Genomic DNA, 143,798 nt, shown 5'->3' with positions numbered 1-143,798 from the left:
AAACAAAATTTATATAGGCCAATTTTTATTTTCAATAAAAAAAATCTTCAACTCTTCATATAGAGTTTTGATCTAAAAACATATTTACATAAACAAGAAACATAACAGAACATGAGGAATATCATGAACTGTCTACTGTCTTAATTAATGCTCAATTGAAGGTCCAATTATAAGATATGATGCAACATATTTAATTGTAAATAAATGCACTCGCAGATTATTCTTGAGGTTTGTCTTTGAATGCAAGAAATGATGTCATGAATACTTTGTTTCCAAGCTTATTATATCATAAACTTGTACAAGAACTCCTAAAAACTTATTTTCTTGTTTCAATTTCCTCTTCTAATTAATACCACAATTATGACCTCACAATGTCCAATACTTGCTACAAAGCTGGTAATAGTAATACAATCAATGTTAACTATTACATGCTTCAAGGTTAATCTAATGTGCATTTAATCTAGCACAATGTTGCCGTGTAATTTTACGCTTGATAAGCTGGTTAATATCCAGCTTCCCAGGGATACTAATATATTACAGATTAAATTTACACGAGATCTTACTTTTCGAGGTTCAGTTCATGACAGTGTTCGAGATGATTATGGGGGCAAGGTCTTTCGGGTAAGCCCCGTGTCCATAAGACGTGGAGATCCCCTCTTTTCTTCCCCAGAGTCAGAAAAGTTCCTGATCAATGTCACATTTTTTTTCATTTCAGGCAAAGGTAAATATAAAAGGCAATTCTGACAACTATTATTTTCCTTTTTATTACTACGAAAAGTTACCTAGAGTGAACGGGACAATGTAGAGCAATGCTGGTTGGCCGTGCCCATCCATCAAGTTCAAGGCTACATATGTGATGAGAAGACCTGCAATAGATTTCACAATATGGCACTGAGAAATAAGCCACTTGCATTTCCAAAATAGTATATTTGCATGTAATTAAATTATCGTCTCGGTTTATTCTAAGTTTTATCAATCTTATCATTAGGGATGTGCATTCAGTTCAAACCAAACCAAACCAAAATTTTCAGAAAGATAAATTTTTCAAATCGAACTGAACCGGTTGGTTCCGTCGGTTTTTAGATTTGGTACGGGCTACTATTAAACTTAATCAAACTTTTACTGTTATCAAACTGAACCATATCTTTTGGTTTGGTTTGGTTTTTCAGTGTTTGTGCACCCCTACTTATCAACCATACTGAAAATGGAAAATAGTTTAAAATTTCATACCAAATCCATAAGCAATCATTGCCCACAAGAAATATCCAGCTCGAAGACTCTTATTCGCCAGCCAATCATACCTGGAAAGATATGCCAAAGAACAAAAGTAAAACAATATAAGTCATTTTTCTTTCAAATGTTCAGAATGCTAAGATCACAACCACTTAATTTACGCACACAGAGAAAAATGATTGCATAGTTGAAATCTTTAAGATGAATTGATAACTTTCTGCTGCAAACAGTTCTCTTTTTGTATTTACATGCACGCTATAGCGGAAACAACTAAAATGAAGACCACAAAGAAGTACCAAAAGATATAGGTATGCATTTGGCTACAACCAAACTGAACCGAATCAAAAATTTGTTTTTTTTTCAAAACTAACAAGGATGTAAATTTTGTCAAACTAAACCGAACCACTTGGTTCGGTTGATTTGTTGGTTCAGTTTACACTAGAACTTAACTGAGTTATTTTAATATTCAAAACCAAACAAAACCAAAAAATATTATGGCGTCAAACTGAACCGAATATGTGTCAGTTTGGCTTTTGCACGCCCCTACTAGTAGACACTAGAGACTACACTATATTATATTGTAATGTACACTGAAGTTATTGCTGATAGACTTGCGTTTCCATCGGACTTCTAGTTGCATGAAGCCATGAATGCAAGTCATTTCAGCAATAATGGGGCCCAAATTCGTGCTATTGGTTAGATACTGAATGTAACGCTTAACAAGTAAAGATGAACATAAGATTAGGATTGAAATAAAAGAACTAACAGTAGATTCAAGTACAAACCTAAGTGAAAATGCTATCAATAATCCTGGTAAAAGAATGTCACCAAATCCTATTATACTGTAACCGCCCCAGGGATCAAACATGCGTGGAATCTTTAACAGCATAGGAATGCCATCCTCTCCACTTCTATCACCGCGAGCAACCTATGGAAGAGAAAAAATGTAAGAGTAATCCTTTAGCATTTGAATAGACCAATAGTGAAACACAAAATAACCCAAGATCGATGTAAGACTACTAGGATTACATACCACAATCATTACACTTTCATGGAACAGCTTCTTAGAAACAAAAACCCAAAAGATGTCATATAAGAATGCACAACTGAGAAGAACTGTTCCCACCTGCAGATTTACAAATTACACTGAATCATAGAAGAAGCACAAGTTTAACAGATTTGATGAAATTAATAGGAAATCCAATAAACAAACATAAACGCACACAGCAAAAGAAAGCAAGAAAAATAAATTAAGAGCTTTTAATTTTAACAAGTTAATGAATAAGCTGGGCAAGATGTGCAATTTAAACCTTTAGCTTATATGCCAAACAGATTTGATTTGCAGCAAACTGTCTATTATGTGGTAAATAGTTATTTAATCTAATGCATCCACTAAGATGCCTGCTTGCTACAAAAAAATTCTGCTAGCAGACATCGTTAGTTAAAAAGTCCAAAAAAACAAATTTTAAATAGGGTTAGAGTAAGGTGCACTGTTCTCTCACAAATCAATCAAGACCGAATTTAACTTTAATCCAATATACAGAAGTTTAAAGGCTAGACATATCAGGTTCACACTTCAAATGAGGTAATGGTAAGTAACTTAAAATATGTTATTGGCATTAGAATGGCATCACAGCATCCAACATCAGGTACATTCATAAAAATATTCTATATATTTATCACTGCACGTCTAACATATCGCAACAGCAGCATAAAATTATATTCCATGACCACTGCACAGCATGAAACTACTAAAAAAGGATGAAAACTACCAACATGAGAATTTTAAGCTCTTTTCTCTTTCCTTTTAAGAGTTTGCAGATTAAGATTTGATATTTTATGCTTGTGGAGAGATGAAAACAGTCATTCTACAGTCAATAATGCTACAATTTTCCTACATCAAAGACTCAAATTCTAACCTAAGTATTCTGCCAACAAGCTCAAACTAAATGCATATGACACATCTTGCAGAAAACACAGCTGCTACCATCAGTTCTTCTGTACGTGCAGGGCTAACAAATCCAATTACACGTTGTAAACTTATGACTATTAATTCAGAAAGCTGAGAGAAAAGTGCAAAGCATTTAGCAATGCATTACCTTAAGATTCGGTACATGGACAATTTGCAAGACAGTGATTATCAGAGCAATTCCCTGATTTAAAACAATCAAAAGGAAAGTGATGATTAGTTGGATAAATTAATTACGTATGATCACTTTGCAATTAAAGTGACAAATAATAGAAAAGGTCAAAGGCCATATGCCTCTTGATATTCATCTAAATTTGTGGATACTGATATGCATTTAAAAGATGCAGCCTTACTAGTATATCTTGGCCTATCCAAGCAAAGGAGACATTGCGATAGACAGCCCAAACAACAGCAAATGTTATGCAGAATGGAGAAACAGCTAATGTTAGGTATGACAGAGCTCCAAAGAAGGGTATTTTAATGAACGACTCCCCAGCACGCTTGAACCACCTGTTTAAGTATTGATATTTTTAGTTCTCGAATTAAATAATTGAATTCCTTTGATCAATAGGCCACAGCATTGTCTAATAGCAAGCATTTATAATTACAAAATTGCATAATAATTCTCCTTTAAGTGAATGCTTGTTTTGGTATTAGTATTACCACTAGAACTCTTTGAGGGAATACTATTGTCAACCATGCATGACAACTTAGCAACACAAAGAATACCAATTCAAGCCCAACCAAGAATCTTTATAAAAATCATTGCAAAAGCAGTGCACAAGCAGATGTGACCCAAGGGTTGTTAAACTAAAACTTCAACTACGTGCTAGATTCATATCAAATTAAGAGATTAACAATTGTACCTTGATAATAGAGCAACTAGGCAGGTTTGCAAGCCCTGCAAAATGATGAACATTGTTTATTCGACAATTTTCACAAATTAAATTTAACAAAAAGGATAGAGAAAAGTGTGAACAATTTTTCAGAGATCCAGAATGTAAATTCCCATATCCCCTGAACATCATTTTGCATGACAACTAATGGAAGTATGCCTCATAAGGATGAAAATGAGGATACACGTAATTGATTAGTAGTTCAGCCATATTCCATGCATGGATAATAATATAATGAATGCAGAGGATAAAGAAAAAGTTTTACCTCTACACCACCTATGCAGAAAAGAACCACCAATAGCTCCACAAACCAGTATGACATAAGTTTATAAAGCATAACCAAGAAGCATGAAGCGAGAACAATGAACAGGACGGCTGATGTTGTGTTTATGTCTACAACACTACTAGCACCTACAACCTTGTCATTTGGAAAGTCATCTGCAGCATCCTATATGAAATAAAAAGACTTGTAATCAGAACCAGTAAGTGAATATCACCATAGCAAGATATGTGATAAGTTTGTCCTACGTTGCAGAGATGCGACAAAGTTCACCTTCAATAGCTTGTCATGTTCAACAGCTGCCTCTCTGGCACTCCACGCGGACCAGTAAGATGCACATAAGATGGTAACAACTGCCATCAACCACAGAAATACCTCAGCTATATCAACTAGCGGCCGCTTAGGAGAGTACAGCTGCACAGACACTGGAAACACAGAAACAAAAATTAGCTTTCTGGTAAAAATGAAGTTCAGGATAAAAAAAGTAAGTAGGAAAAGAAAATAAAAAGATTTCCTTCATAAAGAGAAGAAAAAATGCATAAGTACATTATCAAAGATGCATAAGCTATAGCAGAGGCAGAGTCAAGTTGAATACCAAATTAGATCATCTTGGATTCATGCAGAATGTCAAAAGGCTCACCTGATGCATTACTCAACAGCACTTTCTCCAAGCTTGTACCAGCATCTTGAGGGAGCATAACAGCAGGAATGTGTATGTCAAGATCAGTTTCATCTGGCTCGCAAACCATCTTGTAGAGTTCTACAAGAGAAAAAATATGTTTCTTACAAATGAACCACAATGGGCAGTTGTTGGTAATAAAGTGCACATGCTTTTATGATCATGTACATGCACATTAAATTCACAAGCATTTCAAGGTTACTCCTAATCCAAGAGGCGTGAAACATACTTTAGTTTCATCATGAGTGAAGCAGTATAAATAAGTACAGGGAATAAAAAGAAATAAAGGAGGACTATAGATAGTGTTGAACTCTGTGTTAAACTTAAAAGACATAACAAAAGGATATAATTTCTAAAAATCTCATGAACCAAATGATTGTTTCAATTGAATTGCCAAGGTCAATTAGCCGAAAATCAATATTCCATGGCAGTACACAAAGAGCCAATATCCTTCCTTCTTGACTGATATTGCGTCTAATGAAACTCCATTATAAAACACATGCATTAAAAAGCAAGAAGAAATATGCTAACTACCTTTTTGGTTATTTATAATAAGAACAGCAGAAGCACCAGCAGCCTCAGCATTATTTGCTTTGGTTGTAAATTTACAGTTGCCTCGATCAACCATGATGATATCCCTCTCAAACTAAACACCAAAAACATTTAATTTAGCAAACATTAGTAGCATATCCCAAAAAAGCAGAATTATCAGATACATTAAAAGCATATGAGTTTGTACAACAACAAAAAACCTTTCTCTTCGATGCTGTACAACAGTCACGAGGATTCGAAAGAGTGAGTCGAGTTTGGTTAGCATTTTTCTCCTTCGACACAATGGTCGTACCGAATCGAGCACCCACACCAACATATTCAGCATCCTCCACTCCATTAACCCAAGTCTGAACTTTCACCTACACAAAACAAGATACATGATCCATAGATCAACCACACTGAAATAAGCCAATGTAAAGTGCAACTTTCTTAAGTAAGAAGCACTAATTTTACACTAATTAGCTAATCAAATTCACAAACTTTATCCCTAAACAGTCTAAAAGAAACAAAATTTAATCAACCAACAGAGAAAACAAGCAAGGCCCAGTTGAGAAAACAGTAACAGCATTGGAAATTTTCACTTACCAATACAAAATCATTCTCACAGCCAGGTTTTTTAGGAGCTAAATTATCATCATGAACTATGTCACCAGCTTTCACAGTAGATGGGTAATAAAAAAACAGTGAAATCAATAAGATTACTGAACAGAACTTCTTGTTCAAATCCATTTGTGATTGAATTTCTCTCTGCTTTAAATTAATATTGCAGAGAGAAGAGATGGAGAATAAAGATAGGTTCTTGTTTAGTTGTTCATGTTCAATTCTTGTTTTTTGAAGGAATAAAGATAATGTAAATATATTTTTTAGTAGTAAATTTAATTACTGTAGCATACAGAAAAGGAAAAATAAGTAGTAATCATTGATTGATGGATCTGGTTCTTGAAATGATCTAAGCTAATTGTTGTTATGTTAAAGCTGATAAGTGACGTTTACCTCTCCAGAAGCACCAAACTAGCCTTTAAACTACGTCGTTTTGATGCTCAATTACATATATCTTTTTATGTTTATTTTATTTTATTAGTAAATATTTATATTAAAAAAAAAATATGTTCGGTCGTATCAAGTGAAAATGGCGCAAGATCTCCAAATGACTCAAGTTGCGACTTAGTCTCTCAATTTGCAAGCAATAAACTATTAATACAATATTAATTTTATTGGCAAATAAGGCATAAATTTGTTGGTTATAGTTAATTAAACCGATTTTGATGAAATAGCTTATAAATTAAGGGCCAATTAGTTTAAAATTTAAGATAACAAATTGTAAAAATAAAATTAATTGACTATAATCATCAATTTTATGATTGATTTGTGCATAAAATTAATTTATATATTAATTTTTTATTACTAAAAAATTGAAAATACAAATTATGTGACAGTCGTTTTGTATTTTAGATTTTGAGTATTAAAAGTTAAATTTCTAATTTTCAATTGGATATTAAACCTCAAGTAGTCATATCCAAACTCGTTTCATTAACCACCTCTAGGGGAGTAAGACATGAAACGCGTAAGATGGGCATTATGTTGCTTCACGTTCGACCATTGCATGTGTCTATTAACCCACTCACTAATTATGTGTTTTTTTTTCTAAAAAATTTAAAGGATTTTATTGTACTTTCTGCCAATTATAAACTAATACCAAAATTTATTTATTTATTTTCTAATTAAATAATTTAAGTGAAATTTGATTACTTGATTAATGAAAATAACAACCGAATTTCGGTTCAACAATGAGTCAGTTATATATAATTTGGTTACAGTTAATTCGGTTTAGTTAGGTGATTGAACCGCCCAAAACACTTTTCTAATTGATTTATCAAATCCAAATTAAAAACACAAAAATATTCCCACTACACATGAATGACTTCTGCAACTTAGATTAAGCATCATTTAAACTAAGCAGCCATTTTATTTTTATTTTTATTATCAAAAAAAAAATTACACTCAATTTAGTTGATAATTCTTTAAAATAAGTTCAATTGTATCCATTTTTAAATTTTATAGCGTGTGAAAAATAATCATATGGATATTAAATAGTAGGCTTAATTTCTTAAAAAACCCCCACCTTGCACTTTTTTTTCGTTTATACCCTGACCTTGTAAAAACACCATTTGTACCCAATTTTGGGTTTTTATGTTTCATCCCTACCCAAAAGTATCAAATTGTACTCTTTTCATTTAGAAAAGAGTTAAAACATACTTTTTTCTATTTTTAAAAATACAAATAAATCCTTAAACTTAAAAAATGATCAAATATATCCAAATAATTAATTAATTTTTTTAATTATATAAAATAAAAAAATAAAAAAAAATTAAAAAAATTATTATTATTTTTAATTTTTTTGTTAGAAATATTTTTTAAAAAAATTAAAAAAATAAACAAAAAATTCGGAATTATTTTTAAAAAAGATTAAAAAAAATTATTATTATTTTTAATTTTTTGAAGAAGATGGTATTTTTGTACTATTAATAACTTTAATATCTAATTAGTATATAAGTTAAAAATGAAGGATTGTTTTAAACTCCTTTTCAAATGAAAAGAGTACAATTTAATGCTTTTGGGTAGAGATGAAACATAAAAACTCAAAATTGGGTACAAATGGTGTTTTTACAAGGTCGGGGTATAAACGAAAAAAAAATTCAAGGTGAGGGTTTTTTAAGGAATTAAGCCTAAATAGTAATATTGAAACTGACATAAGATATAAAAATTAGAATAAAAAACTAAATAAGAATATATTCACGGTTGCTTTTGATGCCTTCGGACAACACATAACCAGTAGTAAGTTATGAACTAAATTATGAAAATAGACTATACCGGGAAGAATTTTTACTAAAAAGAATTCGCGATGAATTGCATGGAAATTAAATTCGGACAAAAAAATTTATTGAATTCGCAGTTTCTGAATTCTGATAGAGAATGTTTATTTCGGGTATCGACAGGTTTCTTGGTATGCTATTTGTCTGCCATCTGCTCTGTAATTTGAATGATTATGCAAGTTATTGGCAACGTAAGATTCAGGCAAAGAGTAATAATCTCCAGCAGAAAACCTGATAGCTCCTCCTCCATTCATTGGCAGGCCAAGGATGTTACTATTCTCTCTGGGTATACTTTCCAAATCAAATTGTCTCGGAATGTTAAATCCGCCATTGACAGCCTGTAAAGGAACTGTGAATCCATGTCCAATAAGCGATGAAGTACTCGTGCTATTATGATTAAAGAAACTTGTGTCTGAAGCTATTTGAGCAAAGTGTCTACTTCTTTCTTCTGGTTGAAGCAGGCTTTGATAGTATCCAAGGTAGTTGCTTGAACCTGTCGTTGGATTGGATCTTTCTGCTTGATTTTGATAAATTCTTGGTTGAACATAGCTAAATGAACGAGTATTTGATGATTCTGACGTATGGTTTGTGGTATAAGGATGTGATAGTACAGTTGGTAGTGTTAAGTACATTGATGAAGGCATCTGATTAAAGGATTCGGACGAAAAATTCAGGTCTGTTGTTAATCCTGAAGCTATGGATCCAATAACTTGGCAGTGATTATCAGAACTAGCAACTCTTTTGCCTCTTGCAGATTTCACTGGAGATCCATTACTGCTATTTTGAGCTTTTATCCCCAAAACAATGCTTTTCTCTGGCGTTTTCGGATTTGAAGGACCGGATTTTGAATTGCGTTTGTCGGATAGTACTGATTTCTGTTCTCTGTCATCTTCACTTTGTGTCAGAATCACAATTGCTTGGCTATAATCAACTTTATCAAGTTTCTTGCTTCTGGCTGTAGTACTAGCTCCAGTCCTCCTTCCGCGCTGCGCTCGGATATTTTTCCGAGACTTGTTTTCAGGCTGGTGCAGTTCGAGATTATTCTGATGCTGAAGTGGGATGTTCTGACCAAAGAGACTTTGGTGTTGAACATAAGCTTGACTATCCTGAGACTTATTCTGATGTTTTATTCGGTCTTCATGTCGTTTCTTTTCGGTTTCACAAGCTTTCTCTTCTTCTTCCATTAATTTCTCCATTTCTTCCTTCATCCATGATAACAAATTTGTTCTTGTAACTTTAACTTCTTCCAATAAAGAATTCATGTAGTTTTTCAGATCATTCAGCGCAGCATTCTCGTCGATGATACTCATACCCTTCTTTCGATCTGCAACTTTACGAACTCCTCTCTTCTGTTCCGAATTGACATTTTTACCTTTTCGTCCTCTCTTTCCCTTTTCAGCTTTTCCAAGTTCAGTTTGAACTGAAACTCCAGGATCACTCTTGCCCTTCTGCTGAAATTTCGTAGTATCACGAGTCTCGTCATTTTGGACAGGAACCAAGGCCAGTCTACTCCTGATATCAGCCTGTTCCCCACCTAAACTTGATCTCGAATCATAGCTTGACGTATCAAAATCGCTGTCTCCCCTCCGAAAATCCCACCGTTGCTGGAATCTCAGTTCCTCTCCCAATTTAAAGCTGGCAGCCATCAGAAAACCTAACTAAGACCAATCAAAGCATAGATTGGCAGTTTCAGGTCATTTCAAGAGTATATCAGTAGTTTCAGCTATATCCCTGATAAGAAAATCCGAATCCTGTCAGTGAAAGTCATCATTATTTCCTAATTTGTCCATCTTGTTAGTATGAAAAACAACCATGTAAAGTTTTAGCAATGCGAGCCTATGTTACACGGAAACTTTGAAACAGGAGATGTTCAAACAGAAAACGAGGCCAAAAAGTATTTTTTTAGGCCTAATGTCTTAAAAAACCCCGACCTTTCACCCCCTTTTCAATCCTACCCTGACGTTGCAAATCAATCAATTTTACCCTATTTTGCATTTTTTTCATTTCAATTGTACCCCGAAGCATAAAATTGGACTTTTTTTATTTGACAAAAATTCAAAAAAATTCTCTAAATTGATCTTTTTTGCATTAGATTAACTTTTTATATTAAATTGATCATTTTTGAAGAATTTTTTTGAACTTTTGTTAAATAAAGAAAAGGCAATTTTATGCTTTAGGGTACAATTGAAATGAAAAAATACAAATTAGGGTAAAATTAACAAATTTGCAACGTCAGGGCAGGATTGAAAAGGGGACGAAAGGTCGGGGGTTTTTAAGGCATTAAGCCTTTTTTATAAGAGCAGGCAATAATTTATAAATATAAAACGGAAACGAAAAAGCCGAAACTTATGACTTGATAAGTTTCCATGCAATATAGATGCAAACAAGCAAGGATTGTCAAACTAATTAAGCAATAAGCATTGGAGCAATCAAAAAAACATTAAAAAGAAGACAAAAATGAACTTACCAGGTTGCAGTAACAGATGAAAAAACTAAAATGAAACCAAAATGATGATTGCTTTTCCATCCAATGTTTTCTGTTCTTTTTATTTATTTTTTCGGGCATTTATGTTATTTCTTACTCTCTTTAAATGGTAAGAAAAGATACATTCTTGTCTGTCAAATTAATTGAGATTAATTGAGTTACTAGTATACTTTAAAATTTGATAAATGCTTTAAAGGTTAGAAGCTTTTTTGGTTTGTTTTCATTTATAAGTCTCTGATTTTTGTGTAATTTTCTACCAAACTCACTGCATTTCTTGTTGGGAAATATCTGTAATCTACCATAGTTGGATTCTTGAATTTTAACTCTTCATTTAGGCGTTACTATAAAATTATTGATTCTTCAAAAATGGTATGAGAAAGAATATAAAGAGTTACATGGATCAATTTAAGAAATTTTGTTTTGTATGGTATGTTAAATCATATTTTGAAATATTTGCTTCAATTTTTTTTCTTTCGTTCTTTTGGTATGTTAAATCAGGTTTTTTGCTTGAGTTAATTAGGAATGTGTATAGTTAAGGTATGTGCAATATAGGATAAAACAAACTTATTAACAGGAGAAATTCTTACGTAAAAAACTATATTTATTACGTCATCCGTGACGCTGAACAAAGTCACTAATATTTCACGGAACCATTAAAATGATAGCAGCATTGTAATTAAGTCAACTAAATATTTCACATATTATATACGCGGTGGAGAAAATCTATCTAATAATTTCTTCTACAGTAACTCCACAATGATGACTAATACTATTTCTTGATCATTAATACAAAATATTAAATATTCCTAAGTTTAGATTACAGTATCAGTGAATTCAATCATGTTACAAGAGAAAATCATAACCGAAACTGTTCTTTAATTCTCTTTATGATAATAAAACAGGGATCTGAAATTAGTGGGAAATACAATCAGCTATGCACATTCACCAGGTTTGCTAAAACTGCTTACAAAATTGGGTATTTGATTCATTTAGGAGATGAAATTGCAGCGCTTCATTTGTTGAGGACACAGTCCAAAGTCTCAAGAATCTGCAGCAAGAACAGATTTTAAAGTAATAATAGAAAAACAAAAGAATTAGAGTTTAAAAATGTTAAAGGATTGTCAATGTAGCACCCTCATTCTATGTAAATGACACTTCATCACTTGTCTTCAAGTATAAGTCTATCATATGCCTTCACCGGAGCAGGATCGGTGGCGGTGGCATTCTGTTGTCTCTTGACATTCAAGGCTACTGGTTTCTTAACTAAATCAATGGCTTTCCGGTAACCTGCGGAAGCAGAGTGAAAACAAAAACGAAACTCTAAATCACAATCAGATGAAAAATGGGCGAGAGCTTGTAAAAAACCCAGCTTTTTCGACTTTTTCAGAATCATAAGTTTTTTAAGTAAAACAAAAGAGGGGTGTGAGTTTTAAGTCAGAATCAAGCTTCCAAATTGAAGCCCCTGAAGAGGAACCAATTAAATAGTCATGCAAATCCATAAATCTCAATTTCCTTGAGTACTACATTTCTTCAACACAAATTATTTTTGCAAAACAAGGTTTCACAAATGAGTCCTTAATAAAATTTGAAAATCTATACCATACTGCATTCTGGTTTAAATTTTCTGAAGACAATGCATTGACATACCTCCATGGGAATTCACTGGTATCTATTCCAGCTTGGTGAAGCTCGTCGACATATTGCAAAGCTTCCCTGCACTCATCACGATCATCAAAGAACTCCTTTTTGTCACCTTCAAGTTGGTATGTGTCGTGACCTTTACCCGTAACCACCTGTAATTTAGAGATTAAACGACAAGAATATCCATAAAAAAATGCAAGCATGGAAGCAATTTATAAGGGAATCAAATCATAGCTTAAGCAGACACTGCTTGTGAATTTATCAATTCCATGTAGTTGACATCATTCTAGTAATTTTATGCTCTAATAGGAGGAAGAAAAAGAGATTCATAGTTTATTTGCCATATGCTATTTACTTAGCCAATTTAATTGAGGTTGAGAGGTGAGGATGGACGATTGCTGATGGGATGCAATTTTGGAGTACAGTGAAATTTGGTTTACCCAAAATTGGATCATATCATAGCTCTTCAAATCAAGAGTAGTGAAGCAGATTTAAAATACTTACAACCATATCACCTTCTTCCCCCATGGCAACGGCGCAACGTACAGCCACTCGTCTAATATCATGAAGAAAAATACGATGACCATTAGGCAGTGGTGGATAGTAATCATTCTCTCCATATTTCAAATAATCCTGCATCGACCAACCCACACCGACCAGCATGTCATCCAAGATGTCCACTGACCAAGACAAAAGAACTAGTGTTGAGCTTGACAAAAATGACATTTAACGATGCAATATGGTCTAAAGGACATACATGGATCTTCGTTCTTTGGATTATCTGATGTCAGCATTGTCACCTCACTTTTTTCTGTTGCGATTTTTGTCATCAGTGGTCTCTTGCCTCTATCTCCCTCGCCAACACAACCAATAACTTCATAGAAGAAACAAAGTTTGTTACAAGAATAATTAACTCCATTTCTTTTAAAACTTGCTTATGATATAGCAGTTGACATTTGAGAGATTCAGGATTCCCAAAAGCTCACCTACTGTTCCTCAGAAGGAATTTTCAATATTTAGTACAAAGCTTCTAACAAAGAGCAATAAAACTTATTCTCTGTATATCTAAATTATAAACTACAAAATCAAAAACCAGCTATTTGCAACAACACTCAATATTTGTCTACCTGGTGAAATTAGGTTTGTATACAACATTCAACCAAGTGATGACCATTTTCTGTCAGAACTAGCCCTAGATTGTAAAAGAAAAATGAAAAATTTATTATGTCCTGTTTATCATATTCTGAAATTTGGTTTAGCATCTTATGCAAATATTATAAGAGTTAGAATGGAGCACTAGAAGCATACCAGTAATAATCCTCTTAGGCTTGAGCTCTCTTACTGAGTCAAGTAGTCTAGAGAGGCCATCGGGAGTATTAGCATAGTCCACTATCACACCGAATGCCTGTTCCTCGTCAATTAACTCACATCTACCAGGAACCGCATCAACCTCTTCAATTCCTCTGACAATGTCCTCTAATGGTGCCCCAACTGCAATTCCAACAGCAATAGCAGCCAGAATATTATAGATATTATGCCTCCCGAGCAATCCAGATGAAATCTCTAATAGACCCTGGGGTGTATTAACCAAAACCTGTGTCTCAAATAATGAGAGCTCAAACTTCAAGGGATGAACATCTGCACTTTTATTCTCTATAGCAAATGTCACAACAGGCACATCTGGATTCCCTTGTGCAATGAAAAATGAAGCATTAGAGTCATCGATATTGACAATTTTCCTATGCCTTTCTGGATCCACCATCCTAGCAAATAACTTGGCACTTGCATCCTTATACTCCTCCTCAGTCCCATTAAAATCTAAGCGATCCCCTGTTAAATTGGTAAAAACTGCAATATCAAAATTAACCTCATCGCACCTTCCTGAAGCTAATCCCTGAGAAGACGCCTCCATGACCACAGCTTCTGTCCCGTTATATAGCATCTTAGCCATCAAATTCTGAACCAAAACAGCATCCGGTGCATCGCTAGGTGATTCCAACTTATTCTCTCCATGTACATAAGATGCAACTGTACTCAACATCCCAGTCCTCAATCCCATTGCTTCATACACCCCTTTAATCAAATATGCTGTGCTGGTTTTGCCACTCGTCCCTGTTATCCCAATCACAGCCATGTTCTTAGAAGGGTACTTATACAAAGCCGACGACAACGCAGGCAGAACAGCATTCGTATCCTCCACAATAACCAAAGCTTTACACCCCAAGGTGTCCTCTATATCAATCTCCTTACTAGCTACAACCGCGGCAGCTCCTCTCTTATCAGCCTCACTCAAAAACAAATGTCCATCCGTTCTCCTCCCAACACAACACACAAACAAATCACCCGCGTTCACCATCCTCGAATCATGCTGTATCCCAGTAATCTCCACCTCCAAATCCCCAGCAACCGAAAGCGGCACCACTTTACTCTCATCCAAAAGCTCAGCCAAACTCATCCTAAACTTAGGTTCCAATATAACAGCCTTCCCTTTACCATAACTATCAAAATCCAAATCGAAAGACGGATCCATGGACACCCCATTATCGCCTTTATTCCCCTTCTCACTAACACCAACATCCAATCCCTCATCATCATCATCAGTCTCAACATCCACAACTCTAAGACCAGTTAACTCATTTATCTCATCTAAATCAACAACTTCTTCAGGCTCTAATTCATCAATCACTTCATTTTCTTTACTATTTTTCGGTTTTATAAGACCTTGCTTAATAAACTCATCTCTTTTCATGGCAATAGCTTTATCAATCTCACTAAACAAATCATTATCATCACTTACATTCGGGTCTTCAGTTTCACTCTCAGCAATTGCATTGAGATAAGTGGACTGATTCTTTTCAAAGTCATCTTCTTGAATTTTACGGGCACGGGCAGCTTGGATATGAATCTGGTCGAACTTTGATACTCCATGGGCAGTGTCTTCTGGAGCTTCAGGTGGGTCATCCTGAGATGGGTTCGGGTAGAAGTTTCGGTCTTGACCCGTTGCAAGAAGTGGGTATATGCGGTGGTTATAGAGAGAGGAGAATTGGAAGGGGGGAACGGGGGGTGTTTTTGTGAAGGGTTTTTTTAGAGAGAGAAAGTTAGGGTTTGAAGAGAGAGAGTGGAATTGTGAAGTAAAAGTGAAAGCCATTCTAGAGAGAGAAACAGAGTTCAGACAGTGAGGGTTTTAGTGATGTTGGAGATGAAGGGGATAAGACCTGAAGGGGTTTTGCTGTTCGAAGATGAACGGTGTCGTTTAATATGTTAACTAACTTTTCAGTTTGACGGTTACAAATTCTGGTTTTATGGTTGACATAAGATTAAAAAAATTAGTCAAAGGCTAAATTTTAGATATTAAAATATGAAAAATAAAAGATTAAATGGCATCTCTACAATTTTGAATGAACATTCTAAAATAAAATAATGAATATTGCTTTTTGCAGTCGTCGATAAGAACTTTTTTAGCCATTAAATAAATCACCCAATTACATTTGTAATTTAACATATTAAAAACTAATTTTCATAAATCGAGAAATTAGGTTAAGTATGTCTTCCATTACTACTCCGGCATCTCCATCAGAACTAAAGCAGGAATTGGCAGTATTAATAAAAATTTGACGGTCTCTTTAAAAATTAGCTGAATTTGTGTAATAGACGACACCTCTTCATCGATGTCTGACGCGTCAATGCCTCCATAACAATAGGTTCAATTATGCCAATAAACGTCGAACCCTAATCAAGATAAAATTACCTGCAAAATCTTTAACCATAAACCAATAACTTTTATCCATAGGTTCAAATCAATTGCACCATCTAATTGACTTTATGAAAATCTATTGGTGGAGGTGGTATCCATACAAATAAATTAGTTTGCACAGCACTTGGTATGCCATCCAATGTAGATCTCTTTAAATTATTTAAGATTTGTATATGTCAGTTTTTTTCAATTTACTAAAATTTTATATGAAAAAAATTAAACTTAACAATTTGTGTATGTGAATTATCAATGTATTATGTTAACCTAAATACAAATATTGATCGATTTAAATTTGAATATGAAATGATTAATAAGTGTATTATCTATTTAAAATATAAATACAATATACTTATAAAACGTATTACACAGTATGACACGTTCAGTAAAAATGATTAGAAAATATATAATTCATAAAAAAAATCTCTTTATCATTATTATTAATTTTTAATAATATAATTTCCAGATAAATAGATAAAATTGTGGCAGTAGACGTGATTACAGGAATTTGGCAAGAGGCAAGGGCTAGAGTTCTAAACGTTAGGCTAATAAAGGCCCATTGAGTAGCCAAAGAAGTTAGAATTAAGGCCCATTAAATAGAGAGGTTGAGCGATGCGACAGGGCATCTAGCGTGTAGCCAACATCCTCATCAAAATAAATAAAAAAACACACAACATAATCGGTGTGCCATGTCATTCGAATAATAAACTAATAATACGTTGGTCATGTAAAATTTAGTTATAAAAAAATAATTAATAACTAAAAAAATTCCATCAAAAATACTTATTGACTTGTTGTAAAAATGATATGACACAACAATTGTATGAGATAAACACTCTCAAAACAACTGTGTTTTTTTAAGGTGGGAAAACGTGAAGTTGTATATTTTAGTCGGAAAATCATTGTATCTTCTCCACGCATATATCTATTTACATTCTAATATTCTTATTTTATGAATAATTCTATGTTAGCTTGTATGGTCGAGTCGATTCTCGATTCGTTCAAGGCTGCAATTTCTTAAAGAAAGATTATATATTAACTTTACATGCAAGTCTTCTGAAGAATCGAAATTGTGATCTTATCATTGAAATATATTTAAAATTAAACAAGTTAGAAACAATAAGATCGAGGTGTAAAAATGTTTATAAATTCTCAAAACTTGAGTTTTTTAAAATCTTATTACCATTAAAATTGCATTATTAGATTATATTTTTTATTTTATTTTCCTTTTTCGATTTTATACTTTATGTATTATCAATATAATCTATCCCAACTTTGTAAAAGAAAATTGTAGTCAATCTTGGTGTATAAATTAAATTATCATCATAATCGAGCTGATATGAAAATCCATCAAAATGGAGTAATGAATAGCATTAAATTTATTAACTAATGTCAAAATCAATCTGCGAATTTCCTGGCTAGTTGGTCCAGTTATCCTTGTCATCAAATTTAACATATGCATGTGAACCTTACTAACATTATTCTATTCCATTTCAACATTCATAGTATTATTTAATATATTTTCGATAATGATGCTAAATTAATTTATAGTGACTCATTTTCTTGATATATGTTGATTAGTCTAAATAATACTATTAAGTATTATGAGAAGAAGGATTGTTATAGTTTCATAAAATAAACACAAGAATTTATATTGAAATTACCAGTATTAGTTTCTTAAATTTTAATTTTTTTTATATTCTAATTCCATTTAACTAAAAATAAGGAGATGTTTTTAAAAGATAGTAACCTCCAGGAGTGGTGGTAATAAAATCGACAAACAATATCATAATTCATAATATAATTATAAGTTTAATTAAAATGATATTATCCATTAGAATCAAAATGATTAATGCAATGTTGTTGGAACTAATTAAAATGATAATTGACTGAAAGAGAAGTTAGTGGTTGATAAAATATTCCTATTGTTGCTAAATTGCTATCAACATTAACATTATTAAATGAAGTTAATTTTTGTATTTTTCATAAATATGGAAAATGGTAATGATTTAGTGAATATAAAATTGGCCTAAAATAGCAGCCTTATATTCTTGAAACATTGCTTGTGTAAACATTAATAGCCACCAAATAATATTGGAGAGCAAAGTTGTTAGGGAAGGTTGTGGTGTGGTCCTATTGGTTGGAAGTTTTGTTAGTCGGTCCAATCACTAGATATGGACAACCATACATTGCATAATGTTGTCTAAGAAATTTCAAATATGTATTTGGAATAATTGATGAAGGATAGCTATACAATTTCCTATTAATAGCATTATTTTCCCCAATTTATTTAATGAGATTGAGATAAGTGACACACTATAATTGACCAAGATGCATTTAGGTGCATATTATTCTATAGATCAATTAATTTTTTCAAAGAAATTAAATTTGAGCTCTACAATTTTCTTTCATTACAAATAGACATGCCAAACAGTTCATATGTGTATAGTCTGTAGACCATACACTAATTGTTTTGGTCTAAACACAAAATCCGATTAGTTAAAAACGAATATAACAAGATTAATAACATTTAAAATTTATATACGACACATTTATAATACATATTAGGCGATACTAACATGTATAAACATGTTTAGTTAAATGTATTATTCAAAGATTTATTTAAAGATGACAAATTTAAATTGAATTAATTAGTTAAATAACATATAAATTTATATAATATAATATAAATAGAATCTTGGTACCTATTATAATAAATTTATATAATAACATGCAAATATAATTAAATAAATAAAATAAAATAAAAATTATTGAATTTTGTTTCCACAGATTATGTGTATTTATCTGTTTATATATAAATTAACCGTATTTTAAACAAATTAATATGTTTATACATACATATATTTATATTACACTAAATTTATTTAATTTTGTGTAATGTCGTGTTTAAAATGGTAAGATCTAATTATAAATAGGGGAGTCGATAACATTTTACTCAATTTATTAATTCTATAAATTACTAGTATGAAATTTACATGTTGATTTGGGTGGGGGAATATTGACTAGGGATGGATCATGTATACATCTATCACATGCAATATTTAATATGTTGGTACCAATTGTGATTTTGATTGTTTTGGTTAGAAGAATTTGATTGTTACACAACATCATTTCTTAATTGTTTGTATATTAAGAGTGTCCATTTTTATCACCTCTTTTGAGGTAGCAAACAAGACACTTTTATTTTGTTGTCTCTCTCTTTTAATTTATTTTTTGTTGAATTTATTTGCCAACATGAACTTTAATTTAATTATAAAGGAATAATAATGCATGAAATTCACTAGATTCATAGTTGTTTGCTAATCATCAATAACTTTTACAGCTATTGGCTCTCTTTTTTTCAAAAACAATTTCACCACAAAATATTAATAAATAAATAAATAAATTCAGATAATAAAAATCTATAATGGTAAAATAAATTATACTAATAAGCGATAACTAACAATAAGAGTTAGTAATGCTCTGAATGGCATATAATTACAGTCTCTATTCTGTTTCTAAATATTTAATTTCTATGGCCAATAATACAAAAATAATTATTGAATACACAAGTCAATTATAAAAATTATGTTTTAAAACATACCTTAAGAATGGATTAAAATCCATGCAATAAATAGTTTCAAAACTAACTTTTATTTAATTAAATTGAATATGAAGGGTGCGCCATTAAATTCTACCAAAAATCCAGTAAACTATAAAATCAAGTACCATACTCTCTAGCTGATTCACTTAACAAAAGTATAACTAAAATTTGTATTTCTATGGTAAAATTTATTTTATCAATAACATACTGTTACAACTCACTGTTTTAAAAACTAAACATCTGTGGCTATAGGTTTACGGTTTAATCGATGTTTAATTGATTCAACCGGTTTAATTACCGAGTGAACCGCTTGAATAAAAATAAATACATTTATATACTAAAATATAATTAGACATCATATATCAGCCGATACAATTCTCCCGTTGTCATTGTTCACCAATTCATATAGATTACCCGTTATTGAAATATATATTCGATCTTTTAAGAAAAACCGAACTGAAATAGCTTTAGATTAACGGTCGAATCAGTTGAATTAGCCGGTTGGATCCGGTACTACTACTGCCAATTTGGGATATCACAATCACAGTAAAAAATTCAAAAAATTGGAAGGTGGAGATTGAAGAAGAATGAATAAGGACAAGTAATTCAATCCAAATCCCAATCCAATCTCTTTCAATTTTCAAAAAAAATAGATTAATATTTTAATAAAATAACCAAACCAAAACCAAAAACGACACAAAACAGCCTGCGGATTTTAGTATACTGACTGACAACATCACAGTAACTAAACCCAAGCAAAGACAACAACAAAAGCTACACAATCCCAACAAAATATCACATCCCTGTCTGAAACGACAACCCGTTTGATCCTTTTCATTGCCATTAATTATTAACATCTAGAGATAGAAAGAGAAACAAAAAATAAAGGTTGAATCTTTCCTTAGATTGATGACTGTTAAAAATATAAAAGATTGAATCTTTTATGGCAAAAACAGAAATTAAGGAGGGAAATTGGAAACCAAACTCAATTTTTTTGCTTCATTTGAAAGCTTTACCCTTGTTGTCAATTTATGATTTAAATGCCATTTTTAATTTCAAGAATTTAAACCAAAGAAAGTGCCAATTTAATTAACCAAAATCATTGTATTATTGCTATTTAGTAATAGTAGCTCAAAGGACATACATTTGTTTATTCTATTCATTACTACAGTAGCTGAAAGACCAGAGTACTACTGTTTACAAATTTTCAGTTTTGTATGTGACACCAATTTTCAAGAAATGGGTTCAGGTAATTCTTATTTCTACTCTTATTTGTCTCTTTTCTTTTTGATAATTGAGGAGCGGAGCGCTTGCAGAAAGATTTGAACCCACGACTTAACAGTTTGCTACCCGGAGCTATAGCTCATTGGTTACTCTTATTTGTCTCTTCTTACAAGTTTTTGTTTAAAAGTTGAGAAATGATTGAGTTGTGATGATGATGAGTTTGGATTTGTGAAATTTGGTTATAATTATTGTAAAGGAAAAGAAGATTAAAGGAATGGTGTCAAGTGGCTTTATGCATTGGCTTATTTGGATAAATAGTGTATAGATATGTAATATGTTGCTTTTTATAAAGTTATTGTTCTTGCTTTAATTATCATATCATTGTCTGTTTTTGGTTTTATAGTTTTTTGTGCTGTGTTAAATTGACACAAAGAGAAAAGAAAAGGTCATTTCTTTGAAGAAGAGAAAGAGAAAAGGGTTATTTCTTTGAATTGATGCTCTTCTTTTTTTTTGCTTTTTGGAAATTGTGTGGAGCCTTCAAAATATGAATTTGAGGAAAATTTCTTGAATATTGGGGCTTTTTGTGTTAGTGACTTGGTGTGAATTTGTGAACAATTGTGTGTTATCTTACAAATTATTTGATCCAATTTCAGGACATTTATGTAGTTATTGATCTGCCATGGAGAAGATATCTCCTAAGACTCATATGATGAAGAGTCCTATCAGGAAGGTTTCTATATCTAAAACCTCTATGCCAAGGAGTCCCATGCCTAAGAGCCCTATGCCGTATAGTCCTGCGCCGAAGAGTCCTGTGATCTATGAGAAGTACAAGTCAAGGTGTGCCTATGGTTTAATCAGTATATTTAACTTTCGGCGTCGGAATTCGAAGAAATTGATTGCTGATACTGATAGAAGAAGATTGAGCAGACATTCTCTTGCTGAAGGTTCTTCCATTTTTCACTTTTCTTTTTCTGGTTATATTAGGATGCATCATAACATGAATTAAAGGCTTCAGTTGTCTTGAATGTTGCTTTTATAATAAGTTATAAAATATAAAGTTTCGTAGTTTCAGAAGTGTTATCGGAAATAGAAACGGAACGCCCAAACGTAGAACTCAACTAGTTTTCGATTCCATGCAACATAGCGTATCACGTTTTACTAGCCTAATATCGGCTATCTTTGCTGCTGGCAGGCAATAATTTACTTTTTGATTGTTTGTATGCAGGTGATAGAAATATAAATGATAAGCTTGATATACATTCAGATAAACAAATTGATGTAAGTTCAAGCAACTCAAATTTGTTGCCAAATTTAGGCTTTCAAACCTTGTAATGCATGTACTTAACCAATGGAAAGATTTCTTCTTCTTTCTGAATGAGTTTTTACTGTGCTGATTAGTCTCCTTGCTTATTCAGGATGAAATACATGATAAGATTGAAGCTACTGATAATGGTAATTTAGAAGTAAATAAAATCAAAGGAGAAGATGTGTCCACTAAGCAGCTGACAAGGAAGAAGATTACAACTGCTAAAGTGGAAAATGTACAGTCCAATACCGAACTTGATCATGAGCAAAAAAAGAACCAACGAAAAGCAACCAAGAGTTCTCGGAGAGCTCGTCGTTTGCCTATTTATGGTTGTTACGATATATCAACTGTAGAGAATGCAGATCCAACTCTGCAAAGTTTGGCTGAAAAATCTTCGAAATCATTAGACTCCGAAGCGACAAAAGAAGTGCTTCCCAGCGGATTGTGTTCTAAAGCTGAAGGAGACAGCACTTGTAAAAGTACCAATTGCATTCAAAATGACCAACTTAATGAGGTAAATCTTCAAGTTAACATGGGTGAAGTAACTGAGGCATTTATCAACCAGAAGTTAGTTGACGGAAAAGGCCTTTGTAGCAATGAGGTGTCTCATCAGTCTAAACACTTCTCGGATGCATTAGATATACTGAATTGCAACAAAGATTTATTTATCAAACTCCTACAAGACCCAAATTCTTTGTTGGTGAAACATATCGAAGACCTAAGAGACATACAAGCAAAAGAGCAGCCGTCTAAGCTTTTCACCAAGGACGGAGCAAAACACGAGGAAGCTAATACAAGAGAATGTAACTTGTCCACGTCCAAAGCAACGGACGATCATCAGCTTTTGGAGAATATAGTAGTTTTGAGGCCTAACAGATCCGGTGGTGACTCCCAACAGTTTCATTATAGCTTAAGGAATGTCCAGCAGGGTATAAAACCTGCATTTTTCCCCTTTGAACAAATGAAGAAAAAGCTGATGCGAAGCATAGGGTTTCGAAGAAAAGAGAACCAAATGTTGCTAAATGGTAGAGCAGGGCATTACAGATCTACCCACGACTTGGAACTACTAAACTCATTTGACGGAGCCTCGGATTCTGGAGGAATAACTGTATCATCCATAGACGTGGTGAGAAACGACTCGATGGACAAGGTTAATGAGTTCGATCCTGGTATTAAAGAAGAAGGTGCTTCGAAGACAAACACACATTGTGACAATAGCGAGCCGGGTACAAATATCTCTGAGGTTAAAAATGGGAATGCAAATTTCATAAGAAAGCAGAGAGCAAAAACTTGGGACGGGATAAGCTCAGTTCCTGAATGTGACCTTTTTCCTATGGACAGTTCTAAAGAGACAACAAAACATGGCTATTTTTCTGCGAAAATGAGATTTTATGCTTGTAGCAGTCACCCGATGGGAAGTGAAAGCGATCGGAGGAATCAGAAAGAAAAGAGAAGGAGTTGCTCAAGTCCTGTAAGACAGAATTTAGAGTCTCCACCATGGGCATTTAGCAAAAAACACTTGCAGATGCATGAGAAATCCTCAGAGGACCTTTTTCTTGATTTGCAAGACTACAAAAGCATCGCTTCTTCTTCGAGTATTGATTCAAGTCGAATAGGTAAAGGCTTCTCTTTTTTGTTTCGTCAACTGGTTGGTTATTATAGTTCATAATTCTTATACAAGCTGTTTGACTATTCGTAGATATGAAGTACATCGAAAATTTTGATGCGATTAGTCCTTCAGGAGTGAACTCCAAACCAAGTGGTTTAAATAATGATGATGTTAATCAAAGCACTGAGGTAGTGGATCCACACGACGGAGATGGTTGTTTCGATTTGTCGAGAGTGGTAAATTAAATTCCATTATCAATCAAGTTGCTTAGGGTTAGAGATCTTTGTTGTTTTATCCACATGTCCGGGTGTAGTTTGAAACCATATGTTTCTCTTTTCAGGAATTACATGTGGAAAATCAGATAACAACTTTCTTGTCAGATGATTACTCATCAAGCCCTTCAAAAGAATTTGGCAGAACGAGAAACGACGCAGAGGAGCAGCCAAGTCCAGTATCGGTTCTTGACGAATTTTTCACAGACGATCCATTAGAATCTCAACCTGGTAAGCACCAGAAAGCAATTTACTCTTCTTCTGAAATATGCTACTGAGTTCTAACAAACGGAAACCATGCAGCTCTACCATCAGTTCGTCGTTTGCAAATTAGTACCGAAGAAGACGTTTCACTGTCCCCTCTGGACCCGAAGCTCAATTCTAGTACTTCTGCGTTTAAGTACATAAGCACGGTATTATTGCAGGGTTGTCCTCGGAATTGGGACGAACTTGCATGGAAATGCTATTTCTCCGATCAACTGCTTGACCGATCCATGTTTGATGACATAAATGTCTGGCCTGACAATCAGAGCCTCGTGTTTGACTACGTTAACGAAGTTCTTGTAGATACATGCTGGCGATATATGAGATGTTCCGATTGGCTGTCATTTATTAAACCGAGAATTGTGTCGAGTACAGTTACAGGAAACATACATCATCAAGTAATGCAAAATGTAGATTGGAATCTCATCTCAGAACAGCCAATGCAGACAATGGAGAAAATCATTGAAAACGATTTGCGCAAGTCGATGACGTGGATGGATATCCGAATCGACGGTGAAGATGTTGTTAGTGAGATGGTAGATAGTCTTGTGGAAGAGTTGATCATAGAAATTGCATTGGAGTAAGTAATCAGGAACACAATCAATTCATCATTTATTAGTGTAAATTAGTTGGAGCAGAGCTAATAAGATGTAATCTTTGACATCTTATATGTTTTATCAGATTAGAGGAAGCGTATAGTTATGAGAAATTTTACAATTCCACCTTTTTTTTCTTTAATAGGTATAATCATGTCTATAAGTAGTGGAATTTTTCAATGTAGACCTAAGTTTATTTAAATGGAAAATCTCATAATATATAACACTTTCGAATTGTTTCAGTACATTTTATTTAATTTGTATGTATCTCTTATTTAAATAGATTTATTCTCTATTATTTATAAGAGTTTTATTATTTAATAATAAATATTTATTACACCTTAAATATTCCTTTTTCATGCAAAACTTTCGATCAATAACCAAAAACTTTTCTTTCACGTTAAATAACGTGGCCAACAAAAAACCCTAATTTATCTGTCTCCAATGAGCGGCCAACGAAAAACCTTAATGTATCGCTCTCCAATGAGCGGCCGTGACAGAGGTAGAGGTCGGGGCAGAGGTAGAGGAAGGAGTAGCGGTGGAGATTCTTCTACATTCCAGCAAAGTACTAATTCTTCCTCCGACAGAGTCGCTGCAACTTTAAGGCCTACGTTACAATCTGTTGCTGCAGATGATGCTGCTACAACTTCAGTGCGTGAAAAAATCATTGTCGTCGTATTTTGCCGGTATACTGATTTTCACACTAGATTTTACGTTGTAGATCTGAATCACAATGGGTATATTAAAAACAATGATAACTCAATCCCTTCCTTGGAACCCGTTAGATACCTTGATGATGAATGGCCTTTAGCCATGGCATTGATTGTTAAGGATGATACTTTATACATGTTTGGTGGCAAATATCTAGGCAAGAGAAGCTGGGAATCCGAAATTTTCACTTATAAATTTTCTAGTACCATAATTGATTCTCCAACTGCCCTATTACAAAGAGAACATGTGATGAAAAAAGGTAATATGCTTTCTCGAAAGGTCGGACCTATGGCTGCCGTGGTTGGTGACAAAATTTGTGTGTTTTCGAGTTTCCCACAAATTTTAACTTCACCGAACTGTGAAGTTTATGACCCTTCAACTAATTCATGGTTTTCAATTCCTGAGCCTTTTGATAAGCAGTCATCTAATAGCTATCAAATTTACAATTCTTATGTTAAAGATGATAACATACTGTCGACCCTCTGATAATTAATAGGCCTAATGTCTTAAAAAATCCCGACCATTTAGCCCCTTTTCAATCATACTCTGACGTTGAAAATTTGTCAAGTTTACCCTATTTTGCATTTTTGTGTTTCAATTGTACCCTGAAAAATTAAATTAACGTCTTTTGCGTTTGAAAATTTGTTTAAAACATTCTCCATGTCTCGCATATATTGATTGTATATTTTTAAAATTTATTTAAATTTAGTTAAATTAATAAGAATTTAAATTAGTGTTAATTTGATTATGTTTTTTAGTTAGTTTTGAAAAATAAAGGATTTATTTGTATTTTTTTTGAATAAAAAAGAATAGATAACTATTTTGTCGACTTTAACCTCAATCCATTTGAGATGATATGTAAATTAGATAGTACACCTGTCCCACCACCACCTTAGATAACTATCTTTTTTTCCTCATTACGGATATGATCTTGATTCCGATGATCCAACTACGCCTAAATATCATTTTATGCCCACAGATGTTTGGAGAAGTAATCTCATTGACGCCTATACTAAAGGTGATTTGGTATTTATGGGACACGGAACGCTTGGAGATCTCACATTTTGCACTGTAAGAGTTGGATTGAAGGATTTTAAAACAATAGGTCAGGTTGCACGTCTTATGGTGGACGTCTTTTACTGTTTTAAATCCAGATCAAAAGAACTCAAAATAGTCAAGAAGAAAAATTTCAGCTTTGCCTTGACGGAAAACCAGTGTGAAGACATTTGCACCGTTGTAGCTTTTGTTCTTAAAGAAAAGAAGTAAAGACGGTCCAATTTTGAGCTACGTATGGTGAGTCTTTTTTATTTCGTACCTGTTGTGCAATCAAACTGTCACTGCCTTTCCTTCCATATCAGTTTGACACTAGTATTTGGAGGAACATAGTATTTCTTAGGATAATTGCACTCCTTAAAAACTTGGGATATGTGATTTTGTTTCACGGTTTCAGACATTGAGAAATTTCTGTCAGGAAAAACATTAGCCCGTCTTCATCAAATTTTGGCATCTCTTTTAACGCAACATTACTTGCATTGAGTCGGATTTTCTAACCCAAGTTCTATTAGGTACTTATAGTTGTTCCTTCTCTGATAAATGAAAATCACATGGCTTCAACTGTGTCAATTTGATTGATTTTTTTTTTCTAATTTACCACATAATTGTTAATGCTGTCGAGCTATCACTTATTTATTATACTGTCGTTGTACTGCTGACAGCTGCTGAAATTTTATTCTTAATCTTTCCAAATTGTAAAATTCCAGGTACTACTTTGAACTCAAGTTCCTTGATGGTGTTGCTCGAATATTATGTAGTAGCGTGCGGGTTGTAAACCGTGTTGTTCAAGACATTACATCAAAGTCTCCATCAACTATTGAATGGGGAATGATGGCATTATGGCCGTTCATAGCTCATAAAAAACCAAATGGAATTCCATGATCGTGAATGCAGTGGCGGACCCAGAAATTTATTATAAGGTGGCAAGATTGTACTAAATATTTATAAGAAGGAAAAATTTAAAAATTTAAGGTGGTCAGTGCTATAAATTTTAAGGCCGAAAAACTATACTACTAACGTGTATATTCATATTTTTTAAAGATTCGAAATAATAATATAGTCAACTGCTAGGTCCGCCCCTGCATGTATGTATCTAGTTCTTGCTCAACAAAAATGAAAATGAGCAGAGCTGGTCTATCTTGTGATTTTTTTTTAAGGTTAATTCCTATGCTGGAATCTTTATCACATAGTTTTAGTATGGTAATATTTTTGGTGAAGTTCAAGATGATAATTTCTTAGATTACATTTGCTGCTGTATTTGTTTCTTGTTTGGGAGTTCTGTGCTGTTTGTACTTTACTTTCAAGTCTTGCCTTTCGTATCATCTATATTTTTCTTTTATAATAGAATTTATCAATCTCATAAAAAAATTAATTATTAAAAAAATTTAATGATATTTAATAAAAAAAATATTCAACCAATTGGTATGATATATTTTAAAATATTAAAAAAATTAATATCATATGAAAACAATTTATTATACATATAATAGATTTGTTTAGACTTATTTTAATTAGGACTCAATTGGATAATTATTCTCCTTTAGTCCAAATTCAAGCACAATATCCTCATCTATAAGTGAAATTCCATGTAAGTGTAAAATTTTAGATTCAAAAAGTACATTCATGTAGTTGTTGTTTTTTTTCATATATGAAATTAATAACAAAAGTAATTTTTATTTTGTTAAATAATATAATAAATTCTTACATTAGTGACCAAATAAACAGGAACCTAAAAGATATTTAACTTTTATCACTCGGTAACTTTGAAGTGTGTAATTATGCTCTTGATGGACATCCAAGGAAAAACCTAATTTAAGATTTTTCCTTAATTAAGTAACTGGAAAGAGCAAAAATATAGTTTTTTTTATCAATTAATCAAGTTATGTATAATTTTTTTTGTCAAAGGCTAAATTTCATTAATTGAAAAAATGATATATACAAATAGGCAATGACTATTCATCACCAATGAGTAAGTCATTCCAAAAGTAAATGATGAAAACTGCAAATCAGTCATCCACAAAGGCTTTTTTAGCCACCGAATGGGCTACCCAAATTAAATCTAATTTCTAAAAATTTGAAACTAGATCAAGAATATCAACTAAGACTACTCTAACAACTTTGTAATCAGACGACGATGGTCTGAAATCAATAACTCATTTATTGTTGTTTGTAGTCCTAGTGCCGCCACCACCATTGGTTCTATAGTGCCAAGAAGCAGTCGTGCCTATATCAAAATTGAAAAAGCCAAATAGTAGGGGGAAAAAATTGTCATTAAAAATAGGTCTATAGTTACTTTGTTTTTTTTAATAAATAATACTTTATCCACTTATTACTATTTGATGAATGTGATGACATTTATCAAATAGTAAAATATGTATAATTAAGTAATCTAATTATGGGTTTAGCCTAAAAATTATTTGAATTTATCATCTTTGCAACAATGCTGCTGCTGCTAAACAGGCAAAAATAGGGTTGCAGATTACTCATGTGATATTTTTTTTTTTGAACAGAATGATGATATCTTTGAGAAGGAGAACAATCCGAGTACAATAATTGTTTCAAATCTGGAAGGGGATCTACATACCATCCCTCATTGTACAATAAAAAGGGGGATTTGCTAATCCAATCAGCAACTAAATTCTGAGTTCTGCTGATATTCAAAAAATTACAAGACTGGATAAAACCAGATATTTCCTTAATTTCTTCTATGAGAGGCTGAACTTCCCAGGGGACAACTTCGTTGTTGAGATTGCAAAGGCTAATCAAAACTGAAGAGTCAGATTCGCAATTCAGAAACTGCCAGTTAAAGTGGATTGCACATCGGACAGCGTCTCGAAGAGCAAAAGCTTCAGCGGTCAACGGAGATCTACAAAAAACTTTAGAAGCTCTGCCAAAAATCAGATTGCCCAGGTGGTCCCTACACGCAAAGCCAATGATTGCAGTCTGGTTAATGGCGTCAAAAGAGGCATCGGAGTTTACTTTAAGTCTGCCCATGGGCGGGAGGACCCATTTTTTGGCTCTTGGAAGAGGATTTGCCATTGTTGGAGGAGCAGGGCGCAAGGAACTCTGATGGAAGCAGAAGAGTTTCCAGGCTTCTGCTAGGGCAATCCTTGGGATGATGGCTTTCTGGCTGAAAATAAAGGCATTCCTGGATAACCAAATTTGCCAGCATATATTAGCAATAAGCAAAATATTGTCATGAAGGCCATTATTAAAGAAAGCATTAGTAATAGACTGCCACCACTCCTGGAAGGTAATATTGGGAGGGACGTTGGTAAGGCCAAGGCTAGACATAAACCAGATAAGTTTAGAGGTGTTGCAATGGAAAAGCATATGCATTAGGTCCTCATCTCCTAGGTTACACACCCTACAAAGGCTGGAGTCTGAGATTCTTCTCTGGGCAAGATTAGACTGGACCGCTAAGGCATTGGATGCGCAACGCCAGAGGAACGCTTTGATCTTAGGGGAGCAGGCCAAATTCCAGATGGAGGTCCAAACCCGCTGATTCATTCCTGGAGGAGTTGGGTGAGGGTGGGCGTCTTGAGTAACTCTGTAACCGGATATGGTGGTGTAAATGCCTGAGCTAGAGTAGTGCCAGACTTATTAACTTTCATTTGAAATTAAAGTAAAAAAAAAAAAGCAAAGCACTCCATAAACAAAAAACTTATACAGAAGCACATGTAGAAGAATAAGAAATTTGTCATTTTGAAGTTCTTGCGAAAAATGTTCACATATTCGTGTACAGCCAAAATATATTACCTTGCCAAAACTATGGCATATAGTGAATCAACATAAGAGTTAAGCTTCACATTAATCACATTGTAGACCAGCTCAACTCATTTTCCTTTTTGTTGAGCTCACTAAATAAGGAGCAAGAACTAGATGAGATACATTTAACAGTCATGGAGTTCCACTGATTTTTTCCGAGTCCATCGTGCCATCATTCCCACTCAATAGTTGATGGAGGCTTTGATGTAATGTCTTGAACAACTCGGTTTACACCCCGCACGCTATTACATATTTTTCGAGCCACATCATCAAGGAACTTGTGTTCAAAGTAGTACCTGGAATTTCATAATTTGGAAGGCGATAAGATTACTACCAATTGCACTGATCAGCAAAGATTACGAATAAAGTTACAGCAGCTATTAGCAGTACAGTGACAGTATAATTAATAAGTGACAATTCTAATGTCTTCATGTTATGCTAAAATAAGTATCAATATATAGCTACAACTGACAGCTCTATAATGGCTTTAAAGCAAACTCTCCATATATCATGCACAACGCATATAGAATAAAGAAGGCTCACCAATCTGCAGTCATTCCATCTTGACTTGTAACAGCCCTCAACGCCACAACATGAGAATGAGTTCTTTGATCACCTTGAACTCCGACTGACCTTACAGGTAAAAATACTGCAAAAGCTTGCCAAATTGTATCATAAAGCCCGGCATGCTTTATGGCTTGGATAAAAATCTCATCAACCTGCAAAGGAAAAAAAGAGTTCCAAAAGACCAAGAATAGAAAAGACATAATTCTGCAATGTTTTAAATAGTAATGTAGTGTAGCTTTTTCAGGTGACGTGACCAATATTTAATAGCAGTAGCTTGCACAATCTTTTTCTTTTACCAAATTAAGTCATGTTCAGTTGTTCAGGGTTCCATAGATGCTTAATTGAACTGATAATATATTAAGAATATTTATAGTATGATGTCACTGTAGCTTCATCTTACAGGTTTGCACTTAGTATATCAAATTGGCTGATAAAAGTATTGTTAAACGGATTATAAGACATGGGTATCAACAAAACCAAAATACCTGGCGAAGAATATCTAGTGCATTGCCTTCAGTCACATCCCCTAAGACTCGCACAGCAAGGCCAGGCCCAGGGAACGGATGTCGCTTAAGAAATCCTTCAGGAACATTCAAGATCTTTCCTAGTTGACGAACCTTTGTAAATGAAAAGAAAAGATCATAAGTGATAAACCATTAAGATATTTTCAAATGCGCATGTGACGGAGAGAAGTCAAAGTACCTCATCCTTAAATAAAAGTTTAAGTGGTTCAATGAGCTTCAATTTCATGTCCTTTGGAAGCCCTCCAACATTATGATGGCTTTTGATAGTGTGTGAGTGGGTTCTTCCAGATCCAGGTGGTGGGCAAGATTCAATGACATCAGGATACAGGGTCCCTTGGACTAAATAAGCAGGCTTCTTACCCAATTTTTGCTCCAAATCATGGGCAAAAGCATCAAAAATGTTAATAAACTCCTTCCCAATGATCTTCCTTTTCATTTCAGGGTCGACCACACCCTTCAACTCACTAAGAAATTGTTCAGAAGCATCCACACAAGTAACAGGAAGATGCAAATCCCTTTCAAAAGTTTCCATCACACGCTCTCTCTCCTTATACCTGCATGATATAAACAAAGTCAAATATATACATAATTTAGAAATTAGTCTGTACTTTCAAGACAACTAAAATACCTTAATAATCCATTGTCAACAAAAACGCAATGAAGCCTCTCCCCAATTGCCTTATGAATAAGAGTTGCAGCAACCGTTGAATCTACGCCCCCCGACAATGCACATATGACGTGATCATCAGGCCCAACCGTGCCTTTGACCATCTTAATTTCTTCATCCACCACATTTTCCATGCTCCAACTGGCACAAACTCCACAAACATCAAACAGGAAATACCGCAGTGTGTCCATGCCCTCTGGTGAATGAGTCACCTATAACAGATAATGAAATAAATTTACCAAAAAAACACAGTTCAATAACCAAAACAGGATAATGTTAGTCTAAAGCAAAGGCAATTACCTCAGGGTGATATTGCAGCCCATAATACCGCTTCTCTCGGTTCTCCACCGCAGCAACCGACCCTTGCTGACTCCTAGCCACCACTTCAAACCCATGAGGCAATTCTGCAGCCTCATCCCCATGGCTCATCCACACCACTTGTTTATCCCCTACATTTTTATTCCCAAAAATACCCGAATTCGTCCCCACTTCAATTTCCATCCTCCCATATTCCTGCTTTTCCCCAATTCTAACTTCACCACCCAGTCTCTGCACAATCAACTGCAACCCATAGCAAATTCCCAACACAAAACATCCATTCGACTGGGCCCACTCGACAAAACCCGACGGAAACGTGGGCGAATCCGCTGAGTGGACAGAGTGGGGACCGCCGGAGAGAATCACAACCTTTGGATTAAGTGAAGTAATAGCATCTAAAGGACAAGTGCCTGAAAGACACAGAGAAAATATGTTGAGAGAGCGAATCCGACGGGTGATGAGGTGTGTGTATTGAGAGCCGAAGTCGAGGATAAGAACTAGGTCTGATTTCACTGCCTTTGGATCCATGGCCATGCTGATGGGATGAGAAATTGTGGGTGGCTAGGGATTTTGAGCAAAATTAGGGTTTAAGAAAAGGTTTTTCAGGGAATTGGGGGTTTGGCGGGAACTGGTGGAGTTTGGCTGATTTAGACTGCTTTCACTAAACCCTTAAACTTTTTCGCTTAAAATCTTTACACCCTCGAACTTTATATCGTTTCAACTATAATTTTCACAATTTATTATTTATTAATTGTAATATGAAATATGAAATACGAAAGCCAATGACATGACGACACGTAAGCATTATCTTTTTATTGTTATTTAAACTTTAATTAAAATATAAATATAATTAAATAATAAAACAAACCCAAAAAGATTTAATTAATTATTAGTGTTGATTAACATAAAATAAAAGGGAAAGGAAAAGGGAAATGTTTTAATCCAAACCTAAATCGCCATCGCCAAACGGTTCGGTTTGCAAGGTTGTAAAACTAAAATAACCAAAAAACCGAATGAACTCAACTTTTCAACAAAATTAAGGATTTTTTTGATTTTTAGTCTAAATTTTGGGATTTTTTTCTTAATTTACCATAAAAATTAAGACTTTTATTTAATTCATAAAATAAATCCAAACTAAAATTTAAAATCAAATCCAAAACAAACCGAACCGACCAAATTCCAGTCAAAAAAAGTTCGGTGTTTGGTGAAAATAGTAACAGTTTGATTTGGAACTTATAAAAATTTGACACCGTCAGTTTTGGTCGATTCGGAATCAAACCGAACCAACCGATATTCTCCCCTAGTAATGGTAGTAGAACTAATGTTGGGAGTCAGGGATGACACTAAGAGAAGATTTGTCAAAGTGAAGTTTGCGAGGAATATTGAGAGTGGTGAAAATGTTGCTATTAAAATTCTTGATATAAAACAAGTTCTTAAGTATAAAAATGATTGGTTTAGTATTTTTTTTTATTTACTTAATTTTTTTATTTAATTTCATTGAATTTAACTGAATAAATTAACTAATAATACAACAATTTTTGGACTAAGAAAACTTTAAGAACCAAACAACATATTATATATTGAAAAACCCGAAAGGAAATATGATGTTTTAACCTTTTAAACCTCACTTTCCGGTTCATGTTGTAATTCTTTTAAAGTTTAATAACTCAAAAACCCTCCACTTTTAAACTTTTTTCAGTTGTACTATGATGCTTGGAAACTCTCTCAAAACCCTCTCACCTTTAAATTTCATTTCATTTGCACCCTGACATAGGAAAATCCTCTCAAAATTCCCCCACCTTTATATTTTTTTTTAATTGCACCCTAAATTGGAAATATTTATAGTTTTAATTTTTAAAATTATTGGATATAATTTTAGAAAGAATGATTTTTTACATTATTAATAATATTAGTGTTTAATTAGAATATAGATTAAAAATAAAAAATTATTTTAATTTTTTTTTCATGTGAAAAGAGGTCAATTTAATACTTTGGGGTACAATTTAAAAAGAATCTAAATATGAGGGGGTTTTAAGAGAATCTTCCTACGTTAGGGTGTAATTGAAAAAAAAATTAAAAATGTGAGATTTTTGAGTGATTAAGCCTTCTTTTAAAATCTGAAAGTAGAAAATTTCTTTAAACAAGTGATTTTTTGAAAAAAAATCAACTGAATTTGAAGAAGAAGATGATAATAATTGCGGATGAAATGATTTAAAAAAAGAGATAGATGTTTATTAATATGATATAGCATTGAGATATCTTAAAAAAAATTTGTGTAGTTTTTTCTTTTTTTAGTAGCCACATCATATTCCCTACGTCCCAAAATAATAGGGGTTTCTGCATAATTGCTTGTTTTAATAGGTTTATTTTTACATATACGCTGCTCTTTATTTTTCCACAATATTACGCTTTTTGAGAAAAAGTAATTCCACATATACGCTTTTTTTAGTCCAACCTTACCAAGTCAATATGTGTCTCTAATCCCTGCCATCTTTTAAATCTTATTATAGTGCATAACTTTTTTATAATTAAATATTTAATATATTTTTATTTTTATTTTATTTTTTTAAATTTAAACTACACCAACTGTATACTCCCTGTCCACTTTTTTCTTTTCAGACAGTTTAGAAAACACAATTAATGTTTTAACTTTTCATAATTTTATCTTCGTTTTTCCTATCATACTCTTATTAAATATTATGACCTATTTACTTTTTAATCTAATGGCGATAAATGACACACTTTAAATAAAAATAATATAAAAAAATTAACACTTTAAGTTGGGATTTGTAAAGAACATGGACAATTATTTAGGAGAAGAAAAAAAAGACTATTGTTTTGAGGAGGGAGTACTTTTTTTAAGTGTTGGTGTTGTTATTATTATAATGACCTTACACATTAATATTCAACTGTGACAATTTAATTTAGTATTAGTTTTTTTTTTATAAATATCAGTAAATTATATAATAATGATTAAACAAAAGGGAGCGTAAATTATGACTTCTAAAACAACATTTGATAGTTATTCATTTCATCTAATTTTAATTTGGTTCGGATGTAGAAAAGCAACGATGATTTGGTAAACCAAATGAATTTATAATGTTAGTTGGTAACAAAAATCAACAAAATATAAAATGTTATATCTCATTCAAAGAACAATCATTAAAAAATTAAAGAGTAACAAACGAGCAACCATCAAGCAACCAACAAGCAACAAGTAACAAAACAACAATAAAAAGCAATTAAAGAGCAACGAAAAAACAATCAACGAGCAACAAAATCAATCAATGAGCAATAAAATTTGAAACCGAAATAAATTTTATATAGACACATCTCTCTATTTTCTCTTTTTTTAATTACAACTTATAAATTATTGTTTTTAAAAAATATTTTAGACTTTATCTTTTGAGTTGTTTAAAATTTTTTTATCTATATAATTGGTGTGGTAACAAACATTAAATGAATATGTAGATAATAATTTTAAATAAACTAAAAAATAAAATAGACTAAATATAGAGTATAAATGTCTTAAATGAAAAATATGTATATATAAATGATAAATGATAAAATATAAAATATAAAACTCTTTTAACTAAAAAGAAAAATGTCAATTTTCTTTATAATTGCTTAATAATAAAAAAATTAAATGACATTATTGACTAGTGTTTATCTTAAAAGATAAATGTATAAAGATAAATAACAAATGTTATAATAAAATAAAAATAATGATTGTTTTAAGAAATAGGGAGATTGCCACATGGCTTTCTTTCTCTTACCATTAGCAATACATTTTTTATTGAATTAAGATAAAATATAAGAAATAATACGTTAGATTTGTTAGTGATGATGTAATTAATATTTATTAAAGAAACTAATCATTCACGTGTGTTTGCAAACTGAAAAGTAAAAAAAGCGCACGCTTGTAAGTAGAAAAAGTGAAGGAGTAACCTTGAAAGAATCTGAAAATAAAGCGTGTACTTTGTAATTTCCTCAAAATAATAGTCTACTTTTCGCTTTTCATACAGTTTAAAAAACACAATTAATGCTCTAACTTTTCACAATTTTATCTTTATTTTTCTAATGGCAAAAGGTACAAAATTTAAAAGTACAAATCAACCTTTAAACTTTTTTTTGGTACAAATAAACCTTCATACTTTTTAAATTGAGCAAAAAAACCCTTCCGTTATAACTCTGACAAACTGCCGTTACATTGTTGACGCGGCAACAGGAAAAATGTTCAAAAATATCCTTAATATTTAAAATATTTACCAATTTTATATTTATGAATATTTTAGATTTTTTCACTCTCTTCTTCCTAATTAGTTCTAATTAATTAATTTTTTTATTAAAATCTAACTAAATCAATAAACCAATAAAATATAACCAATAAAAATCCGATTAAATTTTTCAAAATTTAATTAAACCAATTAAAAATCTAAGTACACCGACTAACCAATTAAATTTAACTAATCAATGCCTAGTTAAACTTAACAAACTCAAATAAAAATTAATTAAGCCTATTAAATATAATCAAAATTTAATTAAATTATAATTAAAAAAATCGAACCACCAATAGCTGTTCGCCGGCAACGAAGGTCTAAGAACAGACCTCCCGTCTGTTCTCAGACCTTCGTCACAGATGAAGGTCTGAGAACATCTATTCGCAGACCTTCGTCTGTGACGAAGGTCTATTCGCAGACCTTCGTCTATGACGAAGGGCTGAGACCTTCGTCTGAGAACGACGAAGGTATGAGAAAAGACCTTCGTCTGTGACAAAGGTCTGAGAACAGGTCTCTGCCTGTTCTCAAACCTTTGTTTGTGAACAGATGAAGGTCCTCCGACGACCTACGCTGGCCGGATGTCGTTTTATTTTTAATATTTTTAATTGAAAAGGAAAATGGTTCAATCAGGTCCCTTAATTTAAATTTTTATCAATATAAAACCTTTGGGGATTAAACTGATATATATTTTTTTTTGAATTTTTTTCCTGAGAATATTTGACACCGTTAACTGCCACATTTAACGGAAGGGTTTTTTTGTTCAATAATTTTTTTTAAAGGGCTTATTCGTTCAATTTAAAAACCACAAGGGTTTATTTGTGCCTAAAAAAGTTTAAGGGCTAATCTGTATTTTTTAGAAAACTTCAAGGGTTTTTTGTACCGTTTGCCTTTTTTTATCATACCCCTATAAAATGTTTTGTCTAATTTATTTTTTAAGTTAATGGTAATAAATGATAAACATTAAATAAGGGTAAAATAGAGAAACCAACACTTTAAGTTGTGATTTATAAGGAATGTGGATAACTATTTGGGACAAGAAAAGAGGAAAGTGGACTATTGTTTTAGGACGGAAGGAGTACAATTTAACAATTGTTTCATATTTTCATTAAATTAGGGTCATTTTTGCACCTTTTGCAGACATTAATATCATTTTGGCACCTTTTAATAATGTTAAGGTAATTTTTGAGACGAATGGCTTAAGTTAGGTGAGACACTGACGTAATATTTGGGGTGTTTTTTAAAATGGGATGTGTAGTAATTTTAGAATGGTTAATTATAGTATACAATATTTTAATTTAGCAGTAAAGTAAATAAGATTTAATTATTAAAATTGATAAATATAAATATTTCTAATTTTAGCTGGCAATCAATTTAACTAATCAGAGTTAAATTTAGTACCCTCATTTATCTGTCTCTAATGAGCGGTCGTAGAGTTGATCGGGGCAGACGTTAAAAAAGGAGTAGCGGTGGAGATTCTTCAAGGCGTGCGTTGCAATCTACTATAGATGATACGACTATTCAGTTAAGTCAAGTTAGCATCCAGTCACCAATTTTAGATAAAATTATTGTCATCGTATTTTGTTGGTGTACTGATTTTCACACTAGATTTTACCTTGTAGATTTGATTGTCAATAGTTATATCAAAGATAATGATAAACCAGTCCATTCTCTAGAACCCGTTATTTACTTTGATGATGAATGGCCTTTAACAATGACAATCAGTGTTAAGGATAATACTTTGTTTATGTTTGGTGGTGCTTATCTTAACAAAAAGGGCTGGGAATCTGAATTTTTCACATATAATTTTTCTAATTCTTCGTCTGCCCAAATACGAAAAAATGAATGCGAAAAAAGGTTGTCTTGGTTGGTGACAAAATATATGTTTTTCCACTGTTTCACAGGCTTCAACTTCAACCAATTTAAAAGTTTACGACATTTTAGTTTCTTCATGGTTTTCAGTTCCTAGAACTTTTAATAACTCATCATCATAATATAGTTGTCATGTTTATAGTTCTTATATTAAAGATAACAATCTAGTTTATTTCACAACTACTTATGAAACATATTCCATAAACTTTAACATTCAACCATCCAACATGCTATGGAAACCGGATCATATACTCAAGTTCTGTACTGTATGAACTAGAGTGGAAGATTTTAGAATAGTAAATCAGGTTTCTTATCTTATGGTGGACGTGTTTTACTGTTTTTAATTAATGATAATCATAGAAAAATTATATATTCAGCCTATAATATCTGTTAATATATTTGTTTTATATTTTGTTGAAATTTTTAATTTATTTGTAAAATTTAACTCACAAAATTTTTAATGATGTGTTTTCTAATTAATGATAATCATAGAAAAATGATATATTCTGCCTACGTTATATTTTTTGTTCGTATCTTGTTTTATACATCGCTATCCTATAAGAAACATTAACCTCTAAAATCATGAACAATTTGTAAAATTAACTCATACAAATTTAATGCAATTTTTATAGTTAACGCTAATCATTGAAAAACAATATATTCTGCCTATGTTGTTTTTTATATGTTCGCTTTATACTTTGTCGAATCTTTTAATTTATTTGTAAATTTAACTAACAAACATTTAATGATGTGATTTTTAATTAATGATAATTATAGAATAATTATATATTCAAGGCGTGCGCTACAATCACATGCCGCTAGAAATACAAGGCGTGTTGCCCTTGATGTCGCTACAACTTCAAGGCATGCGCTACAATCTGCTGCCTGCAGATGATGGCGTTGTCAAATTAAGTAAAATTTTCATTCCCTCAACTTCTAGACCACATTCACCGGTTTTAGATAAAATCATTATCATCGTATATTACTTATATACCGATTTCTATCTAGAATTTACCTTATAGATTTGAATGTCAATGGTTATATCAAAGATAATGACAAGCCAATCCATTCTCTGGAACCCGTTATGTACTTTGATGATGAATGACATTTAGCCATGACATTCATTGTTAAGGATAATACTTTATTATGTTTGGTGGTGCTTATCTTAACAAAAAAGGCCGGAAATTAGATCTTTTCACATATAATTTTTTTAATTCTTCATCTGCTCAAATACGAAAAAATGAATGTGAAAAAGGTATCATGCTTTCTCCAACGATAGGGCCCAAGGCTGTCTTGGTTGGTGACAAAATATGTGTGTTTTCCAGTGTTTCACAAGCTTCAACTTCACGGAACTTAGAAGTTTACGACATTTCAGCTTCTTCATGGTTTTCAATTCCTGGACCTTTTGATAACTCATCATCATCATATAGTTGCCATGTTTATAATTCTTATGTTATAGATAACAATCTAGTTTATTTCACAACTACTTATGAAACATATTTATAGACTTTAACTTTCAAGTTATGTACCGTAAGAACTAGATTGAAGGATTTTAGAATAGTAAATCAGATTTTCTATCTTATGGTGGACGTCTTTTACTGTTTTCAATTAATGTTAATCATAGAAAAATTATATATTCAGCCTATAATGTTTTTTATATATTTGTTTTATATTTTATCTAATTTTTTTTAATTTATTTATAAAATTTAAGTCTTATTCCCAATGTTGTTGTCTATTACTGGGGGAAAGAAGGAAAGATTGAAACCAAGACCGGAAAAGGTCAAACTCTGGGAGGGTTGCCAGGTTTCGCCTACTTGAATTTTGCTTCCTTGGTCACTGAAGAACGGGTTATTCACTTTAAAAGCTTTTTATCCTTAATCTGTTAACTACTTGACTGGCTATCTATCTCTTTTCAGTCTTTCTTTGAGCTTACCCTTCTCACTTCAAGTTCATGAACATAGGCTTGATAGTGGCATATTTCAATTTCTTCCATTCGTTGTCCAAAAAACTACAGCTTTTAAGCTTACGTGCGCTTCAGCGCACTTCAGTTTTCTACGATGGGTCGATGTACAAAAAGAGTAATCCATATGTCTACCCCCCTCCCGAGGTACTCATAGAATGGAGAATTTTAATGATGTGTTTTTTAATTATTAATAATCATAGAAAAATGATATATTCCTCTGATATTGTGTTTTTATACGTAGTTTGCTTTATATGTCGTTATCGTAAGAAACATTAACTTCTAAAAGTGCGGCAACATGGCCAGTGGAGTAGTGTAAGCTGTCTGCCTAAATAACGGGTCAACATAAGGCATAGATGTAGGCGGTACCGAAAAAGACAAAGCTGGTTGTCCCTTGGTCTGCGAAGAGGTGCTCCCGTAATAATGCGTAGGCCTGTAATACAACTGAATGAAGTCCTCGGTATCCCCGTGAAAGACGATATCTTCCTCTTTATCTATGTTTGATCAAAGGACAAACCTTTCTTTTAATTTTTTTCTTTTTCTCGTCGCGGGTCATATGTATAGAACTAATTTTGGGATTGGGCACAGTATAAAAGATCTTTTAGAAGCACCTATGAGTTAAACTTGTCGACGGAAGTCTTCTTTCTCGACGTCACACTGGGAATCAGCTGTTGGAGGAAGAACTACTGCTATTTCAACCGCGGAAACTCGTTTATTAATGCCTACAGAGAGGTTTATTTACCTGCCGACTAGAAGATATGTGCCATTAAGACAATAAAAAGGAAGCAGTCGCATTAGAAAAAAAGTGAAGTGGTCACTATAATTTTTGATTTTAGAACCATAAAAATGTAAATTGAAATATAAAATGGAAGATTGTTCCTTCAACAGCCTTTAATCAGTATCTTTTCTTATGCCACACCATTTAAACATCTTGAGCTACCGGAAGAAAAACATTATTAATATTGTGTGATGCAGTCAAAATTAGCCCACTATTTGTTTTCTAGATGTGAAGTGTTTCGACATAAGCACCATCAATTTCCACGGTAGGTAATGCATATGAAAATAAGCTCCGAATTCTTTCCTGAATGGAAGCAAACCTAATGGACTCTAAAACACTATAATTAGCATACCAAGTTCATTACGAATAGGCGACACTGATATTTTTCTATTTATATTGTCTCTATAGAATCTTATAATTCTAGTGATCTCTCCTCTTAAACCATAATAAGATAAGACAGTGTTTTCCAGCATAACGTGTTCATATGTCATTGACATATTGGTTTTCATGGGCTTAGAGACTTGGACGGGATTCGTTTTTACTATCTTTTTTTTTCACGCCATTTCCATCCACCTCCTAGTATTCTGAACATCATTTTTACCATAGCATTTGAAAGCAAAGGCATACAAACTTGACTCAAATATCTTCACATCTAGAATTTCTTCATCTACGAGGAATCGATACACAATAAAATTTTCACGAGGTTCAACGACGCGGTTGAGAAGACGGAAGCACTTGAAGCCTCTGCGGCTCTAGGGTCTCCGACATCTACGAACCTCCTCCAGAGTGTTGGGTCATTTCGGATGTTATTGACAAAAGCGTCAAAGGCTTATGGGCTTGGCTCTGCATTAAAATCGAAGACGAAAATGGCCAACGGTTCCATAACAGCCATTTTTTTTGAGTTGGTAGGGAGAATTGGGAAGAAGATAGTATTTATTTGTTACATGTGGAGGGGGACTAATAAAGCAATCAATGCAATGAGTGTTTTTTTATTCTTGTACACGTCAGGTGTGTAAATAAAACAAAGAGAAGCAATGTAAATTTAAGGGGTAATGTTACAAAAATGCATAAACTATACACGTTTTCTCAATTTAATCACGAAGTTTAAAACGTCTTAATTGTATGCATGAACTTTTATTTTTTTCTCAATTCAATACATGGAGTTATAATATGATGATGTGGCTGTCCAAAATGATGTACAACGCAACAAAATTACATCAATGAATGAGTGACACGTCATCAAATGCATAAAATTGAAAAAAAAAATGAAAGTTCATGCATACAATTGAGACGTTTTAAAGTTGATGATTAGATTGAGAAAACGTGTATAGTTTATGCATTTTTATAGCATTACCCCTAAATTTAATGCAGTTTTTATAGTTATTAATAATCATTGGAAAATGATATATTTTGCCTGTGTTATTTTTTATATATTTGCTTTATATTTTGCCTTATTTTTTTAATTCATTTATAAAATTAACTAATAAATATTTAACGATGTTATTTTTAATACATCTGGCATGCTTTATCTAATGATAGGGCCTACATTTGTATTGGTTGGTGACAAAATATGTGTGTTTTTCAGTGTTTCACAGACGTCAACTTAACCTAATTTAGAAGTTTACCACATTTTAGCTTCTTTACGGTTTTCAGTTATTAGACCTTTTGATAACTTATCATCATGTAGTTGTCATGATTATAGTTTTTATATTAAATATACCAATCTAATTCATTTCAAAACTGTAATACCCCGTAAGTTCAGGTGCCGTTTAGTGCAACGTGTCCGGTAGAGAAGGACCGGAGTTACAGAAATAAATATATTGGATATTAAAGAAAAGGATAATATGGAGTAAGACGTATATGTTTGAGGATTAAAATAAGAAAATAAGGAAAAAATATTAAGAAAAGTCACAAACTATATATCAGGGACTAAAGTGGTAATTTAACCAGTTTAGTCCGAAAATGGAATTATTTCGCCAAGGTCCGCGAAATGTTTTATAGTATTGGTGGTAAAAGTTTCAGGTCAATCGGAGACCTTTTAAAATTTGGACGCGGATTCATTTTGGGCTAAATTGTCAATTTTGAAGAATTCAAGGACCAAAGTGCAAATTAGCCAATTTAGCCTCGAGAATAGAAATTGGAAGATTATTGACGGAAAGTAATAATCTTGTATTAGTATTATTTATATTGATATAAATAATACGTAAATGATCGAGTTAAAAGGATAATTTAACCGTTTGGTTAAATAAGAAAGTTTAAAAGAGAAATGGTTTAAGTTAAGAAATTGAAGGATTAAAGTGGCTAATTAGCCAACTTATATGTTAAGGAAAGGAATGAATTCATATGATCAGAAGGAGAAAGAAACTCACAGAAGGTTTTGACGATCGACTTCGATCCGCCGCGGTTTCGCCGTTTCTCATCCAAATCGCGAGTTCTTTATATCGATTCGTCCAGAATTCGATTCTCTATCATCGCTAAACTTCAAATCGAGGTAATTTGATAGTTTTTGATATTGAAATTATTGGATTAGGGTTATATCGTTTTAACGAATTAAACGAATTGTAATCGCGTTTCTATAGTCGTATTTGGTGAGATTCGAATTGGGTTATATGTTAAAATGAAGCGGAAGCATGTCGGGAGTGCCGGAAAGCGGCGAAGCACCCGGAAAATGACTTTTCCGGGGGCTGTCAAGAGTGTGCGTTCGCACACATTGAGTGTGCGTTCGCACACTCCTTGAATTTTGGGGTGTGCGTTCGCACACTCATTGTGTGCGTTCGCACACTACCTAAATGTTGCCAGATTGAGAAATTCTACGGTCAGTTTATAGATTTGCCTCTTAGGAACGCGTCTGTCAAATTTCAGCTCGATCCAACGGTTCAATTGGGAGAGATCGTCGTTTTACTAAACAGTGTCAGTGCGCAGGCAGCACCTGCGCATTGTCCTGAAAACTACTTGAAACTTCAGCGGAATGAAACTAAACCCTAAAGTTTAAAGGTATCATACATATTGGAATACGATTAAGAGATATAACAAGTATCTCGACTAAGTATTAGAATACGATCAAGGTTAAAAGTCGTATTTGAACTACGATTATATTAACCTAAGTTTATAACTTAGAGTTCTGATATTAAGCCTACGTTTATGAATTAAACATACGTATGATTTGAATAGGAAGTGGATACATCGACGAGGTACGAGATCGACGAGCTGGAATAGTTAAAAGAGTGAATGACGTGTGGAGCTTACGTTTGGATATAAGGAATAGCGATCGTTGTGAGTTAAACTTTACTTTGAGTATTATTACGCAATAGATAGTTTTTATATTATAAATATAATATTAAACTACATCGCATTCTATAGTATTTTATCGATAGAAATGAATTTGTGCATCGTATTATCGAATATATATAGATTGTGAAAACTAATATATGATCCGGGGGAAACAAGCTACCTATTGGGTGTCAATAGGCTGTGTGATCACCAGCGTCCGGGTAAGTCATAGATAGAGATTGCATTGATTGTTTATCATACTTGTTTGCGCATGTGATACAAAGCCTATCTGGTTGAACTATCCCGGGGCCTGTATCTGCGAGTCGGCTGGTTGAACTATCCCGGACTCATATCGATCGATCGTTAAATGTTGTGATGGTGTTCAGTATGCATGCTAAGAGACTAGGGTTTCGATCGGATCAAATGCTTGAAGTATAATATGTTTGTATATATGTGTTTTGTTTTAAATGCGATGTTATTTTCTATAATACCCTAGTAATGTGTTTTCTCACTCAGTATTTCCCCAAATACTGACCCCTCACATTGATGTTTTCCAGGTGTATAGAGTCGGATCAGACAGACCGTCTTTGGTGTGCTGGGTACAAGACCCCTTGGTGCTGCAGTAGTATACGTGTGACGAGTCTTAGCCTAGTATAGTCAGGTCTTATAGGTTGTGTACGTGTTTAATGTTTGTTTGATGTGACGTCTTTTGGTTGTCAGTTTTGTATTGATCGATAGACGGGCTAGTACGTACAAATTACGGAAGTGAAATGCCCACTATGATTGTATCGATGATGTGATATATATGATGTTATGTTATGATTGTAAACGTGTCTTTCTTATTACACGTTTATAGGATAGTTGTGTTTGCGTTTCCGCGAAAAAGTTAGAGTGGTTTTAGGCTTGCTACGGGTTTCGGAGCTACCACTCCCATTCCCTAGCGCCGGTCTCGGCTCAATAATTTGGGTCGTGACAAAAACTACTTATGAAACATATTCCATAGACTTTAACCTTCATTCATCTAACATGTTATAAAAACCAGATCATATACTCAAGTTTTGTACCGTAAGAACTGGATTGAAAGATTTTAAAATAGTAAATCAAATTCTCTATCTTATGATAGACGTCTATTATTGTTTTTATTTAATGATAGTCATAGAAAAAATAATATATATTCAGTCAATAATATTTTTTATATATATATTTGTTTATATTTTGTCGAATTTTTTAATTTATTTTGTAAAATTTAACTCACAAAATTTTTGATGATGTATTTTTTAATTAATGATAATCATAGAAAAATAATATAATTATTTAAAGTGGGCGGCCCGCCCCGCCTAGTACAATCATTTTTGAGGGCTTACACATATTCTCTCACTTACGCTGCCCTCCCTCAGCTCACGATGTTGTATTTTTATTCGTAACTTGGTTTATACGTCCCAATTTAGAAGTTTACGACATTTTAACTTTTTCTTAATTTTCAATTCATGGACTTTTTGAAAACTCATCATCATATAGTTGCCATGATTATAATTCTTATGTTAAAGATAACAATTTAGTTTATTACACAACTACTTATGGAACGTATTACGTAGATTTTAACATTCATCCATCCAACATACTATAGAAACCGAATTCTATACCCACATTTTGTACCGTAAGAACTGAATTAAAGGATTTTAAAATAGTAAATCAGGTTCTCAATTTTATGGTGAACGTCTTTTACTTTTTTTAATTAATGATAATTATAAAAAATTATATATTCAGCCTATAATGTTTTTTAATATTTTGTCGAATTTTTTATTTTATTTATAAAATTTAACTAACAAAAATTTTGACGATGTGTTTTTCAATTAATGATAATCATAGAAAAATAATATAACCATTCACAAGTGGGCGGCCCGCCCGGTCTAGAACAATTATGTTTGACTGGGCTTAACATTCGCTCACTTGCGATGCCCCCTCCCTATGTTGTATTTTTTATTCATATTTTGCTTTAGACGTCGTTATCTCATAAAAAGTATTAACTTCTAATGTCATGAATAATTTGTAAAATTAACTCATAAATTTTTTTAGACATTTAATAACTTTTCATCATCACATAGTTGCAATGCTTATAGTTGTTATGTTAAAGATAACAATGTAGTCTATTTTACAACTAGTTATGGAATGTTTTCCATTTTGTGCGTATCTTGCTGAAAACGGCTGGAAATCCGATTTCTTTATATATAAATTTTCTAGCAGTACCATCGATTCTTCACCTGCTCAAATTAGAAAAAGGAAATGTAAAAAAGGTACTATGCTTTCTTCGAAGATAGCGCCTAGGGCTGTTTTAGTTGATAATAGGATATGTGTGTTTTCTGATGTATCAGAGGCTTTACCTTCACATAATCTGGAAATTTATGACATTTTAACTGCTTCATCGTTGTCAATTCCTGGACCGTTTGATTCATCATCATCATTTTATAGCTGTCATATTTATAGCTCTTTCATTAAAGATAATAATGTGGTCTATTTCACAACTAGTTATGAAATATATTCCATAGATTATAATCTTCATCCATCCAATATGCAATGGAAACCAGATTCTATACCCGTCCCGCCACCACTTTCTAGGATGCTAGCTCCAATCATCGATGATTATTTTTTTGTCCTCATATCGGTTATGATCTCAATGATTCCGATAATCTAACTAAGCCGAAATTTCAGTTTGAGAATATGAACGATTGGAGGAGTAATCTCGTTCGGGCCTTTGGTAAAGGGCATTTAATATTTATGGGACAACTCAAATTCAGCATTGTAAGGGTTGGGTTGAAGGATTATAATACAACAAATTAGTTTCTTCATCTTATGGTAGATGTCTTTCATTGTTTTAGATTCAGATCAAGAGAACTCAAAATAATCAACAAGAAAAATATCAGTTTTGTTTTAACAGAAAACCTATGTGAAGATTACTACATGATTGCGACTTTTGTTCATAAAGAGAAGAAGTGAAGACGGTCCAATTTTGAGCTATGTATGGTGAGTCTTCTTTATTTTGCAATCAAAATGAAACTGCATCCTCTTTATACTCAAGTTTTGTACCGTAAGAACTGGATTGAAATATTTTAAAATAGTAAATCAAGTTCCCCATCTTATGGTGGACGTCTTTACTATTTTTAGTTAATGATAATCATAAAAAAAAATTCAGCCTATAATGTTTTTTTTTATATATTTGTTTATATGTTGTCGAATTTTTTAATATATTTGTAAAATTTTACTCACAAAAATTTGAATGGTGTGTTTTTTAATTAATGATAATTATAGAAAAATAATATAATCATTTAAAAGTGGGCGGCCCGCCCTGCCTAGAACAGTAATTTTTTAAATCTTACAAACATTTTCTCAGTTACGATGTCCCCTCCGGCTCACTATGTTGTTAATATTAATCCTAAATTTGATTGTGATTTTTAAAATCAAACACATTTTATAAAATTAACACATAAGGGTCTATTGCGATATAATTTTATTATTGTAGAACATGACAAAATTGTATACTCTACTTTAACTCCACATTTGATTAGTGGATTGAAAAGTTCAAATTAGAGAATATTCTTCATATAATGGTCGCTCATTTTCCCTTAAAAACAATCAAAGCCACCTATATTTTTAACCAATTTATACTAGTTATTTGATCCCTAATCAAGTCGTTATGTTTCTCCTCGTACAAATTTTTTATACCAATGGATTCGACCACTCGAATATGTGTATGCAAAATAATAGATTAAGAGTTTGAAAAATTGAAATTACTTAAACATCAAATGAAGGGATCGCAAATGATTATAAGTGTATTTATAATATTATTTTACATTTTTTTTTTAAAGAACTAGATTAAAGAATTTTAAAATAATAAATCAATTTTCCTATTTTATGGTGGACGTTTTATACTGTTTTTAGTTAATGATAATCATAAAAAAATTATATATTCAGCTTATAATATTTTTTTATATATATATTTGTTTATATTTTGTCGAATTTTTTAATTTATTTGTAAAATTTAACTCACAAAAATATTAATGATGTATTTTTTAATTAATGAAAATTATAAACAAATAATATAATCATTCAAAGGTGGGCGGCCCGCCCTACCTAGAACGGTCATTTTTTAAGGTTTACACACATTTTTTCACTTACGATGTCCTCCCAGCTCATTATGTTGTTAATATGTATCCTAAATTTAATTGTGTTTTTTAAAATCAAACACATTTTATAAAATTAACACATTGCGATGTAATTTTATTAATATAGAACATGACAAAAATGGATACTCTAATTTTGACTCCACATTTGAATAGTGGATTGAGAAGTTCAAATTAGAGAACATTCTTCAGATAATGGTCGCTCAATTTCACCTAAAAACAATTAAAACCACCTTGTTTCTAATTAATTTGAACTAGCTATTTGATCCCTAATTAAAGTCGTTTTGTTTTTCCACGAATAAATTTTTTATACCAATAGATTCGATCACTCAAATCTGTGTATACCAAATAATAGATAAAGAGTTTAGAAAAATTAAATTTATATAAATAACAAATGAAGGGATTGCAAATGATTATAAGTGTGTTTATAATGTTCTTTTACATTTATTTTTTAAAGTAAGAATTAGAGTGAAGAATTTTAAATAGTAAATCAATTTCCCTATCTTATACTAGACGTCTTTTACTGTTTTTAGATAATGATAATCATAAAAAAAATTATATATTCAGCCTATAATATTTTTTTATATATATTTTTTTATATTTTGTCGAATTTATATGTAAAATTTAACTTAATTTTTTTTTATAATGTGTTTTTTAATTAATGATAATCATAGAAAAATGATATAATCATTCAAAGGTGGGCGGCCCGCCCTGCCTATAAACACACATTTTCTCATTTACAATGTTCTCCCTCAACTCACTATGTTGTATTTTTTATTCGTATTTTGCTTTAGACGTCGTTATCTCATAAAAAGTATTAACTTCTAATGTCATGAATAATTTGTAAAATTAAATCATACAAATTTTTAGACATTTGATAACTTTTCATCATCACATAGTTGCAATGCTTATAGTTGTTATGTTAAAGATAACAATGTAGTCTATTTTACAACTAGTTATGGAATGTTTTCCATTTTGTGCGTATCTTGCTGAAAACGGCTGGGAATCCGATTTCTTTATATATAAATTTTCTAGCAGTACCATCGATTCTTCACCTGCTCAAATTAGAAAAAGGAAATGTAAAAAAGGTACTATGCTTTCTTCGAAGATAGCGCCTAGGGCTGTTTTAGTTGGTAATAGGATATGTGTGTTTTCTGATGTATCAGAGGCTTTACCTTCACATAATCTGGAAATTTATGACATTTTAACTGCTTCATCGTTTTCAATTCCTGGACCGTTTGATTCATCATCATCATCACATAGCTGTCATATTTATAGCTCTTTCATTAAAGATAATAATGTGGTCTATTTCACAACTAGTTATGGAATATATTCCATAGATTATAATCTTCATCCATCCAATATGCAATGGAAACCAGATTCTATACCCGTCCCGCCACCACTTTCTAGGATGCTAGCTCCAATCATCGATGATTATTTTTTTTGTCCTCATATCGGGTATGATCTCAATGATTCCGATAATCTAACTAAGCCGAAATTTCAGTTTGAGAATATGAACGATTGGAGGAGTAATCTCGTTCGGGCCTTTGGTAAAGGGCATTTAATATTTATGGGACAACTCAAATTCAGCATTGTAAGGGTTGGGTTGAAGGATTATAATACAACAAATTAGTTTCTTCATCTTATGCTAGATGTCTTTCATTGTTTTAGATTCAGATCAAGAGAACTCAAAATAATCAACAAGAAAAATATCAGTTTTGTTTTAACAGAAAACCTATGTGAAGATTACTACATGATTGCGACTTTTGTTCATAAAGAGAAGAAGTGAAGACGGTCCAATTTTGAGCTATGTATTGTGAGTCTTCTTTATTTTGCAATCAAAATGAAACTGCATCCTCTTTATACTCAAGTTTTGTACCGTAAGAACTGGATTGAAATATTTTAAAATAGTAAATCAAGTTCCCCATCTTATGGTGGACGTCTTTACTATTTTTAGTTAATGATAATCATAAAAAAAAATTCAGCCTATAATGTTTTTTTTTTATATATTTGTTTATATGTTGTCGAATTTTTTAATATATTTGTAAAATTTTACTCACAAAAATTTGAATGGTGTGTTTTTTAATTAATGATAATTATAGAAAAATAATATAATCATTTAAAAGTGGGCGGCCCGCCCTGCCTAAAACAGTAATTTTTTAAATCTTACAAACATTTTCTCACTTACGATGTCCCCTCCGGCTCACTATGTTGTTAATATTTATCCTAAATTTGATTGTGATTTTTAAAATCAAACACATTTTATAAAATTAACACACAAGGGTCTATTGCGATATAATTTTATTATTGTAGAACATGACAAAATTGTATACTCTACTTTAACTCCACATTTGATTAGTGGATTGAAAAGTTCAAATTTGAGAATATTCTTCATATAATGGTCGCTCATTTTCCCTTAAAAACAATCAAAGCCACCTATATTTTTAACCAATTTATACTAGTTATTTGATCCCTAATCAAGTCGTTATGTTTCTCCTCGAACAAATTTTTTATACCAATGGATTCGACCACTCGAAAATGTGTATGCAAAATAATAGATTAAGAGTTTGAAAATTTGAAATTACTTAAATATCAAATGAAGGGATCGCAAATGATTATAAGTGTATTTATAATATTATTTTACATTTATTTTTTAAAAAAAGAACTAGATTAAAGAATTTTAAAATAGTAAATCAATTTTCCTATTTTATGGTTGACGTTTTATACTGTTTTTAGTTAATGATAATCATAAAAAAATTATATATTCAGCCTATAATATTTTTTTATATATATATTTGTTTTTATTTTGTCGAATTTTTTAATTTATTTGTAAAATTTAACTCACAAAAATATTAATGATGTATTTTTTAATTAATGAAAATTATAAACAAATGATATAATCATTCAAAGGTGGGCGGCCCGCCCTACCTAGAACGGTCATTTTTTAAGGTTTACACACATTTTTTCACTTACGATGTCCTCCCAGCTCATTATGTTGTTAATATGTATCCTAAATTTAATTGTGTTTTTTAAAATCAAACACATTTTATAAAATTAACACATTGCGATGTAATTTTATTAATATAGAACATGACAAAAATGGATACTCTAATTTTGACTCCACATTTGAATAGTGGATTTAGAAGTTCAAATTAGAGAACATTCTCCAGATAATGGTCGCTCAATTTCACCTAAAAACAATTAAAACCACCTTGTTTCTAATTAATTTGAACTAGCTATTTGATCCCTAATTAAAGTCGTTTTGTTTTTCCACGAATAAATTTTTTATACCAATAGATTCGATCACTCGAATCTGTGTATACCAAATAATAGATAAAGAGTTTAGAAAAATTAAATTTAGTTAAATAACAAATGAAGGGATTGCAAATGATTATAAGTGTGTTTATAATGTTCTTTTACATTTATTTTTTAAAGTAAGAATTAGAGTGAAGAATTTTAAATAGTAAATCAATTTCCCTATCTTATACTAGACGTCTTTTACTGTTTTTAGATAATGATAATCATAAAAAAAATTATATATTCAGCCTATAATATTTTTTTATATATATTTTTTTATATTTTGTCGAATTTATATGTAAAATTTAACTTAATTTTTTTTTATAATGTGTTTTTTAATTAATGATAATCATAGAAAAATGATATAATCATTCAAAGGTGGGCGGCCCGCCCTGCCTATAAACACACATTTTCTCATTTACAATGTTCTCCCTCAACTCACTATGTTGTATTTTTTATTCGTATTTTGCTTTAGACGTCGTTATCTCATAAAAAGTATTAACTTCTAATGTCATGAATAATTTGTAAAATTAAATCATACAAATTTTTAGACATTTGATAACTTTTCATCATCACATAGTTGCAATGCTTATAGTTGTTATGTTAAAGATAACAATGTAGTCTATTTTACAACTAGTTATGGAATGTTTTCCATTTTGTGCGTATCTTGCTGAAAACGGCTGGGAATCCGATTTCTTTATATATAAATTTTCTAGCAGTACCATCGATTCTTCACCTGCTCAAATTAGAAAAAGGAAATGTAAAAAAGGTACTATGCTTTCTTCGAAGATAGCGCCTAGGGCTGTTTTAGTTGGTAATAGGATATGTGTGTTTTCTGATGTATCAGAGGCTTTACCTTCACATAATCTGGAAATTTATGACATTTTAACTGCTTCATCGTTTTCAATTCCTGGACCGTTTGATTCATCATCATCATCACATAGCTGTCATATTTATAGCTCTTTCATTAAAGATAATAATGTGGTCTATTTCACAACTAGTTATGGAATATATTCCATAGATTATAATCTTCATCCATCCAATATGCAATGGAAACCAGATTCTATACCCGTCCCGCCACCACTTTCTAGGATGCTAGCTCCAATCATCGATGATTATTTTTTTTGTCCTCATATCGGGTATGATCTCAATGATTCCGATAATCTAACTAAGCCGAAATTTCAGTTTGAGAATATGAACGATTGGAGGAGTAATCTCGTTCGGGCCTTTGGTAAAGGGCATTTAATATTTATGGGACAACTCAAATTCAGCATTGTAAGGGTTGGGTTGAAGGATTATAATACAACAAATTAGTTTCTTCATCTTATGCTAGATGTCTTTCATTGTTTTAGATTCAGATCAAGAGAACTCAAAATAATCAACAAGAAAAATATCAGTTTTGTTTTAACAGAAAACCTATGTGAAGATTACTACATGATTGCGACTTTTGTTCATAAAGAGAAGAAGTGAAGACGGTCCAATTTTGAGCTATGTATTGTGAGTCTTCTTTATTTTGCAATCAAAATGAAACTGCATCCTCTTTATACTCAAGTTTTGTACCGTAAGAACTGGATTGAAATATTTTAAAATAGTAAATCAAGTTCCCCATCTTATGGTGGACGTCTTTACTATTTTTAGTTAATGATAATCATAAAAAAAAATTCAGCCTATAATGTTTTTTTTTTATATATTTGTTTATATGTTGTCGAATTTTTTAATATATTTGTAAAATTTTACTCACAAAAATTTGAATGGTGTGTTTTTTAATTAATGATAATTATAGAAAAATAATATAATCATTTAAAAGTGGGCGGCCCGCCCTGCCTAAAACAGTAATTTTTTAAATCTTACAAACATTTTCTCACTTACGATGTCCCCTCCGGCTCACTATGTTGTTAATATTTATCCTAAATTTGATTGTGATTTTTAAAATCAAACACATTTTATAAAATTAACACACAAGGGTCTATTGCGATATAATTTTATTATTGTAGAACATGACAAAATTGTATACTCTACTTTAACTCCACATTTGATTAGTGGATTGAAAAGTTCAAATTTGAGAATATTCTTCATATAATGGTCGCTCATTTTCCCTTAAAAACAATCAAAGCCACCTATATTTTTAACCAATTTATACTAGTTATTTGATCCCTAATCAAGTCGTTATGTTTCTCCTCGAACAAATTTTTTATACCAATGGATTCGACCACTCGAAAATGTGTATGCAAAATAATAGATTAAGAGTTTGAAAATTTGAAATTACTTAAATATCAAATGAAGGGATCGCAAATGATTATAAGTGTATTTATAATATTATTTTACATTTATTTTTTAAAAAAAGAACTAGATTAAAGAATTTTAAAATAGTAAATCAATTTTCCTATTTTATGGTTGACGTTTTATACTGTTTTTAGTTAATGATAATCATAAAAAAATTATATATTCAGCCTATAATATTTTTTTATATATATATTTGTTTTTATTTTGTCGAATTTTTTAATTTATTTGTAAAATTTAACTCACAAAAATATTAATGATGTATTTTTTAATTAATGAAAATTATAAACAAATGATATAATCATTCAAAGGTGGGCGGCCCGCCCTACCTAGAACGGTCATTTTTTAAGGTTTACACACATTTTTTCACTTACGATGTCCTCCCAGCTCATTATGTTGTTAATATGTATCCTAAATTTAATTGTGTTTTTTAAAATCAAACACATTTTATAAAATTAACACATTGCGATGTAATTTTATTAATATAGAACATGACAAAAATGGATACTCTAATTTTGACTCCACATTTGAATAGTGGATTTAGAAGTTCAAATTAGAGAACATTCTCCAGATAATGGTCGCTCAATTTCACCTAAAAACAATTAAAACCACCTTGTTTCTAATTAATTTGAACTAGCTATTTGATCCCTAATTAAAGTCGTTTTGTTTTTCCACGAATAAATTTTTTATACCAATAGATTCGATCACTCGAATCTGTGTATACCAAATAATAGATAAAGAGTTTAGAAAAATTAAATTTAGTTAAATAACAAATGAAGGGATTGCAAATGATTATAAGTGTGTTTATAATGTTCTTTTACATTTATTTTTTAAAGTAAGAATTAGAGTGAAGAATTTTAAATAGTAAATCAATTTCCCTATCTTATACTAGACGTCTTTTACTGTTTTTAGATAATGATAATCATAAAAAAAATTATATATTCAGCCTATAATATTTTTTTATATATATTTTTTTATATTTTGTCGAATTTATATGTAAAATTTAACTTAATTTTTTTTATAATGTGTTTTTTAATTAATGATAATCATAGAAAAATGATATAATCATTCAAAGGTGGGCGGCCCGCCCTGCCTATAAACACACATTTTCTCATTTACAATGTTCTCCCTCAACTCACTATGTTGTATTTTTTATTCGTATTTTGCTTTAGACGTCGTTATCTCATAAAAAGTATTAACTTCTAATGTCATGAATAATTTGTAAAATTAAATCATACAAATTTTTAGACATTTGATAACTTTTCATCATCACATAGTTGCAATGCTTATAGTTGTTATGTTAAAGATAACAATGTAGTCTATTTTACAACTAGTTATGGAATGTTTTCCATTTTGTGCGTATCTTGCTGAAAACGGCTGGGAATCCGATTTCTTTATATATAAATTTTCTAGCAGTACCATCGATTCTTCACCTGCTCAAATTAGAAAAAGGAAATGTAAAAAAGGTACTATGCTTTCTTCGAAGATAGCGCCTAGGGCTGTTTTAGTTGGTAATAGGATATGTGTGTTTTCTGATGTATCAGAGGCTTTACCTTCACATAATCTGGAAATTTATGACATTTTAACTGCTTCATCGTTTTCAATTCCTGGACCGTTTGATTCATCATCATCATCACATAGCTGTCATATTTATAGCTCTTTCATTAAAGATAATAATGTGGTCTATTTCACAACTAGTTATGGAATATATTCCATAGATTATAATCTTCATCCATCCAATATGCAATGGAAACCAGATTCTATACCCGTCCCGCCACCACTTTCTAGGATGCTAGCTCCAATCATCGATGATTATTTTTTTTGTCCTCATATCGGGTATGATCTCAATGATTCCGATAATCTAACTAAGCCGAAATTTCAGTTTGAGAATATGAACGATTGGAGGAGTAATCTCGTTCGGGCCTTTGGTAAAGGGCATTTAATATTTATGGGACAACTCAAATTCAGCATTGTAAGGGTTGGGTTGAAGGATTATAATACAACAAATTAGTTTCTTCATCTTATGCTAGATGTCTTTCATTGTTTTAGATTCAGATCAAGAGAACTCAAAATAATCAACAAGAAAAATATCAGTTTTGTTTTAACAGAAAACCTATGTGAAGATTACTACATGATTGCGACTTTTGTTCATAAAGAGAAGAAGTGAAGACGGTCCAATTTTGAGCTATGTATTGTGAGTCTTCTTTATTTTGCAATCAAAATGAAACTGCATCCTCTTTATACTCAAGTTTTGTACCGTAAGAACTGGATTGAAATATTTTAAAATAGTAAATCAAGTTCCCCATCTTATGGTGGACGTCTTTACTATTTTTAGTTAATGATAATCATAAAAAAAAATTCAGCCTATAATGTTTTTTTTTTATATATTTGTTTATATGTTGTCGAATTTTTTAATATATTTGTAAAATTTTACTCACAAAAATTTGAATGGTGTGTTTTTTAATTAATGATAATTATAGAAAAATAATATAATCATTTAAAAGTGGGCGGCCCGCCCTGCCTAAAACAGTAATTTTTTAAATCTTACAAACATTTTCTCACTTACGATGTCCCCTCCGGCTCACTATGTTGTTAATATTTATCCTAAATTTGATTGTGATTTTTAAAATCAAACACATTTTATAAAATTAACACACAAGGGTCTATTGCGATATAATTTTATTATTGTAGAACATGACAAAATTGTATACTCTACTTTAACTCCACATTTGATTAGTGGATTGAAAAGTTCAAATTTGAGAATATTCTTCATATAATGGTCGCTCATTTTCCCTTAAAAACAATCAAAGCCACCTATATTTTTAACCAATTTATACTAGTTATTTGATCCCTAATCAAGTCGTTATGTTTCTCCTCGAACAAATTTTTTATACCAATGGATTCGACCACTCGAAAATGTGTATGCAAAATAATAGATTAAGAGTTTGAAAATTTGAAATTACTTAAATATCAAATGAAGGGATCGCAAATGATTATAAGTGTATTTATAATATTATTTTACATTTATTTTTTAAAAAAAGAACTAGATTAAAGAATTTTAAAATAGTAAATCAATTTTCCTATTTTATGGTTGACGTTTTATACTGTTTTTAGTTAATGATAATCATAAAAAAATTATATATTCAGCCTATAATATTTTTTTATATATATATTTGTTTTTATTTTGTCGAATTTTTTAATTTATTTGTAAAATTTAACTCACAAAAATATTAATGATGTATTTTTTAATTAATGAAAATTATAAACAAATGATATAATCATTCAAAGGTGGGCGGCCCGCCCTACCTAGAACGGTCATTTTTTAAGGTTTACACACATTTTTTCACTTACGATGTCCTCCCAGCTCATTATGTTGTTAATATGTATCCTAAATTTAATTGTGTTTTTTAAAATCAAACACATTTTATAAAATTAACACATTGCGATGTAATTTTATTAATATAGAACATGACAAAAATGGATACTCTAATTTTGACTCCACATTTGAATAGTGGATTTAGAAGTTCAAATTAGAGAACATTCTCCAGATAATGGTCGCTCAATTTCACCTAAAAACAATTAAAACCACCTTGTTTCTAATTAATTTGAACTAGCTATTTGATCCCTAATTAAAGTCGTTTTGTTTTTCCACGAATAAATTTTTTATACCAATAGATTCGATCACTCGAATCTGTGTATACCAAATAATAGATAAAGAGTTTAGAAAAATTAAATTTAGTTAAATAACAAATGAAGGGATTGCAAATGATTATAAGTGTGTTTATAATGTTCTTTTACATTTATTTTTTAAAGTAAGAATTAGAGTGAAGAATTTTAAATAGTAAATCAATTTCCCTATCTTATACTAGACGTCTTTTACTGTTTTTAGATAATGATAATCATAAAAAAAATTATATATTCAGCCTATAATATTTTTTTATATATATTTTTTTATATTTTGTCGAATTTATATGTAAAATTTAACTTAATTTTTTTTTATAATGTGTTTTTTAATTAATGATAATCATAGAAAAATGATATAATCATTCAAAGGTGGGCGGCCCGCCCTGCCTATAAACACACATTTTCTCATTTACAATGTTCTCCCTCAACTCACTATGTTGTATTTTTTATTCGTATTTTGCTTTAGACGTCGTTATCTCATAAAAAGTATTAACTTCTAATGTCATGAATAATTTGTAAAATTAAATCATACAAATTTTTAGACATTTGATAACTTTTCATCATCACATAGTTGCAATGCTTATAGTTGTTATGTTAAAGATAACAATGTAGTCTATTTTACAACTAGTTATGGAATGTTTTCCATTTTGTGCGTATCTTGCTGAAAACGGCTGGGAATCCGATTTCTTTATATATAAATTTTCTAGCAGTACCATCGATTCTTCACCTGCTCAAATTAGAAAAAGGAAATGTAAAAAAGGTACTATGCTTTCTTCGAAGATAGCGCCTAGGGCTGTTTTAGTTGGTAATAGGATATGTGTGTTTTCTGATGTATCAGAGGCTTTACCTTCACATAATCTGGAAATTTATGACATTTTAACTGCTTCATCGTTTTCAATTCCTGGACCGTTTGATTCATCATCATCATCACATAGCTGTCATATTTATAGCTCTTTCATTAAAGATAATAATGTGGTCTATTTCACAACTAGTTATGGAATATATTCCATAGATTATAATCTTCATCCATCCAATATGCAATGGAAACCAGATTCTATACCCGTCCCGCCACCACTTTCTAGGATGCTAGCTCCAATCATCGATGATTATTTTTTTTGTCCTCATATCGGGTATGATCTCAATGATTCCGATAATCTAACTAAGCCGAAATTTCAGTTTGAGAATATGAACGATTGGAGGAGTAATCTCGTTCGGGCCTTTGGTAAAGGGCATTTAATATTTATGGGACAACTCAAATTCAGCATTGTAAGGGTTGGGTTGAAGGATTATAATACAACAAATTAGTTTCTTCATCTTATGCTAGATGTCTTTCATTGTTTTAGATTCAGATCAAGAGAACTCAAAATAATCAACAAGAAAAATATCAGTTTTGTTTTAACAGAAAACCTATGTGAAGATTACTACATGATTGCGACTTTTGTTCATAAAGAGAAGAAGTGAAGACGGTCCAATTTTGAGCTATGTATTGTGAGTCTTCTTTATTTTGCAATCAAAATGAAACTGCATCCTCTTTATACTCAAGTTTTGTACCGTAAGAACTGGATTGAAATATTTTAAAATAGTAAATCAAGTTCCCCATCTTATGGTGGACGTCTTTACTATTTTTAGTTAATGATAATCATAAAAAAAAATTCAGCCTATAATGTTTTTTTTTTATATATTTGTTTATATGTTGTCGAATTTTTTAATATATTTGTAAAATTTTACTCACAAAAATTTGAATGGTGTGTTTTTTAATTAATGATAATTATAGAAAAATAATATAATCATTTAAAAGTGGGCGGCCCGCCCTGCCTAAAACAGTAATTTTTTAAATCTTACAAACATTTTCTCACTTACGATGTCCCCTCCGGCTCACTATGTTGTTAATATTTATCCTAAATTTGATTGTGATTTTTAAAATCAAACACATTTTATAAAATTAACACACAAGGGTCTATTGCGATATAATTTTATTATTGTAGAACATGACAAAATTGTATACTCTACTTTAACTCCACATTTGATTAGTGGATTGAAAAGTTCAAATTTGAGAATATTCTTCATATAATGGTCGCTCATTTTCCCTTAAAAACAATCAAAGCCACCTATATTTTTAACCAATTTATACTAGTTATTTGATCCCTAATCAAGTCGTTATGTTTCTCCTCGAACAAATTTTTTATACCAATGGATTCGACCACTCGAAAATGTGTATGCAAAATAATAGATTAAGAGTTTGAAAATTTGAAATTACTTAAATATCAAATGAAGGGATCGCAAATGATTATAAGTGTATTTATAATATTATTTTACATTTATTTTTTAAAAAAAGAACTAGATTAAAGAATTTTAAAATAGTAAATCAATTTTCCTATTTTATGGTTGACGTTTTATACTGTTTTTAGTTAATGATAATCATAAAAAAATTATATATTCAGCCTATAATATTTTTTTATATATATATTTGTTTTTATTTTGTCGAATTTTTTAATTTATTTGTAAAATTTAACTCACAAAAATATTAATGATGTATTTTTTAATTAATGAAAATTATAAACAAATGATATAATCATTCAAAGGTGGGCGGCCCGCCCTACCTAGAACGGTCATTTTTTAAGGTTTACACACATTTTTTCACTTACGATGTCCTCCCAGCTCATTATGTTGTTAATATGTATCCTAAATTTAATTGTGTTTTTTAAAATCAAACACATTTTATAAAATTAACACATTGCGATGTAATTTTATTAATATAGAACATGACAAAAATGGATACTCTAATTTTGACTCCACATTTGAATAGTGGATTTAGAAGTTCAAATTAGAGAACATTCTCCAGATAATGGTCGCTCAATTTCACCTAAAAACAATTAAAACCACCTTGTTTCTAATTAATTTGAACTAGCTATTTGATCCCTAATTAAAGTCGTTTTGTTTTTCCACGAATAAATTTTTTATACCAATAGATTCGATCACTCGAATCTGTGTATACCAAATAATAGATAAAGAGTTTAGAAAAATTAAATTTAGTTAAATAACAAATGAAGGGATTGCAAATGATTATAAGTGTGTTTATAATGTTCTTTTACATTTATTTTTTAAAGTAAGAATTAGAGTGAAGAATTTTAAATAGTAAATCAATTTCCCTATCTTATACTAGACGTCTTTTACTGTTTTTAGATAATGATAATCATAAAAAAAATTATATATTCAGCCTATAATATTTTTTTATATATATTTTTTTATATTTTGTCGAATTTATATGTAAAATTTAACTTAATTTTTTTTTATAATGTGTTTTTTAATTAATGATAATCATAGAAAAATGATATAATCATTCAAAGGTGGGCGGCCCGCCCTGCCTATAAACACACATTTTCTCATTTACAATGTTCTCCCTCAACTCACTATGTTGTATTTTTTATTCGTATTTTGCTTTAGACGTCGTTATCTCATAAAAAGTATTAACTTCTAATGTCATGAATAATTTGTAAAATTAAATCATACAAATTTTTAGACATTTGATAACTTTTCATCATCACATAGTTGCAATGCTTATAGTTGTTATGTTAAAGATAACAATGTAGTCTATTTTACAACTAGTTATGGAATGTTTTCCATTTTGTGCGTATCTTGCTGAAAACGGCTGGGAATCCGATTTCTTTATATATAAATTTTCTAGCAGTACCATCGATTCTTCACCTGCTCAAATTAGAAAAAGGAAATGTAAAAAAGGTACTATGCTTTCTTCGAAGATAGCGCCTAGGGCTGTTTTAGTTGGTAATAGGATATGTGTGTTTTCTGATGTATCAGAGGCTTTACCTTCACATAATCTGGAAATTTATGACATTTTAACTGCTTCATCGTTTTCAATTCCTGGACCGTTTGATTCATCATCATCATCACATAGCTGTCATATTTATAGCTCTTTCATTAAAGATAATAATGTGGTCTATTTCACAACTAGTTATGGAATATATTCCATAGATTATAATCTTCATCCATCCAATATGCAATGGAAACCAGATTCTATACCCGTCCCGCCACCACTTTCTAGGATGCTAGCTCCAATCATCGATGATTATTTTTTTTGTCCTCATATCGGGTATGATCTCAATGATTCCGATAATCTAACTAAGCCGAAATTTCAGTTTGAGAATATGAACGATTGGAGGAGTAATCTCGTTCGGGCCTTTGGTAAAGGGCATTTAATATTTATGGGACAACTCAAATTCAGCATTGTAAGGGTTGGGTTGAAGGATTATAATACAACAAATTAGTTTCTTCATCTTATGCTAGATGTCTTTCATTGTTTTAGATTCAGATCAAGAGAACTCAAAATAATCAACAAGAAAAATATCAGTTTTGTTTTAACAGAAAACCTATGTGAAGATTACTACATGATTGCGACTTTTGTTCATAAAGAGAAGAAGTGAAGACGGTCCAATTTTGAGCTATGTATTGTGAGTCTTCTTTATTTTGCAATCAAAATGAAACTGCATCCTCTTTATACTCAAGTTTTGTACCGTAAGAACTGGATTGAAATATTTTAAAATAGTAAATCAAGTTCCCCATCTTATGGTGGACGTCTTTACTATTTTTAGTTAATGATAATCATAAAAAAAAATTCAGCCTATAATGTTTTTTTTTTATATATTTGTTTATATGTTGTCGAATTTTTTAATATATTTGTAAAATTTTACTCACAAAAATTTGAATGGTGTGTTTTTTAATTAATGATAATTATAGAAAAATAATATAATCATTTAAAAGTGGGCGGCCCGCCCTGCCTAAAACAGTAATTTTTTAAATCTTACAAACATTTTCTCACTTACGATGTCCCCTCCGGCTCACTATGTTGTTAATATTTATCCTAAATTTGATTGTGATTTTTAAAATCAAACACATTTTATAAAATTAACACACAAGGGTCTATTGCGATATAATTTTATTATTGTAGAACATGACAAAATTGTATACTCTACTTTAACTCCACATTTGATTAGTGGATTGAAAAGTTCAAATTTGAGAATATTCTTCATATAATGGTCGCTCATTTTCCCTTAAAAACAATCAAAGCCACCTATATTTTTAACCAATTTATACTAGTTATTTGATCCCTAATCAAGTCGTTATGTTTCTCCTCGAACAAATTTTTTATACCAATGGATTCGACCACTCGAAAATGTGTATGCAAAATAATAGATTAAGAGTTTGAAAATTTGAAATTACTTAAATATCAAATGAAGGGATCGCAAATGATTATAAGTGTATTTATAATATTATTTTACATTTATTTTTTAAAAAAAGAACTAGATTAAAGAATTTTAAAATAGTAAATCAATTTTCCTATTTTATGGTTGACGTTTTATACTGTTTTTAGTTAATGATAATCATAAAAAAATTATATATTCAGCCTATAATATTTTTTTATATATATATTTGTTTTTATTTTGTCGAATTTTTTAATTTATTTGTAAAATTTAACTCACAAAAATATTAATGATGTATTTTTTAATTAATGAAAATTATAAACAAATGATATAATCATTCAAAGGTGGGCGGCCCGCCCTACCTAGAACGGTCATTTTTTAAGGTTTACACACATTTTTTCACTTACGATGTCCTCCCAGCTCATTATGTTGTTAATATGTATCCTAAATTTAATTGTGTTTTTTAAAATCAAACACATTTTATAAAATTAACACATTGCGATGTAATTTTATTAATATAGAACATGACAAAAATGGATACTCTAATTTTGACTCCACATTTGAATAGTGGATTTAGAAGTTCAAATTAGAGAACATTCTCCAGATAATGGTCGCTCAATTTCACCTAAAAACAATTAAAACCACCTTGTTTCTAATTAATTTGAACTAGCTATTTGATCCCTAATTAAAGTCGTTTTGTTTTTCCACGAATAAATTTTTTATACCAATAGATTCGATCACTCGAATCTGTGTATACCAAATAATAGATAAAGAGTTTAGAAAAATTAAATTTAGTTAAATAACAAATGAAGGGATTGCAAATGATTATAAGTGTGTTTATAATGTTCTTTTACATTTATTTTTTAAAGTAAGAATTAGAGTGAAGAATTTTAAATAGTAAATCAATTTCCCTATCTTATACTAGACGTCTTTTACTGTTTTTAGATAATGATAATCATAAAAAAAATTATATATTCAGCCTATAATATTTTTTTATATATATTTTTTTATATTTTGTCGAATTTATATGTAAAATTTAACTTAATTTTTTTTTATAATGTGTTTTTTAATTAATGATAATCATAGAAAAATGATATAATCATTCAAAGGTGGGCGGCCCGCCCTGCCTATAAACACACATTTTCTCATTTACAATGTTCTCCCTCAACTCACTATGTTGTATTTTTTATTCGTATTTTGCTTTAGACGTCGTTATCTCATAAAAAGTATTAACTTCTAATGTCATGAATAATTTGTAAAATTAAATCATACAAATTTTTAGACATTTGATAACTTTTCATCATCACATAGTTGCAATGCTTATAGTTGTTATGTTAAAGATAACAATGTAGTCTATTTTACAACTAGTTATGGAATGTTTTCCATTTTGTGCGTATCTTGCTGAAAACGGCTGGGAATCCGATTTCTTTATATATAAATTTTCTAGCAGTACCATCGATTCTTCACCTGCTCAAATTAGAAAAAGGAAATGTAAAAAAGGTACTATGCTTTCTTCGAAGATAGCGCCTAGGGCTGTTTTAGTTGGTAATAGGATATGTGTGTTTTCTGATGTATCAGAGGCTTTACCTTCACATAATCTGGAAATTTATGACATTTTAACTGCTTCATCGTTTTCAATTCCTGGACCGTTTGATTCATCATCATCATCACATAGCTGTCATATTTATAGCTCTTTCATTAAAGATAATAATGTGGTCTATTTCACAACTAGTTATGGAATATATTCCATAGATTATAATCTTCATCCATCCAATATGCAATGGAAACCAGATTCTATACCCGTCCCGCCACCACTTTCTAGGATGCTAGCTCCAATCATCGATGATTATTTTTTTTGTCCTCATATCGGGTATGATCTCAATGATTCCGATAATCTAACTAAGCCGAAATTTCAGTTTGAGAATATGAACGATTGGAGGAGTAATCTCGTTCGGGCCTTTGGTAAAGGGCATTTAATATTTATGGGACAACTCAAATTCAGCATTGTAAGGGTTGGGTTGAAGGATTATAATACAACAAATTAGTTTCTTCATCTTATGCTAGATGTCTTTCATTGTTTTAGATTCAGATCAAGAGAACTCAAAATAATCAACAAGAAAAATATCAGTTTTGTTTTAACAGAAAACCTATGTGAAGATTACTACATGATTGCGACTTTTGTTCATAAAGAGAAGAAGTGAAGACGGTCCAATTTTGAGCTATGTATTGTGAGTCTTCTTTATTTTGCAATCAAAATGAAACTGCATCCTCTTTATACTCAAGTTTTGTACCGTAAGAACTGGATTGAAATATTTTAAAATAGTAAATCAAGTTCCCCATCTTATGGTGGACGTCTTTACTATTTTTAGTTAATGATAATCATAAAAAAAAATTCAGCCTATAATGTTTTTTTTTTATATATTTGTTTATATGTTGTCGAATTTTTTAATATATTTGTAAAATTTTACTCACAAAAATTTGAATGGTGTGTTTTTTAATTAATGATAATTATAGAAAAATAATATAATCATTTAAAAGTGGGCGGCCCGCCCTGCCTAAAACAGTAATTTTTTAAATCTTACAAACATTTTCTCACTTACGATGTCCCCTCCGGCTCACTATGTTGTTAATATTTATCCTAAATTTGATTGTGATTTTTAAAATCAAACACATTTTATAAAATTAACACACAAGGGTCTATTGCGATATAATTTTATTATTGTAGAACATGACAAAATTGTATACTCTACTTTAACTCCACATTTGATTAGTGGATTGAAAAGTTCAAATTTGAGAATATTCTTCATATAATGGTCGCTCATTTTCCCTTAAAAACAATCAAAGCCACCTATATTTTTAACCAATTTATACTAGTTATTTGATCCCTAATCAAGTCGTTATGTTTCTCCTCGAACAAATTTTTTATACCAATGGATTCGACCACTCGAAAATGTGTATGCAAAATAATAGATTAAGAGTTTGAAAATTTGAAATTACTTAAATATCAAATGAAGGGATCGCAAATGATTATAAGTGTATTTATAATATTATTTTACATTTATTTTTTAAAAAAAGAACTAGATTAAAGAATTTTAAAATAGTAAATCAATTTTCCTATTTTATGGTTGACGTTTTATACTGTTTTTAGTTAATGATAATCATAAAAAAATTATATATTCAGCCTATAATATTTTTTTATATATATATTTGTTTTTATTTTGTCGAATTTTTTAATTTATTTGTAAAATTTAACTCACAAAAATATTAATGATGTATTTTTTAATTAATGAAAATTATAAACAAATGATATAATCATTCAAAGGTGGGCGGCCCGCCCTACCTAGAACGGTCATTTTTTAAGGTTTACACACATTTTTTCACTTACGATGTCCTCCCAGCTCATTATGTTGTTAATATGTATCCTAAATTTAATTGTGTTTTTTAAAATCAAACACATTTTATAAAATTAACACATTGCGATGTAATTTTATTAATATAGAACATGACAAAAATGGATACTCTAATTTTGACTCCACATTTGAATAGTGGATTTAGAAGTTCAAATTAGAGAACATTCTCCAGATAATGGTCGCTCAATTTCACCTAAAAACAATTAAAACCACCTTGTTTCTAATTAATTTGAACTAGCTATTTGATCCCTAATTAAAGTCGTTTTGTTTTTCCACGAATAAATTTTTTATACCAATAGATTCGATCACTCGAATCTGTGTATACCAAATAATAGATAAAGAGTTTAGAAAAATTAAATTTAGTTAAATAACAAATGAAGGGATTGCAAATGATTATAAGTGTGTTTATAATGTTCTTTTACATTTATTTTTTAAAGTAAGAATTAGAGTGAAGAATTTTAAATAGTAAATCAATTTCCCTATCTTATACTAGACGTCTTTTACTGTTTTTAGATAATGATAATCATAAAAAAAATTATATATTCAGCCTATAATATTTTTTTATATATATTTTTTTATATTTTGTCGAATTTATATGTAAAATTTAACTTAATTTTTTTTTATAATGTGTTTTTTAATTAATGATAATCATAGAAAAATGATATAATCATTCAAAGGTGGGCGGCCCGCCCTGCCTATAAACACACATTTTCTCATTTACAATGTTCTCCCTCAACTCACTATGTTGTATTTTTTATTCGTATTTTGCTTTAGACGTCGTTATCTCATAAAAAGTATTAACTTCTAATGTCATGAATAATTTGTAAAATTAAATCATACAAATTTTTAGACATTTGATAACTTTTCATCATCACATAGTTGCAATGCTTATAGTTGTTATGTTAAAGATAACAATGTAGTCTATTTTACAACTAGTTATGGAATGTTTTCCATTTTGTGCGTATCTTGCTGAAAACGGCTGGGAATCCGATTTCTTTATATATAAATTTTCTAGCAGTACCATCGATTCTTCACCTGCTCAAATTAGAAAAAGGAAATGTAAAAAAGGTACTATGCTTTCTTCGAAGATAGCGCCTAGGGCTGTTTTAGTTGGTAATAGGATATGTGTGTTTTCTGATGTATCAGAGGCTTTACCTTCACATAATCTGGAAATTTATGACATTTTAACTGCTTCATCGTTTTCAATTCCTGGACCGTTTGATTCATCATCATCATCACATAGCTGTCATATTTATAGCTCTTTCATTAAAGATAATAATGTGGTCTATTTCACAACTAGTTATGGAATATATTCCATAGATTATAATCTTCATCCATCCAATATGCAATGGAAACCAGATTCTATACCCGTCCCGCCACCACTTTCTAGGATGCTAGCTCCAATCATCGATGATTATTTTTTTTGTCCTCATATCGGGTATGATCTCAATGATTCCGATAATCTAACTAAGCCGAAATTTCAGTTTGAGAATATGAACGATTGGAGGAGTAATCTCGTTCGGGCCTTTGGTAAAGGGCATTTAATATTTATGGGACAACTCAAATTCAGCATTGTAAGGGTTGGGTTGAAGGATTATAATACAACAAATTAGTTTCTTCATCTTATGCTAGATGTCTTTCATTGTTTTAGATTCAGATCAAGAGAACTCAAAATAATCAACAAGAAAAATATCAGTTTTGTTTTAACAGAAAACCTATGTGAAGATTACTACATGATTGCGACTTTTGTTCATAAAGAGAAGAAGTGAAGACGGTCCAATTTTGAGCTATGTATTGTGAGTCTTCTTTATTTTGCAATCAAAATGAAACTGCATCCTCTTTATACTCAAGTTTTGTACCGTAAGAACTGGATTGAAATATTTTAAAATAGTAAATCAAGTTCCCCATCTTATGGTGGACGTCTTTACTATTTTTAGTTAATGATAATCATAAAAAAAAATTCAGCCTATAATGTTTTTTTTTTATATATTTGTTTATATGTTGTCGAATTTTTTAATATATTTGTAAAATTTTACTCACAAAAATTTGAATGGTGTGTTTTTTAATTAATGATAATTATAGAAAAATAATATAATCATTTAAAAGTGGGCGGCCCGCCCTGCCTAAAACAGTAATTTTTTAAATCTTACAAACATTTTCTCACTTACGATGTCCCCTCCGGCTCACTATGTTGTTAATATTTATCCTAAATTTGATTGTGATTTTTAAAATCAAACACATTTTATAAAATTAACACACAAGGGTCTATTGCGATATAATTTTATTATTGTAGAACATGACAAAATTGTATACTCTACTTTAACTCCACATTTGATTAGTGGATTGAAAAGTTCAAATTTGAGAATATTCTTCATATAATGGTCGCTCATTTTCCCTTAAAAACAATCAAAGCCACCTATATTTTTAACCAATTTATACTAGTTATTTGATCCCTAATCAAGTCGTTATGTTTCTCCTCGAACAAATTTTTTATACCAATGGATTCGACCACTCGAATATGTGTATGCAAAATAATAGATTAAGAGTTTGAAAAATTGAAATTACTTAAATATCAAATGAAGGGATCGCAAATGATTATAAGTGTATTTATAATATTATTTTACATTTATTTTTTAAAAAAAGAACTAGATTAAAGAATTTTAAAATAGTAAATCAATTTTCCTATTTTATGGTGGACGTTTTATACTGTTTTTAGTTAATGATAATCATAAAAAAATTATATATTCAGCCTATAATATTTTTTTATATATATATTTGTTTATATTTTGTCGAATTTTTTAATTTATTTGTAAAATTTAACTCACAAAAATATTAATGATGTATTTTTTAATTAATGAAAATTATAAACAAATGATATAATCATTCAAAGGTGGGCGGCCCGCCCTACCTAGAACGGTCATTTTTTAAGGTTTACACACATTTTTTCACTTACGATGTCCTCCCAGCTCATTATGTTGTTAATATGTATCCTAAATTTAATTGTGTTTTTTAAAATCAAACACATTTTATAAAATTAACACATTGCGATTTAATTTTATTAATATAGAACATGACAAAAATGGATACTCTAATTTTGACTCCACATTTGAATAGTGGATTTAGAAGTTCAAATTAGAGAACATTCTTCAGATAATGGTCGCTTAATTTCACCTAAAAACAATTTAAACCACCTTGTTTCTAATTAATTTGAACTAGCTATTTGATCCCTAATTAAAGTCGTTTTGTTTTTCCACGAATAAATTTTTTATACCAATAGATTCGATCACTCGAATCTGTGTATACCAAATAATAGATAAAGAGTTTAGAAAAATTAAATTTAGTTAAATAACAAATGAAGGGATTGCAAATGATTATAAGTGTGTTTATAATGTTCTTTTACATTTATTTTTTAAAGTAAGAGTTAGAGTGAAGAATTTTAAATAGTAAATCAATTTCCCTATCTTATACTAGACGTCTTTTACTGTTTTTAGATTATGATAATCATAAAAAAAATTATATATTCAGCCTATAATATTTTTTTATATATATTTGTTTATATTTTGTCGAATTTATTTGTAAAATTTAACTCAATTTTTTTTTATAATGTGTTTTTTAATTAATGATAATCATAGAAAAATGATATAATCATTCAAAGGTGGGCGGCCCGCCCCGCCTATAAACACACATTTTCTCATTTACAATGTTCCCCCTCAACTCACTATGTTGTATTTTTATTCGTAACTTCCTTTAAACGTCCCAATTTAGAAGTTTACGACATTTTAGCTTTTTTTTTTAGTTTTCAATTTCTAGACCTTTTGGTAACTCATCATCATATGATTGTCATAATTATTGTTCTTATGTTAAAGATAACAATCTAGTTTATTTAACAGCTGCTTATGGAACATATTCCATAGATTTTAACCTTTATCCATTCAACATGCTATAGAAACAGGATCTTGTATCCAAGTTTTTTACCGTAAGAACTGGATTGAAGGATTTTAAAAAAGTAAACTATGTCCTCTATTATATGGTGGACGTGTTTTACTGTTTTTAATTAATAATAATCATGAAAACTATATTGTAATATCCCGTATTTTTCATTATTATTATTAAATATTTTTATTTAATTTTATTTGAGTCGTTCGTTAATTCGATTGCGTTTCGATTCGTGTTTGATTCGAGTTTGGTTGGTATTATTAAATTAAATAAGTTAACCGTGTATTTTTTTTATTATTCAAAGAAAAAGAAAAATAAATATGCCTTTAACATCCATGCCCACCATGTTTTATTTGTGGCCCATTTAATTCCTATTTGGCCAAATTCTAGCCCATTTGTTCTTTCATCCATGCACAGGTCTACCAAATTTAGAACATCAGCAAGTTTTCTTCTCTTTAATTCTTAAATATTTAATTTCTTTAAATCCTATTTAAATTTCTATTTGTGGCCCATTTTAAACAAACAATCATTCCTCACACTTTCACAAAACCCTAGCCGTCATTCTCCATCAAGTTCTCTGAAAATTCACCCTCATATTCCTCTGAAATCCCGGTAAGGATTCATCTCTTTTACTCTGTTTCAGTTTATGTGCAAAATCGATACTTCCGTGTTCTTAATCATACTCTTTCGCTATAGCGTTATATTTGGATCCGTTTCGTCCTAGTTGAAGTAGACTCACGCCTCTATGATTCTCAACTTCGTTTTTGCCAAACGGTACGTGAATCATTCCGCTATAGTCACCGCCGTTTCATCGTATTTGCGTTCTAATTTGGTTTTGTTTTGAATGTTGTGATCTGTTGTCTTCTTGAAATCTACCAATGGTTTGTTATTCATTACAAAAGGTTGATTTGGTCATATTGTTACTTGTTGAATTGAGAATTGAGATTGCTTTGTTGATTTGGGAGTTCATATCAATGTTCCTTGATTATCGATTTTGGTTTTGTTCTTGTGATGAGTTCGGTTGATTGTTACTGTTTAATATTTCAAAAACTGATTAAGTGATTTGAGTGATTATTGGGTTAGGATGATGGTTACGGAATGCTAATTAAATTGTTGTCCATGTTTTCCCTTCTATTTCTATGTTGATGGTTTGTTTAAGATTGAAAGTGTTGGCAGGTGTTCTTGGTATTGAAGAAGGTGGTTAAAAGTTTAGATAGGTTATTGAATTATTGATTGGGTTCTTGCTAATTATGACTTGGGCTTTTCTTAGTTAATGAGACTAAACTATTATTCATTATTGACTGAGTTTTGGTTTGCGGGGTTCTGTGCATGGCAAGTTTGAGTTTGTTCTTTAAATGAAAGTGATGGATAAATTGCTAGTTTAATCACTCTTTTATTTTAAGTTTATAAATTGAACCCTTCAAATTTATTTCTAGTTATTCATATTTTATCTAATGATAATTAATTTCGATTTTAATTTACGAATTTAGTTTCGATTTTTAAATTGGCAATTTGATAACATAATATTTTTGTTATTTGATTATTTTGATAATATTATTATTTATTGTTTATAATAAATTGATAATATTATTATTTATAAATTACTTTGGCAATAGCATTTTAAATTTAAGAATAATATTAGATTTATTTATTATCTAATTTATTTCGATTATTATTTTCGTAGATCGATAATTATATTATTAATATATGATTTATAATTACTCGGGTAATTATTAAATTCTGGAATTATTGACTGGACGTGTCAATTTGACGTTTTAGATTTTAAATGTTTTTCTTAATTTATTTTAATCAAGTAAATTAATTATTACTTTTGGTTACTTGAATAATAAGTTATTGAGTTCCGTTTTAAATTTGATTTTTTTTAAAGTTGTTTATAATTATAAACTATGGTTTATAGTTGACTATAAATATATTTATTTTATTTAAAAGTTTGTCAAATTAATTATATTATTTTTAAGGCCTAAAAATAATATTTGAATATTTAAAAATTAAATTAATAATTGTTATTAATTATTATTTAATTGTTAAATTTATATTTTTAGCCTAGAATGCCTTTGAGATTAAATTTATATTTTAGCTTTGTTTGTTATTTAATTAATTGAGATAATTGCCGGTAATATTTAATTACTTGAGTTTCAAGCTATTGAGTTCTATTTTGATATTAATTAATATTTTATTTAATATTAATTATAAACTGTGGTTTATAAACTCTGGAATATTAGTTGGGTCGGTTTGGACTTGGGTCACCGACATGTGGGTTTAGCGTGGTAGTTTTTGAAAAAACTCGGCTAACCCACTATTTGAGGAATTGATTTTATTTATCAATTAAATATTATTTTAATAATATTTTCGGATTGGATTTAAGTGAGAACTCAATAGTCTTGAATTAATTACGGCATTACAATTTATTGAGAATTGTGTTTCTCTTTGATTTATCTGGTTATTTAATTGTGCTAGTCCTACGTGGTGTCTAGTGATCTTAGAGTTAGGGGTCGTACGGATTTTAACCTATTTATTATTTTAGACCCGTCGACTGCTCGTGCTTCGGAGTCTACGCAGGGTTAGCTGTTTGCCAAGATCACGTGGATAAGCAAGCAGTGAGTTTGTAGTGCTATTTACCGCTTTATTAAGTACCGCATCGTATTTTAATATTATAAATGTTTGTGAACTGTTTTTACGGATTATGGATCTGGATTGAAACGAGCTACTCGATAGGCTTGTATCGAGACTGTGTGCACCGGTAAGTACTCTGGGAAACGGCAGACTAAAGTCTTGCTTACGCTGGTATATTTATATGACGAGGATTTGTTCCCGTCCACTCTGGGTTTATCGGTATGCTATGTCATACTTACGCTGGGATCATTTCAATACTGTTTTCCATAATCATATTATATTAGTATAAAAATGTTTTGATTTAAGGGTTTTAAACTTAATAAATGTAAATAGTATTGCGAACTCATCTCAGTATATCTGACCCCGTTGTTTTCCCAAATTTTCCAGGTTTATTATTTTGAGCGAGTCTGCAGATCTCCGAATCTTTATTCCTCGGAGGTTTATTTTCTTTTTAATAAATTGTCAAACTACTTTTATTCTTAGACCGCAGTAGTAAATTAGAAGTCTATATTATTCTAGTCTGTTTGTCGGATTTGTCTGACTGGCTTTCTTTTATGCTTTGGCATTAATATTGTTTAACTCTGGTTATATTTATTTAATGGAAGTACTTATATTTAAACTGTTAGTTTAAGTTGGAGTCTCGGTTGCCCCGAGCATTGGATTTTCTGCAGGTTTATTTGATTGGTGGTTTTCCGCAAGGCTTGCTACGGGTTTTGGTACAACCATACCCATACCCTAGCGCCGGTCGCGATCCATGAAATTGGGTCGTGACAAAGTTGGTATCAGAGCCTGGTTTCGAACTAAGGCCAAATTTTGCATGTTATGTGTTATCGCTTAAGGGCATGCTAAGTGTTATTGTAGTGTCATAGGATCTACTGCGGAATTAGGATTCATGTCTTGTCTTTAAAACGTCATCTTTTGATTTTAAAACTTTCTGCCTACACCGATAGGATTGTGTCGAGTAGGTCATTTTATGTCTTGATTTGATGCTAATATTTTGTTGTTGATGCTCTTTCACTTGGGTGATTTTAATTGCATTGGATTTCTCGGGAAGTCTTATATTGATAGTTTGCTTTAATTCATGCTTGAGCATGATATTGTTGTCCTTACCTTGATGATGTTTCTTTTCACTTGGTTGATATATTTTGGCTGTATGCCCATAATGATGTTGTTTACTCTAAATTATTTGTTAGTATTTCTGACTCTATCCGTGAGCTTTGATTTCAAAAAAAATTCATAACTTATCAGTCTTTGACATTGGTTCGGGTTTAAATGATTTTTGACTGATTTGTTTTTATTATCACGTTTTGTGGATTACATTGCTGACAACGTATCAGTTTTAAATTTCTTAAGAAAATTATTTTTGGCCTAACTGGTGTTTGACACAAAAAGTCAAATGGGTAGTCTGGACACGACACCCTAAAATATTTTTTTCAGTATCTTGCCAGTAAAATGAAATCTGTTTATTTCAAAGTTTTACATTTGACTTAGGATTTAAAAAGGGTTGTTCATTTGAAATAAAATGAAATTCTAGTATTTTAAAAATTAAAATGTTACGTCTAGCTAGGTATTTTCAAATGATTGTTTGGAAATAAAAGTTATTTTGAAAGGTGTTATAGTTTTGGCAATTTAGTGTTACTTTTGTAATTTTATCATATTTTGGTTTGTCAACACTTAGGTGTTGTTAGTCTTATGCTCGATTTGCTAGTATCGACCGAAGTATGGGTTTTCAAAAAGATTGTTAAAGAAAAATTATTTTCTCACTTGGGTGATGTGTTGATGTTGTCATTTGGGTGACGTCGAGCTTCTTACTTTTTGATAATATTGAGATTTGTTTTGAAATGCGTTTTTCCGAATTTGAAAATGTTCTGTATACATTTTACACATGGTAATTGCGGGTTTGACTTGAGTCACCCAAATTGGGAGTTGAACTTGGAAGTGGTAGTCACTCGGCTAACTCGACGATTTTAATTTGGGGCGTTTGGGAACAATTATATCTAATGTTTTATAAAAGAGGTTTTCTGGAAAATGAATTTTAACACTGTGGGGCTCGACATAAACTTGAAACCTATTTTGTAAATACTATCTTTCGAAATTGGTTTTAATGCGTACTTTTGATCAGTATCACAATTCGTTTTATTCTGAGTTGACGTTTTGAACATATTATTACACGATATAATATTTTAATTGTTGTTGGGCTATTTAAGATTACTGCCATGTCGGTAGGAATTCGTGGATCATATAAGATGTTGTGTGCTTAACCTTTTGAAATTATTTTGGTTATCTACCCTAATGAGTAGTTGTTTTACTGCAAGATGCTTTAGTGCTTTTCGGTTGTGTGATTAATTCTTGATCTATATTACTATGTTATTATTATTGTATCTCGTGCTTGATTAAGTTAAGCCATATCAGTTTTTGTCCTCGTTGACCTCATTGTGTGGAGTAACACGTGAGAGTATTCCTAGCTAGTTTCCTTTGGCTTAATTTTGGCATTGGTGTCGATGTGCGATTCGAACCTTCGTTTTCTTTTATCATGCGATTAGTTTTGATGTTATAATTGTTTTAGCCGGATCTAGCGTTTGACCCTGGAAATCGAAGTGATTGATTTTCTTATCAATAAATTTGAGGAGCGATTCTCAAGAGCTGTTCGCAGATTCGAATCCCGAAACTGTCCTGGTCGGAGGAAGGCGAATTAATTATATTACTCAGCACCGGTGGAATAATTTTTCTCGTGAGTATTTTCCTCGTGCGTGATTTTTCGAGCGTTATGCGTTTTATGTTAGGCTCATTTATGATAAATTGTATTGTCGAAGTTTCGGCTGTTAGCATTCTAATATTAGATATGGCATATTGTGAATCGGGGTTGATCAGTGTAGTAATGCAATAGTGTTTTTTTTAGATAGATCGGTGAAATATCAAAACTGATATTAAAGCTGCGAAGGCGGTCGTGTTGCTTTGATGCCTTTGGAATTTTTCAAAATTTATTTAAAGAGAAATTCGTTGTTAGGTAAATTTTGGTTTCGTTGTTGATTTTAGGTTATTTTGTTTTGACAATTCAAATTGGTGGACTAGGATAATGGAGATGGGCAAATATGTCAAAATGGACGAGTGTACGTCTCACAGAGTGTAATGTCTAGAGAATGTTTCGAAGAAAAAAAAATTGATTTCAAATGTTAAATGGTTAAAGAGAATTGAAATGTTTTTATCACATAATTGTGCCCAGACATGTCATGAACATGCATTTTGGAATGCCACGAATAGAAAACTGCATTGAGCATTGAGCATGATCACTAATTAAAAGAGAAATAAATAATTGATACATGCATTTAGAACATTCATCACGACATTAAATTATTAGGGTCGAATGCAACTCTTTGGGGATGAGAGCTGTCATCACCCTGGCGCACAATTATGTAAAATAAATTTTATCAGTGGAATTTTTCAAATGTTTTGTTTAAAACTCGCGAGTTATATTGTGAAAATAGTGTTTAAAAGGTTATTAAATTTCAAACGGTTTTGAAATTTTTATTTGGTAGGAAACTAGACAAATACTCTGTGACGACGGTAGTGATTTAAGAAAAATGGCATTGTAAGGATTTATTCTATATTGATTGGAGTATCAGTGTTTGGTAAATAGGAGCTATGGTTATAAGTTGCACTCAAGGTTTAGTTGTGGTAGGTGCGGAAAAATATTGAGTTCGGATTAAAGAGTTGTGTCAGCTTAGAGTATATGGTTTGAGGAGTTTTGTTTTGAAGAACATTGGTTATGCTCTGTGTGTGTTTTTTTTAAAGAACTAAAAGCAATTTTGTTTTTACAGATTTAATATCTGTTTAAAAAGTTTTGATACCGAAATGAAAATTTATTGTGAATAAAGGAACTCTTATTTGTAAAATTTTAACTTTTGAGAAGCGATGCAACTTTGCCAGTTTAGATTTAAAAGCGGATTTCAAATTGTTTTAAATGGATTTTATAAAATCATAAAAATTATTGTGAAAGTAAGGTTCAGTTATGATTTCAAATTGAGAGTATTTTATCATGTTGATGCGTTTACAAACAAAATAATTTTTCAACGGGTTAATTATTTAGATAAAAGTGAAAATTTAATTTGAGGTGCTAGTGATTTCAAATTAAAGGTGGATAGCGCTAGTATATATTTGTGTTTACGTAAAATATTTTTCTGGAGAAGTTTTGTTTTAAGCATAACCAATAATCAAATTGAGTGCGATTAGATCTTAATGATCTTCAGTAGGATTCGAGGTTTTGGTGATATAGAAATAAATGTCAAGGATGAATAATATTGTTGTCAGAAGTATAAGTTATGTATTCCTTAAAAAATTGGTGTGTTTTCTTACGTCTTAGTTCTTGAAGTTGATAGTATTGTCGAGGAGATCTTAGTTGGTTGAACCGAGACGATACTAATGGCGTTAGTTTTCATCCATTATTTTGTAACGGCACATTTGATCTGAACGATATTTTGAATTGTTGTTAAGCTTTCTCATTTGAAGTAATTGATACTATGACCATTATAAGTTCATAGTGCGTAGACGCTAAGTGATGTAAGATTATTTTCCGTAGAGAGTGCTTGTAGGTTTTCGGTTTGTAGTATTGGGGTTTGGCTTAATAAGTTTTTGATTTGAATTTTAGGTTTGAGAAATCAATGTTTAATTCGTTCACACGTGGTGTTTGAGGAGCCGTTTGAAGTACCAAATTGTTGATCTTAGAGTTTTCCGCGTTTGCGTATGGTGGTCTTTCGGGTTTTCAGATCAGTTGTAAATTCGAAGTCGTAAAATTTTCAGCGTGTTTCGGTTAGATGATGTGTCGTTTTTCTTAGCTATCCTCAGTTGAAATTATGGTAAGATTACCCTTGGGTAGGAGTTTGCTTAAACTTTTGAGATTGCGGTGATGTTTTGCTTAGACTGAATTAAACAATTTTTATTTTGTTATCCGTAGAGTTGTCCCTCGGTCGTGAGTAATCTTAGATATCACAAATTGTGGTACGTATATCTCTTTCGTTCCGTCGAGGATACGTTCTTCGTATTTTGAGTTATGTGTGAGTTTTACGTATTGGTAATTGAGTTTTTATTACTGGGCTTTTTGATAAATTCGAGGACGAATTTTTAGTAAGTTGGGGAGAATGTAATATCCCGTATTTTTCATTATTATTATTAAATATTTTTATTTAATTTTATTTGAGTCGTTCGTTAATTCGATTGCGTTTCGATTCGTGTTTGATTCGAGTTTGGTTGGTATTATTAAATTAAATAAGTTAACCGTGTATTTTTTTTATTATTCAAAGAAAAAGAAAAATAAATATGCCTTTAACATCCATGCCCACCATGTTTTATTTGTGGCCCATTTAATTCCTATTTGGCCAAATTCTAGCCCATTTGTTCTTTCATCCATGCACAGGTCTACCAAATTTAGAACATCAGCAAGTTTTCTTCTCTTTAATTCTTAAATATTTAATTTCTTTAAATCCTATTTAAATTTCTATTTGTGGCCCATTTTAAACAAACAATCATTCCTCACACTTTCACAAAACCCTAGCCGTCATTCTCCATCAAGTTCTCTGAAAATTCACCCTCATATTCCTCTGAAATCCCGGTAAGGATTCATCTCTTTTACTCTGTTTCAGTTTATGTGCAAAATCGATACTTCCGTGTTCTTAATCATACTCTTTCGCTATAGCGTTATATTTGGATCCGTTTCGTCCTAGTTGAAGTAGACTCACGCCTCTATGATTCTCAACTTCGTTTTTGCCAAACGGTACGTGAATCATTCCGCTATAGTCACCGCCGTTTCATCGTATTTGCGTTCTAATTTGGTTTTGTTTTGAATGTTGTGATCTGTTGTCTTCTTGAAATCTACCAATGGTTTGTTATTCATTACAAAAGGTTGATTTGGTCATATTGTTACTTGTTGAATTGAGAATTGAGATTGCTTTGTTGATTTGGGAGTTCATATCAATGTTCCTTGATTATCGATTTTGGTTTTGTTCTTGTGATGAGTTCGGTTGATTGTTACTGTTTAATATTTCAAAAACTGATTAAGTGATTTGAGTGATTATTGGGTTAGGATGATGGTTACGGAATGCTAATTAAATTGTTGTCCATGTTTTCCCTTCTATTTCTATGTTGATGGTTTGTTTAAGATTGAAAGTGTTGGCAGGTGTTCTTGGTATTGAAGAAGGTGGTTAAAAGTTTAGATAGGTTATTGAATTATTGATTGGGTTCTTGCTAATTATGACTTGGGCTTTTCTTAGTTAATGAGACTAAACTATTATTCATTATTGACTGAGTTTTGGTTTGCGGGGTTCTGTGCATGGCAAGTTTGAGTTTGTTCTTTAAATGAAAGTGATGGATAAATTGCTAGTTTAATCACTCTTTTATTTTAAGTTTATAAATTGAACCCTTCAAATTTATTTCTAGTTATTCATATTTTATCTAATGATAATTAATTTCGATTTTAATTTACGAATTTAGTTTCGATTTTTAAATTGGCAATTTGATAACATAATATTTTTGTTATTTGATTATTTTGATAATATTATTATTTATTGTTTATAATAAATTGATAATATTATTATTTATAAATTACTTTGGCAATAGCATTTTAAATTTAAGAATAATATTAGATTTATTTATTATCTAATTTATTTCGATTATTATTTTCGTAGATCGATAATTATATTATTAATATATGATTTATAATTACTCGGGTAATTATTAAATTCTGGAATTATTGACTGGACGTGTCAATTTGACGTTTTAGATTTTAAATGTTTTTCTTAATTTATTTTAATCAAGTAAATTAATTATTACTTTTGGTTACTTGAATAATAAGTTATTGAGTTCCGTTTTAAATTTGATTTTTTTTAAAGTTGTTTATAATTATAAACTATGGTTTATAGTTGACTATAAATATATTTATTTTATTTAAAAGTTTGTCAAATTAATTATATTATTTTTAAGGCCTAAAAATAATATTTGAATATTTAAAAATTAAATTAATAATTGTTATTAATTATTATTTAATTGTTAAATTTATATTTTTAGCCTAGAATGCCTTTGAGATTAAATTTATATTTTAGCTTTGTTTGTTATTTAATTAATTGAGATAATTGCCGGTAATATTTAATTACTTGAGTTTCAAGCTATTGAGTTCTATTTTGATATTAATTAATATTTTATTTAATATTAATTATAAACTGTGGTTTATAAACTCTGGAATATTAGTTGGGTCGGTTTGGACTTGGGTCACCGACATGTGGGTTTAGCGTGGTAGTTTTTGAAAAAACTCGGCTAACCCACTATTTGAGGAATTGATTTTATTTATCAATTAAATATTATTTTAATAATATTTTCGGATTGGATTTAAGTGAGAACTCAATAGTCTTGAATTAATTACGGCATTACAATTTATTGAGAATTGTGTTTCTCTTTGATTTATCTGGTTATTTAATTGTGCTAGTCCTACGTGGTGTCTAGTGATCTTAGAGTTAGGGGTCGTACGGATTTTAACCTATTTATTATTTTAGACCCGTCGACTGCTCGTGCTTCGGAGTCTACGCAGGGTTAGCTGTTTGCCAAGATCACGTGGATAAGCAAGCAGTGAGTTTGTAGTGCTATTTACCGCTTTATTAAGTACCGCATCGTATTTTAATATTATAAATGTTTGTGAACTGTTTTTACGGATTATGGATCTGGATTGAAACGAGCTACTCGATAGGCTTGTATCGAGACTGTGTGCACCGGTAAGTACTCTGGGAAACGGCAGACTAAAGTCTTGCTTACGCTGGTATATTTATATGACGAGGATTTGTTCCCGTCCACTCTGGGTTTATCGGTATGCTATGTCATACTTACGCTGGGATCATTTCAATACTGTTTTCCATAATCATATTATATTAGTATAAAAATGTTTTGATTTAAGGGTTTTAAACTTAATAAATGTAAATAGTATTGCGAACTCATCTCAGTATATCTGACCCCGTTGTTTTCCCAAATTTTCCAGGTTTATTATTTTGAGCGAGTCTGCAGATCTCCGAATCTTTATTCCTCGGAGGTTTATTTTCTTTTTAATAAATTGTCAAACTACTTTTATTCTTAGACCGCAGTAGTAAATTAGAAGTCTATATTATTCTAGTCTGTTTGTCGGATTTGTCTGACTGGCTTTCTTTTATGCTTTGGCATTAATATTGTTTAACTCTGGTTATATTTATTTAATGGAAGTACTTATATTTAAACTGTTAGTTTAAGTTGGAGTCTCGGTTGCCCCGAGCATTGGATTTTCTGCAGGTTTATTTGATTGGTGGTTTTCCGCAAGGCTTGCTACGGGTTTTGGTACAACCATACCCATACCCTAGCGCCGGTCGCGATCCATGAAATTGGGTCGTGACATATATTTTCAGCCTATATTTTTTTTTATAAATTTGTTTTATATTTTGTCAATTTTTTTAATTTATTTGTAAAATTGAACTCACAAAAATTTTAATGATATGTTTTTTAACTAATGATAATCAAAGAAAAATGATATAACCATTCACAAGTGGGCGGCCCGCCCCGCCTAAATGTTTAGGTTTACTATATATTTTCATTAAATTGTTCAAAATATATTTTTATTTTTATATTTAACTCGTAGTTTTAATAAAGACAATAAATATTATAGACATGAAGAATCATTACTATTTTCTCCTTCAAACAACAATTTTGCAAGTAATTTCCACTAACAGAGGTTGGTGACATTTACATTTATGACAATTTTTTTTTTTTTTTTTTTGACTCTCTCAAATACAAAAGAAAGGAAAAGAAAAGAAAGAGTAAGAAATCTCCGGTGACTTATAATATCTGGTCCGATGAGTACATCTCTACCTACATTGTATTATTTTCAACTCGGTATTAACTTCAAAACCGATTTCTGCTATTATTCTCCTGAAGGTCAGTCTATATTCTCTTCTTGAAAAACTGAGAGTTAGATATTATGTTTAGATCTCATCTGGTGTTTTGTCTCATGCATAGCTGGTTTGCTAGGATTTGTGATTAATTAAGTAAACATTTGAACTCAAATTCGTTTTCTTGCCACCCGAGTAGTTAGGTTCTGCTCTTCAGTTCCAATTATTTGTTGGATTTTTCAAAAAAGAGTTCAAAATCTCGAACTAGATTTGCAAGTATTTGCTAGAATTTGTGGTTAATTAGGCTTTGCTTTTAGTTGATAAGATTTTTTCTAAGCTCATCTGAGCTATATTATCTCATTTGTTTTTGCTACCAAGTGTAGGTAAATAAATTGGTTGTACTTTATCCTTATTTTATTTAATACTAAAATAAAGCTAATTCTTAGAAGAATTCTGAATTTTGTTTCAATGCTCATTATGGTTTGGACTTTTACATGCAGGCGTTGTTTGTCGGTTATCGATTCTCGAAATATTTCAACATTGAAACCATCAACTTCTTATAGAAAAGGAAAAAGACCGATAGTGAAAGACGCTTTAATTTACATCATCGGTAGGCTCCAATGGCAATTCAGGTATCATGAGGTTATTGGAGTTAATATTTATCCTAAATTTAATTGTGATTTTTAAAATCAAACACTTTGTAAAATTAACGCACAAGAGTCTATTGCAGTGTAATTTTATTAATGTAGAACATGACAAAATTGGATTCTCTAATCTTGACTCCACATTTGATAAGTGAATAGAGAAGTTAAAATTAGAGAATATTCTTCAAATTATGGTCGCTCATTTTCTCTTAAAAACGATTAAAATCACATATGTTCCTAATCAATTTAGACTAGATATTTGATTCCTAATCAAAGTCGCTTTGTTTCTCCACGAACAAATTTTTTATACCGATGGATTCGATCACTCGAATCTGTGTATACAAAATAATGGATTACGAATTTGGAAATTCGAACTTACTTAAATATCAAATGAAAGGATTGCAAATGATTATAAGTGTGTTTATAATGTTCTTGTACATTTATTTTTTAAAGTAACAAAAAATCTCATTTCTCTTCTAATTGTCGGTGACAGGAGGTATATTTCGAATTTGAAACATACTTCATGTCATGAGCATTTAGAAAAGAAAAGAAATTTATCATATTTTTAGATAAAAATTCTGTTATTTTGGAAAATAAATGGACAATAACATTATAGATACATGTTGGACCAAGTCCCATTTGAACCCTAATTTTGAGTTTGACAATCAATTTAAAGAGTCTAATTATGTTTATTAGTGTGTATGAACATATAGAAACCATCCCGGGTCGAATCGGAGCTTTCTAGCGAGAATCGAAAAAACGACATTTAGACTAGGTTCCAGTAGCTTTTCGCGCCCGAGATGCCTCAAGCATCACGGGCGAGATCCTTTGATCTCGGGCGCGACAAAGCACATCACGGGCGCGATGCATATGACCGTTGAAGGTCCAACGGCTATATCAGAGCCTCCCATCAGTTGCTTGACAAATGACCTTCAACCATTGGCTGAATTTCTGACATTCAAATATCTCGGGCGCGACAGACAGACTTTCAACACAATCTTGAGTTCTCTTCTAGAAGATTCAAGGGTTTGTTGTTGGGGTTATAAATACCCCTTGTCTACCTCATTTATGAGGTTAGACACTCCAGCAACAACAGACATACTCAAACAATCAATTTATTCTCTCTAAATTTATTGTGCATTATTTATTGATTGCTTATTCTCTTTGTTAATTGATTAATCATTGTGATTCAATCATTAGTATTGTAGATTTGTGATTAGCCTTAGAAAAGTACATTGTGAGTTTGAATTATCTCTTAAAAATCTCTTTGTAAAGTTTGTGTTTAGCTTTAAAGCACAATCCTAATTAGTGAATTCTAAAATCTCAATCCTTAATTAAGTAGTGGAGTAGGATCGTGTTGTGATCCGAACCACTCTAAATTGCTTGTATCAATTTCTCTTCTCTTGAACCCCTCCTAAATTTTATTTACCCGCTACACCTTATTCACCCCCCTCTAAGGTAGCTACATAGGGATTTCAATACACTTATAATTATTTGCAATTCCTTCATTTGACATTTCAGTAAGTTAAATTTTCCAAACTCATAATCCCTTATTTTAAATACACAAGTTCGAGTGATTGAATCCATAGGCATGAAAAATTTATTCGTGAAGAAATGAAACGGCTTTACTAGAGATCGACTAGCTAGTCTAAATTGATTAGGAACAGAGGTGATTTTAATTGTTTCTGAAGGAAAATGAGCGACCATTATTGAAAAGATATTCTCTAATTTTAACATTTCAATTCACTAATCAAATGTGGAGTCAAAATTAGAATATCTAATTTTGCTATGTTTTACATTAATAAAATAACACCGTAATAGATTTTTGTGCATTAATTTTATAAAATGTGTTAAATTTTGAAAATCACAATCTGATTTTAGGATAAACATTAACACCAATATCCCCATAAGACCTAAATTGTCATTGGTGCAATACCGATAATTTAAATTAAGGCGTCTTTCCTATATCTATCCTTTTTCGAAAGAAGTTGATGATTTCATGGTCGAGCTGATTGAAAATATTTTGTAGCAGGGAAGCTTGCTTGCGTGTGGAAATATTCTCTCATTTATTTCATTTCATTTATGCTGGACAATTTGCATAGTCCTTATTCATGTGATATTTATTTCATTTTATTTTTGTTTTTCAATATTGGTGAAAAATAACTTACAGTTAAAATTAAATGATTTGTATGATGCAAAAAATATCAATTGTACCCCTAATTAATTTTTTTTTTTAAAATAAGATCTCAAATCACTCAATGTAAATATTATCATGATTCTTCTCCAAAAAAATTTAGGGCTTTTTATGTGAAATACTATTTTTTTTCCAACATTTACTTTTATACCACCTCTTTTAAATCTTTACATTTCATACCAACTTTCTTTTCTTTTATACTACTTTTTGAAAAAACTTTATTTTTTATATTAAAACTCATTTTTCAACATTTTTTTTCATCATTTTTAATTTTTTTTCACCGATATTATCCTACACTTAATATTTATCACATATTTAAATTTTGAATTTTGACTTTTTTTTACTGTTGATGTTTTTCGTCAGTTTTAATATCAACACAAAATCAACACAAAACCAACATATGTAATAAACTAACTAATTTAAAAAATTTAATCGTTTTTTATACTAATTTTTATATTTTAAACATTATTTCAATTTAATTTCAATTTTTTCATTTTTATTTTACATATAATGTGTTCTTTTTCGTTAGTGTTAAAATCAACTAAATTTCAACATAATATCAACACATATCAACATAAAATCAACATTGTAACATTACAATAATTTAACATCATTATTTTCTTCAATACTAAAATCAACAAAATATCAACCGAAAATCAACACAATATCAACACTATAACATTATAATAATTTAACATTATTATTTGTCTTATTTTCCGATACTACCATATCATTATCTAGTCTCAATTTATTTATTTTTTAATTTATTTCACATACAATATTATCTTATTTGTCATGTTAAAATAAAAAAATCAGTTGATATCAATATAATATCAACATAAAGTCAACATAAAATCAACAACATTGTTACATTAAAATAATTTAGCAATCAATCATCGTCAACAAATCGTTCTGCAGAATAAAAAAAACGCAGAAATACAACAAAACACAAGAAAAATGCAGAAATAACAGAATTTTATTCAATAAAACCACAAAATTATTCTACATAACATGAAATGAGTATTAGATTCTTTAAAAATACTCTTTATACATGTTTAATGGTGAAAAAACGGTAAAAAAACAAACAAAAATTCAGATCTGAAAATGATAAAAAAAACAAAAAAATTCAGATCTAAAATCAAAAAGATAAAAAAAAGATGGAGGCGAGACGAAGGCGAGAGGACAGAGGCGGAATGGCGAAACGGCGAAGGCGAAGGCGGAATGTGTGAAAGGTGAGTTTAGAGAGAAAGAAGAGAGAATTATGAAGAGAGAGAAAATAATTATAATTATTAGGGTTTGTATTATTAGAGTTCTAATTATATGAGTGGTATAAAAGTAATAATTTTTTTGTATGGTAGTTTTAAAATGCCAAACATGAGTCAGTATAAAAGTAAATCAAACTTAAATGTTGGTTATTTGAGTAAAAAGCCCAAAAATTTATTTATAACGGCGCTCGAAGGAGTAGTGGGACCAACCATCACTACCATAGGGCTCTAGTGGTAAATCCTGCCATCTCAGACTCCTATTTCCCCTCACGTGTCAACAAACAAGTTGGGCCTTTATTTGGATTCCCGATTAAGCTTTGAGTCAGCCGGAGAGAAGGTAAATTTGAATGTTTGCCATTTAGCCAAAAAAATGTTCAATATTGAATGACCTAATTACTTAAAAACACCCATCTTGTAACATTTTTTTATTTATACCCTGATTTAGGAAAAAATTCATTTGTACCTTTTTTTTGATTTTTTTTATCTGTACCCCAAAATTTATTTTTTGACAATTTAATTAATTAAAGGATGCAAATATTAAAAAAAATTAAATAGAAGAATTATATTATACTTTTTTGTATTTATAAAAATACAAACAAATCCTTTAACTTTAAAACTATTCAAATAAATCCTAAAAATTAGTCATTTTTAAATTTTTTAATTAAAGATCTTCTGACCCATCGTTGTACTCATTCAATTTACGAATCCGTCACCAAAACCGATAATTTTTTAATAAAAAATATTTTTTTTTTCTTTTTCGGAGGAGCACTACTCTTCCTCATGGAGGATGACTGGATGAGCAGTAGTTGCTCCTCCATGGAGGAGGAGAAAGTCACGCTCCTCCTCCATGGAGGAGGAGCGCGATCTGCTCCTCCTTCCAGATCTGCTAGCAGACTCCTCGTAAGGGTCGGAGCGGGTTTTGCGGATTTACTTAAAAAAAATTATAAATTGTTATTATTTATTAATTTTTGTGAGGAAAAGAGTATTTTTTTACAATTAATAATATTAATGTTTAATTAGAATATAGGCTAAATCTAAAAGATTATTTTGAATATTTTTCCAAATGAAAAGAGGTCAAATAAGCTCTTTAGGATAGAGACGAAAATAAAAAATCAAAAAAAGGGTACAATTGAACTTTTTTCTAAGTCAAGGTATAAATGAAAAAATATTACAAATAATTAACAAGTTCAGGAATAGCCACGTCCTGAAACAGGTAAAATTTATCAATAACCACGTCCTCAAACACCAGTTAACAACAATTAACAAGTTCAGGAATAGCTACAAACTGGTTCTAACAAACAACTACCCTACAATAACATTTAAATCTTCTCAACCAAAACCAGCAATAAAAACAGTGTAAGCTGTATAAAAGGATATCCTAAGCGAAAACCAACCACTAGCTAAGTAGCTCCAGTGTCATGGAAAACGGAGAAGCCTGTTTGCAGCTGTATCAAGAGTATCGACATTTCTCCTCAAGATTTTTCTTCGCTAGAGTTAAGATACCACCAAGACAGTAGAAGCAAATTAAATAACAAGAGCATCCGATAAATTTAAAATCATAGGTACTACAGGATGCCAGGGTTTATTTTTATACACTCCTAGTGAATCATCAAACAGCAAGGACGCGAGCATGTAACCTTAACTATAATTAACTGAAAAAGCATGATTACTATCTGTCTCCTTCATAGGAAAGATTACGAGGTAGGGCAATGTAATTATATGCGACCCGATAATGATCTGCATTACAAGGTACCCCAAGCGAGCTGATAGACACGAGTCGCCTATACCATATGTTTGCCTATCCTTAGCGCAATGACATTAAGCCATTGATCTCTACTATCCACCTTCTAAGCCTTGAATTTAGGGACACAATCCACATCCTCCTACTTCCAAGGAGACGTGCAAAAGGTTAATCTTTCTCACATTAATTACTTAAATATTACTTAGACATAGGGAAAAATCTTACCCGAATCGTTAAAAACCTTCTATTTTCCAGGTAATTCTCCAAACTCCAACAACAAATATCTAATTACTCATTCTCCAACTCAGCTAGACCGTATCACGGCCGTTTGTCGATCCAACTACTGCAATGATTGGAATACGAAACCTTAATGTTTTTACAATGAAAAACATCTTTTTCGTCACAACTCTATTTACTTTATGTATAGTTGAATGAATCACATAGAGAGTTTTGCTTTCTTCTCTTATTCTTTTTTCACATATAATGAAATATGAGGGTATCTCTCTTTTTAATTTACATAAGAATGTCTCTGCAGTTGCACTCCATGTTCAATTCAATTATTTTTCCGTTAAAATAAAATAGTTGCAGGCTTAAATACCGACAAGAAAAGCGAATTAAACAGGCAGCACATCTACTGAAATAAAAGAAAAAGGATACAGTTGTGCAGCTAAAGTATCAACACCCTTCATTTCCTCGTTCAATCTGCAATGCAATTTGCAATACATGAATGAATGCGGAAAAAGACGAGCTAATGTAAAAAAATAACACATAATCTAAAAGCATTACGTATAATCTGTAAACCAGGAAATTAATCATCTTGTATAGCTTTTCTGTTTGTTTTCACTTTTCAATAATCTAAAATTATCATTGCAATCGAGTTCGAAGCAACAATAACAGAACATGAAATATTCTAAACATCTTAAACCATTATCAAATATGAGAATTGAATTAAACTGAATTTTCACCTGAGACACGAATTTATATAGCGGTTTCCTTTTGTTGCAGCATCAAGCACTGTCAAATAATAAAATTAACAAAATTTAACCCCCACAAATAAAAAAAAATAAAAAAAAATAAAGTTACTAAATGTGCACCTGATTCTTGAAGACGGCCAGTAGCTTCACCAAAACATTGCATGTGATCAACTGAGTTACAAGTAACCTACATCGGAAATAACTAAACACTTTTCAATTGATTTTTTCAAATTTTAAAAAAGTAATTAAGCAATTGAATTAAGATTTGACCTCGGATAGAGCCAGTCGAAGAGAAGCAAAGAGACCGGTGAAGCTCTCAGCGATGGCTGCCGAGTCTCTCTCGACAACCTCCAGAGCTTTGAAAATCTCTTTCTTTTGGCTCATATCAGAATTTAATGATTCGGTATCGTCGGATTCATCGAGATCCGGTGAGGCGACGGGACACGTGGAGGAAGGTGGTGGTGGATTGATCTCATGATGATCAAGCTGAATTTCTTCTTCTTCTCTTACTTCTTCTTTAGCTTCCATTTCAGTGACTTTAATTACTATCATCAGATGTAACGGCGTTCATATTGAAGAACATCCATGAAAACGACGTCGTTAAAATTAGTTCAGTACGGAAACGACGTCGTTCACATTGTTTTATCATCATCTTTTTATTAATCTGAATTTTAAAGCATTTTTATCCTTAAAATTAACTTACTTGCATTCAAAATAAACCTTAAAATAAACTTACCTAAATTTTAATCAATTTTTTTTTTAATTAGGTGTGGTTCCAATGTTTTTTTTGAATTTAACATAAATTATTAGCTTTATAGTAATCGATCAAGTTTCCAAAAAAGAAACTGAAATTCTTAAACTAACTTGTTTGAAACCGGACGAGTCTAAAATCAATCATACAATACAATACAATTACAAAAATATTACTATAAAGTTTCATTTGAAAGAAAAACACGGTAATACTGTGTTTCTAAACATGTATTTAGGGTGCGGTGGGTTAAGTTTACAAGTAAAAATTATATAAAAATTGTTCCATCTAAAAAATAAAATAATTACTAAGTTGAATAAAATCTAATTTGATTTGATTGATTTAATTTTCGAGTTAGCAAATTATAATAATAACTCTACTATTTAAAAAACTCAAAATAATAAAAAATAAAGAAATACTAGATTTAATAAATAAATCTAAATATAATTATAATATATAATATATCTTATATTTTAATATTTCAAATACATAAAAATATCGTCATTATACTATATTTTTAAAAATTAAATTAAATTATTAGGTGTAGTATGCTTCTTCAGCCTTTTTATTATTCATAATTAGAAACCAAACCAAATTAGTAAAATATTATGCATATCATTTATAGTTTAGCTTGCTTTGTGGTTTGGTCCAATTTTTATACACCACTTACATAAGGGTTTTAAACGATTTGAGCCAACTTAAATTATGTCAAGTTCGAGTATATTATAGAAGCTCAAACTTAAATCCAAATTGACTTAATTTTTTATAAAATGAGGTCGATTGTAAATGACATCCGAACTATTTGAGTTCGTACTACAATCAGTTAGCAACTACACTTATATTAGTCACTTAATTAATAACAAAACAAAAGAGTAGTTAAAATTAGAATCCTGAATCTTCTTTTTCCAAAATTCATAAAGATAAAGGAAATGATGTTTTCTGAATGGAATAATGGGGCCGAATTAGGGTAAGCCAATATTAATCTAAACCGATTTATATATGATTAATTTGGTCAGTTTGGTTCGATTTATAAATTCTTTTGTTTGGCTATAGTTAGTGACTTTAAAAATTTAACTAATTGAATTAATCTAAAAATTTAATATCTTTAGTTTACATTTTTTTTATAGTTATTTTGATTTAACCGAATTAATCGACTTATTCCACTGTTTTGTTTTTAAAATTTTGATAATTCCATTTATTTGATAATTTGGCCAGTTTGGATAAAGAAGTATAATTATTCGATTAATTCGGAATGAATATTTTGAATTGAGTTTAATTACAATGACTCGTTCCTAAATTTGCCATTGTATCAAGATTTGGCCGATTTAATTGTAAGGTCAATTAATTAAATATAATTTTAAAACATAACTAATAAGTAAGAATTTAAAATTTTATAGTATAATCATATAAATGAATTTTTGATTTTTGTAATCTTTATGGTTCAAAAAGCTTGAACATTATTTCTAATTTTACAGTATTATCATTTACTTTTTAGACCGGCTTATTAAATTCGGCCGATGAGTCATTTATTCTTGTATTTCTGATAATTCTAGCAACAAAAAATTAGCTTCGACAAAAAAAACCATAATCTCACTTAAAAATAAAAATAATTAAATGGTGTAATCATAAAATCACAAATTATAATAATATGACATGAAAAGGAAATTTTTGGTTGGTTATTTCAAAATTATAGGGATGATGTCAGGCAACAAAATTAAATGGACAAAGGCTACAAGGCGGGAACTCCACTCCAAATTTAGTGGGAGTGTGTCCCACCACTAATCCTTATGCGTGCGACCCTCAATTAAAAACCATATATTAAAAATAAAAACATTTCATAAAATTTTTTAATTTTGAAAAATAGATAAGAAAAACAATAGCAAAACGCAGTTTCAATTTCATTTTCTTTTCAAAATCAAACACATTTCTGACAATTTCCTTTTTCTTTTCTTTTCTTTTCCAACACAAAAGAAAGGAAAAGAAAAGAAAAAAAAAATCAATTAATTCCTCTCTCTGTATCACATTTTGAAACCGTCCTTTTTTTAGAAGAAAACTCCGGCCACCTATCGTACACCGGTCAGGCTGTCACCTCCGTCGATCTCTATGTACATTGTATCAATTTCAATTCGATCTTAGTTTCTTCACCGGTTTCCGCTTCTATTTATCGATCTTCGGTTTTAATTTTAACTATTATTATGATTCTCCAGGTTAGTCTACATTTAATTATTTTAAACGTTAATTTCGCTTTTTAAATTCGGCGTTTGATATTATCTTTGGATCTGGTGCATTTTCTGTTTGTCTTATGCATAGCTGGTTTATTTGGATTTGTGGTGTCTCCTCCTATTTTTGGTTAATTAGGCTTTGTTTTTAGTTGATAAGATTTATTTGGAATTAAAATTAATTAACTAAGCTCATTTAAGCTATAATATCTCATTTGTTTTGCTAGAAGTGTAGGGAAATAAATACATTATAGTTATTTTATTCATTAGTAAAATAGAGCTAATTTTAGAAGAATTCTGAATTTTATTTTAGTGTTTATTATGGTTTGGACTTTTAAATGCAGTCGCGCTTCGTCTGTAATTGATTCTCCGGAAGAAAGAAGTTCCAGGTCAGCAATCTTCATCATGAACGTTGATCAAGATATGAAACTTGGTAGAAATGGAATGTATGACGGTATGAATGGAAATGATTGTTTGGAAATTGAAGGAAGTGGACGCCGTGAAGACGTCTTTAATGGTAATTAGAGTTGCTCCTTTTGAAAAGTTGGAAAGATTTCCTTATTTTTATTGACTTATTGGCTCTACTTGTGCGATTTTAGGTAATATACCATCATTGGTTGAATGGCTGAACCATATGATGCCTCATTTAAATTTACCATTAGAAGCTTCGGAGGAAGAATTGAGAGCATGCTTGATTGATGGCACTGTTTTGTGTAGCATTTTGAACAAGCTCAATCCTGGTTCAGTTGACATGGTTTGCTTGTTTCCCATTGAATATAATATGTTTCGTGTTTTTGCTATCGTTATTGTTAGAATTTCTTTTAACTTTTTCTTGTAGAGCCATTTTTCAGTTCTCTTATTTTTCCTGGATTTGTCTTGTGTTTTTAGAGAGGTAATACTGTACCTGGTCCTGAGAAAATCAAATTGTTTCTGGCAGCAATGGATGAAATGGGATTTTCTAGGTTTGTAAATGCTGATTTACAACAGGTATGGGTATTTTTCCTACTCAAACAAAAAACACTTGCATTTTCATTCATCTATAAATGTGTGTGACGCCTCTGTTTCATAACTTGTTTCTATCTTTAAATTCTGACATCTACATAGCATCTGATACTTTGCAGGGATACATGTTACCGGTTCTGCAGTGCCTTAGCACGCTCAAAGCACATTTTGATCATAATGGTGGTACTCGTAATAGAAGATTATGGAATCTATTGTTGGCAAATACCAAAGGGACGGATCGACATGTAAATGCTTTATTATCTGGAGAAGAGAAACATAAGTGGAAAGTAGAGTCATTAGAAGGAACTGATCGTTGCCGTGTGCATGCATCAACCCGCGGAGTACATCGCTCTGTTGTTTCAGGTGTTTTACCTTCTTTAAAGAAGTTTAATTTACACGAATCAGAATTGCTAATGTTTAATTACATGAGAAGAATTGGTTTAGTATTTGCAACTACATCAACCTTAGGTTTTTGTATATCAATGAATAGTATTAATACGGTACCTTTTTGTAGTTTTCTGTTAGATTTCAATTGAGGTCATCATTTCATGTGCTCAAATGTTTGAAATGTATTTAGTTCGTATTTTAAAATATGAATGCTATATGCAGATGTTGAGATTTTTTTGTTCAAATCAAGAACGAAATATTTTTATCATGAAATGCTGTTATGCTGTTTATGACTGCTTGTTAGGACGTGCTTTTCATTGTTATTGCATGCCATCTAAGCTGAAAGTTTTTTAGCAATGCCGATTTAACTATCTTGCCACAAGATCAAATATGCGTAAAATAATTTGAAATGATGGTATGGTGAATGATACTATGTCTTACTTCTCTGATTAGGAGATATTTCCCATACCTTGATGTACAATCTTATCCTGCTTTCCCATAATTATAAGCGAGCTCAAAAGTTGAAGTCTAATCTTGCGGATAAGTTTGTTTCACACCAATTACAATTTGAGGAATTATGTTCATCCTTTTTAGTCACACAATGGTGTGTTTTATTTAGAAGTGACAACTATTAGTGTGCTAATGGCTAGGTGTTTCTACCAATAATTCTTTATTCTATATATTCTAAAAACTGACTTGGTGCATTATAGGCTATGTATTTTATACACTATCTTACCTTAAAGGACGCCAGCAAATAGTTGTCCCATTATTTTTTTCATTTCTTAGATTGAGTTATTTTTCTACATGTTTACACTTTAGCTGAATTGCTTTTTACCCTTGTTGGTGATTACATATCCAGAGCCTGCTTTGCTCCATGATGCTGGCCACAAGCTTTCTGATCAGTTGTCAATAAAACAAGGGCTCTATGGTGATCTTTCAGATTCTAATATTTTGGAATTGATAAAATCACATGGTTTGGATGTAAGCTTCTTAACTTGAATGTTGTAATATACTAATATAAAAAAGAATTCAATTACAATGTCTATTATATTTTGATGTTGTTTTTATGGATGTTTTTCCTTTTTGCAATTTCTATTGCAGAGTGCCTCAACTCGAGCATTGTTTGGTTTAGTAAATAACATTCTGGATGATATCTGCGAAAGGAAGACTGGCCAGTTTCAACATGTATGGCTATGAGAGGAGTTCTAAATATTACATCTGAGTGCAATTATAGATTAATTCTGTAGTAAATTATTCAAATCAACGATTTTACTTTCTCTTTTCTATTTCTAATTGAGTTGGTTCTCTTTTTATGTCAACTCTTTTCATGATAGATGACACTAATAATGAAGAAAGTATTGCAAGTTATTGAGGAACGATTTTCAACTCACACAGAGAATTTGACAGATGTAATGTCTTAATTTTTTTTTCTATACTATACATCTTTTTGTTCAAATCAATGCACATGCATGTGCACACACTGGGTACTATTGATGCTTGTGTTTTTTTATTTATTGTGATAATTTTGCACTGTGACACTTGTGTTGCCATATGGTTTCAGCAAAATAATCTGTATAAGCTTCGCTCAGAAAAGTACCAATGTAGAATAAGAGGACTTGAAACTCTTGTATCTGGATCCACAGATGAAATCGCGGTAATTTGCCTAATAGTTATAAGTTTTTTAAGCTTTTATGACTTTTATGACTTTAATCACTTTATTGATTTATGTTCATTTTTTATCTTCATAGGTATTATTGTCACACCTGCAGCAGCTAAAGGTGAGCTCATGACTGAATGCATATATATAGCTAAAGCTAAAGAAGCATATCTGGTTATTCATATCTGTAATTCTTTCATTGTTGATTTTGAATGTCTTTGCCACGTTAATGAAGCATGTACGTTAGTCTATTATTTATGTCTACCTCAGAGTGAAAAATGGGAAAACTTATAAATTCCTAGTCTTTATTGCTGAATGTGGTCCATTGAGTGTTTATGGTTAAGAACTGAACTGCAGGTTAAGTATTTCAAGAAAAAGAAGCTGTTTAAGTCTTAATTTACTAATGTTTAATAGAAAAATGTTTTTTTTTTCATGCGGTTCTGTTAAGACTCGATTTGTTTTTGCTTTTATAAGTGCTTGTTTTGTCATTTTATCTTTTTTTTGTTTTGTAGATCGAGAAAATCAAAATTGAGCAAAAGGAAAAGCTTGAAGAGCAGGATCTACTTAGGTTAAAGGAAGAAAAGAATCATAGTGATGTTGAGATATTTAACCTGAAACAGGAACTAGAATTAGTTAAGAAAAGGCATGAAGAGCAATGCTTATTTCTGGAAGCTCAAGCTAAAGAAACCAAGGTTGAGTTGCAAAAGAAAGTAAAGGAACTTGAGCACTTTCTGGTTGAATCAAGGAGTAAGGTGGAACAACTTCAATCATTTTCTGAATCTAAGTCTAGGAGATGGAAAAGGAAGGAGGGAAAGTACCGGAACTTTATAGATCATCAGTCTGAAGCTTTACAGGTTTGTTTTGGTCTTCACTTTCTAATCTACCGTGTTTCTGGTGCAATAGTATAATGCATTAATTTACGGGGCTGATTATTTTAGGTGCTAAGGGCTTCATCTGAATCTATAAAGCATGAAGTTTTAAAGGCAAAGAGAAGTTATTTCGAGGAGTTTCAATGTTTGGGTAGGAATGCCTTTTCACTATTTATTTATTTTAAAGTCTTTCAGTTTTAATTGATTCAACATCTCTTCATGATGCGCATAATGGTCATCTGGATCAGGATACAAGATGAAAGGACTAGCTGAAGCTGCTGAGAATTATCATTCTGTGCTTGCAGAAAATCGAAGACTATATAATGAAGTTCAGGATCTAAAAGGTGCGTAAATTACTACAGTTTTATGTTTATATGTATGCTTATTGCTTATATATGTTATTGCTTTTCATAGGAAATATTAGAGTGTATTGTCGAATAAGACCCTTTCTTCCTGGACAATGTAAAAAGCAAACCACCATAGAATTAATTGGTGAAAATGGCGAAATTGTCATTTCAAATCCCTCCAAACAAGGAAAGGATAGCCATAGACTCTTCAAATTTAACAAGGTTTTTGGTCCAAAAACTAGTCAAGGTGAGAAATTTGTGATTTTTTTGTTCTATTTTTGCATTCTCATTTCTCGTTTTTATTGTGAAAATTTAATCAATTAACACTTTTTTGGTAAATGTTATTGCTTTTAGAGGAAGTGTTTTTGGATACACAGCCTTTAATTCGGTCTGTTCTTGACGGATATGATGTCTGCATTTTTGCTTATGGCCAAACCGGATCAGGAAAGACTTACACTATGGTATCTAGCTAAATTGAGAATTTTTGTTTCAAACATTATGTTGCATGATATATGAACTTATACTTTTTTATGTTGTTTTTGGGCATATCCATTCAATAGAGTGGACCTAATTTACTATCAGAAGAAGATTGGGGAGTTAATTATCGTGCTTTGCATGACCTTTTCCAAATCTCTCAAACAAGGAGAAGCTCCATTAGATATGATGTCGGTGTACAAATGGTTGAAATATATAATGAACAAGTTCGTGATCTACTCTCAAGTGATGGCCCTCTGAAAAGATATCCTTTATTTTAGTTAATTTATTTAGCCTTTTTGGGTTTTTTATAGCTTAGATTTCTAATTTTAAATTTGTCATGCTGGTATATTTGTTTATTATATTTTCTTATGAAATCTAAATATTTTCTTCTTTCATTAGCAGCCCTTCATTATGCGTTCTGATTATCTTAATTTGATATTAAATAAATTACATTTTTCTTAACTTGCACACACTTGGGATTTGGAGTACGACCCAACCAAATGGATTAGCTGTTCCTGATGCTAGCATGCACTCTGTTGAATCAACTGCTGATGTTTTGGATTTGATGAACATTGGGTTGATGAATCGCACAATTGGTGCTACTGCTCTCAACGAAAGAAGTAGCAGATCCCACAGGTTACCTTTCTTTAACAAGATTATCCAACAATGATCTGTCAGTCTTCAAGATTTTGATTTGATACCACTTTTGCAGTGTTCTCACTGTTCATGTTCGTGGAACGGATTTGAAGGGTGGTACTGTTTTGCGAGGTAACCTACATTTAATAGATTTGGCTGGTAGTGAACGAGTAGAGAGATCCGAAGCAACTGGTGATAGACTTAAAGAGGCACAGCACATAAACAAGTCACTTTCTGCCCTTGGAGACGTGATATATGCTTTGTCTCAAAAGAGTCCTCACGTGCCATACCGGAATAGCAAACTAACTCAAGTCTTACAAAGTTCTTTAGGTATTTTCAATCCTATTGATGATTCGATTTTACAGTCCAAGTGAGTTTTCCCTTTTTTTATTTCTCGACTAATTCTATTTTATTGTAATTCACATTATAGGTGGTCAAGCAAAGACACTCATGTTTGTCCAGCTCAATCCAGATGTCGATTCGTATTCCGAAACTGTTAGTACATTGAAGTTTGCAGAGAGGGTTTCTGGTGTTGAATTAGGTGCTGCAAGGAGCAACAAAGAAGGGCGAGATGTTAGAGAACTAATGCAACAGGTCGTAGTTAATAATCTTTAGCATTATTTATTGTATGGTTTATTTACTTAAATTCTCTCTTGGCTATGCTTAGGATAACTCTACTCTCAGATATGTAAATATGCATTTGTCAATAACATTAGGAATTAATCCCTCGACTACTGTCCCGGTGCTTGCATAGACTTGGCTAGTGTTTGAGTTTTATTTGAACTGATGTTTTTTTTTTAAATTGAATTAAACTGAAATTTTAAGGAAGTACAAATTTTCAAACCGAACCAAACCAAACTAGTCGGTTTGGTTGATTTTCTTCTGTTTGGTTTTCACTTAAACTTAACTAGTTATTTTTATGCCCAAAACTGGATATTTTTTATAATCTCATACCAAACCAAACAGAATTTATCAGTTCGGTTTGGTTCGATTTTTGCACACCCATATCTCATGATAATATCTTATGCCTGTGCTATTGACCAATTATGTCATTGTCTAATTTCATTTGCAGTTCCCTGACTTAAAGTGAACAATGCAGGTGTCATCCTTGAAGGACACAATTGCAAGGAAAGATGAAGAGATTGAGCGGCTGCAGTTGATCAAGTCAAATGTCAATGGCATGAAGCACGGTATGACCTCACATAAGAGTGATTCTTCATCTCCAAGAAGACTTTCAAATGGGAACACGCGTCATAGCCCTAAGACAGCTGCAGGAAAAGGACCCGGATCTGAGAGAGTAGCATCAGACATGGATAATAGCTCAGAGTACAGTGAGAAACGTTCTGAAACTGGTTCTCTGCTGTCAATGGATGAATTCAGACATCGAAATGGACTTTTGCAACCATCAAATTCAATAGGTGAATTAAGTCTTCAAAAGGAATTTCTTCCTCTGTCGAAGATTGAACAAAATGTCAACCAGAATTCTAAAGAAGATATTGATCTCTTGGGGTTTGGAGACGCAGATTCGGATGAACGATTAAGTGACATATCAGACAGCGGTCTTTCAATGGGAACTGAAACAGAATCTGTGGAGTTTTCTCTTTTCACCGAATCTGCAAAATCATTTGAAACTGCAGGTCCTGTCGAAGCTTCTGAATCAGCCAAATTTTACGAAGTAGCAAGACCGGTTCAAGTGGCAAAACCAACTGAGAAAGCAGAAACAACAGAAAAGTGAGTATATTGTAGTATTTTACATCTACAATTTTAAGCTTTCTAATGAATTTATTGCTTTTAGTTTGCTGATTATTACACCGTCTCAGAAGTGATTGTCATGTAATACTTTTATTTGTTAGCAGACCACCACAGTTTACATCTAAGCTTCCTAGGCCTCCACAAAGACCGGCACAAACAACGACATCACGTTTGTCATTAACCAAGAGCTCCACTCCAAGGGGTTCATCTGGTAACCATTTATACTTAATATTTTATCGCCTTCTTTAGGATTCGGTTAGGTCAATTTTTAGCTACTTCCATTAACTACGCATGATTGAATTAATCATACACGTTACGCACTTCTGACAACTTCTATCACTCTAACAGCACCTAGGAAAATGACTCTTGGTAGTTCATCTGCATCGAGACTTTCAAAACGTTGGACATAAAGCTGGTGGCTTTCTGGATGACAGTAAAGAATTGACAGTAACTCAGTAGATTGTAAATTCTAACTCTCAACTTACTGCTATCTCTAGTTTCTTCCTTGCTTCCACTTATCCCATAGAAAAGGGATGACTGGAGACCAATTTGTGGTGTAAATTGTATATACGCAAGAATTGTAGTGTTAAGCTCGTTGAGTTTCACCACATTTTGTTGCTCTTATTTATGTTGAAATGCATTATAAATTTAGAAAAAATGGTCGTCGTGGACTTTAAATTTGTACGTCAAGGTCAAGCCATTTTAATTTCTCTAATTAATGATAGCACTCCCGCATGTTAGGTCAATTAACCTTCAAATTGGATTAGCACGACTCGGTAACGTGTTCATTTAATGCAATTTTGGGTTAATTGATTTAAAAATTGGGAAGTGTTGGTCTCTCATAATCTAAATCGGCCATATTAGTACAATTTTTTAAAATATAGTAACTGATTTGATTAATAATGAATTAGGATACTAAACTGAAAATCGGAAAATAGTTCAGAAACCGTTAATATAGTTATTTCATAGTTAAAAAAAGAATCCATCTGTAACCCTATTCAAATACCAAATAATATTGTAAATCAATTGATACTAAAACATTATACATATATGACATTCAAAATGTTGCATCCTGCCTAATCTGATTGAGCTCGAGAAAGAACATTGAAAAAGAATCCTTTATAATTATAGCCCCACGCCAGTCCAATTTCATCCCCTTTTCTTAATTTTCTTCTTGTAACGAAGTCAGTATACCAACCATCTATGAACACGTAACTTTTCGAGCTACTCCATCGCTTGAATACGACTTCATGATTCGTACAGATATTTACATCCCAAAAGTTTACTTTCATACCTTCTCCACAATCTATCTTTTTCCGATTTTCTTTGTTAATAAATGGTAGAATTTTGTTCTTAACTAAATTTGTTGGTATCAGTAGCCTGCTACAACCATTAAGATCAGTTTCGGTAACCTTTTTCTTTATTATCCATGGATCCGTATATAAGTTTAGTTCAGTCGAAACTCCATTCACTCCTTGTTCATCAGAATTTACGTCTCCACTTGCGCCTTGTTCATTGGAATCAGAATTCCTCAATGCATCTCTTTCTCCCGAAAGACGGAAGAAATCGTAAAATTTGAATGGAGCTGATGTATTTGCAGTAACACTCTCAAGAAGTTCACAATCTACACTATCGATAGTTTTACTCTGAAGTTCATTATCTACACAATTAATATATTCAAAAAAATTGATTTCACTAATTCTTAGTAATTTTATTTTCTCCATAATTGATAAAGAACACAAAAGGCCAAGAAATTTTACTGAATGTGATTAGCAGTAAACTTTGCTTGTCGTCAGAAAAACGTAAACTTCTACTAAACATGAATCAATGAACCTTAATGCAAATAATGATTTTAACCACCGGGTAAGTGTATATATAGGAACAGTAAAAACAAAATATTGGATTAAATAAATCATTTTTCAGTACGGAAAACTGATTACTTGGTAACCCTATTTTCCGCAGAAAGTATAAAAACCCCCTTCAAACTAGTCATAAATAGCACATAAGCTCTTTTAAGCTTTTTTAGCCATATAAGCCCTCACTATTTTTAAATAGTGCAAATAAATCCTCACACTAGAAAAAACCCACAGAAACAACTAAAAATATGAGAGTATAAGTGTCCAAAAAATTAAGTAAAAAGGCTTAAGTGTTCTTCCCAAAATATTGAAAGGGTTTATTTTGCAACATTTAAAACATTAAGAGCCAAAATGATCAAGAACAAACTAAAAAGACTATATGCTCTTTAAGAATAACTTGAAAAGTTCTTATTTAAGGGATATTTTGCAATATCCAAATCCAAAATTGGTTCGTTAATACAGGTATTAAAACACAATTACTTTATTCTACGCTTTTTTCAAGGCTTAATACATCATTTGACCCCTAAACTATACCATTTTATTCTCTGCGACTTCTAAACTAATTTCATGTTCTTTTGGACCTCTTAACTCTTTTTTTTGTTCTATTTAACCCCTCATTCGGAATGTGCACACCACGCGCGATGACGTGGATAAAATTGCTGACATGGCTTTGCTGACATGGGGATAAATAGAATAAAAAAAAATAGTTAAGAGGTCCAATGGAACACTAAAATAGTTTAGAGGTCATAGGGAATAAAAAGGTAAGGTTTAGGGGTCAAAAAATATATTAAGCCTAAATATTTGTTTTAATTTAAAATAAAAAGTGACGTACTTTACATATTATTTGAAAAAATCATTTAAGGCTTTAAAAATCATGATATTTAGCGTGTTTTCGAATTTTAACACTAATTTTAAAAATTCAGAATTGATTTGAAAAGTTTGAAATTGAAAAAAATTAAAAGCTGGTGTATTAAAATTTTTAAAATTGAAAATTCGTTAAACACACTAAAAATTATAATTATTTAAAAAATTTAGTCTTTTTTTTAAATAATCACAGTATAGTAAATTTATATATTTTGTAATATCGTTAAAAACAGACAAACTTCATTTATCACTATTGAAATGTAAACAAATATTTACATGTATAAGAAGTTATATTATGTAATTATTTGACTACATTTCAATATTTTTTTATTTTTTTAGAAGATTAAATGGATAGTAATTAAATAATTGTATTTTCGAGAAGGTTAAATGGGTAAAAATTAAAAGTTTGAAGGTGCAATAGAAAAATAAAATAAGTTCAGGGGTCAAATAGAACAAAATAGTGTAGTTCAGGGGTTCAATAGAACAATTTATGCATTTTAATTATCTTTCACGTGCTTCAAAGCGTTTGAAAACACGCGTTTTTGCCACGTTGGAGGAAAAAGGTCAGATCGGCAAAAAAGTTGCAGTTGACGGGTTAAATAGAACAAAAAATAAAGTTAAGAGGTCCAATAGAATATCAAATTAGTTTAAGAGTCTCAGAGAATAAAAGTGTATAGTTTAGAGGTCAAATGATATATTAAGCCCTTTTTCCAATCCAGCGCACGTTAGCTTACGCCTATTATCCCCATTTTTAAATTTCTGGTGAAAAAAACCCTAAACCCTAATATGAATTTCTGGTGATTTAATTGTTTTTTATCTCAAAAGAAAAAAAAAATCTCGATAATATGAATCAGAACACTGTAAATTCTCAATTGTCTGTTAGATTCCAACTTAATTCATCCAGGTATTTCCTTCTAAATTTTACTTCGAACTGTTATTTCTCATTAATATTGAACTGTTATTGTAATTGGATTGATTAATTTATTATTTAAATTCAACTCTGTTAATTTAGATTTAGTTGATACAATTATCTTTTATTATTTGTGTGTTGCAGATGGTTTTGCATTATAATAGTATGTAGTGTTGTATGTAATCTGCTGCTTCTGCTAGAATTTTGTTGAATGGTTTAATAAAATGTCGGGGTCAAAGAGGCCTCCTCGAAGCAGTCAACCTTCGATTGCGTATAAAGCTAGGGAGGCATCTTTTGATCTTGGTGATTCTGTTTTTGAAAGACAAGTACATGCCTCGGCACACGCTGATAAAAGAACGCAGAGTAAAGTAGATGCTGAAGTAAATACTCATGAGATTTTGAGCACAACTGAGCTCATCTCTGCAGTTGGGCAAATATGGGATCGTGTTAGTGAAAAATCTAATACTTGTAGTAGCGGCTCACAGAACAATGTTGTCGTGGGTGATCTGGCTGAAGAAGATGTGCGTGTGTTAGGTTTAAAGAGAAATGGTGGTACGTACTTTGATGTTGATGTCAAGACTGGGGGTAATGTTACAAATTTGTGGAGGCCAAAGTTGGAGTTTCTTACAATAACTCAGAAGATGTCGAAGTTTGGACCTTGCAGTAAAAACTTTGCTTGTCCATTATTCAAACATGGATGGATGAATGGGATGCTTCGTCTTGAATCTCCATATAGCGTTAATGCCAGTAAGATCGTTGATGACAAGAAAACCGATAAAATGTACAATTCAGTAAGTACAACGAGCCAGCGTGAAGGCTGTATTCCTGGAGATGCAACTGATGCTGGAAATAACATTGATTTGAAAAGTGATGATTTCAGTTCTGCTATGTTCAAACCAAAAGATGCATCATTGGAGGATCTAATGAAAATGGGAATGAAAACAGGAACAGTCGGTTCCCTCCACTTTGATTATTTTCGAGCTTACCGTGATAGTAATGTCATTGGTAGTGCATCAAAAGCATCGAGGTCTATTTCTTTTGTGGATTATTATGTCAAAATATTAGTTCCACACACAAATTCAAACGGAACATTCCAATGCAATGCCGATGATAATATAATGGATAACAACATAAGAAAACAACATCATGAGTATGTTGCTGAGGACAAAAATGTAATTGATATTCGCTCTTCAGCATGTGAAGGACCTTGTTATGGAGTTGCTAAGCAGGAGCATGCTTATGCAGGTGCTTTTTCTGGTATCTTTGTTAGCCTCTGTCTACATCCTGTTGATACAATAAAGACAGTTTCTCAATCTTATCATGCGGGGCAGAAATCTGTCTGTGACATTGGAAGGTCAATTGTTTCGGAAAGAGGTAAATCGGGCCTGTCAAACTGAATTTCTTGTTTTGTTCTCTTCTTGTCGTTCTTTTTTACATATCTGGCGAAGCCTTGTGTTGATCGACAAGATAGAATTTCAGGAGTAAATGGGCTTTATCGTGGAATTTCAAGCAATATTGCATCTTCAGCTCCTATATCTGCCATTTACACTTTCACCTATGAATCAGTTAAAGGATCCTTGCTTCCTCTTTTCTCTAAGGTAGCATTAGGTTATTTTATGGTTCTTGTATTTATCATATTTTTTGACAGTTTCGCCTCATCTTTTTAGGAGAGGTAAAAGAGAAATTGCAATTTGCTTATAGCTAAATAATTATTCCCATATATCATCAACATAAGTCTGATCTGCCTAGTAAAGTCGTATCTTTCTCCTTGTTCACAGGAGTATCACTCTTTAGCCCATTGCATTGCAGGCGGGTCTGCAAGTGTTGCAACCTCTTTTGTTTTTACCCCCAGTGAGCGCATAAAGCAGCAGATGCAAATTGGTTCACGCTATCATAATTGCTGGTAAACATTTTAGATCCTGTTATCTTTGGATATCAAATTTAATTGGGATGAGGTGCACCATATTAATTTACTCAATTTTTAGAATCACTGTTAGCTTAGCTTCTTTGCACTTAAAGTTGTCATATATTTTTCTGTTATTAGTGACACTTCATAACTGCCAATGGTGCTTACAGCTTTTTCAGTAATGATATCTTCATGTTATTCTCTTGTCTGTGAAGGAGTGCACTAATTGGAATAATTGGCAGTGGTGGTTTACGATCACTATATACCGGTTGGACAGCTGTACTCTGCCGAAATGTTCCTCACTCAGTTATTAAGGTTAAGTCTTTCTACATAGCAGATGTTTTCTCTCATCCCCCGTGTTTATTTCTTGTTATTCAGCAGTTCGATAACTTTTTAAAATTTAACATTTTCGCACCTCACGTTTTAATTCCTGGAGCTGTATTGCTATGGCCTTTTTCCTTTTTGCTTCCGTTCCATCTCTGATTTATGATGCAGCATCAATTCTAAGGATGTATTTACAATGTGCAGTTTTACACATATGAAAGCTTGAAGCAATTGATATTGCCATCACAAAAGTCCACTGCTCAACCCAGCACATTACAAACGGTTTGATCAGAGACCCTTCAGTGTGTTTTTTACTTTGTAGAGTAATAGATTAGCTTGTGTGATGGTTTGGCTTCTAGTTTCTGGGTGCTGGCGAGCTGTATCTAGTATTATTGACTTGGTATCACGGGATACACTCAGAGTTCTTAATTGTTGCAGCTATTTTGTGGAGGATTAGCAGGATCCACTGCAGCTTTCTTCACAACTCCTTTTGATGTGGTAAAGACAAGACTCCAGACACAGGTAAGTAAACTATTGGATTTCTTTTCACGGAATCTTACATTTATTACCCAGTCAGATGATAGAAGTTTATTTGGCTCAAACCTAACCAAACAGAAAAAACCGAATCAAACTGAAAATTCGATCAAACCAACTGATTTGGTTCAGTTTGAAATATTTTAAATCCTTATAAATATTGTTCAGTTCATGTCCGAATTGCTTGTTAGACTGTGCGTTTATAATTAACTACTTATTTCTTAAATGCTGCCTAGCCTTCTAGGCAGTAGGCAGCTGACATTCTTTATCTTCTCAATATGCTTTTTTTGTGGCAGATTCCTGGTTCTATGAACCAGTATGACAGTGTATTTCACACCCTTAAGGAAATAGGCAAGAATGAAGGTTTGAAGGGTCTCTACAGGTACAGCTTACATTTGATTCAAACATTATAACTTAAACCACTTATCTTACTATTTCATATTCATATTCTGAAACCAGTAAACTCTCGATCCTAAGTTATTCTGAAGGAGCTCTACAGGAAAATTAAAACACTGCTTTTGTTTATGAAAATGATCTTTTACCTGATATATTCTCAGAATTTGGAAAATGAAATATGATGGAAATTCAATTTGTTGTTGATGATCAGGGGATTAGTTCCGAGATTGGTTATGTATATGTCTCAAGGAGCACTCTTTTTTACATCCTATGAATTCTTCAAAGGATTATTTTCGTTACGAGTTTCACAATTTGCTGCTCAAAGAATTCAGTTCAAAGAAGACGATTCTACTCCATTGTAATTACCATAATAGTCAGCTTGGCAGGCTTTTTGATTGCTGTATAATTGTTGATGGTATATAGATTATTGCATAAATAAATAGATGACCCCAAAAATGTGGGATAGAAGCCAAATGTTGTCAATTCTTTTTGCCTTTTAGGCTACTCTTAAAGTTTGAGCATTTCTCGAATTGTATTTTCATGGTAAATAAAATTTGGAATTTCTTATTTAGACTGGATATATGTTGTGGAATGACTGATATTAGTTACAAATATTATTTATATAGGGGTAATTATTATTATTTGTAATCTTGTCTTAAATTTTTATTTTTAGATGTACCGTGAATCTTTTAATAATTAATAAAATTTTAGGAAACCAACTTTCATATTACATCTTATATAATATTTAATAGATTAATAATTCTAATAATTAATAAAATTTTAATTCATTATGTGTATTAATTATTATAGTCGACTATATTTTAAAAAAATTATTAGTTATTTTGATATTTTTAATTTTATGTAAATAAATCCAGGGATTTCAGTTATTTAATCATTAAATATTAGGGAGAAATAATAAAATTTCAAAATATAGTGAAAAAATAGTAATTGCGACTACTTCAAGAGTGATTATAATTTGTCCCTCAATTTCATTGATTAAATATAATACTTACACCATTATAAATCATAATGAATGAGAAAGCAACAAGTCGTTGTAGTATAGTGGTAAGTATTCCCGCCTGTCACGCGGGTGACCCGGGTTCGATCCCCGGCAACGGCGTTTTCAATTTTTATTTTTTTATTTTTACAAGTTTGGGTTTCTTTCCAATGCTATCCGAAATTCCAAATGGAATGAATCTATATCCTAGTGAACAACATTGATAGTAAAAAAAAAAAAAAAAACTTTCTGTGCTACAAATTTTGTGGGAGTATTTTTTTTTTATAGACCATTCAATATTTACAATTAATGCTCTAACTAATTTAGACTAGGGATGTAACCGAGTCGAGTCGAGTCGACACATTGTCAAGTTCGAGTTCGACTTCTAAAATATGGCTCGAAACTCGACTCAATCGAGTTTTATTTTAGGAGTTCAAGCTCGAATTCGATAGAATAATTGAAATTCGAGCTCGATTCGACTCGATTATCTATATAAATATTTAAAAAATAAATTTTAATGCAAAAATGAAGGTATTATTGTAAACATAGATAAATATAAAGAGTAAAAAAGTAAAATAACTAAAACTCGATTAGGCTCGCGAGCTCATCGAGTCAAGTATTTTGGAGTTTGAACTTGACTCGATAGTTAAATCGAGCTCGACTCGATATGAGTCGAGTCGATTTCGAGTCAATATCGAGTAGCTCGCAAGTCGGTTGGACTTGGTTACACCCCCAATTTAGACCGAGTTAGATAAGGCTCGTTAAGATAATAAAACTCTTCCAAAAAGTTTTCTAGGATGAGGGTTCGAATAATCATTGTCAATCCATCTCAGGCTTGTTGGTTAAATGGCTAAGGTTTGATTAATGTAGATAGTGAAATAAACAGAAACATGAGATTATAAGTTGTGTAGTGAGGGACAGAATGTGACAAAAAGGAGCAGTTTATTAGAAATTATTGAGGAAGCATGCATGCCAAAATGTGTCATAATATTATATGCTCATGTAAGCAAAAAACATGTTCTCTTAAAGGTAAAACAATATGGTTCACATAACATCTGACAAGATATCTATAATTATTGTTGGATACAACCACTGCTTTAAAAATCAAACCGAAATCGTTGATTTATATTTATACTGCATTAAATAAAAAATTAATATATATATGTATAGTTTTATTTTTATTTTTTCGGTTTTTCTAAAAGGTTAAACTGTATTTTCAGTTGTTAGGGAAGAACCAAACTAGACCGACCTCCGGTTCACAGTCAAACCGGCTGATACGGTTCTTAAGATACTGGATAGAACAATCAGTCAACAACATCATTGAGCTAGTAATGCCTGACAAAAGATAAAACTCCTTTATTATTATTTTGAAGATACACGAAAAAACTACTAACAAGAGCTTCTAGCCACCATTTCCATAGTCTACTACCCTTTAGTCTCCACCATATACCCATTCTATTACAAAAATGTATTAAGAAGACTCCTATCTCTCAGAACTTAAAATGGTACCTTTGCTATCAAGTAACAATATGAACAGTATGAGTTTCTATTCTATCCTAATTCTAGAATTGAATACTTTTACATCTAAGAAACTTGTCACCTTTTTATGCAATCATCCTCATCAAAGGCTGTATAGGATTTTATAACTCTACCAATGCACAAACAATTCTTAGCAGTTCATTCATCAAACCTCGATCTGCGTTTCTCGGTAAGTGTTGTCTTGCACTTAGACATCTGGTTCGACTCTATACACGAGCGATTGGAGAAAAAGGAGGGTTAACCACATAAGACTGCTTGATCTGTTCTGTCTTTTTAGGGACTTTCTTCTTCTCTTCCTTGGTGACTGCTTCAATTAAGAATTGTACTTCCTCCTCGATAAGCATTTTCAGTGAACTGCAATGCGGCAACTGCCTGCACTTCTCTTCCCCAGTGGCATCGGAAGCTTCAGCACCGTGTAGTACAGCAACACATATGGAAAATGCTTGTAAAGTTGATAGCTGTGCATGGAAATCAACTGCATATGTTCCTTCTTCAATAGCAGTCATTGTCAGTGCTGGAATTTTCTGTTTTGTTCCCTGAGCAGAAAGCAGAATATCAAAAGTATGAGAGAGGGCCATGTCAGCATCAAAGCGCTAGGGGATAGATCACGCACTACAAATGAATGGTGAAGGAAAATAATGTTGCAAGGAAACTTCTCGAGCCTTACATCTCAGCGTTTAGTTTCCGTTGCCAAAAACACTTCTTAAACTACAGAACTCAATATTTACTACCTATTCTTGTAAAAAAAATTGTTTTGGTACTTTCCGTTCCGTGCTTCATACAATGAAATTTTACAGTGCCAATATAACAGCTTACACTTCCTCACTCATGTGGTATTAATGAATTTGAGTGAGAATGTTCTAAACTGGCTATTTTTTCTTGCATAACAGGGTTGCAGAAGCAAATTATTAAAAAAAATAGTGTTCTAACACTAAAACTATATAACCTAACATAGCTTGAATATTCTGCATGAGAACTGCTTGTTCTGAAGAAATTGTTTGAAGACTTTTTCTCCTAGTTATCGATTCCAGGTGAGGCCCCCACAAACTAAGATCAGTCTTACAAAAGAAGGAAACAGATACTGGCAACTTGCAATTTTACATGCACTGAAATGTATTTCTGTTTATCCACAAACATCAACGTTACATGTTTCATAATGATTAAACTCTACTAAAGAAGCTTACCTGAACAAAAAGCTCCAGAGGCTGATGATTATTTATGAGTGTTTCCTCTTCAGCACAATTGATGTTCGGACTTCCAAAAACAGTAAGTGGACATCCCATATCCCATCCACCGCAATCGCAGACTCCGCCTAATCTCCACCTATCAAGCAATGATGAAGCGCCCTGACTTTCGTCAAGTGGCAACCCGTGATTTCCAGCAGGAATCACCACCTTCAACTTTTCCACACTTTCTCTATCTGAGAAACCTTTTCTCCTTTGCTCGACCATAGAATGGCTGAGTAGATTCACATGTGCTTTATCACTAGGTTTATCTCCTCTTTTGTACTTCAAGCTTTCTCTCTTTGCAAATGGGAGTTGAATAACAATAGCTGCTATTTCAAGGTCTGAATGTAAGATTGCAGATGGCCACGGGTATGAATTCGTAGAATCGGCGTCAGCACTATCACAGGCACGTCTTGATAGATTTTTAAGTTTCTTTGGTTCAGAACCGTTATCCAACTTATGAGTTTCACTTAAAGAGCCTGGTTTAGAATCATTAGGAGATTCAATAATGTCAAGCGAATCTTGTGTAGAAACACTTTGCCTTGCATGTGCTATATCATACAACACAAATTCTGCCACCATAGAGTTATCAAGAGCCCCACCATCTTTCAATTCTGAGCATAAATAGCATGAAACTTGCATTTGTCCCACTACCAAGGATTCCTTATTGCCATCAGTCAACCCCCAGCCGCTGGCGTTACTCTTCTTTCTACTGCAAATTGAGTGAAATGTGTAAACCCAATTAAAAGAATTATTTGCTTTCCATGTTTTAGCAATAAAAACTTCTTCAGGGGAATCCAATGAGAACTCAAAATGTGGCGCTCCCTGTTTAATTTCCACCTTGAGACGACCATGTAAGTGAACCGGTGAACATGCCACTGTTGAATGATGGTTATCTTTCCGAACAAGTGAAGAAAATTTATCAGATTTTGCAGCTGTGTGTGAGAAGTCGCGCAACGAAGATTTTCTCGATATCTGTTTCTTTCTCAGGTGTGACATTTCATTGTTCTTGAGATCAACAGGCTCTGCTATATAACCCAAAGGACTCCGTAAAGACTTTGATTTCATAATTGGATCAAACATCTTTTTGATTGGGCTAAACCGAGACTTTGAGCTGGCTCTGGAAGAGCAATCACTTTCCGAAGGAGATGGTGAATGCAGCATTTCTACCTTAACAGAATGTGATTTATGGAATGTCAACGCGATATCATTTTCATGAAGATCGTTAGCGTCACTTGTAGGACCACAAACTTGCTCATTTCTGAAGGTTGGGACCTTAACAGAGTCACTTCTAACCGTTCCAGCAGATTGCCTTTCTCTCTTGTCTAAATTGGGACAGATTTCAATAAAACCACTTGATGAGCATGGTTCTATGCAAGACTTCCTAGTAGATGATCGCTTCTGTGTGTTCTCTTCATCTGAACTACACAAGGAGTCAACAATGCTAAAGGAACAGCTGGTATTACTATCCCGCGAAACTTCAAGTTTTCTTCTTCCCTCATCAACGCCCATTTTCTTCATTTTAGTTACCTCCCTAGAGCTTTGATAAATCGAACCTCTCTTCAACACAACATTACCTTCTAGACCACCATGTCTAGATGGAATATTACAAGAGGAACTACGAAAACGACGAAAGTTTATCTCTTTGAAGTCTTCCTTTGCGGTCAATAGATCATCTTTACGTGGAGGTTTGCCGTTTGTTCTTCTCTTTCCGACATCAGAAAACTTTCGACAAGGAAGAACAGTGTTGGGACTCAGATCCGAGGTGCTTTTTTTCTCAAATTCAAACTCCATATCTAGCCCCATTGATAGATCCACAACTCTGCAACAAGCACAGATCAAACCAGTTGAAAAAATGATCAGAGACTTGAATTTTAACGAAGAAAAGTAGCAACAAACCAGCCATCAGCAATAATTGAATTCAACATCTACTCAAATCTAAAATTCCTCAAGATTAGTAATCCAGATACATAAGAGTTAATAATTCTTCAAGCTTCAGTTACTACTTTTACTATGTCACGAGATAGAAACCATGATAAAGAAAAGAAACAAAGCTAATTCATAACCTCATACTCCTAGGCAAATTTCTGAAAACAAGAACAAGCAATTAAACAGTAAAAGATGCTTGCTTTTAGAAATTTAGAATATTATGCAAAAATCTTAAATAAAGCTTAATTAGCTACCTATAAGAACATATCAAACCTATACATTCTCATTGCAAACCCCATAAATAGCCCAAACCAGAAATCACACAAAAGAGCTAGCTAGCTATATCTAATAGTACACAGACCTTAACTTTACAAATAAACATTCTTCCAAAAAGAATCCTTCCCATTCTTAATGCCAAATTTTTGAGATCACACAGAAAAAAATGAACTTTGATTCTCTAAAACTGAAACCTTTGAACCAGTAAAAGAATCAATCTTATGATCTCTATAAACTCCCTAGAAGAAAAAGAGTAAAGTAACATCTACAAAGGCTAATAAACAAATGATTAGAGACAACTTTAACTTCACTTACATTCTAAGACAAATCAAAAAACAATTACTAAAGAAACTGGCATTAGCATTACCCCACTTAGATCTCAACAAAGTGAACCCAACAAACTGCAACTATAAGGCATCATATGAACATCAAATTCTTGAGAACAAAGTCTGCTAATAAGCTATGAATCTATAAAAAAGAAGAAAAAACCAATCTTTAAAGAAGAGTCAGCAATGAGGCAAAGGGTAGTGAGACCAGCCAAGAATCAAGAAAAGTACAAGGTAAAGCAAAAACAATGTGGACCTACTACAGCAGCAGTAAAGCATAATGATAGAAATAAGCACAAAAAGTGAAGTTATGTTAGAGAGAGAGAGATGTGCATGCCTTTGTTTTTGTAGAGAGAGAAAGTGAAAAAATGAGTGAAGAGTGAGAGTGTAGCAATTAACTCTCAATTTTTTTTTTCTCACATGAGAAAGAGATGCAATGAGAGACATACAACTGCTAAGCTACAGTTCTTGTCTGAATCAAATTAAATAAAATTTTAATCTTTTTGCTTAATTCATGATTATGATGATGCTAATACTTTTGGGTTTTGCTTTGGTTGGTAATTAGTATTTGCCTAATCACTATTTTTCTTAGTGAAATGGATGATTATATGAAATTCTATTAAATATATTATTAATAATTATGTTAAGTTTAATGTATATTTCTAGTAAATAAATTTTTACGTGTATTAGTAATTTTTTATGATATATTTTAAAACTGGTTAAATGGTTCATATAGTGTTAACCCGTTTAGAAACATATTATGTTCGAATTTAAAATTTTGACAAAATCAATTAAGTATTGAATTTAAGTTGATTAAATATATGTCAATTTAAATAGACATACGACGAGGTTATCACATAATTACATGGATTGCCACCATTGCTGTGATCTAAGGGAATGTGGTATAGTGACAATTATACCCATCTTAAACAGAGATTAATGTGTTTAAAATGGGGGCAATTGTGGAAATGTTGACGGTCTGGTTTTGAGTTGCAGATTCTTAGGAAGACTGAATAATTAAGGTTGGTTGTCTGAATAACTATTATATTAATAATATGGTTCTGGGAATTGCATATTTTATTTAGACAGGATGATGCCTGCATTTATGTTTAACTCTTTCCAATAATTAAATTATTAATCTAAGTAAATTTCAGATTCCATACATGCCCACTTAATTTACCAAAATATCCTCAATTTTTGAACACATTAACCTATTAATTTACACAAATGGCCTTTCATTTTACATCCTTTGAAACTTTTGCAATTTTCTTATGTTTATTTTTACATTCAGACTAAATGATTAAGCCATTAGAATTATATTTTATATCTAATCTGCATTTGTAGTGGTTCATGCATTAATTAAAAGTAATAAGCTGTTTACCAACTTTTAATTTGATGTGGCTGAAGATTTTATGGTCTTGTGTCTTAATCTTATACATAATGTACTATGCCATAATAGGACCAATATGAAAGGAAAAAAAGTTAGGTGAGGTGGTCCTGAAAGTGTATAGAATTAGCAGAACCTTTTTTTGGATAGAAAATGAAAGTTAAGACACACCCAACTCTTTTGAAGTGATGGAGAAGCAATTTGAGTTCCTTAATTTTTTTTGTCTTGAAGATTTAAAGTAAATGATTAAAAGATTGAAGAGAAATTTCTTTGATTTTTCTATCAAAAATAAAGTGTGGAAAATCAAAGGGCCACCTTACTTATTTCAATGTTATTTCTATTTACTTTTTCTCTATTGCTAGGTTAGAAAGCTATACTTGTAATTAAAAAAATATAAAATAGAGGCTTATGTTTTTTGTTTTTAACTCTAAACATTTTCAAAAGATAATTCACTATTATTAGCAAACAAAATTACATTTTTTACAAGATTCAGTGGTTACTTTCCTCTCCTATATAAGGAAAAAATGGTCAAATGGAAATAGATGGAAATGAGGATATTTTTTTTCTTAACCATTCATGAAATATATTCTTTCATAACAATCTCTCAATATTAATTTATATTCTAATCATTTCTAGTTTTTTATTTAATAATATGGTTATTCCTACCGCAGATGTTTAACTATGTTAATCTTTTAAGATATGTCACTTTGATTACATAATTACATATCAGTTAGGTGAAATCTTATTGAACTTATTGAAAGCTCAAAATATTTCTATTAAATCAATAGAAAATCTCCAAGAGGCTTTGAAATTTTTATGAGTTTAATAGAGATTATTTCTATGAGTTCAATAAGATTCAAATTAAGTAATATACCACTTATGTATTATCAAGTCGAATAAAATATTAAAAAATGGAGTTAAAACAATCACGGTAGAGACAACTAAGTTATTAAGTAAAAGTTTAGGAACAACTTAGATACAAATAAAAGTTTAAGGACAGCTTTGGAAGAAAAAAGATAATTCAGGCACTATTAGTAAAAATTGCTCATGAAAATGACCTTTTACATAGTTGTTGGTCAAAGGAGAAAATAGTAAATTAAAAGAGCATGTGATTTGTTCAGGCGGGAGGAAGCAAAACTGAGTGAAAGCAAAAAATTATACTTTTTTTCTACTTGAACATTTTTAAATAAGTCTTTTAACTTAAAAAAATTCAAATAAATCCTCAAAAAATGAGTTTAATTTGATGATTTAGGATGCTATTGAAAGTCAAAAATACAAAATAGAGTAAAATTGATTATTTTACAAGGTCGGGGTGCTATTGAAAGCCAAAAATATAAAATAGGGTGCTATTGAAAAGATTACAAGGTGAGAGTGCAATTGAAAAAAAATTAAAAACTCGGTAGTTTTTCAGACCTTAAATCCTAACAAAATAGCTTATGAACTTTACTTTATCATATTGGAAAATTTAACCACACCAATAAGCTACTACTTTTTCATGTTGGTAATATTTGTAGCTTTGAAAAAAATAAATCTATAATACTTATCACTTTAGAATATCAAATGAACACTTCTAATAAGACGAGTCAAATATAATATTCCATCCTCGAGCATTATATCAAAACGGGGTTTCACGAGCTAGAGAACATACAGAAAACACCATAAATAAAAGGAAAAAACTGATGGATATTGGAAATGAATTGCACTAGTGGAATTAATTGAATAAATGAAATGATTAATAACTAATGACTAATTCTAATTTCTTTGACTATTATTTTAGATGAATAAATGGGAAAGACATTCGAGCTCTGCTCGTTTCTTCGACTCCCTTCTAAATGGCTTACGATTACGCCACCACAACCGATCAATTCCACTCCATCGGTTTTTTACAATATTGCTATCACTAAGTGGAACTATCTTCTGTTCTATACTAATAACCTCTGCGGACTGTATGCAACATGGTGGAGTTTTTGGCTCTACAGGTTTCGCACTCGTCAATCTGTCGAAGCAAGTTAACAAAGAAACAAGACATTAGATTATATATATTTCACAGGAAGTACTTGAATGATGGTATTATTGATTGCAAAGATAATCACATTCTTAAAACAAGGAAAACTTTAGATACCAAGGTTCAAAAGTTGTTTTCTGATTCAGGAAAAAAAAATTAACTGTTTTAAGAAATCTGGTTTTCAAACAATTTATGGTTTAACGACGATGACCTAAAACCCTCGGGCGAAGGGAACAGATGGAATCGCTGCAAGTTCCCGCTTAAAATCTACGAAAATGCAATTTTAGGTGAATTTTCAAACGGTAACCTGACCTCTCATTATCGTTATGTAGGGATGCAGACAACTCTCTTAGAGGGTCACATGCAGCACATACATACGCCTTCGGAAGGTATTGTAATTTAATACAATCCAAATGATACCACTCATCACATCTGTCGCAGGTAACCTTTGCTCTATCATCATACGGTTTTCTACATATGCAATAAAGCATACTCCGAGCTCTTAATAACTGCAGAGCAGGTAAAAAAAAAAGATATCTGGTATTAGCAGACCTGAGCTCTTAAAAAATCCAAAAAATCCTTCCATAATGTGATGACAACTTGCATACCTTCAGTTCCTTCTGCAAGTGAACTGGTAAGTTTTCACCTTCTGAAATAAGTTCCAAAACTTTTTCTAAACCAAGAGCCCCAGAATCCAATACAACCTGCACAAAGTAAAGAAAATCACACCTTCATTAAAAGATATAAAGGAACCTGCAACAGAAATAAAAAGCAAACAGTTCCAACCTTCTTGGCACGATCTGCCCAGTGTAGGCCTATTTGCTTCAGTTCTGTGAGGTTCTTCCAGAAGTAATCTTCAGGAGGTATGTTTATAGCCAATCCCTAAGAAAATTTTCAAAACAACATGTTCAACACAGATACCATAAAAAGTAGACTAAAACTGGGATAGAAGAGAGCACCAGAAATAAAGCGAAGATAGAGGGATAAATTCATAAAATTCATATTTTACACCCAATATCAACAGCAAGAACCTAAACCATGTTCAAGCAAATGGGCAAGGGTCGCAAGGCTATAATATGTTTAAAACTGCTCATGGTTTCGTACTTTAAAATAAGACAATATGGGGGTTGGAGTGAGCCTAGCACCTGACCCTTGTATTTTTTTTTTCAGAACCCCCTGGAGATAGATTTATGATGTTGGCTTTTATCAGCCAGTTAACGAACTGAGTTTTCATTTAAGTGTCCAAGGCTCCAAGCAGGAATCTGATATATATTATACAATAATTTATAAACGCCTAAGAGATGGTAGATCAGTTTGAACTTATTGCTAGTTGCTTCTCAGGTTTGATAATTTTGACCAGGCTCACTTTTGCAGTTCTGCTAGTTCCTAAATTGCACGAGTATGTAACGCTTTGGGAGAGTAAAATAGTAGGAGCAGTTGGGTGCATGATGCATTGCATTGCATATAATATGGCATGTATGGCCAGCAGAACTGTTACGACTTTGAAGGTGACACAGAAGTTTAGCTTTCTACTCCAGTCCCAATTTACACTTCATCCATGAAACTGTAGATGTTAGAGCTATTTCTTTTACCTAGAATGCATAACCTGAACACTAACAAGATTCTTTCATATAAAGTCTCAATCCCCAAAAGCAATTAAGCAATTGGTGAATAATTTAGGTGAATGTACCAGCTACCAAACAATATCAAATTTAAAAATGCTCGAGTTTTCACCAGCATTAAAGTAGAATGCCCCACCAAAAGTTAAATAAAACAACAACAGTACCTCCTTCATATGCCCTCGAATTTGTTGCATAGCGGGCTTCTGTACCCCATCTAATAGTCTCTTAGCCTTCATTCTCCAGGAATTTCTAGCTAATGCCAGTTGAAGGTCATAGTGACCTTGATGATCATATACACCAGCCGATTGCATTGCCTGCCAAGTGAAGAACTTTTAATCAGGAATCACAATAGTTGTTGACCATATTGCATTGACAAACCTACAAAACTATTCTAGTCCATTGAGAGCAATTAATAAATTGAAACATTAAGCGAAAATTGTAAATCAAATGCAATCTTAGTATAAAAACAAAAGCAACAAATAATCTAGAAGATAAGAAATAACCTTTAAAGCGATTATCAACTTCCTAGTGATCAAGCTAAGATCATTATCCAAATAAGATGATTCAAAATCCAATACTTCTCTCAAGCACACTTTGCAATCCAGAGCTTGTTCCACAACCTGTCGCAGTGTATCTCTTTCTTCAAGCCTGTGAAAACCAACAGCACTTGCATGATCAAACATTTTGCATGCTAAAATGATAGAATTGAATGAGTCCAAAAATTCAGCTTATTACCACACAGAGAACTTCTCTGCATCAAATAGGATTTTAATCAGTTTGCTTAGATCAGCTTGCTTCGCTCCATATCTCTGTACAAAAAAATGCAAAGAGATGTGTCGGATGCTTCTTACAGGGGAGAAAGCCAAAAAGTGACAGAAAAGCATACAAGAAAAGCAGCTCTATCTGGAACTATTGATGAATCCTCCAAATAATGGCAATAAGAGCAAACATAGAGTTCTGCACTTTTTTCATCAAGTAATGCTGGTTTCAGACAACGCAAGTGGTAGCTGTTCAGAAGACAAAGCAGGTAACTGGAGATGAGATATACAGTTTGATGCAGAACAATGTCGTGATAATATGCAAACAAGACAGCACCCGTGACCCGATAACCCAATTGTATGCAATACAAATAAATTATTATCTAGGCATACAGATAAGCCCCTAGAGCAGTGGTTTCAAAAGTTTAGCTTTTATGTACAGTAAACATTTTCCATGAAGCCAAAATCACTGAAGGCCATAAGTTAACCACAGGAAGGATATTTATGCATTACCGCCATGTTTAAAAATATGATGCAAATGGCAAATAGCCAAAAATACCTTACCAGTCTTTGCATATTGAGCAAGTCAAAAACTCCTGATCTTCAATATAACCAGAGCAGCACATGAACATAGTTCTTGCTTCGGAGCTCTGTGACTTGCCATAGATGTATAATGATGCATCAAGAGACTGTTTGATCTGAACAAATTCGTAAGAGATTCAAGTACACAGGTTAGATATAGACATGATACATCCTGTGTCCAAAAAAAGACAATAAGATCATGTTCAAAACCTTTTCTAAGGCTCCCAACAAAGGATTGCTCTCATCTAAAAATATCTGTGCAATCTCAATGCCTCCTTGCTTCCATTCTTCAATCTTTTCAATTTCAAACAAAACCATATCTAGCTCTGCACAACTGTATGCAACATCTTTCCCAGTTTCCTGGAAGTAATGGAATCATTTTAGCTTCATGAAACAACAGGTATATGAAGGTAACACACCATCTAATTGCAAAAATAAAGAAGAAAATAATCAAAGCTGAATCAAAAAATTGCAAAACAAACAAAGAAATTGTACATATTAAGCTGCTTATTTCACAAGTTAACAGCAAGTGCCATCACATATAATCCTACTTGAGATTCTATCGTATAAAATAAATTGATTCTGTTCATCGCATTTGCATTATTCCAGAAATCTCGAGAGAAATGGAAGACGTCATACTGAAGTTTTCAGTCAAAATTTGTGCTATGCAACACATTGTGTTGCTCAACTGTTTCAGAATGATAACATAAATATCAATCCTAATAAATTTTGAGAAAATGAAGGACAGCACATCCTTATAAAAATGTTCTTACAGATCTACAAACAACAAGGAAAACAACTACTGTTAATGTAAATCTCAAGACAAACAATACTAAACAATATATATCAATACACTTGTAACAAAAGCCAATACCATTTAACAACAAGGAAAGCAACAACAGTATACGTAAATCTCAAGATAAACAATACTAAGCTATAATTATTAAAACACTTTAAACAAAAGCCATTGTCATTTAAGAGCATTTTTCCAGCTAGCTTAAGGAAGTTGACCATACCTTAAGTTTCAGTAATTGAGACCAATAACGTTCCTCGGGCTTGAGATGAAAAAAATCATTTGCTTGTCCTTGCCATAATCTTTATGTACAGCCACAAGTGTGAAACAATCAAGTACCATCAGCACATATAATCAAGACAAACACATCAAAAACTAACGGTATAGCAAAAAACATGCAATTGCCCAAGCAAACTTGTATTGTAACAATAAAATGGATTGTGCTATCTCAAGTAAGGCCCATAAGCTTTACATTTTGTTTCCTTTGATAGGTAAGGTAAAGCTGTCGTGTTTTCACCCAGCATGTTTGGCAACTATTATAGCCACATATCGTATAAAAATAGCACTCAAAATTTAATAAAATATGGATGAAGAGACAATCTTCAAACCAAACCTTCCAAAATGTAGAACATGGTTAAAGTAAAATGAAGCCTAGCAATCATAAAGCCACCGGCCTGTGAAGCAGTTCAGAATTTATAGATCAAGAACAAGAAAGAAGAAAATATCTTATGACCATTCACTTCTCTCCAATTCAATAAAAAACCACACAAAAAAGAAATTAAAATAGGCAAAAAAGTATTCAATCAATTCTGCCAAAAAGGAAGAGAGGGGAAAAAAGAGAACTTTTTCCATCTGTATGCATCCCATGTATGATGTAGCCAAAGAGAAGAAGTATCCCCAAGCTTCCTGACTTTACACATAGATATGTTTTCTTATTCTGTAACACGCATCTGAATTCTTCATATATATTATTACCATAGTAATGAGTGATCAAATACTTCCCTATCTACAACAAAGATTCATATGACTAACGGCCACAACAACAGTTATTGCAGAGGACCACAGCTAAAGAGAATAGATACGGCAAACACAAGCATAGGTAGGCTATCTCAAATGCAGATATAACCAAGAATGCATAAGACATGTATGCATCTTTCTTCCTACAAATTTGCAGAATAACTATGTTAAGAGGAAAAAGGAAATAAAAAATGTATTAACGGAGTATTAGAAGACTCACTTATGTTTATGTATAGCATTTACAAGTCGATCTACCACCATTGGGAAGGAAATATTGATATCCTGGCATCAGAATTAAATGAGAAAAGAGTTGTAAAGACAAATTGGAAGAAAAAACCATAACATGAAAGTACCTGAGCTTTCACAAGAACCTCTTCAGCTTCACTCAACTTCCATCTATCATGATCACTTCGCACAAAAATTCCCTCCAATGCTTTCCTGAGCCATTTAACCCCTTCCATTAAAGAGCTCAACAGAGAGCATGAAACAAATGTAACTGAAAGATTCTGTGCAGCATCCATCAACTTTTCAACATCCTACAATAATAGGACATGCAAACCTTAAACACAAGCTGATCAGGAGGAAACTAAGTGCTTAAGCAATTTACAAGCTTCAATACCATAAAAAAGGACGAAAAAAAGCCTAAGCCATAATGGTTTATCATTCCGATATTAAAAGACACAATAAACATGATAGACTACAGGTACTTAGGCTACACATACTGATCCAAAATTAGTTAAAATCTATGAGAAATTTTTACTTGCCAACAAGCACAAAATCAACAAAGAGATATATATTAACAACGACAAACCAATTTTATTGCAGCTTGCTGAACTTCATAATTTTATCCCCAAAGAAATAGTTTACTCAAGAATAAAAGGTCATGCTTAATTACTTTGCATAATAAAATGTAAAAAGAAAAGCAACGTTACAAGATTATGAACATATGAAGCTCCTGACCTCAAAAGATGGGGAAGCAGAGGAAAAAGAAAGGGCCCAATTGCACCATTGAAGCACAGAACAGGCATCTTGAAGTCTAGGGATCTCAAGAAAGTTGAAACCAAGAGCAAACCCAGATTTCTTAATAGCCTGTAATTTAGTAACTGCAAGTTCTATTTTTGCAGTAAGGTCATTAATCTGTCTGTCGTGAATAAGACCTGAATCCAGTATGCACCCTACATCATGCATCGCAGAGCAGGCAACCTGCTTCCATTCCTCACAATTCTTCAAAACCATTTCTATCATTCCTCTTTCATCAAAGGTTATTTTAAGTAATTTTGACTGCAAGACCAACTCCTGCATAAAATTGAAAAACTTTTAGTTATATTAATAAATTCAACCTAAATTTTAGCAACAAAGTAAATTGGAAAACCTTCAAATCCTCAAGTTCAAGCGGAAAACAACAGCTGGACCCTGTGGATGATGAAGATCTTAAATATGCCTCAGAATTCTTCAACCAGCACTTGGCTGTTGCTACAGCCTCTTCAATATCATTTAAAGTAGGTAGAAGCACAAATATGTTTGCTGCACTCCTACAAGATTAAAACCCAAAAATTATTATCAAAAGAGAAAGAAAGATAAAGCTGAAGTGAATCACAAAGAGCAGCAACAAATGCCCCAAAACCTTAAAATATCCTCAAAGTCTGACATTTGGGCTCCGTTTTCAAGAACGTTTTTTGCTCTTTCCTCCCAAGAAAAAGCATCTTCAAGCACTCCACGCATGTCAATGAATAACTTCTCACTCTCAGTCTGCTGTCTGAGAAAGGACAGAAATGCCATGTATGCAATAAGAATCTAACTGCTACATGCAAAAAAACAAAAACAAAAATCTTCCTTTAATGTCAATTTTCAGTAGCCTCAAGGAAAGAAGCATACAAGATAGCATCTTTTATAAGTTGTTGAATGAAGTCCAAGGGCATTTTGGTATGCAATGCCTGCAAGAGAAGTGCCCAAAATAATTTATTATCAGATTACCTAACGAGGACATGAATCATTAATTCTACACTAGGTGGAAATTGTAAGGCATCAATATGAATTAACAAACTGAGCCTGGGTACAGAAGAGATGCAATTGATATTATATTAGAAAAAACATGTACCGTGACATGCTAACCCAACCAAAAAAACACCATTACGAAAAGGTATACATTACCTTGAGAGCTTTTTGCCTGCAAAGAGCCTTCTTCAACTCAACCTCAAGAATTGAAAGTTTATCAACTGTTCAAATAAATGAACCAAATATCAAGCTGAGCAAGTAGTAGCTTAATGGTACAGTAAATATTCCCAGTTATGATAACAAAAAACTAAGAAAGTAGATATTAAAAACCTTGAATTTTCAAAGTGGACCCATCTTCCAAAAGGCCTTGTAATTCATTAACTACATTGTCTTGATCCTCCCGTTGGCCAACATTCAGTAATACATCATTACAGCAGGCAATCCATGAAACAGCATCAAGGTGGTATTGTTTTAGAAGCATCAATTCTGGAATGATAGCAGTAAAATTTTCCCATTCTCTAAGTAGCAGCTCAACACTCTGCATTGATCAAAAGTTCAAACTCTAATACCTTTGAACCCCTTGAGATTTGGATTTAGGGATAAAATGGTGAATATATGCTATAAGCTTACCTTTAAACTCATTGGAGCTTTCAAAATCTCACAGCAGCAAGATTGACACAATTCAGCTTGTCTTACTAGATCCAAAAGCATTTCTTCTTCAGGTAGCTCAACCTGAAGCTTTGGTATCTATTCAACGAAAGAATGAAAAGATTAAACAAGGATAAAATTGATAAGATTGGAAAAAGAAATGGCAATTGACAACTAACGGAACATGTAAGTAAGAGAATCATTCACCTCTGACTTCAACTTGTTGAGGATATTAAAATCAACTGTGGCAGGGCACTTTTCTGAGATACATTTCCTTGCACACTCTATCCATTCCTGAAGAAGTGACCATAAGCGGATAAGCAACAAATAAACAATAAGATGACTAGAACAATAAATATTCAAGATGCTCACGACTAATAGTCTATTGGCCAAGAACAATGGGACCACAAGAGCTAAGGGTGTGCATTAGTAACCATTCATCTCAACACAAACATCTCGATTTATTTACTTTCAAATCATCAAACTCGCTAAGAACAGAATTGAACAGAAAAATATTTCAATTCGGTTCTCAGTTTATTCATTTATTGGTTAAATTCTTAGGTTCATCTTTAATTCTTTAAATTATTTATAATATTATCTATAAACAAACATTTTGATATCTATTACATGATATAGTAACAATATAATACAAAATGTATTAAAAACTGATAAAATACACTTCAAACTGATATTTAATGTACAATTTAATAACAATAATAGTCTTTTAGTTCAGTTTGGCTAAATTGGTTATTTCACTCCAAATTGAACAGAACCAAAAGTTATGAATTTGAAGTATTTAAACCAAACACAACCCATCATTTCAGCTTGCTTATGTCTTTTGGTGTAGACAGTTTTTTTCACTCCTTATAGGGGCATTCTAGTTACCATCAACAAGTGGCAACTAAAGTAAAAACTAAAAATATGAGAGAATGATTTAAAAGGCGGTATTAGATACCATCATACAGAAAAATAGAATTGAATCTCGGGTGATAAATTTAATAATCTTTAAAATAAATCTTTGACTGAGATTGACACAATTTGTTTTATCCGGTGTTAAAGACGAACCCTTAACCACAAGTCATCCATGAGAAACAGAACAATGAAGTTATATCAAGAGTAAATCATCCCAAGTTGCAGACCTAGAAGTCCATAACAGACAGATCTAAATGAGAATACATCAATACCTTTGCTGCTGTAATTTTCTGCAACAATTTCTCACTGTCCTTAATAAAAACTGGGAAACCACGAGCCCTTGAATACAGCGACTCAAGCTCAGAGATCTGCAGTGACATTAGAAAAGAACTTATGATTTTAGCTGAAACAGAGAGAATTGAACAATCAAATTTAGACATATACAGATGCATGTATGAGAGATACTTTAGAGCATGACGACAGAGCAGAAACAATTTCCTGAGTCAACAGCTTGGCTTCTTCTGCATATTCCTGTGAAAGAAAATAACAGGCGCTGTTTCAATTTGCAGACAAAAGAGCAAAAGAAAAGCACGAACTGTTTGAAAAACCATACCAACCTTCAATTTAGAATGACCAGGCTCATTACATGGTATAGGGTCAAATTTCAGCAATTCATTAATGTGCTCTATGTCCACTGGTTGACAATCAGCCCTGCAGTTAGAAGACCAGTTCTCAACTTTAGAAAGGCAGTGTCTTACGCCTTCTGCCCACTTCTGAGCTATAATCAAATTCTCAGCCATTTCCCGTACCTAATTTGAATGAGACAGAAGGCATTGTCAACATTAGTATATCTGAGACTCAGGCTGGGAGAAAGAACCAAAATAAGAAGACATCTCCAAAGTCAAAACTCACTGGATCCATCTCAGAACCAGCCCAAAGAAATTCTTCAGCATCCTTCAGTAAGGTAGCAAATGACTCGCTGGAGTATGGATTCTTAAAAATATTACAACATTGCAAAATCCATTTTTCAGCAAGTTGAGCCAAACTGACATGGCCACCTTTGACCTACACATTCACAACAGAAAATTATCAACTACGTAACTGAAGCATATATCAAGCTACAAGCCTACAATAAACCAAATAAGGGAATAACGTCCCCTATGCATATAAAATTGGTTGCCAAAGAACAGCCATTCAACTGAGATACAGCCAGAAACATGCAAAAGAAGCCAACCATCCAGAAGGAGTTGATCACAACTGTTCAGACATCATAACCAATAACCATATATAAATCACATAAGACTAAAAGCTTATATGATTTGGTCCAATCTTCAATCGGATAATCAATAGCTTTTAAACATTTAATTATGTTCAACCTATAATACAAGCAGCCACATTGTTCTATTCCAGGTTGGTAAATTTCACAGCTTATCAAAGAATGGCATATATCCAGGCTATTGCTAATGATACATACTCAGACAGCAAATATCTCACCTTTCTAGTTGCAAAATTATTTTCATGATATCGCAAGTGTTGCCTAAATGCAATAATTAAAGAGAGCTGGTGATCCAAAATGATATATATGGAATGTTTTCACAAGTTAATCTGGTCAATCGCATAGGAAGTTTACATTAGGTAACATGAGCAAACCTTCTTTATCAAGATGTTCACATCACTGGAACAAGAACTATGCCTCACTAAGCTATTGCCTTGTGATCTATCGTCAGTATCCCACTTATCCACTATAAGCACTAAATCATACAATTCTGCCAGGGTATAACGATAAAGAAGGCGAAGTCTGCTCAATTTGCATTCACAAATGTGCTCCCAGTGCTGCATAAGTATCAAATACAGATCGGCATTTAGGATTAAAAAATAGTCCAAAGTATAAATCAAAAATTTGATCAATTAGCACAAACCCAAATCCGATAAAATAAAAAAGACTTCTAACATGAGTGTCACCAAGTTTGCATACCTCCAAGCATACAAATGCTGATGGCCTACATCTGCAAACAACAGCAGAAAGATAGAGACACTGCTTACATATAATGCATGTTGGATCCTGAAAAGATGAGCATCTAGCATGATTAGCATGTTCACAATGAAGAGAAGCCAACACACATATTGAGGGCATCAATTAAGAAATTACCTCTTCAGTGCCAACATATTCAGGGCATTTCCGAGGGAGCATGACAGAAGATTTGACGATGCCACTTCTCCAAAGTTTCTCTCTCCTGCTTTTCTCTTTATTATACATTCGCAACAATTCCTTCTTCAGATAAGGTGACACTTTGCTATCACAATTGCCCTGCTAGAAACAAAACAAATTTTGCTGAATGTTGTTCACAATGACTGCAGAATCTCACATAAAAAACGGAAAAACAAAAAAACAGTTCACCAACTAAATACATAATATAAAGGATAAATTGCTTTAAAAATAACAAAGTTTACCGTGTTTTGCAATTTTAACATGAACTTCAATTTTGACAATTTGAACGACGAAATATCATATTTTTTACAATTCGAAACACCGAGCAATTTTCGTTAAAAAAATGCTCATGTGGCCACCCGAATATACATTGTTTCGGCGTCCACATAAGCTATTTTTTAACGGAAAATTGTTGGATGTTTCAAATTACAAAAAATTGAAAGTTGGTGTCTGACATTGCAAAAATTAAATGCTCATGTTAAATTTGCAAAAGATGCTAAAGTTCATGATTTTTAAAGCAATTAAGCCTAATATAGAAGATCATAATCAAATAAATGCCATTTCAAGAATAATCTCTCCAAATTAAATTCCACCATCACAGAGGAGCTCTTGGACACAAGAAAATGATTGAATCTTTCCCGGACACAAGAAAATGATTGAATCTTTCCCGGACACAAGAAAATGATTGAATCCTTGTTTAAGCCAAGGAAGTAATAACATAGACTTTAAGGAATATAGCTGACCACAGTGAGCAGGATGACTAATCTAAGTAGTTATGAAGTCTTTGAAGTTATGGATTCTATAGTTCTATCTCCGAAAAAGTTTAGCATAACATATCACTTTCAGTCATTTGGAATGGAAATGTCCAGTTGCTTAGTTATAATTTTCTTTATCTGAAATACAACACTCGCATCTTTGATCACTCAGATGGCATCAATTTATCATTATCATTTAATGGGCCTCGCCGGATAATTAGAATTTTAATTTCATCACTTTTTGTCACAAGAAAAAAAATGTCCATTGGGTAAAATTGCTTACAAACTTGGTTACAACACAAAGAAGCTCTTCATGGGATAATACAGAAGTTTTATGATACTTCTGATACAAATCTGCTCCGAATCCACCATGAGGTAGCCAATCAGCAGGAGCAAAATTGACAGCTTCTGCACAATTCAAACCTGAATACACAGAATAACCCAAATGAGTTACTAGTCGGCATATAACCATTCCTTTAGTTTGATCGATTCCAATCTAATTAAAGCATACCAAAATTGAATCCTGCATGATAAGATCTGGGGAAGGTGATGACAAAATCTCCAGGTTCCTAGCGAAGATAGATCAAAGGCAGATATGATAAAAGCATCTAGTGAAATTCAGAGATAAATATTTGACAGTAGCTACAAGATAAGAACTTATTTTACATTCAGATTCTAGATGACAAAAAAGGTGAAACAATTTAATTAAGTAGTATGTACATTCAAAATAGCTCTCTCTTTCAATTTAAGTAATCTTGTATACCAACTTAAAAGTAAGCAATGTAACATTCACGTCCTTGAGTATCAAACCTGCAATACAGTATAAACTGGAACATTGTTTTCTTGCAGGACAGATGGGTTCAACATGGTCACAAGCTGAAATAATAAATCTGGCTGTGCATCAAAAAGATCAGGAAGACTATTTCGCATGACCTACATAGAGAGGAGAACATCAGCTTATCCAAAAAAACCATATCCTACTATAACTTACAGATGTCAGAAATACTATTATCAGATAAAAATGTAATTCCTCATACCTAATTCAGTTAAATGAAATCCTCTAATGCTATCATGTAATAAACTTACAGCAAGAAATTATCAAAGAAAGATACCACTGAACAAAGAGGGCTAAAAGACATCAAACATATAGATGCAAAATTGTTACCTTCTCAAAAGCTTTGACTTCACTACCAGGGACACTGTACCAACATTTTGGTTCTCCCCTGAGAAAAAAAAAATGGCATCAACTCTCAAAGATAAGGTGGTGCAGCGTAATGACCTTAGAGATCAAGTTTTAACATTCAGACGCACAATAAGCCTTTTCCATCAAAAAAAACGTAACCATATATACCATTACAAATCCAAATAACAATTTGACTCACACTTTAAATAAACACCAACGAGACTCTTGGGTTTCTTAGGAGTGAGTGAGTGTAAAGCTGACTTAAATTCTCAACTTTCGGGGGGGAAGGGGAACTACGTGCAGATTGTAAGAACTTCTGTGGATCTATTACATTAATCCTAATGAGTTTATTATACATAAGATATGAAGCGCTATTGCTCTTTGATATAAAATAAGTGAACATAAAGTACAAATTTACAATTTTCAGTCTTAATAGTCGATAACTAACTGATCTTTCATTTTTATTTCTTCAAATGGCATGTAACATTAAGAATTACTTGGTCAAAATTGTCCTATGAAATTAACTCGTGCCAAAGTTGTCATCGACATAGCTCCCACTGAAGTGACAGGGTTTCATCTATGACACAAAAATTAAAAGAGAAACTCAGCAGCCCAAAAACAATGAAAAAAAATAGTGCAATTTTCTTTCTCATCAGTTTTAGTCAGCTCAAATGCTGATGTACATTTTTTATCCAAATGCTATGTGGTTTCAATCAATCATAACAAAAAAATATATTAAATCTATCTGATTATTTTTGCTTCTAAAAATTCTAAACCCTAAACTCTATTCTGACTAAAAAATCAACATACTTATTAAAGGAGGGAAAAGTTAGACAAACAGCAGGTATGACAAACAAGTCTCTCTTTCATAATTTCTTGCTTGATAGGGAAAGAAAGACAGGCACAAATTTAATTCAAAAAATTAAATACAGAGCAGACGTAATAAATTAATGGGACATACCAATGTAGATAGTTCATTGAGTAAAAACAGTGATCCTCAAAATGCCAGCAAAATGAAGAGAATAGCATTCCAACATAAAGCCAGGGAACCATAACACCAGTTATATTATTGTGAACAGCTTGAAGCATTGAGCCTTTTAACTTGGGCAAGTTATTGAGATTCCATTTGCTACCACAGTATTCATCCCACACCTTTGCTTCAACAGATTCCGGTCTCTGATCATTTACACGTGGAAAGCCACTCCCATATATCGAAGTATCTAAATCACTGCCATACATAACTTCAACTTCACCTGCTGATCCCTCCACAATTTCCCAAAACTTTTTCTCCAATTGCACTCGTGAAGCAGACCCTGTTCCAAACCATTTCCTCCTGGCTCGATCAGCAACACGTCTAAAAGCTTCCACTGTAAAACGCTTTCCAGGAACAAACCCAAAGATATCCTCATCTGAGTTCAAACACTCAAAGCAATACCAGTTCCCAGGAGGGATTTGCTTCAATGGTGGTGATAGGCAATAAATATGCCATCCTTTATTACATCTGTCGCACAAAAGCATCACTTGCTCATGCAAACCACTCCGACATTGCTCACAGATTTGATCAACCTCGTCCTCTTTCTCAACCTTATGACAAATCTTAACTTTCTCCCCTTCAACATTTTTTCGCCTCCTCTTTGAGCACAAAACCTCAGCCTCATTATTAGATTTCTTATCTTGCCAAATCCCCCTTTTAGAACTCTTATTAATTTCCTTATTTAATCGATTATAATACTTCTCATAATCATACAAATGTTCAAAATACAATTGAGACAAAACATGCTTGGCACACTCCGAAATCTTCATCCCTGGTCTAACAAACTTAGAAACATCACCCCATTTCTTCTTCTTAACAGCCTTATCATACCCGCCAAATCTCTTAACAGCATTAAACAATTTACACAAATCCAACTCATCCCCTTCAAAAATCACCCTTCTCTTCAGCTTCTTCCCACAATGTTCCTCCAAAAACCTACTATATTCCAAGTCAAAAGTCTTCGAATCACATGAAGCAGGCCTAGCCTGCAACTGATGAATAGCTTGTGTTTTCGTAGAAAAAGTAAAAGCATCCAAGTCTAACGCAAACGGCGGTGACCAACCTTTCGGCGGTACAATTTTACAAATCCCATATTTCTCAGCTTCTACTCTAATCTTATAAATATACTCCAAAGGTTCTTTAAATTCTTCTTCATTAGGGTAATAAACAGGTGCTGGAGGTACATGTAATGACCCCGCTGACGACGACGACCCACACAAGATTTGCCCTACTACCCCTTTCTCTACAGCTCTTGGCTTACCCTTCCCCATTTCATCAACAACACACTAATAAAATAGCAAGAATCCGTATATAAAATCAAGAACAAGCATGTAAAACAAATTAATCAACCCATTCAAGTTTAACTAATAATTATACAATCTCCATGCAATTAAAACACAATTTAATTAAAGATTGAGATAAATTCTTAGGGTTTCGAGATTGTACCTTTGAAGATTTACTGTAAAGTGATAACAGAGAGTGAGTTTCGTTGAGATTTCTTGTTATGGAGTTGAAAAAAGAGAGTTATAAATGATTAAAAAGTGTTAGATTTTAAGGCTTGAAAGAGGAAATAATTACAAAAATGGTACAGCGCAGTGATTCGTCACTTGTGTCTTAATCCCGTGTGCATTGGGGAGTGTAGTGCGGTGATTTCTTCACCTGAAGTGTTTATCTGAATCTCACGCGCTATATTTGGACGGTTTAGATGTGGTGTTTGAGGTAACGTAAGCTTATTGCGAGTGTATAATGTGAAGTGTTTGTGGATTAGAAGCGGTCGGGTATACATTAAAATTAGAAAAGTACGGTTTATATGGACGGCTAAGATGGTTTTGGGACGATCATATATTCAGTTTAACTGCCTGACCTGTGTGGTAATATACTATAGTGCCCTGGCCACGAGTCGGTTCCGAACTGGAACCAGACCAGAATTGACCTGGTCAAAAGGGTATGGAACCGGCCCAATTCCAAAAATAAATTTCAAAAATAAGAGTATGCTACTACAAGTAAGATTGTAAACACTCAAACTTAAACCTTAAATTTATACATTATTTGCTTAATTCAAATGGTTAGTAGGGTGAGCACGGATCCTGGATATCTCCAAAACCGAACCGAAAACCGGACCGAAAATATCCAGGACCGAAAAATATCCGTTGACCATTGACTTTCTCCGAACCGAACCGTACCGAAAATTTTATTGGTACGGTTCTGGATCTTTTATAAATAACCGAACCGTACCGAACCGAAGTACCGAACTTATACCCGAAGAACCGAAATTATATATATATATATATATATATATAAATATATATATATATATATATATTATTCTAATTTTCATTTGATTATTATTTGTATTAACTTTGAATTACTAAAAATTAAAATTGTTTTATAAAATTAAATAATATATATTAAAAATATTAGTCTATATATATAAAAAAATTATTAATTTACATAAAAATAAAATACTTATATATTTCAATGAAAATTATATGAATTTGTCAAGTATTTAATAATTATTAAAAGTATTTTTTATAAATTAATATGAACAACACATATTCATTATTTTTTATCATTGACTAAATTACATAGTTTTAACAAAAATGATATAATTTTAGACTTGAGAATATTTAAAAGTACCCTTATTAAATAATTAAAAAATTAATATTAAATCGAACGATAATATACATGTTGTGCCTTTTTATTTTATTGATGATTATTTACTTGTGATAGTTGAAAATATAAAAAATATGAATGAATGAGTAGCTAGTTAATTTTAAAAGTCAAAATAATATATTATAATATAGTAGAGATCACATTTTAAATAAAATAATATCCGTGGTTTTAGTGATATCCATACCGAACCGTACCGAACCATTAGGACCGAATCACCGTACCGAACCGTACCGAAAAATAAAATCTCCGAACCGAACCGAACTGATTATTGGTACGGATCCGGATATCCAATTTTTGATATCCCCGACTTTTGGTTTGGTTCTGGAGATTTGTCAATCCCCGGATTCCCCCGAACCGTGCTCACCCCTAATGGTTAGTGCTCTTCAAATGCATTTATAAGATCTCGACTTCGAGTCCTCTTCGCGCCAGTAGTTTAGACCATTTAAAAGAAATCTAACACTAACACTGACACTTACGATTAACTATATCCGGGAAAAAAATTAAAATTAAAAATTCTGAAGAAAAAAATATACACTGGCTATCTTTCAAAACTTATTTTTCCGAACTCTAAAATCTTAAAAATTACTCTCATGTTTAAAAAATTTAACACTTTTAACTTTATTTTGATTTTTATTAATAAAATTACTAAATTTAAAGAATCACTGCATAAGTTTCATTGGGAAAAAAAATTATCACCAACATTTAGCCGGAATCTAACTGAAAAGTTTTTAACTGATGGCGGTCAACGCCGGCCAATATTAGCCAATGGTGCGGGTTATGTTGACTATTGACTTTTGTGGGAGTGTTTTTTAGGTTTCTTTTTTGTGTTTTTTATTTATTTTTCAATTTATTTCCAATATTTTTAATGCATTTTAAAAGTCTAGTTGTTGTTTTTGGTTTTGGGGTGTTTTTTTATGTATATTTTAATATAAAACTATAAATACTTTCATGTATTTTCATATCTCCCTTTAAACAAAAGGCGTTTATAAAGGCAAAGACGGAATATACTCAAAAAAAATATTATATTTTATATTAAAAGTTAGAAACACATTACTATCGAGTACAAAAAAGACTATTATTACGGTGTATATAGTCATTTCTTAACAAACATGTGTCGTTTTATATATAAAAAAAACTATTATTACATGGAACTAGGGGTGAGCACGGATCCTGGATATCTCCAAAACCGGACCGAAAATATCCAGGACCGAAAAATATCCGTTGACCATTGACTTTCCCCGAACCGAACCGTACCGAAAATTTTATTGGTACGGTTCTGGATCTTTTATAAATAACCGTACCGAGAACCGAACCGGAGTACAGAACTTATACCCGAAGAATCGAAATTATATATATATATATATATATATATATATATATATATATTATTCTAATTTTCATTTGATTATTATATTTGTATTAACTTTGAATTACTAAAAATTAAAATTGTTTTATAAAATTAAATAATATATATTAAAAATATTACTCTACATATATAAAAAAAATTATTAATTTACATAAAACAAAATACTTATATATTTCAATGAAAATTATATGAATTTGTCAAGTATTTAAAAGTATTTTTTATAAATTAATATGAACAACACATATTCATTATTTTCTATCATTGACCAAATTACATAGTTTTAACAAAAAATATATAATTTTAGACTTGAGAATATTTAAAAGTACCCTTATCAAATAATCAAAAAATTAATATTAAATAGAACGATAATATACATGTTGTGCCTTTTTATTTTATTGATGATTATTTACTTGTGATAGTTGAAAATATAAAAATAATGAATGAATGAGTAGCTAATTAATTTTAAAAGTCAAAATAATATATTATAATATAGTAAAGATCACATTTTAAATAAAATAATATCCGTGATTTTAGTGATATTCGTACCGAACCGTACCGAACCATTAGGACCGAATCCCCGTACCGAAAAATAAAATTTCCGAACCGAACCGAACCGATTATTGGTACGGATCCGGATATCCAATTTTTGATATCCCCGACTTTTGGTTTGGTTCCGGAGATTTGTCAATCCCCAGATTCCCCCGAACCTTGCTCACCCCTACATGGAACGAAGGATCAATTCACCTTCTCAACTTGGCAGGAAATATCAAAAAAGCTATTTTCAAATTTTTTGAATCAAACATACCCACAACTATGCATTTTAATCCCTTACTCTCACCTTCTCGAATGAGATACACTCTCCATTTAAAATGAAAAAAGTTTAAAAAGACTTTTATTATTTTATGGCTTAATCACCAAAAAAACCCTCGCCTTTTAGCCCCTTTTCAAATGCACCATGACGTTGTAATTTTGTCAGTTGCACCCTAATTCGCACCTTTGGTTTTCAATTCCACCCTCAAGTACTAAATTGATCTCTTTTTCATTAAAATAAGTCATCCATTTTTAACTTTTTATGGGGAAAAGAGCTCACCCTCCTTTTTATGTGTTTTTTGTGTCAGAGGGCTGACTTTTATGCTAAAATATATAGTTGCAAATTGTTTGATCCAAACATTTTGAAAATGACTTTTTCAATATTTCATGCCAAATTGAGATGGTGAATTGATCCTTTGCTATTTTTTCTTTAAACAGAAGTCTCTTGTAAAGGCAAAAGCTAAATACTAAAAAAATTTATCACACTTTATATTAAAAGTTGAAAACACATTATTATTGAGTATTTTTTACAAAAAAAAATATTGTGGGGACGGGATTTGAACCCGTGAGTTTTCCTGGGAAATATGTCGATTTAGCGGAGTTAGCTTCTTCTTCAATTCAACAATTTAAAGTTCTTATGCAAAAATATTGAGTTTGCTGGATTTGTAATGGGCTCAACATGGGCTCTTTTAACTAATCAGTTGTGTACCGCAGATGTGGAACATTCATTGATAGTTTTGTATTTGTACTGAACTATCAATAATTGCCCACATTTTCTCATCCTATCAATAATTCAAAAAACACCCATTGATCATTAATTAATCAAATACGCAAATCAGAAAACACCTATTAATCAACAATGAATCAAATACCCATATCAAATAACCAAAAACCCAATAAAAAATATAATGCACCAACTGCTAGAAAAAAAAAACAAATATGGCGAGAACGGAGATCACGAGAACGGCAAAGAATGGCTAAAATAATGACGAATTAATAGCGGAGAATTGATAGAGAAAGACAGAGAGTTATCTTTTTTTTTTGAATAGTAGAGATTCCAATCATTGCAAGAGTCATTATGCACGTTTTCTTGGAAGTAGGAGGATGTGCAATGCATCCCTGAATAGGCTTAGAAGGTGGACGAGGAGATCATGGCTTAATGTCATTTTGCAAAGGATAGGTAAACTTATTGCATAGGCGAATTGTAGAGGAGGTCTTGCTTGGGGTACCTAGTCACCCAGATCGGTAGCTGGTCGCATTTAATTACATTGCCCTACCTCGTAACCTCTCCTATGAAGGAGACAAATAGTAATTGTGCCTTTTCAGTTAATTAAGGCACTTACACATGCTCGCACCCTTGCTATTTGATAATTCACTGGTAGTGCATCATAGTATTGCTAATCATGTTTGCAACCCTATGATTTTATATTTATCCGATGTTCTTGTTTTTTTTGCTTCTCCTGTCTTGGTGGAATCTTAACTCTTGCGAAGAAAAATCTTGAGGAGAAATGTCGACACTCTTGACACAGCTGCAAACAGGCTTCTCCGATTTCCATGACGTTGGAGCTACTTAGCTAGTGGTTGAGTTTCGCATAGGATATCCTTTTATACAGCTTACACCGTCTTTATTGTTGGTTTTGGCCGAGAAGATTTGAACTTGTTAATTGGTGCTAATTGGTGCTTGAGGACGAGGTTATTGATAAATCTTATTCTGTTATTTTGTATTTTACTATCAATTCAATATTGAACATCTTTTTTGGCTAAATGCAAAACATTCAAATTTATCTTCTCTCCTATTGACTTAAAACTTAATCGTGAATCTAATTCAAGGCCCAGCATGGTAATTTACTTTTTTTTTTGAGAGGAATCATGATAATATTTTACATTGAGTAATTTGTAATCTTATTTTTTCAAAAAAAAAACTTAATTAATTAATAATACAAATGATATTTTTTGCATCATACAAATCAATTTTTTAATTATAATTTATCTTTCACCAATATTGAAAAACAAATATTTTGCTCGAATTCATCATCACAGCTCACAAACCCAAACTCATCATCCCAACTCGCAATCAATTCTCAATTTCTCAACAGAAACTAGTAAGAAGAGACAAAGAAGAGTAGAATTATCTGAATCCAGTTCCTGAATTTTGGTGTCACACATAAAACTGAAAATTAGTGGGAGTAAAAGAGCTTAAAAAGACAATAACAACAGTGGTAATCTGGTCTTTCAGCTACTGTACTAATTAGGGGTGAGCTCGGTTCGGTTCGGTTCGGTGTGCAAAATATTGAAACCGAACCAAACCACCCCTAATAAATTAAAAACCAAACCGCACTAGTTCGGTTTGCGGTTATTTTGATTCGGTTAACCAAAATGTCGGTTTTTAACGGTTCGGTTCGGTCGGTTCTCCAATTAAAACAAATCATAAAATTTAATCCCTAATCTAAATCAGAAAAATTAAATCAAAGAATCTAAACCAATAGACATTAACATATTAATATATATATACATTTAATTGATTTATTTACATCAATAAATTAATTTTTACATATTTCTTTTATATTTTTTCAATACATCAATGAAATAAAATTGAATCCCACTCTTTTCCAGGAATCCCACTCTTTTTCAGGAATGCATCTTGTGTTCTCCGTCTGAATTTGTAGATCTAAAAAATTTATAAATCAAAGATTAATTAAAATCAGTAGAAAAAACAAAAAATAGCAAATATTCACTAAAAAATTCAAAAAAAAATTACCTAAACTTAATTTCAATTTTAAAAAGACAAGAAACTTATACGAGATTTTTATAAATTTCATATCAACCATAAACAAGAAAAGAAGAAAAAAGTTAGATCTAAATCTATGAATTTTTTTGATAAAATTGATATAGAGCATTTTACCTTATAAAGTTCACATTTTTCTTGAAGTATCATTACGAATTCCATCTGATATGACTGAATAATGAGTAAAAAAAACACAAAACAGAGGCTAGATTTACGGGTTTGTGATTGAAAGTGAACAAATAATGGAAAAGAAAAGGAATAATAAGATGGGAAAGTAGGGTTTGTGAGTGAAGGTAAATGGTGGTTGTCGAAGTCAGAAAAAAGAAAGAGAGGAATTAGTATTTTGAGTTTAAAAGGGGTATAAATAGCCTTATATGTAAAAGACCAAAAACACCTCCTTTATTAATTAGGTTTTTTCGGTTCGGTTCGGTGACCGAACATTGAAACCAAATCGAAACCGAAAACTGCGAATTTTGTATATATAAAACCAAACCAAACCGTTTTAACCACTTATTTTTCGGTTCGGTTTTTTCCGGTACGATCTGACTCGGTTTTTCGGTTCGGCTCGGTTTTTGCTCACCCCTAGTACTAATGAAGAGAATGAACAAATGTATGTCTCTTGAGCTACAACTACAAATTATATAATTTTGATTAATTAAAGGGGCCAAGCTTGAGTTTGAATCAAGAGGGACACTAAAGATACGTTTAGAGAGTGAATAAACAAGTTCTTTTAAATTCCATGGTGGTGACATAAAAGAAGCCCCGCTTCTGACTGGCTTGATATAGAGAGGAGATATCAGCAGGGTAAGTTAAATCTAAGATTGAGAGGAGATGTCACTTCAGAAATCCTTCAAGAACATTCAAGATAATTCCTAGTTGACGAACCTTATGAAAAGAAAAGAAAAGATGATTGCTTCAAATCCTATCTAAAAGTATCCTCCTTGTTATATTACATCATCAAAATATCTAAACCAAACCAAATAGTTAGTGAATTTCTAACCATTCGACAAATCATAAATCGATTCACGCAATTCTAGAGGTCTTTATACTTCTCTGAATAAATTGAAACATGGAGCTTATGGGATTTTTTTTACTGATGCTAATTTTCAGTTCAGCATAGACAGAACATCATGTACTACATGAAGCCCTTTCAGACATATAACATTCAAACTTCTCTGAACAGCAAACAGACATCCAAACAAACAACTTACACACAATTGATTCACTAAAATGCATTCTAGCGGTCCGTATATTTCTCTATTTAAATTGAAACATGGTACTTAGGGGAATTTTGTTTTTTCTGGCTGATGCCAATTTTCAGTTCAGCATAGACAGAAGATACTGTAATACATGAAGCCCTTTCAGACAAATAACATGCAAACTTCTCTAAACAGCAAACAGACACCCAAATAAACAACTTACATACAATTGATTCAGTAGAATGTAATTATTCCAAATTGTAAGGTCAATAAATTACTACGTAATGAAAGCGGGATGGTAATGAAAAGAGCAGGAAATAAACCCTACTAAGATTTCTTAGCTTATTATGATGTCTAATTAAGCTAAAAACACTGAACATAAGGATAAAGTAAAACCTGATAAAACCATCCCAACAGTTGATAAAAAGACAAAAGTATCTTGAGTTATGTCTTGAGCATTTTAAAGCAAAAACTGACTAATATCAATGTAGTAATGTTAGCAACAAAAACACAAATCATCTCTCCAAGCAAAAGTGCTATTGCATCTGCTTCAATCTGAGAATCTAATTATGAATCCAATATCCTATATGAGAGTCTGTCATCTATCAATGAAACATCAGTACATCACTAATGCTTATAGATAAGATCGTCTAATGTCTACGCATAAAAATTAAAGTCCAACGGGTACGAAATAAAGAAGACTCGCCTTACGTAGCTCTAAATTAACCCAAAGAACATGGCTTCAAGGTTCATCCTGGAAATGTAACCATCACGAATTATAAGTGATTTTTAAACATTAGAAAAAGTATATAACAAAAATTAACACTCACCTCTATATTCAAAAACATCGGTAAGATACCGTTAGCAAACAGGTTTGCTTGAAATTCGAGTATCAAATCTCCGAAAACCTCAATAATCATGAAATCCGTGTGAAACTCTTTAAAATATCCAAAATTCTGCAAAATATTTTCAAAAAATTATAGCTTTAAAAATAATTAAAAATTTATAGATATAAATAAATTATTTCTTGCATAAACAGATTTTTTGCTCCGTCCTCGAATGTGCACCGCCAAATTTCTCCAAAACACGATCAACTACTTGTTAACTCTTTTCATTGCTTTTATTGGATCCGGTGCGCCTAAGGGATCAAAGTCCTTATACATGCTTCCTCCATAGTGAAATGAATCATATAAAGGACCATGATCACTATTGATTCTCTGAGTCCACCCATTTTGATTACCGAGATTCATGAGTGCATCATCATAAGCTAAAAACATTGCTCTATTATCCATTGTGTATTCCTTCTCCGAGCAATTCTTGAGAAATGTGCACCTCTCTTCGTGGGTTAAAACCGCAATATGAGTTGCAATTAACCCACTTTTGGTGTATATACAAATTACACAAATTAAAATGATTAGTAAAATTGATATTGAGCAAATGAAAATTCAAAAACTAAAAAATAAAATGAAACATACCTCCTGACACCAGCACGTAGGAGAGAACGAAGATTTTCCATATCTTTAGGCACAACTTCTGTTACTTGGGAAAATAAATAGTCAAGAACAGTGCAGATACAGTCATAATCGTGTGCAATCCCTCCATCTGTCTTTGTTGTGAGTTGGATTTTCCAAATTCTTAATCCCTCATTTTTAATGCACAAATTTGAGTGGTCAAATCCAGTGGTACAAAAGTTTTGTTCGTGGAGAAATGAAATCACTTTGAGTAGGGATCGAATTGCAACTCTAAACTGACTAGGAATATATGTGGTTTTAATTTTCCTTGAAGGAAAATGAGCACTCATCATAGGGAGAACATTCTTTAACTTTAACTCTCCAATCCACTCATCAAATGTGGAGTTAAAAGCAGCGTGTCCAATTTCGCGCCGCTTTATATTAATAAAATAGCAAGGCAACAGATTCTTGTGGGTTAATTATATAAAATGGGTTTGAGTTTCGAAATCACAATTTGAATTTGGATAAACAGCAACCTCTATATTTCTCATATTTCTCATAACAGAGCCTATGAGGGAGGGCGGCCGCACGGGCTCACCACCCCTGGCTCCGCCATTAATCGTGTGGTAAAGAAAAACAACAAACACAAACCTTTTCGTGAAACACGCTTCGCACAACATCATTATTCAGTCGTGTGATTTTAAACAATCCGTCAAATTAGGATTTTATCCACGCTTTGAACTCTAAATTATTAAACTAGATCATGACAAGCTTCTTGAGCATAGTCTCATAAAGCATCACTTCTACAGGAATTGCCTAATTACAAAAACAAAATTTAGATTAAGCAGTCAAATATTATGTACAATGAAACATTATATCATATATTAATAATGCATTGCATAGACTTTAAACCAATATTTGAGACTACGAAGGATTCCAATTTTTATTAGTACATTAAAATATCTTTTGAAAATATCTATATACATTTAAGTATGTCAAGATGAGAATAAAAAACACGATGATCAAATTCACACATACCGTACATGGTCCTACATTGAATATGAAACAAACTATACAACTCGAGAATATAAATAAAATAAGTTATGGCTCAAATTAGAAAGAAAAATCAGTGGACTTTATTATTAAGCGAGAAAGATTAATTGGAGAAGAAAATGACACCGAGTAGAGACAACTGAAGTTGAAAATCATGACGTACAATAGATCTAATTGGGATAAGAGCTGGAATGATATATTTCTTGCAATTTGAAAGCTGGAGAGGATTGTGAGAGATAGATAGGAAACATTTAGCACAAAAGAGTGCATGGGCCTATATATATATATATATATAATTTTTAATTGTACCCTATTTTCGATTTTTATGTTTCATCTCTACCCTAATGAGTTGAATTGGCCTATTTTTTTTGAAAAAGAGTTTAAATTAGTCCTTCATTTTTAACCTATATTCTGATAAAACGTTAATGTTAATCATTTATGTATCTTGTTTTTAATATTTGCATCCTTAAATTAATTAAATTATCAAAATTTGTAATTTTGGGGTACAAATGAAACATAAAAATCGAAAATAGGATACAATTGAAAATTTTCCTAGATCATGATATAAATGAAAAAAAATTATAAGGTGAATAGTTTTCAAGTAATTAGACCTTAAAAGTAACATCCTTTTTTCCATTTTAATTGAAGTAAATCTCAATACAATTCTATTTAAAAAAATTCATTGATTTTTTTTACATCATATTAGTAAATTTTATAACAAAAATTTTAATAATAAAAAAATTAAACTTAATATATAAGTAATGTTATTATACAAAAAAATTAAAATACTTTTATACAAAATTATATTAATTAAAGTGGTAATTTTTCAAAATACATGTTTCCGCATTTTATTTACAACTTTACATTGCAAGTTTTGACTTTTCTTTTTTGACTTTTTTTATTTACGAAAAATACTTTTTTTTTTAATTTCACAAAATACCTTTTCCGGTTTTCAATTTCGGTTTTCGGTTTTTTCGGTTCGGTCGACCGAACAGACCGGCAGTTTTTTATATAGTGTAAGATTAGTGTATATATAATGTTAATTTTTTATATTTTTTTATGGAATTTTTTATTTTATTTTTTATAGTATAACAGTAGTGTTTTTATGGTGTTTATATAGTGTAAGATTAGTGTATAAGTAGTGTATTTATGGCATTTTGTAGTGTTTTTTGTGGTTTATACATGAAACACTGCAAATACACCATAAATATACTAAAAAACGGCAGAAATACACTATAAATACACCAAAAATACATTAAAACGTAAAAATATTATAAAATTACTACAAATGCACTATAAATCAATTTTTTCTTTACAAAATCAGTAGCAATAAACAAATCTATGAATAAGAGAAGGCAAAATAAATAATTATATGAATAATGGAACAATTTTATAAACAATAAATTATAGATCTACATTAATTATTTACAAAATATTTAAATCATTACAAAAAACCTAAAAAATTACACAAATCTAAAAACGAGTCGAGAAATCCATAGCGCGAACGGAAGAGACGAACGAACTAGCGTGAACGAAAAAGACGAACGGAAAAACGACCAGAAACGCGGAAAAACGACCGGAAACGACGAGAAATCCATCGGAAGCAAAAGAACGGAAGCGCAACCGGAAAGACGAACGGAAAAGACGAACGGATAAGTAATCGGAGGAGATAAACTGAAAATCAAATGAAAAAGAAAAAAAAAAGAGAACTTTGAGAGAGAAGAGAGAGAAAAAAAGGTGGCTATGTCAAAGTTTTACTTAAAATGAGATAAGCCTTTTTTATATAATAGGTATTTTGGTAAATAAGTTGGCAAATTAGGTAGCCTTGGATAAAAAGAAAAGATGGGCCAAAATGGTGTAAATACTTTGCCAAAAACAGGTATTTGAAAAATAATTCCTTAATTGAACGGTCTTAAAATGATATTATCATAAATAAAAGAAATATAATTACTAATGTGATGGAATATTTTATGCTCCAATCACCATTTGTCCCTTGTGTTTTATTATTTGTCTCAATGATTTTTTATATTTCAGTAATTATCAATATGATTAAATACATTTAAAATCATCCGTTTTTTCTATTAAATTATAATAATTTATCATGAATCTTTAAAAACTGTCAATTTCATTTTTATATTTTTTTAATTGTATCATTATTTGAAAATTCAACAATTTATAGCTGATGTAACGATTGATGAACAACGTAGCGCGATGCCTCACATAATTGATCATAATTTACATTGACATTTGAGACATAATTTACTACTTTATATTTTTCTTCCCCATAAAGACATGTAGTCCTAAAATTAAATTTTAAAGAGAATCGTCACTTTAGCAGCATGATCAATTATTTGCGAGCTATATAATTTATGGGTTAATTGCAAATTTATACACGAACTTTACTCTAATTTGCAATTACAACATAAACTTTGAAACTTGGCAATGTTAGTAACCAATTTTATACTTTTGGCAAATCGATACACTAAACACGAAAAATAATAACGTGGACATTGTAATATACCGCCATTTGTCGTTGCGTGATTGGTCGGTGTACCAATTTGCCAAAAAATGAAAGTTGGTTACTGCAAGTTTCAAAGTTTATGTTATAATTGCAAATTAGGGTAAGTTCGTGTATGCATTTGCAATTAACCCATAATTTATCATGTCATGTTGATTATCCAGTCGTCATATTCTTTTACAACTCGTCATATTTTTAAACTCTTACATAATTATAAAAAATTAAAATTCACAACTTCAAAAATTATGATATAATTATAATTTAGTAAAAATATTGATTATATATAATTAACCATAATGATATAATAAAAACACATATATAATTAAATGTTGAGATACTACATCTTCAAATCTTCACACTTTGAGTGAGGATTGTTTGCAAATATAGAAAATTATTATAAAAATATAAATAAAGTTGTTAATATTTTTGGTGAATCATAGACACATATCCCAAATAATTTTGGCAATATTTTTAGAGGTGGAAATATTGACACAATGCATATCCTTAGATAATTGGAGACAAAA

General features: G+C 31.6%; 11 protein-coding genes, 4 long non-coding RNA genes and 1 other non-coding gene across 24 annotated transcripts; 6 read left to right on the top strand and 10 right to left on the bottom strand.

The window, feature by feature from the left end:
* Positions 1-358: 358 nt before the first annotated feature.
* LOC126677834 (signal peptide peptidase-like 2) lies at positions 359-6,534 on the bottom strand. The gene is made up of 14 exons (XM_050372633.2): positions 6,195-6,534; positions 5,810-5,968; positions 5,592-5,703; positions 5,019-5,138; positions 4,652-4,803; positions 4,364-4,546; positions 4,069-4,103; positions 3,556-3,712; positions 3,333-3,386; positions 2,267-2,359; positions 2,019-2,161; positions 1,231-1,301; positions 783-866; positions 359-684 (listed from the first exon to the last, which is right to left on the bottom strand). Exons 1-14 carry the CDS (start codon positions 6,336-6,338, stop codon positions 560-562), a joined length of 1,632 nt encoding a protein of 543 aa, XP_050228590.1. The 5' UTR covers positions 6,339-6,534; the 3' UTR covers positions 359-559.
* Positions 6,535-8,542: 2,008 nt separating this feature from the next.
* Positions 8,543-10,171, bottom strand: LOC126678694 (uncharacterized). The gene has a single exon (XM_050373589.2). It carries the CDS (start codon positions 10,126-10,128, stop codon positions 8,587-8,589), a length of 1,542 nt encoding a protein of 513 aa, XP_050229546.1. The 5' UTR covers positions 10,129-10,171; the 3' UTR covers positions 8,543-8,586.
* Positions 10,172-11,724: 1,553 nt separating this feature from the next.
* On the bottom strand, positions 11,725-15,858 carry LOC126677761 (UDP-N-acetylmuramoyl-L-alanyl-D-glutamate--2,6-diaminopimelate ligase MurE homolog, chloroplastic). The gene is made up of 6 exons (XM_050372538.2): positions 13,917-15,858; positions 13,366-13,482; positions 13,113-13,288; positions 12,615-12,760; positions 12,101-12,254; positions 11,725-12,015 (listed from the first exon to the last, which is right to left on the bottom strand). Exons 1-5 carry the CDS (start codon positions 15,754-15,756, stop codon positions 12,236-12,238), a joined length of 2,298 nt encoding a protein of 765 aa, XP_050228495.1. The 5' UTR covers positions 15,757-15,858; the 3' UTR covers positions 11,725-12,015; positions 12,101-12,235.
* A 4,980-nt stretch (positions 15,859-20,838) lies between these two features.
* On the top strand, positions 20,839-25,460 carry LOC126677602 (uncharacterized). Its single transcript, XM_050372292.2, has 7 exons — positions 20,839-21,212; positions 21,841-22,131; positions 22,413-22,465; positions 22,603-24,109; positions 24,193-24,338; positions 24,443-24,605; positions 24,678-25,460. Exons 2-7 carry the CDS (start codon positions 21,867-21,869, stop codon positions 25,220-25,222), a joined length of 2,679 nt encoding a protein of 892 aa, XP_050228249.1. The 5' UTR covers positions 20,839-21,212; positions 21,841-21,866; the 3' UTR covers positions 25,223-25,460.
* A 4,083-nt stretch (positions 25,461-29,543) lies between these two features.
* On the bottom strand, positions 29,544-33,510 carry LOC126678117 (uncharacterized). 3 transcript variants are annotated; one of them, XR_008790596.1, is made up of 8 exons: positions 32,825-33,510; positions 32,486-32,736; positions 32,036-32,411; positions 31,819-31,950; positions 31,310-31,485; positions 30,758-31,062; positions 30,365-30,576; positions 29,544-30,146 (listed from the first exon to the last, which is right to left on the bottom strand). XR_008790596.1 is itself a non-coding variant. In XM_050372998.2 (6 exons), exons 1-6 carry the CDS (start codon positions 33,374-33,376, stop codon positions 30,939-30,941), a joined length of 1,611 nt encoding a protein of 536 aa, XP_050228955.1. In that variant the 5' UTR covers positions 33,377-33,510; the 3' UTR covers positions 30,680-30,938. The 3 variants fall into 3 exon arrangements, 1 of the variants encoding a protein (XP_050228955.1); XR_007640675.2 differs by lacking the exon at positions 30,365-30,576; XM_050372998.2 differs by lacking the exons at positions 29,544-30,146; positions 30,365-30,576 and having other exon boundaries at positions 30,680-31,062.
* Positions 33,511-71,217: 37,707 nt separating this feature from the next.
* Positions 71,218-76,353, top strand: LOC126676445 (uncharacterized). 2 transcript variants are annotated; one of them, XR_007640293.2, is made up of 5 exons: positions 71,218-71,612; positions 71,697-71,774; positions 73,546-73,618; positions 74,022-74,072; positions 74,306-76,353. It is a non-coding gene; the product is annotated as an uncharacterized LOC126676445 (long non-coding RNA). The 2 variants fall into 2 exon arrangements; XR_007640292.2 differs by lacking the exon at positions 74,306-76,353 and having other exon boundaries at positions 71,227-71,612; positions 74,022-74,259.
* Positions 76,354-77,439: 1,086 nt separating this feature from the next.
* On the top strand, positions 77,440-82,020 carry LOC130014594 (uncharacterized). 2 transcript variants are annotated; one of them, XR_008790526.1, is made up of 5 exons: positions 77,440-79,239; positions 79,324-79,401; positions 81,173-81,245; positions 81,649-81,699; positions 81,933-82,020. It is a non-coding gene; the product is annotated as an uncharacterized LOC130014594 (long non-coding RNA). The 2 variants fall into 2 exon arrangements; XR_007640289.2 differs by lacking the exon at positions 81,933-82,020 and having other exon boundaries at positions 77,549-79,239; positions 81,649-81,886.
* A 5,786-nt stretch (positions 82,021-87,806) lies between these two features.
* LOC126679495 (uncharacterized) lies at positions 87,807-89,954 on the bottom strand. Its single transcript, XM_050374536.1, has 5 exons — positions 89,614-89,954; positions 89,464-89,530; positions 89,335-89,383; positions 89,027-89,071; positions 87,807-88,111 (listed from the first exon to the last, which is right to left on the bottom strand). Exons 1-5 carry the CDS (start codon positions 89,893-89,895, stop codon positions 88,045-88,047), a joined length of 510 nt encoding a protein of 169 aa, XP_050230493.1. The 5' UTR covers positions 89,896-89,954; the 3' UTR covers positions 87,807-88,044.
* On the bottom strand, positions 88,153-89,020 carry LOC126679496 (uncharacterized). Its single transcript, XR_007640872.1, has 2 exons — positions 88,595-89,020; positions 88,153-88,511 (listed from the first exon to the last, which is right to left on the bottom strand). It is a non-coding gene; the product is annotated as an uncharacterized LOC126679496 (long non-coding RNA).
* Positions 89,955-91,988: 2,034 nt separating the features above from the next.
* LOC126677276 (kinesin-like protein KIN-14J) lies at positions 91,989-100,115 on the top strand. The gene is made up of 22 exons (XM_050371825.2): positions 91,989-92,298; positions 92,655-92,827; positions 92,910-93,064; positions 93,199-93,297; positions 93,432-93,675; positions 94,559-94,680; positions 94,801-94,884; positions 95,034-95,108; positions 95,261-95,353; positions 95,448-95,477; positions 95,869-96,210; positions 96,295-96,376; positions 96,474-96,569; positions 96,640-96,819; positions 96,927-97,033; positions 97,133-97,311; positions 97,521-97,685; positions 97,762-98,015; positions 98,116-98,279; positions 98,785-99,416; positions 99,539-99,648; positions 99,786-100,115. The coding sequence occupies exons 2-22, from the start codon at positions 92,716-92,718 to the stop codon at positions 99,845-99,847; spliced, it is 3,387 nt and encodes a 1,128-aa protein (XP_050227782.1). The 5' UTR covers positions 91,989-92,298; positions 92,655-92,715; the 3' UTR covers positions 99,848-100,115.
* Positions 100,116-100,434: 319 nt separating this feature from the next.
* Positions 100,435-101,161, bottom strand: LOC126678693 (putative B3 domain-containing protein At1g78640). Its single transcript, XM_050373587.2, has one exon. The coding sequence runs from the start codon at positions 101,159-101,161 to the stop codon at positions 100,514-100,516; it is 648 nt and encodes a 215-aa protein (XP_050229544.2). The 3' UTR covers positions 100,435-100,513.
* Positions 101,162-102,904: 1,743 nt separating this feature from the next.
* LOC126679179 (uncharacterized) lies at positions 102,905-106,798 on the top strand. The gene is made up of 9 exons (XM_050374142.2): positions 102,905-103,061; positions 103,212-104,441; positions 104,547-104,665; positions 104,846-104,970; positions 105,189-105,288; positions 105,502-105,579; positions 105,736-105,819; positions 106,128-106,213; positions 106,439-106,798. Exons 2-9 carry the CDS (start codon positions 103,292-103,294, stop codon positions 106,587-106,589), a joined length of 1,893 nt encoding a protein of 630 aa, XP_050230099.1. The 5' UTR covers positions 102,905-103,061; positions 103,212-103,291; the 3' UTR covers positions 106,590-106,798.
* A 477-nt stretch (positions 106,799-107,275) lies between these two features.
* Positions 107,276-107,347, top strand: TRNAD-GUC (transfer RNA aspartic acid (anticodon GUC)). The gene has a single exon. It is a non-coding gene; the product is annotated as a tRNA-Asp (tRNA).
* Positions 107,348-108,556: 1,209 nt separating this feature from the next.
* On the bottom strand, positions 108,557-113,400 carry LOC126678692 (uncharacterized). The gene is made up of 5 exons (XM_050373586.1): positions 113,386-113,400; positions 112,729-112,776; positions 112,510-112,601; positions 109,948-111,811; positions 108,557-109,299 (listed from the first exon to the last, which is right to left on the bottom strand). The coding sequence occupies exons 1-5, from the start codon at positions 113,398-113,400 to the stop codon at positions 108,970-108,972; spliced, it is 2,349 nt and encodes a 782-aa protein (XP_050229543.1). The 3' UTR covers positions 108,557-108,969.
* Positions 113,401-115,591: 2,191 nt separating this feature from the next.
* Positions 115,592-130,956, bottom strand: LOC126676375 (lysine-specific demethylase JMJ17). 5 transcript variants are annotated; one of them, XM_050370565.2, is made up of 34 exons: positions 130,866-130,956; positions 129,348-130,705; positions 128,369-128,426; positions 128,014-128,136; positions 127,715-127,772; positions 127,487-127,626; positions 126,389-126,550; positions 126,215-126,301; positions 125,890-126,072; positions 125,152-125,304; positions 124,857-125,048; positions 124,705-124,770; positions 124,512-124,607; positions 123,535-123,621; positions 123,310-123,426; positions 123,010-123,217; positions 122,836-122,900; positions 122,560-122,618; positions 122,309-122,440; positions 122,057-122,216; positions 121,645-121,980; positions 121,038-121,220; positions 120,905-120,966; positions 119,891-119,969; positions 119,085-119,234; positions 118,857-118,990; positions 118,421-118,541; positions 118,270-118,343; positions 118,038-118,182; positions 117,699-117,848; positions 116,699-116,794; positions 116,521-116,616; positions 116,225-116,421; positions 115,592-115,903 (listed from the first exon to the last, which is right to left on the bottom strand). In XM_050370565.2, exons 2-34 carry the CDS (start codon positions 130,688-130,690, stop codon positions 115,681-115,683), a joined length of 5,535 nt encoding a protein of 1,844 aa, XP_050226522.1. In that variant the 5' UTR covers positions 130,691-130,705; positions 130,866-130,956; the 3' UTR covers positions 115,592-115,680. The 5 variants fall into 5 exon arrangements, with proteins under 5 accessions (XP_050226522.1, XP_055961578.1, XP_055961576.1 ...); XM_056105603.1 differs by having other exon boundaries at positions 126,389-126,547; positions 130,866-130,940; XM_056105601.1 differs by having other exon boundaries at positions 129,348-130,918.
* A 5,787-nt stretch (positions 130,957-136,743) lies between these two features.
* Positions 136,744-137,360, bottom strand: LOC126676354 (uncharacterized). The gene is made up of 2 exons (XR_007640268.2): positions 137,171-137,360; positions 136,744-136,936 (listed from the first exon to the last, which is right to left on the bottom strand). It is a non-coding gene; the product is annotated as an uncharacterized LOC126676354 (long non-coding RNA).
* Between the last annotated feature and the right edge of the window lie 6,438 nt (positions 137,361-143,798).

The sequence above is a fragment of the Mercurialis annua genome, linkage group LG4 (genome assembly GCF_937616625.2).
Source record: "Mercurialis annua linkage group LG4, ddMerAnnu1.2, whole genome shotgun sequence".
Taxonomy (NCBI): domain Eukaryota; kingdom Viridiplantae; phylum Streptophyta; class Magnoliopsida; order Malpighiales; family Euphorbiaceae; genus Mercurialis; species Mercurialis annua.
This window is presented reverse-complemented; position numbering and strand designations above follow the sequence as displayed.

Excerpts from the sequence above, each read along its gene's own strand:
- LOC126677834 (XM_050372633.2), bottom strand. The coding sequence starts at position 6,338 with ATGGATTTGAACAAGAAGTTCTGTTCAGTAATCTTATTGATTTCACTG. Across the intron at positions 4,547-4,651 it reads AACATGACAAGCTATTGAAG|GATGCTGCAGATGACTTTCC; the intron begins GTGAACTTTGTC and ends TATTTCATATAG. Across the intron at positions 1,302-2,018 it reads TTGATAGCATTTTCACTTAG|GTATGATTGGCTGGCGAATA; the intron begins GTTTGTACTTGA and ends ATATCTTTCCAG.
- LOC126678694 (XM_050373589.2), bottom strand. The coding sequence starts at position 10,128 with ATGGCTGCCAGCTTTAAATTGGGAGAGGAACTGAGATTCCAGCAACGG.
- LOC126677761 (XM_050372538.2), bottom strand. The coding sequence starts at position 15,756 with ATGGCTTTCACTTTTACTTCACAATTCCACTCTCTCTCTTCAAACCCT. Across the intron at positions 13,483-13,916 it reads GCCTAAGAGGATTATTACTG|TTATTGGTTGTGTTGGCGAG; the intron begins GTATGCTTCTAG and ends TCTTCTATGAAG. Across the intron at positions 13,289-13,365 it reads TCCAAAGAACGAAGATCCAT|TGGACATCTTGGATGACATG; the intron begins GTATGTCCTTTA and ends TGTCTTGGTCAG.
- LOC126677602 (XM_050372292.2), top strand. The coding sequence starts at position 21,867 with ATGGAGAAGATATCTCCTAAGACTCATATGATGAAGAGTCCTATCAGG. Across the intron at positions 22,466-22,602 it reads ATTCAGATAAACAAATTGAT|GATGAAATACATGATAAGAT; the intron begins GTAAGTTCAAGC and ends TTGCTTATTCAG. Across the intron at positions 24,110-24,192 it reads TATTGATTCAAGTCGAATAG|ATATGAAGTACATCGAAAAT; the intron begins GTAAAGGCTTCT and ends GACTATTCGTAG.
- LOC126678117 (XM_050372998.2), bottom strand. The coding sequence starts at position 33,376 with ATGGCCATGGATCCAAAGGCAGTGAAATCAGACCTAGTTCTTATCCTC. Across the intron at positions 32,737-32,824 it reads GGCTGCAATATCACCCTGAG|GTGACTCATTCACCAGAGGG; the intron begins GTAATTGCCTTT and ends TATCTGTTATAG. Across the intron at positions 31,486-31,818 it reads CACTAGATATTCTTCGCCAG|GTTGATGAGATTTTTATCCA; the intron begins GTATTTTGGTTT and ends TTTCCTTTGCAG.
- LOC126679495 (XM_050374536.1), bottom strand. The coding sequence starts at position 89,895 with ATGATAGTAATTAAAGTCACTGAAATGGAAGCTAAAGAAGAAGTAAGA. Across the intron at positions 89,531-89,613 it reads TTCGACTGGCTCTATCCGAG|GTTACTTGTAACTCAGTTGA; the intron begins GTCAAATCTTAA and ends TTTCCGATGTAG. Across the intron at positions 89,072-89,334 it reads TATATAAATTCGTGTCTCAG|ATTGAACGAGGAAATGAAGG; the intron begins GTGAAAATTCAG and ends ATTGCATTGCAG.
- LOC126677276 (XM_050371825.2), top strand. The coding sequence starts at position 92,716 with ATGAACGTTGATCAAGATATGAAACTTGGTAGAAATGGAATGTATGAC. Across the intron at positions 92,828-92,909 it reads CCGTGAAGACGTCTTTAATG|GTAATATACCATCATTGGTT; the intron begins GTAATTAGAGTT and ends GTGCGATTTTAG. Across the intron at positions 93,065-93,198 it reads ATCCTGGTTCAGTTGACATG|AGAGGTAATACTGTACCTGG; the intron begins GTTTGCTTGTTT and ends TTGTGTTTTTAG.
- LOC126678693 (XM_050373587.2), bottom strand. The coding sequence starts at position 101,161 with ATGGAGAAAATAAAATTACTAAGAATTAGTGAAATCAATTTTTTTGAA.
- LOC126679179 (XM_050374142.2), top strand. The coding sequence starts at position 103,292 with ATGTCGGGGTCAAAGAGGCCTCCTCGAAGCAGTCAACCTTCGATTGCG. Across the intron at positions 104,971-105,188 it reads TCACGCTATCATAATTGCTG|GAGTGCACTAATTGGAATAA; the intron begins GTAAACATTTTA and ends TTGTCTGTGAAG. Across the intron at positions 105,580-105,735 it reads AACCCAGCACATTACAAACG|CTATTTTGTGGAGGATTAGC; the intron begins GTTTGATCAGAG and ends TAATTGTTGCAG.
- LOC126678692 (XM_050373586.1), bottom strand. Across the intron at positions 112,602-112,728 it reads CTTTTCTTGATTCTTGGCTG|TTGCAGTTTGTTGGGTTCAC; the intron begins GTCTCACTACCC and ends GATGCCTTATAG. Across the intron at positions 109,300-109,947 it reads CTCTGGAGCTTTTTGTTCAG|GGAACAAAACAGAAAATTCC; the intron begins GTAAGCTTCTTT and ends CTTTCTGCTCAG.
- LOC126676375 (XM_050370565.2), bottom strand. The coding sequence starts at position 130,690 with ATGGGGAAGGGTAAGCCAAGAGCTGTAGAGAAAGGGGTAGTAGGGCAA. Across the intron at positions 128,137-128,368 it reads AAGTCAAAGCTTTTGAGAAG|GTCATGCGAAATAGTCTTCC; the intron begins GTAACAATTTTG and ends CTCTCTATGTAG. Across the intron at positions 118,183-118,269 it reads GCAGAGAAGTTCTCTGTGTG|GCTTGAAGAAAGAGATACAC; the intron begins GTAATAAGCTGA and ends TGGTTTTCACAG.